This window comes from Hylobates moloch, unplaced genomic scaffold, assembly GCF_009828535.3.
Source record: "Hylobates moloch isolate HMO894 unplaced genomic scaffold, HMol_V3 SCAFFOLD_16, whole genome shotgun sequence".
Lineage (NCBI taxonomy): Eukaryota > Metazoa > Chordata > Mammalia > Primates > Hylobatidae > Hylobates > Hylobates moloch.
In genome coordinates this window covers 28,524,939-28,667,228 of record NW_026652291.1, presented here as the reverse complement: position 1 = coordinate 28,667,228, position 142,290 = coordinate 28,524,939, and the positions used below count along the sequence as shown (strand labels likewise).

Below are 142,290 nucleotides of genomic sequence, written 5' to 3'. Positions count from 1 at the left end.
ACACATCATTTTGGAAATCTATACACTCGTTTTTAAAAATGTTTTATTGATACATAATTTTTATACATTTATGGGGTACATGTGATGTTTAGTTACATGCATAGACTGTGTAATGATCAAGTCAGAGTATCTGAGGTGTCCATCACCTCAAGTATTTATCATTTCTATGTGTTGGAAACATTTCAAGTCTTCTCTTCCAGCTATTTTGAAATATACAATACAGTGTTGTTAACTACAGCCACCCTATTCTGCTATTGAGTATTAGAACTTATTTCTTCTACTTAACTGTGTGTTTGTACCCATTAACCAACTTATCTTTATCTCCCTGCACCACCTCCCATCACATACACCCCTCCTAGAGTCTGGGATCTATCATTTTTCTCTCTACCTCCATGAGATTCTTTTTTTAGTCCCACATGTGAGTGACAACATGCAATATTTGTCTTTCTGTGCCTGGCTTATTTCACTTAATATAATGATCTCCAGCTCCATCCATGTTGCTGCAATGACATGATTTCATTCTTCTTATGGCTAAATAGTATTCCATTGTGTGTGTGTATACACACACACACACAACATTTTCTTTATCCATTTGTCCAGCGACAGACACAAGTTGATTCCATATCTTTGCTATTGTGAACAGTGCTGCAATAAACATGGGAACGTGGGTATCCCTCTGATATACTGATTTCTTTTCCTTTGGATAGATACCCAGTAGTGAGACTGCTGGATTGTGTGGTACTTCTATTTTTAGTTTTTTGAGTCATGTCCATATTCCTTTCCATAGTGGCTGTACTAATTTACATTCCCACCAACAGTGTATGACAGTTCCCTTTTCTCTGCATTCTCATCAGCATGCTATTTTTTGTCTTTTTTATAACTTAAGGCATTCTAACTGGGGTAAAATGATATCTCACTGTGTGCATACCTCACTGATGTGCATTTCTCTGATGGTTGGTGATGTTGAGCATTTTTCTTATACTTGTTGGCCATTTGTGTGTTTTCTTTTGAAAAATGTCTATTTATGCTCTTTGCCCACTTTTTTCAGTAGTGAGATTTTTTTTTTACTGTTGAGTTTTTTGAGTTCTTTGTATATTCTGGATATTATTTCCTTGTTAAATGAATAGTTTCCAAATATTTTCTCCCATTCAGCAGGTTGTCTCTTCACTCTGTTGATTATTTCCTTTGCTGTGCAGAAGATTTTTAGTTTAAAACAGTCCCATTTGTCTGTTTTTTGATTTGTTGTCTGTGCTTTTGAGGCCTTAGCCGTAAAATCTTTGCCTAGACCAATGTCCTGAAGTATTTCCCCTATATTTTCTTTTAGTGGTTTTAGAATTTTGGGTCTACAATTTAAATCTTTACTCTATATTGAGTTAGCTTTTGTATATGGTAATGGTTAGGGATCCAGTTTTATTTTTTTGCATATGAATATCCAATTTTCCCAGGACCATTTATTGAAAAGGGTGTCCTTTACCCAGTGTATGTTCTTGGCACTTTTGCTGAAAATCAGTTGGCTGTAAATATGTGAATTTATTTCTGGGTTCTCTATTCTGTTTCTTCAGTCTATGTGTCTGTTTTTATATCAGTACCATGCTGTTTTGGTTACTATAGACTTGTAATATATTTTCAGGTCAGATAATGTAATACCTTCAGCTTTGTACTTTTTGCTCAGAATCACTTTGGCTATTTTAGCTCTTTTTCAGTTCCATACAAATTTTAGTTGCTTTTTCTATTTCTGTGAACAATAACACTGGTATTTTGATAGGGATTGCTTTGAATCTGTAGATTGCTTTGGGTAGTATAATCATTTTAACAATATTTATTCTTCTGATCCATGAGCGTGGGATGTCTTTCCATTTGTTTGTGTCCTCATCAATTTCTTTCATCAATGTTTTATGGATTTTCTTAGAGAGGTCTTTCCTTTCCTTGGTTAAATTTATTCCTAGGTATTTTACTTTTTTGTAGCATTATAAGTGGTATTGCCTTCTTGATTTCTTTCTCAGCTGGTTCATTATTGGTATATAAGAATGCTACTGATTTTTGTATGTCAATATTGTATCTTGCGACTTCCCTGAAGTTATTTATCAGCTCTAAGAGTTTTTTAGTGGAGTCTTTAGGTTTTTCTAGAATAAGATTATATCTACAAAGAGGGACAATTTAACTTCCTATTTTCCAGTTTGGAAACCTTTTATTTCTTTCTCTTGCCTGATTGATCTGACTAGGACTTCCAGTACTATGTTGAATAAGAGTGGTGAAAATGGGCATCCTTGTCTTGTTCTAGTTCTTAGAGGAAAGGTTTTCAGCTTTTCTAGATTCAGTATGATGTTAGCTATGGGTTTGTCATATATGGCCTTTATTATATTGAGGTATGTTTCTTGTATGCCTAATTTGTTGAGAGTTTTTATCATAAAGGAATACTGAATTTTATCAAATGCTTTTTCTGCATCTATTGAGATGCTTGTGTGGTTTTTGTCCTTCATTTTGTTGATATGATGTATCATGTTTATTGATTTGGGTATGCTGAACCATCCTTGCATCCTTAGGATAAATCCCATTTGGTCATAGTGTATTATCTTTTTGATACACTGTTAGATTCCATTTGCTGGAATTTTGTTGAGTATTTTTACATCTACATTCATTAGGGACATTTGTCTATAGCTTTCTTTTTTTGTTGTGTCTTTATCTGGTATTGGTATCAGTATCAGGTTAACGCTGGCCTCATAGAATGAGTTAAGGAGAATTTCCTGTTCTTCAAATTTTTGGAATATTTGAAGAGAGTTACCATTAGTTCTTCTTTGAAAGTTTGGTGGAATTTGACAGTGAAGCCATCCAGTTCTGGATAGGAGATTTTTATTACTGATTCAACCTCATTACTCATTATTGGTCTGTTCAGGTTTTCTGTATCTTCCTTATTCAATCTTAGTATGTTGTATGTATATAGGAATTTATCCATTTCCTCTAGGTTTTTCAGTTTTTAGTTTACAGTTGTTCATAATAGTCTCTGATAGTTTTTGTGTCCCTGTTGTATCAGTTGTAATGTTTCCTTTTTCATTTCTGACTTTATTTAGCCTTCTCTCTTCTTTTCTTGGTTAGCCTAGCCAGCAGTTTATCAATTTTGTTTGTCGTTTTGAAGAACCAAATTTCATTTCATTGATCTTTTGTATTGTTTTTTGGTCTCTATTTCATTTAGTTCTGCTCTAATCTTCATTATTTATTTTCTTATACTAATTTGGGGTCTGTCTTGTTCTTGATTTTCTAGTTCTTTGAGGTGCATTGTTACATTGCTAATTTTCAATCTCTCTACTTTTTTGATTTAGGCATTCCCTCTTTGCCTGCTTTTACTATATTTCATAGGTTTTTGTGTGTTGTGTTTTGATTTTCATTTGTTTCAACATTTTTAAAAATTTCCTCCTTAATTTCTTCCTTGACTCAGTGGCCATTCAAGAGCATGTTGTTTAATTTCCATGTGCTTGTACAGTTTCCAAAGTTCCTCTTGTTATTGATTTGTAGTTGTATTCCACTGTGGTCGAGAAGATACTTTGTATAACTTTGATTTCTAAAAATTTGTTGAGGCTTGTTTTTTGACCTAACATATGTCTATCCTAGAGAATGTTCCATATGCTGATGAGAAGAACTTATTCTATAGCTGTTGGATGAAACGTTCTGTGTTGGTTAGGCTTATTTGGTCTAAAGTGCAATTTAAATTCGACAATTTCTTTGTTAATTTTCTGTCCTAGATGATCCATCTAATGCTGAGAGTGAGGTATTGAAGTCTCCAACTATCATTGTAGTAGAGTCTATCACTCCATTTAGATTTAGTAATATTTGCTTTATATATCTGGGTGCTCTGGTGTTGGGTGCATCTATCTTAAGAATTGTTATAACCTCTCACTGAATTGATACCTTAATCATCCCACAATGGGCTTGTCTCTTTTTACTGTTTTTCACTTAAATATATTTTATCTCATAGAAGTATAACTATTCCTACTCACTTTTGGTTTCCATTTCCATGGAATATCTTTCTCCATTCCTTTACTTTCAATCTATATGTGTATTTACAGGTGAGATGTGTTTCTTGTAAGCAGCATATAGTTGGGTCTTTTTTTTTTATCCATTTGGCCAGTTTATATCTTTTAAGTAGAAAGTTTGATCCATTTACTTCCAAGATTATTATTGATATGTGAGAGCTCATTCTTGTCACTTATTTTTTTAATTTTTTTTTTTGAGACGGAGTCTCGCTCTGTCACCCAGGCTGGAGTGCAGTGGTGCCATCTTGGCTCACTGCAACCTCTGCCTCCCAGGTTCAAGTGATTCTCCTGCCTCAGCCTCCTAAGTAGCTGGGACTACAGGCATGCACCATCCACCACATCCAACTAATTTTTGTATTTTTAGTAGAGACAGAGTTTCATCATGTTGGTCAGGCTGGTCTTCGTGATCCGCCTGCCTTGGCCTCCCAAAGTGCTAGGATTACAGGCGTGAGCCACCATGCCCAGCCCTTGTCACTTACTAATTGATTTCTGGTAGTGTTGTATATCCTTTGTGCCTTTCTTTCTCTCTCTTTTATTATTGTGGTTTGGTGGTTTTCTGTAGAAGTAATATTTTAGTAATTTTTCTCCTTTATTGGTATGTTTGCTCTACCAGTGGGTTTTATACTTTAATGTGTCTTAATCATGATGATACCTATCATTTCACTTCCAGGTGTAGGACTCCCTCAAGCATTTCATTTCTTGTAGGGTCAATCTAGTGATGATTAATTCCCTCAGCTTTTGCTTGTCTGGGAAAGACTTTATTTCTCCTTGGTTTATGAAGGATAACTTTGCTGGGTATAGTATCATTCATTCGAATTTTTTTTTTCTTTTATGAACTTTGGATGAATTATCCTATTCTCTCTTGGCCTATAAGGTTTCTGCTAAGAAATTTGTTGTTAGTCTGATGAGGGTTCTCTTATAAGTGACTAGAAGCTTTCCTCTTGCTGGTTTTAGAACTCTCTCCTTGTCTTTGAGTTTTGACAGTTTGATTATAATGTGCCACAGAGAAAAACTTGTTGCATTTTATCTCCTTGGGGACCTCTCAGCTTCCTGTATCTGGATATCTAAATCTCTTGCTATACTTGAGAAGTTTTCAGGTATTATTTTGTTAAACAGGTTTTCTATCCCTTTCATTTTCTCTTTACCTTCTGGGACACTGAAAATTTAAATATTTGATCACTTTATGGTGTCTCATATGTCATGCATGCTTTGTTCATTCTTTTTTATTCTTTTTTTTTTATGTTTGTCTGGGTTATTACAAAAGACCTATCTTCAGGTTCTGAAATTCTTTCTTCTGCTTAATCTAATGGATTGTTGAAGGTTTCTAATGTATTTTGTATTTTATTTAATGAATTCCTTAGTTCCAGAATTTGTTTGGTTATTTTTTTGATGTCTCCTTGGTAAATTTCTCATTCATATCCTGAATTGTTTTTCTGATTTCTTTGTATTGTTTTTCAGAATTATCTTGTATTTCACTTGGCCTCTTTAATATCATTAGTTTGAATTCTTTTTCCAGGATTCCACAAGTTTCTTTTTTTTTTCTTCTTTGAGATAGAGGCTTGCTCTATTACCCAGGCTGAAGTGCAGTGGCATGATCTTGGCTAACAGAAACCTCTGCCTCCCAGTCTCAAGCAATACTCCTGTCTCAGCCTTTCAAGTAACTGGAACCACAGGTGAGCACCACCACACCCTGCTAATTTTTTGTAGAGACAAGGCTTCACCATGTTGCCCAGGCTAGTCTCGAACTCTTGAGCTCAAACAATCTGCCTGCCTCAGCCTCCCAAAGTGCTGGAATTTTAGGCATGAGCCATGGCCCCTGGCCTAGGATTTCATAAATTTCTTTTTGATTGGAATTTGTTACTGGAGAACGATCATATTCCTTTAAAGGTGTCATATTTCCTTGCTTTTTTTATGTATCTCAGGTCCTTAAGTTGTTATCTGCCTATCTAGTGTAACAGTCACTTTTTCAAATTTTTTGAATTTGTTTTTGTAGGGAAGGTCTTTTTCCTGAAGATGTATTCCTTGGGTAGGACATTTTGGCTTTGATTCTGGATACATGCAGTAGTATATTCTCCATGATTTATTTTTCTTTTGGCTATTAACAGCATCAGTGGTGTCTATGATTTCCTCAGTCACTTATGGTTCAGTTGTTAGTGGAGGCTATGGTGAAGTTTCCTGGAAGTGGAGTCCCCAGGTGGGCCTCTCCTTGGGCCCCAGGTGGGCCAAGCATGCCTATCCTTAGGTGTATGCTGCCACCACTGTAAATGGGTCCAGGTAGGCCAATTCTTGGGCCTCCAGGTGATTTGCTCAGATGCCAGTAGCAGCAGCAGTGGGCCAGGTGGGTCAGCGGGTTCTTTTACCTGGTCATTGGGCATGATGTGGATGATGGCGGTAGCAGTGACAGGACAAACCTCTGGCCCCCAAGCAGTCTGTGCTGGTGTTGGCAGTGGCTGTGATGGACAGGCCAGTCCTCAGGCCTGCAGCAGTCTACACACTCTTGCGGGGCATCCAGAGGTTGCAGTAAGCCAAGATTGTACCACTGCACTCCAGCCTGGGCAACAAAGCGAGACTCCATCTCAAAAAAAAAAAAAAGAGTTCTCCATCTGAGTTTTACCCAACAGCCACTAGATGGCCTCAAGGAAAAAAAAAAAAAACCACATGATTCAATCAAAACCCATGGACTTGATAGAAAGACTTACTCAATCTATGAAATTCTGTTTTTGTTTTTGCTTTCGTTTTTGTTTTGAGACAGAGTTTCACTCTTGTCGCCCAGGCTGGAGTGCAATGGCACCATCTCAGCTCAGTGCAACCTCTGCCTCCCAGGTTCAAGTGATTCTCCTGCCTCAGCCTCCCAAGTAGCTGGGATTACAAGCATGTGCCACCATACCTGGCTAATTTTTGTATTTTTAGTAGGAGACAGGGTTTCACCACGTTGGCCAGGCTGGTCTCAAACTCCTGACCTCAGGTAATCTGCCTGCCTTGGCCTCCCATAGTGCTGGGATTACAGGCGTGAGCCACCATGCCCAGCCTGAAACTGCCACTTGAAAATTCTCCCACACCTTGACCAGCCCTCAGTGTGGGCTAAGACCCTACTGAGCTTCTCTGCCTCCCTCCTATCTTCACAGGAATCCCCAACTGCAGAACAGATGAAGGTGACACCTGGCTTCTTCCTGGGAATGGTTGCTGGCAATGGGACACTCTCACTTTCAGCTGCCTCTGAGTTTGAATGGTGACTCACACCCCCTGTCTGAGCCCAGCCTCACTTTCACCCTCCTCCACCTGCCAAGCCCTGCCTGTCCCAGACACCACGGGGTTCTCATTTCCTTCCTCTTTCCACCAGTCTGAAGAAGAAAATGGCCAAGAATGAAGTCCTCAGGACATTAAGATGACGTATAAAACACAAAAAGGAGAAAGACTTTGCTGTTATTTACCCCACATCATTCCATTAAAGTTTCTTGGATCTCTTCTTCATCCATTTAGCAATAACCCTAGGGGTGGGAACCAGCAATCCAAGTCCTCCAAATGATTTAGCAGTTCTTCAAGCATTATCTGACTCCATAAGGACAGACATTTATGGTTGTCTTTCTATTGACTAGGCTATTTTATAACCCTATAAAGACAGAAGTTTAGTTATAGAAAAACTGACAATAATACAAATTATTCTTTTTTTTTTTGTTTTTTTGAGACGGAGTCTCGCTCTGTCACCCAGGCTGGAGTGCAGTGGCGCAGTCTCGGCTCACTGCAAGCTCCGCCTCCCGGGTTCACGCCATTCTCCTGCCTCAGCCTCTCCGAGTAGCTGGGACTACAGGCATCCGCCACCACGCCCGGCTAATTTTTTTGTATTTTTAGTAGAGACGGGGTTTCACCGTGGTCTCGATCTCCTGACCTCGTGATCCGCCCACCTCGGCCTCCCAAAGTGCTGGGATTACAAGCGTGAGCCACCGCGCCCGGCCCAATAATACAAATTATTCTTATCCATAGATATACAAATGAATTTTGTCTAGTAGAGAGACATAGAGTTTTAGAAAAGATAACCCCACTCCAATTTACAGCATATGAACCAGTTTTTTGTCCGTTGGCAAATTCAGCATTACCGGTTATATATATTTCTTTAAATTTACTCTTAATTGGATTTAACCATTTTCTGGCTCCCTCATTAATTAAGGAGTTAAATGAATAAAATCTACAACACAAGTTCATTTTATACTTGTATGACAGTCATAATTTTACTTCTTTGAAAATTATACTTTTGCATAGCGATTCTCAGAGTGACGTTCCAGACAGGCCGCAGCATCACCTGGGAGCTTGTTAGAAATGCAAGTTCTCAGCCGGGTGCAGTGGCTCATGCCTGTAATCCCAGCACTTTGGGAGGCTGAGGTGGGCGAATCACGAGGTCAGGAGTTTGAGACCAGCCTGACCAACATGGTGAAACCCCATCTCTACTAAATATACAAAAATTAGCTGGGTGTTGTGGTGCGAGCCTGTAATCCCAGCTACTCAGGAGGCTGAGGCAAGAGAATCACTTGAATCTGGGAGTTGGAAGCTGCAGCGAGCTGAGATTGTGCCACTGTACTCCAGCCTGGGCAACAGAGCAAGACTTCGTCTCAAAAAAAAAAAAAAAAAGGTTGAGACTCACCAAGATGGCCAAATAGGAAAAGCTCCAGTCTACAGCTCTCAGCATGAGTGACACAGAAGACAGATGATTTCTGCATTTCCAACTGAGGTACCAGGTTCATCTCACCGGGGATTGCTGGACAGTGGGTGCAGGACAGTGGGTGCAGTGCACTGAGCGTGAGCCAAAGCAGGGCGAGGCATTGCCTCACCCAGGAAGCACAAGGGGTCAGGGAATTCCCTTTCCTAGCCAAGGAAAGGGGTGACAGACAGCACCTGGAAAATCGGGTCACTCCCACCCTAATACTGCGCTTTTCCGATGGTCTTAGCAAACAGCACACCAGGAGATTATATCCCGTGCCTGGCTCGGAGGGTCCCACGCCCACGGAGCCTCGCTCACTGCTAGCACAGCAGTCGGAGTTCAAACTACAAGGCGGCAGTGAGGCTGGGGGAGGGGCGCCCACCACTGCTGAGGCTTGAGCAGGTAAACAAAGTGGCCGGGAAGCTCGAACTGGGTGGAGCCCACCGTAGCTCAAGGAGGCCTGCCTGCCTCTGTAGACTCCACCTCTGGGGGCAGGGCATAGCCAAACAAAAGGCAGCAAAAACCTCTGCAGATTTAAATGTCCCTGTCTGACAGGTTGGAAGACAGTAGTGGTTCTCCCAGCATGCAGCTTGAGATCTGAGAATGGACAGACTGCCTCCTCAAGTGGGTCCCTGACCCCCGAGTAGCCTAACTGGGAGGCATCCCCCAGTAGGGGCAGACTGACACCTCACACAGCCAGGTACCCCTCTGAGACAAAACTTTCAGAGGAACGATCAGGCAGCAACATTTGCTGTTCACCAGTATTCGCTGTTCTGCAGCCTCCGCTGCTGATACCCAGGCAAACAGGGTCTGGAGTGGACCTCCAGCAAACTCCAACAGACCTGCAGCTGAGGGTCCTGACTGTTAGAAGGAAAACTAACAAACAGAAAGGACATCCAAACCAAAACCCCATCTGTACATCACCATCATCAAAGACCAAAGGTAGATAAAAGCACAAAGATGGGGAAAAAAAACAGAACAGAAAAACTGAAAATTCTAAAAATCAGAATGCCTCTCCTCCTCCAAAGGAATGCAGCTCCTCACCAGCAACAGAACAAAGCTGGATGGAGAATGACTTTGATGAGTTGAGAGAAGAAAGCTTCAGACAATCAAACTTCTCTGAGCTAAAGGAGGAAGTTCGAACCCATGGCAAAGAAGTTAAAAACCTTGAAAAAAGATTAGACAAATGGCTAACCAGAATAACCAATGCAGAGAAGTCCTTAAAGGACCTGATGGAGCTGAAAACCATGGCATGAGAACTATGTGACGAATGCACAAGCTTCAGTAGCCGATTCAATCAACTAGAAGAAAGGATATCAGTGATGGAAGATCAAATGAATGAAATGAAGCGAGAAGTTTAGAGAAAAAAGAATAAAAAGAAACGAACAAAGCCTCCAAGAAATATGGGACTATGTGAAAAGACCAAATCTACGTCTGACTGGTGTACCTGAAAGTGACGGGAAGAATGGAACCAAGTTGGAAAACACTCTGCAGGATATTACCCAGGAGAACTTCCCCAATCTAGCAAGGCAGGCCAACATTCAAATTCAGGAAATACAGAGAACGCCACAAAGATACTCCTCGAGAAGAGCAACTCCAAGACACATAATTGTCAGATTCACCAAAGTTGAAATGAAGGAAAAAATGTTAAGGGCAGACAGAGAGAAAGGCCGGGTTACCCACAAAGGGAAGCCCATCAGACTAACAGCTGATCTCTCGGCAGAAACTCTATGAGCCAGAAGAGATTGGGGGCCAATATTCAACATTCTTAAAGAAAAGAATTTTCAACCCAGAATTTCATATCCAGCCAAACTAAGCTTCATAAGTGAAGGAGAAATAAAATACTTTACAGACAAGCAAATGCTGAGAGATTTTGTCACCACCAGGCCTGCCCTAAAAGAGCTCCTGAAGGAAACACTAAACATGGAAAGGAACAACCGGTACCAGCCACTGCAAAAACATGCCAAATTGTAAAGACTGTCAAGGCTAGGAAGAAACTGCATCAACTAATGAGCAAAATAACTAGCTAACATCATAATGACAGGATCAAATTCACGCATAACAATATTAACGTTAAATGTAAATGGGCTAAATGCTCCAATTAAAAGACACAGACCGGCAAATTGGATAAAGAGTCAAGACCCATCAGTGTGCTGTATTCAGGAAACCCATCTCACGTGCAGAGACACACATAGGCTCAAAATAAAGGGACGGAGGAAGATCTACCAAGCAAGTAGAAAACAAAAAAAGGCAGGGATTGCAATCTTAGTCTCTGATAAAACAGACTTTAAACCAACAAAGATCAAAAGAGACAAAGAAGGCCATTACATAATGGTAAAGGGATCAATTCAACAAGAAGAGCTAACTATCCTACATATATATGCACCCAACACAGGAGCACCCAGATTCATAAAGCAAGTCCTTAGAGACCTACAAAGAGATTTAGACTCCCACACAATAATAATGGGAGATTTTAACACCCCACTGTCAACATTAGACAGATCCACGAGACAGAAAGTTAACAAGGATATCCAGGAATTGAACCCAGCTCTGCACCAAGCAGACCTAATAGACATCTACAGAACTCTCTACCCCAAATCAACAGAACATACATTCTTCTCAGCACCACACCACACCTATTCCAAAATTGACCACATAGTTGGAAGTAAAGCACTCCTCGGCAAATGTAAAAGAACAGAAATTATAACAAACTGTCTCTCAGATCACAGTGCAATCAAACTAGAACTCAGGATTAAGAAACTCACTCAAAACTGCTCAACTACATGGAAACTGAACAACCTGCTACTGAATGACTACTGGATACATAATGAAATGAAGGCAGAAATAAAGCTGTTGTTTGAAACCAATGAGAACAAAGACACAACATACCAGAATCTCTGGGACACATTTAAAGCAGTGTGTAGAGGGAAATTTATAGCACTAAATGCCCACAAGAGAAAGCAGGAAATATCTAAAATTGACACCCTAACATCACAATTAAAAGAATTAGAGAAGCAAGAGCAAACACATTCAAAAGCTAGCAGAAGGCAAGAAATAACTAAGATCAGAGCAGAACTGAAGGAGATAGAGACACAAAAAACCCTTCAAAAAATCAATGAATCCAGGAGCTGGTTTTTTTTAAAAGATCAACAAAATTGATAGACTGCTAGCAAGACTAATAAAGAAGAAAAGAGAGAAGAATCAAATAGATGCAATAAAAAATGATAAAGGGGATATCACCACTGATCCCACAGAAATACACACTACCATCAGAGAATACTATAAACACCTCTATGCAAATAAACTAGAAAATCTAGAAGAAATGGATAAATTCCTCGACACATACACCCTCCCAAGACTAAACCAGGAAAAGTTGAATCTCCGAATAGACCAATAACAGGCTCTGAAATTGAGGCAATAATTAATAGCTTACCAACCAAAAAAAGTCCAGGACCAGATGGATTCACAGCCAAATTCTACCAGAGGTACAAGGAGGAGCTGGTACCATTCCTTCTGAAACTATTCCAATCAATAGAAAAAGAGGGAATCCTCCCTAACTCATTTTATGAGGCCGGCATCATCCTCATAACACAGCCTGGTAGAGACACAACAAAAAAAGAGAATTTTAGCCAATATCCTTGATGAACATTGATGCAAAAATCCTCAATACAATACTGGCAAACCGAATCCAGCAGCACATCAAAAAGCTTATCCACCATGATCAAGTGGGCTTCATCCCTGGGATGCAAGGCTGGTTCAACATATGCAAATCAATAAAAATAATCCAGCATATAAACAGAACCAACGACAAAAACCACATGATTATCTCAATAGATGCAGAAAAGGCCTTTGACAAAATTCAACAACCCTTCATGCTAAAAACTCTCAATAAATTAGGTATTGATGGGACGTATCTCAAAATAATAAGAGCTATTTATGACAAACCCACAGCCAATATCATACTGAATGGGCAAAAGCTGGAAGCATTCCCTTTGAAAACTGGCACAAGACAGGGATGCCCTCTCTCACCACTCCTATTCAACACAGTGTTGGAAGTTCTGGCCAGGGCAATCAGGCAGGAGAAGGAAATAAAGGGTATTCAATTAGGAAAAGAGGAAGTCAAATTGTCCCTGTTCGCAGACGACATGATTGTATATCTAGAAAACCCCATTGTCTCAGCCCAAAATCTCCTTAAGCTGATAAGCAACTTCAGCAAAGTCTCAGGATACAAAATCAATGTGTATCAATCACAAGGATTCTTATACACCAATAACAGACAAACAGAGAGCCAGATCATGAGTGAACTCCCATTCACAATTGCTTCAAAGAGAATAAAATACCTAGGACTCCAACTTACAAGGGATGTGAAGGACCTCTTCAAGGAGAACTACAAACCACTGCTCAATGAAATAAAAGAGGATACAAACAAATGGAAGAACATTCCATGCTCATGGGTAGGAAGAATCAACATTGTGAAAATGGCCATACTGCCCAAGGTAATTTATAGATTCAATGCCATCCCCATCAAGCTACCAATGACTTTCTTCACAGAATTGGAAAAAACTACTTTAAAGTTCATATGGAACCAAAAAAGAGCCTGCATTGCCAAGTCAATCCTAGGCCAAAAGAACAAAGCTGGAGGCATCATGCTACCTGACTTCAAACTATACTACAAAGCCACAGTAATCAAAACAGCATGGTACTGTTACCAAAACAGAGATATAGACCAATGGAACAGAATAGAGCCCTCAGAAATAATGCCACATATCTACAACCATCTGATCTTTGACAAACCTGACAAAAACAAGAAATGGGGAAAGGATTCCCTATTTCATAAATGGTGCTGGGAAAACTGGCTAGCCATATGTAGAAAGCTGAAACTGGATCCCTTCCTTACACCTTATACAAAAATTAATTCAAGATGGATTAAAGACTTAAACGATAGACCTAAAACCATAAAAAGCCTAGAAGAAAACCTAGGCAATACCATTTAGGGCATAGGCATGGGCAAGGACTTCATGTCTAAAACACCAAAAGCAATGGCAACAAAAGCCAAAATTGACAAATGGGATCTAATTAAACTAAAGAGCTTCTGCACAGCAAAAGAAACTACCATCAGAGTGAACAGGCAACCTACAGCATGGGAGAAAATTTTTGCAATCTACTCATCTGACAAAGGGCTAATATCCAGAATCTACAATGAACTGAAACAAATTTACAAGAAAAAAACAACCCCATCAACAAGTGGGCAAAGAATATGAACAGACACTTTCAAAAGAAGACATTTATGCAGCCAAAAGACACATTAAAAAAATGCTCATCATCACTGGCCATCAGAGAAATGCAAATCAAAACCACAATGAGATTCCATCTCATACCAGTTAGAACGGCAATCATTAAAAAGTCAGGAAACAACAGGTGCTGGAGAGGATGTGGAGAAATAGGAGCACTTTTACACTGGTGGGACTGTAATCTAGTTCAACCATTGTGGAAGTCAGTGTGGCAATTCCTCAGGGATCTAGAACTAGAAATACCATTTGACCCAGCCATCCCATTACTGGGTATATACCCAAAGGACTATAAATCATGCTGCTATAAAGACACATGCACACGTATGTTTATTGTGGCACTATTCACAATAGCAAAGACTTGGAACCAGCCCAAATGTCCAACTATGATAGACTAGATTAAGAAAATGTGGCACATATACACCATGGAATACTATGCAGCCATAAAAAATGATGAGTTCATGTCCTTTGTAGGGACATGGATGAAACTGGAAACCATCATTCTCAGCAAACTATCGCAAGGACAAAAAACCAAACACCACATGTTCTCACTCATAGGTGGGAATTGAACAATGAGAACACTTGGACACAGGAAGGGGAACATCACACACCGGGGCCTGTTGTGGGGTAGGGGAAGTGGGGAGGGATGGCATTAGGAGATATACCTAATGTAAATGACAAGTTAATGGGTGCAGCACATCAACATGGTACATGTATACATATGTAACAAACCTGCACGTTGTGCACATGTACCCTAAAACTTAAAGTATAATTTAAAAAAAAAAGAAATGCAAGTTCTCAGACCTCACCCAAATCTGCTGAGTAGGAAACTCTCAAGGCAGGGTCCAGCCATCTGTGCTGTAAGGAGCCCCCAGGTTCTTCTGAGGCACACTCAGGTTTGAGAAGACCTGCTTTATCCAACCCAGCAAACATTAACAAGATGCTACTTTAGTCCCGACTCAAGACAATTTGGAACCTGACCATCTTTGTTGTCCCTAACCCAGCCTGCCTGTGATGGATGTAAACAGGCCACCCTTCTCTCTCATCTCCAGGGACTACCTCAGTGGTCCCGTCACTTGTTCCCTGACTTTCCCCATAGCAATAAGGGAGTGAACGAGAGTGTTCTGTGAGCTGGACAGAAGAGGAATGTCAAGGTTTCCTCCAGGGGGTTCGCCTAGGGCCTGTTTGCACCTTCAGGTTTGACCCTGTGGAGCTAAGCCCCCCACAAGCTTCATAACTAATGTTCCCAAAGCAGGGAGCATCTGGCCATGACCCCAGGGAGAAGGGATGAGGACAGAGGTAAAAACAATCTCAGGACCCAGCCTCGGATGTTGTTGCTTCGCTCCTCCTGCAGTAGTAGAGTGTTATTTCACTCCTGGCAGATGCAGAATCACAAGCTGATTGTGCACTGGGCTGGAGCACATATGCCACCCATTTGTCTTGCAGCTTGGCTGGGCGCTCTGCCCTGTTCATGGGAAGCCTTCCCTCATTGCTGGATGCCAAGCAGGCTGGATAATCACCCCTCAACGGGGAGAGGATCCACCAGAAACACTGTCTTCCCTTTCCCAGCACAACTGATGGGTAGGAAGGGCACTCTCGTCCCCCTTCACCCCACCCCCACCAAGCCAGCTGGAGCTGGCTGCTGCCTATGTTCTCCTGTGAGCATATCACAGGGGTACATAGAGCCCCGTGGGCAGCACGATGGGGAAAGGGCATTCTTGGGAGGCAACAGAGCACAGTAGTGAAGAGAGGAGGCTCAGCAAGGTCTGGGTTCAAGTCCTACCTCCTCCTCTACTTAGCAGGGTTGTGAATTGGGCATGTTTCTTCCCTCTCCTAACCTTCATTTCCTCCAGAATGGGGATGATAAGGACACCTTTCCTCTAGGGGTGCTATGCAAAGCCCTTAACACAGAGTTAACCCCCAAATGCGTGTCTGTAGTTGGTGGCAGCTGTTGATGATAAAATAGATACCCTAAAAAGCCCCCTGGAAGGAGAGTAGATGAAGGACAGAAAATAGGCATTAAACACAGGCTGAACACAAAGGCCACAAAGGAGCTGGGTACTGAGGAAACTTGCAAGGGATGAGAAGCCCCCAGCCTGCATTGCAGCCCACTAGCAACTGTATGTAGCTGTAATTTGCTTTGTAAGTTGATGCACTCAACCACAGGACAAACGTGAAGACCAAACTGGAAAATCTAAGTGGACACCCTTTGTCAAATGGAAAAACACTAGATAAATGAGTGTTTTCTTCCCTTTGTCGTTTGCCAAAATCCTTGTCTACAAAATCTTTATAAGCCTAGGTTGAAGGCTCTTTCTTACCTAAAACCAGTGGTTCCCAAGTGGGAGTGAGTGTCACAATGGGAAAGGTTGCCACTGGCATCTAGTGGGTACAGGGCCTGGATGCCACTAGCCGTCCTACAATGCACAGGACAGGCCCCACAACAAAGAAGTGTGCAGCTTTAAATATCAACAGTGCTTAAAGCCAAACACAGTTGCCTAGATTAGAACAAATCACTCACTTTGTGCTCCTCAAACACCTTGTCGAAGCCTGGTTTGGAGCATTGGCCTGAGTCTGCCAGGTCTTATGGTTAGCTGGTGGCCTCCTGGTATCGCAGAAAGGGCACAGCTTCTGAACCACTCACTGGCCATGACACAGGAACAGTTGTTTAGCTTCTCTCAGGCCATTTCCTCATCTAGAAAATAGAAAATAGAATCCCCATTTGCAGGATTATGGTAAGGATTACATAAATGTAGAGCCCTGGCACATGGTAAGGGTTCAAAAAGTTATTGGGATGTGTCATCTTCGATGCAACCTCAGGGGGCCATAGCAATGTCTTACATATCTGCATCTCCTGCAGCAACTTAGGCTACACCATGCATATAGTGTTTCTGACAACTCAGAAACTGTTGTCGAATTAAAGTGAAGTCTCCCTTGAGAACCAAGCCTCAAGAAATAAACCCAGCCCACCTCATGGACCTATAGACTTGCCTCTTGTACATGGTTTTGATCTAGTCTTCAGGATGTACCAGCATCTCAGAACTCCCTCTGTTTCTCCCTGTCTCCAAGTCTGGGTCCTATCCATTGAACAGGGAGGATGAGATCAGACTTTGATTCTTTCGGGGACACCCAGAGCCTTGACCACAGTTTGAGAGCAACTACCACAGCCTGGCCATTCCTGCCTGACTCAATCGCCGATCGCTCCCCCACTATCCAAACACCTGCTGCAGTGCATGGAGAAAAACACTGGGGGAAATACCATGTTTTCCAACAATGGGAGGGATAGAAGTCTGGATGAGTGTGATTTGCCTGGAAAAGAGAGTGGCCATCACCCAGTCCTTCAGGTTGAAAAGAGGTTTTCTAAATACACACCCCATCCACAGCCACCCACTGGCACACACAGCTTGGCCACACCCTGAAACAAACTTAATGTGGAAGACCTTCTCTCTCCCTTAATGTGGAAGACCTTCTCTCTCCCTTTTGCCACTGCATTGCTTTCAAGGGCTCACCCACTACCAGCTTCTTCCCTGCCAGTGGACACATCAGGGAAGGCAGACTGGGCCAGGAATGAGGAGAGCCCTGAGTTCAAGTGTAATCCCACCACCAGCTGGCTGTGTAATCCTAAATCCTGTCACTTCTCTGAGCCTCAGTATTTTATCTGTGAAATGAGAGTTAGACAAGAAAATCTTGAAGGGTCTTTCGAGCTGTGCTACTCTGTACTCTTTTTTTTTTTTTTTTTTTGAGACAGAGTCTCACTCGGTCGCCCAGGCTGGAGTGCAGTGGCGCAATCTCGGCTCACTGCAAGCTCTGCCTCCTGGGTTCACCCATTCTCCTGCCTCAGCCTCCCAAGTAGCTGGGACTACAGGAGCCCGCCACCATGCCCAGCTAATTTTTTGTATTTTTAGTAGAGACAGGGTTTCACTGTGTTAGCTAGGATGGTCTCGATCTCCTGACCTCGTGATCCGCCCGCCTTGGCCTCCCAAAGTGCTGGGATTACAGGCGTGAGCCACTGCGCCCAGCCTACTCTGCACTCTTTCTACCAGCAGTCGTGGCTTTGCTCCCACATGGACCTGCTGAATGAGACACAGACAAGCCCTGATCCATTCTAAGACCAGCCCTCACTGCTTGTCAAGGCCTGGATCTCCTACTACTGTATAAGGTGGCCCCCAGAGAATGGCAGGGGTGAGATCTCTCTGTTAGAGTTCTTTGGAATGGACACAGTGAGTCCCGGCCCTTCCGAGACCCTGGAGGCCAGGCCAGGCTGCCCAGGAAGTATCAGGCAGAGATCAGATTGCAAAGATACATGGCAACACAGCCACTCTGCCAGCCCACGGGAATCCAGGCCAAGAATAGATAATGCTTATACCAAGCATGCATCATCATCGCTAGGTGTCTTAGAACTAACTGCTTCGGGCGCCACATTGCTCTTAGCTGCTTCTTCCAAATCCCTCAGTAAAAGGAATCGAGGCATAACCATCAACAAAAAGAACTCAACTCCAAATCTGCTCATCTTTCTTATCCCCAAGTCCCGCTTTCCTCCAGGCCCCTAATACTGTCACTGAGCTCAGGTAACAATTGTCCGGATCATATCTGGAGCTTCACCAGCACGAAGCTTTCTTTCCTATGTGAAGCCAGAGCAGAATGCTGCCATCTGCCAGCTGCCCCACGCTCTCGGCTGTGGCGTAGTTGCAGAGTGGTGTGGGGGAAAGAACATGAACTCTGAAGTTATAATCTCAGCTGTGCCACCGTGAACAAATTACAATCCTTAATGGCTTTGAATCTCAGTTTGCCCACTTGTAAACTGATGTCAGCAATACCTACCCTGCAAGATTGACCTGGGAATTAAATGAAACTCTGCAGGTAAAGCACCTGACCTGCACTCGGGGCTTAGTGAAGAGGAGCTATTTTTATAGACGTTCACTCACTTGGCTGAATAACTCAGTTCCAGAAACAAAATGGACAGTTTGAGAAAGAAGTGATTTAAAATGAATCCCAAGCCAGAGGTCCTTTTGGCACTTTATCTGAAGTGAATTGGATTCTGTTTGGATTAAGGAAAAACAGACGTGTTCTCTAAGAATTTAGCAGTCAGCCGGGCACGGTGGCTCATGCTTGTAATCCCAGCACTTTGGGAGGCCGAGGCGGGCGGATCACGAGGTCAGGAGATCGAGACCACGGTGAAACCCCGTCTCTACTAAAAAAATACAAAAAATCAGCCGGGCGTGGTGGCGGGCGCCTGTGGTCCCAGCTACTCAGAAAGGCTGAGGCAGGAGAATGGCGTGAATCCAGGAGGCAGAGCTTGCAGTAAGCCGAGATTGCGCCACTGCACTCCAGCCTGCCTGGGCGACAGAGCAAGACTCCGTCTCAAAAAAAAAAAAAAAAAAAGAATTTAGCAGTCAATTCAGACAGATGCCAAATCCATGAAGAACTCTCTGATTTTGTCATGCGAACCCCAGAGCAGAAGTCAGACCCATGCAGATTCAGGTTTTCAGGTGACCTGAAGCAAATTGTTTCACTGGCCAGACTAGATTTCAGTGGTTCCAAGCCCAGCTATCATTCGCATTACCTGGAGAGCTTTTCTAAACTATGGGTACCAAGCCCCACTCCAAACCAGTTTCATCAGGATTTCTGCAGGGTGCAGACTGAGTATCAAGAATTTTAAGAGCCCCTGGAGTGATCCTAATGTAAGGTCCACTGGACCAGAAGTGCTCCAAGATCCCTCCCAGGTATCCCTGGTGCCTACAACCATGTATGATTCAGAGTTGACACTTAATATATGTTTATTGAGTAAATGAATGAAGATTCTCACTCAACTTTTTGCTGTTTTCATGTTCATAATTTATGAGGTAAAAGAAGAAAAGAAAAGGAGTTTAATCCCGAGAAAGAATCACAGAGCAGAACGGTCCAATAGAAATTTCTGCAATGGACCAGGCGCAGTGGCTCACGCCTGTAATCCCAGCACTTTGAGAGGCTGAGGCGGGTGAATCACGAGGTCAGGAGTTCAAGACCAGCCTGGCCAATATGGTAAAATCCTGTCTGTACTAAAAACTACAAAAAATTAGCTGGGCGCAGTGGCAAGCGCCTGTAATCCCAGCTACTGGGGAGGATGAGGCAGGAGAATTGCTTGAACTCAAGCGGCAGGGGTTGCAGTGAGCCGAGATTGCACCACTGCACTCCAGCCTAGGTGACAGAGTGAGACTCCATCTCAAAAAAAAAAAAAAAGAAAAGAAATTTCTGCAATGATGGACATGTTCTATAATCTGTACTATTCATTACAGTATCTATGAGCCATAATGGCTACTGAGTACTTGAAATACGGCTAGAGTGATTAGAGGAACTGAACTTTTAATTCTATTTAATGTTAATTAAATTCAAATTTAAATAGACACATATGACTTCTGGCTACCATACTGAACTTCTGGCTACCATTGCAGAAATTTCTTTTCTTTCTTTTTTTTTTTTTTTTGAGATGGAGTCTCAGCCTGTCACCTAGGCTGGAGTGCAGTGGTGCAATCTCGGCTCACTGCAACCCCTGCCGCTTAAGTTCAAGCAATTCTCCCACCTCAGCCTCCCCAGTAGCTGGGATTACAGGCGCTTGCCACTGTGCCCAGCTAATTTTTTGTAGTTTTTAGTACAGACAGGATTTTACCATATTGGCCAGGCTGGTCTTGAACTCCTGACCTCGTGATTCACCCACCTCAGCCTCCCAAAGTGCTGGGATTACAGGCGTGAGCCATTGCGCCTGGCCCATTGCAGAAATTTCTTTTGGACCGTTCTGCTCTGTGATTCTTTCTTGGGATTAAACTCCTTTTCTTATTTTACCTCATAAATTATGAACATGAAAACAGCAAAAAGTTGAGTCAGAACATCTACCTTTTATAAACACATCTATACCTGTGTGCCTCATGCCCCTCTTTTACTAACAGCACCCCATTTATCTTTAGAGCAGTCCTTCTCCCCCAGCCACCTGTAGTCTTGGCTAATGAAATTGCTCCATCCTCCTCTAGCCAAGGAGTAGGCCAAGGATCCAAGCTAAGTCAACAGACTCTTCTCTCTGGAAATTTCACTCTAGCTTCTGTATCACAAGAATAGAAAATGTGTCAGAGCAGATTAATATGAGTGTTGATGCCCTAAGACAACATGCGTTCGTTTGCAGACCATTAGTCCAGAGTGTGACAGTAACAAAAGTGACACATGATGTGAGTTAGGCATCATTATCATCATCCTTGTCATCATCAAAGTGACTTGTACCCAGCAGCTCGGATGTGCCTGCTCTTGTACTAGGTATGTAATTTGCCTAGCCTCTCTTATGCATCCTTTCTTCATCTGTAAAATGGAAATCATACTCATCCTAACTCTTCCACGGTTTTTGTGAAGGCAGCAAAAGGAATAATTGTCATGAGGGCCGGGCACAGTGGCTCACGCCTGTAAGCCCAGCAATTTGGGAGGCCGAGACAGGTGGATCACTTGAGGTCAGGAGTTGGAGACCAGCCTGGCCAACATGGTGAAACCCCATCTCTACTAAAAATACAAAAATAAGACAGGCATGGTGGCGGGCACCTGTAATTCCAGCTACTCAGGAGACTGAGACAGAGAATCACTTGAACCTGGGAGGCAGAGGCTGCAGTGAGCAGAGATCGAGCCACTGCACTCCAGCCTGGGTGACAGAGGGAGACTGTCTCAGGAAAAAAAAAAAGAAAAAGAAAAAGAAAAAGAAATAATGGTCATGAAAGCTTTGAGCCAAATAAGGAGTTACCCAAGTGTCTGTTGGAGGAGTTGTCCCCAAGGCATAGGTGTGGGGAGTCATGGGAGGGTTTGATGAAGGACCCAGGATCTGAGACCAATTCACAAGCTGTGCCACACCAGGTAAGTCACTTGTTCTCTCTGGGTTTTTGGCTTAGATAAGACTGGGTTATACACATCTCTTTCCAGTTTCACCATTTTCTAATCTATTTGCAAGCCCCCTTGCCTGACGCATATCCTCTTCCACTTCTATGCGTACATGCCAGAAAATTCTCTAGCCTAGTCCATGCTGACCTTGTACCCAACTCATTTCTTCTTTTCCCAGCTCCCCACCTGACTGGGAAGTTGCTCTGGGTATGCACTCCCACAGGTTCCTGAATAACCTTCTGGCAGAGCACCTTATGGAAATCATGCTTAACTATCTCCTCCACTAGTAGACCATTAAGTCCAACTAGGGCAAAGGCCACGTTCCTCTTGTTCACTACTGCTTCCCCAGTGCCCAGTACAGAGCCATACACATAGAAGATGTCCTATGAGTACTTACTCTTTGAATGAATACCCTACGTCTATTTTACTTGTCATTTCAGAAAACACATGGTATTATCTAATGCTGTGTAACAAGTTAGTCCAAAACTTAGCAGCTTAAAACAGGAATAGTCACTTATCCTCTCTCAATTTCTGTGGGACAGAAAGTCAGACAGGGCACAGCAGGGCTGGTTGTTCTCTGCTCCATGTCTGGGACCTCAACTCTAAGACTCAAAGGCCGAGGGCTGGCAAGATCTGAAGTCTCGGTTCGCCATGATCTGGTGATTGACTCTGGCTGTTGGCTGAGAGCCCAGCAGCAGTTGTCAGCCAGAACACCCTCATGTGGTCTCACCATGTGGCTTGGACTTCTTCACAACATGGTGGCTGGTGTCTTCTGAGGAGCCAAGAAGAAGCTGTCTCCTTTTTATGACCTGGTCTTAAGAGTCATACAGCTTCACTTCCATCACATTCTATTCATTAGAAACCAGTCACCAAGTACATCCCACATTCAGGGGGAAAGGAATTAGATCCTATCTTTTAAAAAGAATGGTCAAGAGCTTGCAAGCCAATTTTAAAACCAGCACCACTTGGCTAACACCAAAGCAATGTATAGAGTGAAAAACAAGTGTCTGAAGTAAGACTTCTGTTCACATTCTAGCTCTGCCACTTACTAGCTGTGTGAGTTTGGGGAAATTACCCTCTGAGACTTGGTTTATACGATACAGGGTGACAGTTGTTGATCCCTAGTGACTTTTCTATGCTTGGAGTCTTCTTGCCTTAGTGAGTTTAAGAAGATCCAGGCTGAACTAACTTTCTTGGAGTCTTGTGATCCTTTCCATCACAGATAACCCTTGGCTTCTGACCCTAAGAGGTTGCTACGGGAGCACAGGGTACCCAGAAAATTCAGATACCAGGGACAGCTTTAGCGAACAGATGTGAAACCACTGAGGCCCTGGGGACTCTCTAAGGCCTTTAACCCAGCCCTTGTGTAGTAACCTCAGCTTGTCAAGAAATGCAACGACCCCACAACTAAGGAATCTGAATCTGCCGGCTAAGGCCAAGGAATCTGCATTCTCCCACAAGACTGTGATTGATGCTAACTACAGGTAGAGGAGAGGGGAAGCGTCTTAAAGCACACACTCGGCTGTCTCTTCCTAAAGTTCTTGGCTTCAGCCTAGAGACAGTGCCTTTCCCACCATTTACAACTGTATGGCATGAGGGAGGCGGAGGGTGCGTTCAGTGCCCAACGCTCAGGGGCCACGCACCACCGTCGGTTGTACTTTCACCTTCCTCTAGGCCAGCCGACCCTCCCCAAGCATTGCCTCCCACGCCCACGTCGCGGTCCCACCCTGGTCCGCGGGGTCCGGAGCGTCCAAAGCCCGGTCTAGGCAGATGGTCTAGGGGTGAGCTCTGCGCACCCCATTCCCACCAGTGCAGGCAATCGAATAAAACAGGGTGACTTTTACCCTTTTCGTTTCCAGAGGTAGTGATCCCCCATCTCAATCTCTAGATGTCCTCCTGTAAGAACTGTAAGCGCTGGGAGGGACTCTCTGCCCTCACTCACTGTGACCACCTCGGCTGAGATATGGCGAAACTGAGGCCTACAGAGGGAAGGGAACTGCTGAATGTCCCAAAGCAACACAGGCACTGAATCCGGTCTAGAATCTCAGTGTTCCAGGCCAGTGCTCTCGGTCCTACCGGCTGAGGGAATCTGCGAGGAATCCTTTTCAAGAAATTCCCGACCGCAGGAATTCCTTCTGCGCTAGGAATCTCCATGGAGTTTGCGCTCCCTTTGGCACGTTGAAAACGTCCTCCACAGATTCGCACCGGCTCCGCGGTGCCCTGACAGCTAGGTGAGGAGGGAGCGAATGCCCACCGGCGTCCTCGGGGTACCTTGGGGCAGAGGGACCGCCGCGGGGGGCGGAGGACTGGGCGCGAAGGCGCTGGCCCTTTAAGGGGGGGACGGAGCGCATGCGCGGCGCGGGCCGGAGTCGAGCCCGGTGGGCGGCTGGCGGGCAGGGGACGCGGTCGGCGGCAGCGGGGCCCAGGGGCGGCGGGGCTGCAGCAGCGGCGGCCCCAGCTTCGCCGAGCCGCGATCGGCTGGTGGGCTCCTCGTTGGCGGGCTCCGCGTTGGCTGGCTGCTCCCCAGGCACCAGCGCAGCCCGCGCTTGCCCGGCTTCATCACTCGCCTCCAGCTACATCCGCCGGCCGAGGCTGCGCGAGCCTCCAGGCTTGCGGTCCCCGCCCCGCGGTCCTTCCTCCACCCTCAGCCAGGGCAGCGGCAGCCCGAGCGAACAGCCACGGAGCATCCTCCGCCCGCCCCGGCCGCGCCACCGCCCATGCTGCAGCCAGTCCCAGGCAGCGACCCCGCGGCCGGAGCCCGCCGCTCGGTGACCTCAGCCTGGCCCCTGCGCGCCGCCCGAGCCGGTCCCGCTGAGCCGCGGGCCCCGTGCCCTGCGATGGCTCGGCTGGTGCAGCGCGGCGCCAGGTGCCAGCCGTCCTCCCGCTGAGACGCGCCCGGCTGGGGACCGGCTGGGCCTCGGCGCTCGCAGCCTTCGCCTCCCCGCCGCGCCCGCTCCCTTTCTGGGGACTCCGCTGCTGTTTCTGGGGACGAGGGAACAGGGGGCCCAGACAAAGCCCACTTTGTGCGGGGAGTTGGCCGCGGGCGTGGAATGTGCGCGTCGGCGCGCGCCCCCTCCCCGCGCCCCGCCAGCTGCGAGTCTTGGCTCCCGGACTTGTCTCGTCGCGTCGGAGAAATCGCCCCCCCCCCCCAGCGCCGCTCTCCCGCCCGGGGGTCCTGGTTCGGAGCTCGCGCGGCCGGGAGTCGCCTCGGTCTTCCCTGGGGCGTGCGCAGATGTGAGCGTGCGAGAGTTGTGTAGGGGATTTTGTTCCCTCCGAAACTGAGACCGAGGGCGCCCAGTGGGCACCCGTGCCTTGACTCTGTCCTTTCTGCAGCCGCTGGTCCGAGCTGTCTGGCCTCAGTTTCCCTCCGACTTTTGTCCGCTCTGCCAGCCCTCACTGCTGCCAGTCATTGTTCTCGCAGTTAGATGGGGGTGCTTTGTGACGGCTGCCTAGTTGGGGTGTGTTCTCTTTATTCCGTTTTTCAAACAGAGCAAGGCCTCCAAGGCTGACTCCAGACAACCCACCCCCTCGAACCCCACTTCACCTTATTGCACTGATTTTTTTATCAAGTAGTATTTTATTGTACGGGAGCCACGCCCTGATTTCTTAAAGGCGCCTTGCACTCTGGCCATGTGTTATCTCTGCAGCTGGTGTGTGGGAGGCCTCTTGTGAGCCACTTGTTTTCCCGCCTCCACCACCCCCCTCAAGGATTTAGGGATGCCAGGGGGGAAGAAGGTGGTTGGGGGTGGCAGCAGCGGTGCCGCTCCAACGTCCGCTGCAGCCACCGCCCCCTCTGGAGTCAGGCGTTTGGAGACCAGCGAAGGAGCCTCAGCCCAGAGAGATGAGGAGCCAGAAGAGGAAGGGGAAGAGGACCTGCGAGATGGAGGGGTCCCCTTCTTTGTCAACCGGGGTGGGCTACCTGTGGATGAGGCCACCTGGGAAAGGATGTGGAAACACGTGGCCAAGATCCACCCCGATGGAGAGAAGGTGGCGCAACGGATCCGTGGGGCCACAGACTTGCCCAAGGTGAGACACACGGGTCGGGGGTGATAGCATAGTCCGGGTTTTAGTGACCTTGGGGCTAAGAGTAAAGCCACACTCTCCTCCCACGGGGCAGAGGACCACTGGCTCGGTAAGATCTTTAAAATGCAGAGATACCATACCTGTCCAGGAGAACTTTCTGTCACTGCCATTCTAGGAGGGAGGTTCACATACCTTGTCTCCAGGAGGCCATGCCCGCTGTCTTTTAAAATGCCCACGTTTTACAGGAGGGGACAGCAGCAGATGGAACTAACAAACACACTAGGATGGCTTGACGTCTCATTTGCTTGATGACACTTGCCAAGCCAGAGAACTGTGAGCAGACAAATGTAATGAATGACTAAGGAGATGCAGGGCTTCATATGTTGAGAAAATATTTTCGTGCATTATGTCATTGAATTCTCCCAACAGCCTTGTGACGTAAGTACAGTTTGGGTTCCCATTTTACAGATGAGAAAGCTGAAAACTCAAGTAGGAACTCAAGATCCCACAGCCAGTAAGTGGCAGAACTGAGATTCAATTTCAGGTCTTCAGGAGAAGGGGTGGGGGGTGTGGTGGAGGGAAGTGTCCAGGTCCTCTTCTCTGTTGGGCACTAGATTCAAGGACATTAGAAGAGGTCTTATGGAGAAGCATAAAATGAAATAATTTTTCCGTGTTGGCTGTAACTCCTCCTCCATGACAGCTATCCTTCAGTTGTGTCACCAATGAAAGCAGAGGCTGTATCTCATTCATCTTTGTCTTCCCAAGGCCTCCTGTGTGCCTGGCACAGAACAAGCACTTGTGTGTGTGTTTGCTGAATGAAAGGGTATTTGAGAGTTTCTGTGCTGTACGCTGCTATATGGAAATACATGCCTGATATTTAAAGAAAAAACAAAAAAACATGATCAAGACTAGGAGGCGGCACTTTGCCAAATGCAGAGGCCTGAAATCTCCAAAAAAGAGCCCTTTGGACTGAATTCAGAGCCCAGTGCTTAGCCCTGCCTGCCCAGGTCAGAAGGAAGGGGGCTAGGAAGAATGGAAGTTACTATGAATTAGACATGAGGACAAGTGGCCCGTTTTGTTTTTACCAAGTTATTGGTACAGCTATCAGGAAGTGTCTTCTGGGAAAAAGAGAATCAAAGGTTGAAGGTTAAAATACTGCCTAATGTTTCCAGAGGAAACAAAATGTAGATTGATTTGGAATGGCCGCATAAATGTGCTCTGCACTGACTTACTATTTATTTAGCTAATCCCCTAGAGTTGGATGTTGTTTCCAGTTTTATTCCTAAAATGAATACTATGGTGAACATTCTAAAATGTAAATTTGGGGGTTCATCTCTGATTATTTCCTTGGGAAAAATTCTGAAAGCAAAAGTATTGCATCAAAGGATATTGACATTGGTAGGAGTCACCTGCTTATCTATATGGCCTCTTCCACCTATTCGAGATGTAGTTTTCTTATCAATAAAATGAGGTTGATTGTGGGGAAGAAATGAGAGACTGTGTGTTAAAGTATTTGACAAACTGTAAAGCCCCAAAGCAGTACCTGGTTATTGGATATCAGTTACCTTTTTTTTTTTTTTTTTTTTCTTTCTTTTTTTGAGACGGAGTCTCACTCTTTCCACCAGGCTGGAGTGCAGTGGCATGATCTTGGCTCACTGCAACCTCCACCTCCCTGGTTCTAGTGATTCTCCTGCCTCAGCCTCCTGAGTATCTGGGATTACAGGCACCTGCCACCACACCTGGCTAATTTTTGTATTTTTGGTAGAGATGGGGTTTCAACATTTTGGCCAGGCTGGTCTCAAACTCCAGACCTCAGGTAATCCACCCACCTCAGCCTCCCAAAGTGCTGGGATTACAGGCGTGAGCCACCACTCCTGGCCAGACATCCATCACCTTTACTCGTGTGCTTTATCAAGCGGCAAGACTAGGTTTTGCTCAGATCATTTGTCCCGATGAGGCCAGAGTCACACCCTGCTCCCACATGAACAAGTTGGGCAGCTCTCCAGCCATCTTGCTTATGTCTAAATCAGGCCATGAAAGAGTGTGAATGGTTCCCTGCAGAACTGTCACCACTCCTGGGAACTAAAAAAAAATAGTGAGCTCACTAGTAACTGGTCTGTAATGTCATTTTGTCATCTTCAGTCCTCATGTACAGGAAAGACATGGATGAAGGAAGTCTAGGGGTGGGGACTGTGTTGTGACGGACCCCTAGACTTCCACCGCTAGGATAGAAGGAATTTTGTGAGCGATTTGGAAAAATTTGAACTTCCCCCTCTTCCAACCACAGATCTCAGATAAATCGCATGAGTCTGCATGAGATCCCTCCTCTTCCTGGGCCCTGAGTAGAAAGGTACCCTTAGAGTCTGAGAGTGCAGTGGAGTCCAGGAGGCCTTGGAGAGAAGCAGCGTGGGTTGGGTGCCTGGGTGCCAGGGTGCCAGTGGCAGAGAGGGCTGACCCCGCCCTTACCATCTCTAGGGGCCATGCCACTGGAGCTGGCACAGGGGCATTCCCTACAGCGGCCACACCGTGTGGGGCTCAAGAAGTGTTTTGTTGGGACTGTACAATGCTTTAAAAGGCCACTTGAGCCAAAATTTAAAATTGGGAGATTTCTCACCTAAAGATCCAGATTTTTGGCATCTTTTCAGAAAATAAGAAGACTTGGAAACACATGGGAATCTGCGGTCCCACGTGGCAGCTGTCAGCTGGGGCTGGGAAGTGAGTCCTACTCCCCCATCTTGCCACTGTCTCCACCATTCACCTACCAGGCCTGCCTGCCCCGTGTATGTTACTTGCCCGGCCCCTGCATGTGGTTGAGTCTGGGACCCCTGCAGGCTGGTGTCATAAAAGGAGAGCACTCTGGAGTCAAAGCTACCATGTTCAAATCCTTAATCTCCCATAACTACTTATATGAGGAAGACAGGCAACCTTCTTATGCCTCAGTTTCCTCAGCTGTGAAATGGAGCTAATAGCAATGCCCATCAAGAGGATATTAGAGGAATTAATGATGCAAAGCATGTGATGCTTCATCAAGTGCCGCTAATAGATACCCAGTAATGAAGCGGGGAGTGAGTGTTCATCGACACCCCACTAGCGCTTTGGAGAAGCAGCCTTTACAGGGATGATGCCAGTATGTTATAGGGCAACAATTTCTAGAAAGATCCCAAATCCAGCAACAGCTTAGGCTCCTTGATAAGAGTCTGTCCTTGATGTTTCAGGCTTCACCCCCTCTAAAAGCTTAGTGGCCACTGACCCCAGACCCAGTTGCTGAAGGTCTTTTATGGTCTTTTATGGCTCAGCCCACAGAGCTCCTGCAGAATGGGAATTTGGACATCTCCTCTAGTTACTTATTATGACTCCAGAGTGCTTTCCTTTGATTTATTTATGAGGCAGAGTCTCGCTTGGTCACCTAGGATGGAATGCAGTGGCACAGTCATGGCTCACAGCAGCCTCTACCTTCTGGACTCAAGTGATCCTCCCACCTCAGCCTCCAGAGTAGCTGGGGCTACCGGTGTGCCCTACCATGCCTGGCTAATTTTTTTATTTTTTGGTTGAGATGGGGTCTCTCTATATTGCCCAGGCTGGTCTCAGACTCCTGGGCTCAAGCCATCCTCCCACCTCAGCCTCCCAAAGTGCTGGGATTACAGGCAGGAGCTACTACACCCGGCCTGGACATCTCCTCTAAAAGGGTAACGTTGCCGGGATCAGTATGCGTGGGGCACACTGATAATGATGACAGTGAACACGAATGAAGTCTGTGCTGTGTGCCAGACCCTGCTCTAAGGTCTCGACCTACAGCATCTCATTCCCGCTATAAGGCTGATTTTGTGTTGGTGCCCGCTTTACAAATGAAGTGTCTGAGGCACAGGGGAGGTCAGGAGCTTCACTCAAGTCACGACTAGGCCGGGTGCGGTGTAATCCCAGCACTTTGGGGGGTCGAGGCAGGTGGATCACTTGAGGTCAGGAGTTCGAGACCAGTCTGGCCAACGTGGTGAAACCCCATCTCTACTAAAAATACAAAAATTAGCTGGATGTGGTGGTACATGCCTGTGATCCTAACTACTCTGGAGGCTGAGGCAGGAGAATCACTTGAACCCGGGAGATGAGGGTTTCAGTGAGCCGAAGTTGTGCCACTGCACTCCAGCCTGGACAACAGGGTGAAACACTGTCTCAATAAGTAAATAAAGTCACGACTGTAAATGGCAGAGCTCAATATCCATAGTGATGATCTAGTTGGAGACTCAGCCCTATTGCCCTCTAGGCCACACTTTTTGGGCACACACATCCAGCCGCAAGCTCTCCCCACCTCCCCCAGGCCTCATTGTGCTAGGCTGAAATAGACCCCTCCAGTGAGAATGTCTCAGTAGAACTCAGGCCTAGGAGTTCCTGGAGCCGGGGGAATCCTTGGCCTTGGCTGTGGAGGAGGAGTGCTCCCTGGGGAGATCTGGTGGCTATACCACTCCCCCTTACCGTGCCCCACTGAAACCCACCGCTCAACAGTGAGGAAGTATTTTCCGACTCCTGTTTCCGAGGTGGGGGTGAGGGGCAAGACCTAAAATGGGCCTGGTCATTTGCATGTACAGAACCTTTCTTATTTGTGTTTGAGCGTACGAGTCTATGTGGGTCATGAACATTCAGACAAAAAGGTGTAGGTGCTGCGTGCAGTGGGGTGACGTGAGTCAAGGAGCTAGCCTCGCTGATGGTGGCTTTAAGGTCCTGCCTCTGAATCCCCATGTATTTTCTTGACTCTTCCTTCTCCCAGAGCAGCCAGCTCTTGGGTCCTTTGTCTGAACAGCAGGTGCCAGTGCTTTCGTGGGTACTGCCTGGCCCCGGCCCAGGCCTGGCTCTGGGTGAATGATCCAGTCCTGGGACTGTAGCTCCCTGTTTGCAGCTTCCTGTGGGAGGGTGTACTACAATCTTTATCCCAAGCTCCTCAAGGTCACTGGATCCCCACTTGTGCGTGGGGATGATCTGCCTGCTTCCCTGCCTGGCAGGGGCTGCCACCTGCAGAGATCAGGTGACTGGGTGGATGTGCCATGCTATTTAGAGTAAATTGCTAAGTAATTCCTCTAATTCCTCTTCCACCTCCCCACCCCTGTATCCTTGACATGGGGAGGCCAGGCCAGGCCCTGGGGCCCATTTGGCACAGAGTGGCCAGACAGGAAGAAGGGGGAGCCCCCCACCCCGGTTTTATCTTGCTGTTGACTGTAAATGGTGGTGGCAATTTGGGGAGGGGGAGCAATGTGAAAGGGAAATGGCTCCCTCCAGACAGAGGTGTCAGCAGCTCAGGAGCCAGGGCAGCCAGTGCGGTTGCTAGGGACTCCCCAGACAGGAAGAAGACTGACGGGAGGGAGAGCAAGGAAGTGCAGGCGACGCTGTGGCCCTGGACCAGGGCCCCTTCCCTCCTGCGTCTCCACCCCTTAGAGTGAGGAGGTGTCTGTCAGACACTGTCCCGTGTGCCTGTGCCATCAGCAACACCCCGGACATGAGTGTGCAGTGATAACTGGAGTGTCACTTCCCTCCTTGTCGGAGCCCCAGCCCCTGCGGTCACATTATTTAAAAAGCTGGGCTGGCATCTCCACCGCTCAAGAGCCTCCCAAGGAAAGGAGGAAAAGAGCTTCGTCCTTCCCTCCTTACCCAGCCCTACCCCCTTCCCTTCACACGTGCCCCTGAGCACAGACTGTGACTCTCTGCAGCCCCGTTGGGTGGGTGGGCTCAGTGTGGCCTTGGAGGGCCAGGTGGAGTCTTGAGGGCAGGGGATGGGACCTCTCTATGTGGGGAGCCTTACAGCTACTGTGCTGGTGGCCAAGGGGGAGCCCTGAGGGGTGGGCCTTGTCCCTGGAAGTCTGGTTCTTCTACCCAAGGAAGTCTGTTGTGAAACCTCGGAAGACCCTAGCTGATGTATCTCTTGGCCTCCTCTGCCTCACTGACTTGTTGCAGCCAAACTGCCGGATCCAGGCTCCCCTGGCTGGAGAGGGGCCCATACTGGCATAATGGTCTCTTTTCTGGAGACTGGAGGCTGAGAGAAGCCTGGGGGTCAGCTGTTCCTGACCTTACCCCCAGCAGCCTCCAGGCTCCCAGGCATCGGGAAGCACTGCCTATTCTCTCCTCCGCCATTTCTGGGCTGGGTGCCGGAAAGTGCGTTCTGGGTAGGAAGACTGTCTGGGTACCTGGAAACCTGTACTGATTAGGTGTGGAGCTGGCAGGAAAGAGAAGACTTGGAGGAGGACCTGGGCCCTCTGTGCATGCCCCAGCCACAGAGCTACAACAGCAAGACCTGTTCCAAAATATGTCTTTCTGGCCTGCTACCGCTGACCGACTCCTTGACAGTTCAAGTTGGCGCTCTGGAAGGCATGGCAAATATGCCCATGATACTGGCTGGGTCCCCTACCAAGGATGCTCACCCCCCTCGGGACCACTCCCAAAGCCTAGGGCACCACCTGAGAAGACAGGACCCCGGATATACCAGCTTTGATCCGGCACTTGAACCAGGGCAAACTTCAAACCTAAAATAACCCCAATGGTATATTCTTAAGTCTTGAAACTAATGAATATTTAAAATTTAAAACAGTCAGTGAATTAACCCATGTTTTTCTGAAGTTATTAAAGAAGCATCAAATTGGAACATCAACATACACTCTGAATGAGGAATGCTGTTAAGTCCCAGGAGGGAAGGAGTGGCTGGGCTGGGGCCCTGGCAAGAGTCTTCGAATGAGGGGGTGCCAAGAAAGGAAGCTCAAGTGGGAGGGAGGGGAGGCTGTGCCTCCCCAGGGTGGGGCGCCTCTGGGGCCAGTCCTAGGTGTTTGGTGGACTGGAAGCTCCAGGGTGAGCCTCTTCTCGTGACCGGAGCTCTTTCTCTGTCCCCAGATCCCCATACCGAGTGTGCCTACGTTCCAGCCGTCTACACCTGTCCCTGAGCGCTTGGAAGCTGTGCAGCGCTACATCAGGGAGCTGCAGTATCCTCTCTGGTCAAGGGTCACGGCCACCTTCTGGCCGGTGTGGTGGGCCTTGTTTCCGGGCAGAGCTGGAGAGGTATCAGCAGAGCCGCCTCATTCCACAACACCAGGGCAGCCATTCACGTGACATCTCTGTGCTCCCTGGTGCTGTGGGACGCGGCGCGTATCCCTCCTGGGTGTCAGAGGAATTTTGTCTGATGAGTGCAGGGCCCACTCCGCACTCTGTGCCAGCCCCCTCCCACTCCTGCCATGTGATGGAGTAAAGAGAGGAAAATGGGTCCTGAGTGACTTGCTGGTGGGGTGGCCAAGTCTAGATAGATCTCCTGCTCTGTTGTCCTCCCAGCCCTAGCAGAGGGGGAGGGAGGGAGCCGCCTTGGTGCTTTTAAAAGTCTGGTTTTGAATAAAGGGAAAAATGGCAGAGAAAAAGGATTTTCTGCTCCAGAAGGTAACTTCGGGATGCTAGAATTTTCTCCTGGTTCTTCTCCTTTTTCTTCCCTAGCAGTAGGATGGTTGGCCAGCAGGGGAAGAGCTGGGCTCCCTGGGTCCAGATTCCTCTGTGTCCCTGCTCTGGGCCCTCTAGCCCCTGCACTCTGCCCCAGAGCTGTGTGTCCTGGGTCCTCTCTCCCAGGCTTGTGGCTGCAGAGGTCAGAGATGGGAGAGCTAGGCATGGGTCCTGGGTCGGGGGAAGCCAGGCTGATGACTGCAAATCTGGTCCAGCTCCTCACTCTGCCAGTGGGGGAACCGGTCCAGTGAGGCAGGTGGCTGGCTCAGGAGCAAAAGGCTGGTTGGACCCCCTACCCTAGCCTCCTCTCAGTTCCTGTGGCTTCTCAGCTGGTTGGAAGATGAAGTGCTGTAGGGAGCTGTTCCCAGCCACAGCCTCTTTCTGGCCCTCGCCGAACTGGCCGCCTGCTCCATGTCTCTTGTCCTAAGAAGAGAAGCCAGGGGAGAACAAGGGAGAAAGCCAAGGAGGGTGAGGGAGAGGGAAAGAGAAGGGGGTGTGAGGCGGGGAGAAGCATTCATGCTGTGCCCCCATCTCCCCTCCAAGAGACTTGGCTCTTGAGCTTCAGGATAGGCAGGGAGAGAGAGTCAACCTCCTTCAGGCCAAGCTAGGAAGCCCTTAACCTGTGCCCACAGGTACAATCACACAGGGACACAGTTCTTTGAAATTAAGAAGAGCAGACCTCTGACAGGGTAAGTATGGGAGGGCCAGTCCTCTGCCCCAGGGCTGGCTTGGAGCCTCTTGAAAGCCCTGTAGTGCACCTTGGAGTGGAAGTTTATGGGGCAGTCAGGGACTCTTCCGAAGGAAGTCAGCCTTTGGGGACAGGTGCCACCCTGGGGCCTTACAGATGTCATAAAGAGGAAAATCCGGCTGAGATGAACAGCCAGGGCTGCCTTGATGGAAAGGAAATCCCGGGTCCATGCTGAGCTAGAGGGTGGGAGAGCCGCCCCCAGCTCTTGCCTTGGCCAGGAGAGGGGGTGGTCCTAGGTGGATCGCAGGTGAGCCTCAGATCTTTTGTTTTTTGGTGAGAGGTGGACCTTGCAGGAGAGAGCCCTCCCCCTTCTCTGTTCTGTGGCTGCTGCACTCCCCATTGCTGGTACCCATTGCTGGTCCCCATTGCAGGGTACTTGCATGGTCACCCCATTTGTCTTACTCCATGGACTCTTTTCTGGGCATTGAGTAGAAGGCCCAGGGTCTGAGAACAGGGAGCTCTCTGGAGAGAATGTTGCATCTCTCACTTCCCATCCTGCCACCCCGTGTGTAGCCCCCTGCCTGGATTCACTTCCCCTGGAAAGTTTTTGCCCATGAAGCCCCGAGGGCAGAGGAGAGTGAAGAGTGAATGCCACAGCTGGGTCTAGGGGCTCAGCCCAAAGATGCCCACAGGCTTAAGACCCCCGGGCTTTAAAAATTCATGTGAATTGGCCAGGCACAGTGGCTCACACCTGTAATCCCAGCACTTTGGGAGGCCGAGGCGGGTGGATCATGAGGTCAGGAGTTTGAGACCAGCCTGGCCAACCTGGTGAAACCCCGTCTCTACTAAAAATACAAAAATTAGCTGGGCGTGGTGGTGGGTGCCTGTAATCCCAGCTACTTGGGAGGCTGAGGCAGGAGAATCGTTTGAACCTGAGAGGTGGAGGTTACAGTGAGCCGAGATCACGCCACTGCAGTCCAGCCTGGGTGACAGGGCGAGACTCTGTCTCAAAAAAAAAAAAAAAAAAAAAATTTAATATGAATTTTACATCTTGCCCCACACATAATCTATGTTTGCTTCTTTGTGAAAATGCATTTAAATGGCTTATTAGCAAAATTACTTAATTACACCCTCTCCAAGGCCCTGGGTGGAGTCCACCCTCCCTATCCCCAAAGCTTTGCTCTTGTTGGCCTGTGGCTGCTGTGTGCTGGGGAACCACTCCAGCCTTACTTGGCACAGAGGAGTCTGGGTGCCCTCCTGGGCAAAGCCAGTGACCAGGCTGAATCCCCAGGCTGGGGACACAGGGAGGAACCAGGCCTCAGGGAAAGGCTGTCTTAAAATGGCCTGAATTCCAAGTTCAGGAGCAGATCTGTAGTCAACAGGCAACTATCTGCCTAAGATCCCACATCCAGGCTCAGGCGGCTGCAGGGAGGCAGTTGCAGTCAATTAACAAGCTCCTGGGGGAAGCCATGGTTGGGTCAGGGGTGTCCACCGTGCTTCAGAAGGGAAGAGATCGATGCTGACGTCCCTCCTCCCCCCACTGCCTCGCAGAAGGCCCCAGCCTGGTGGCTGGAGAGAAGTTGCCCCCAGCTTCTGCTGCCCTCCCCCAGAGCTCTTTGGAGCAAGAGCCAGGCGTGGGAGGTGGAAGTGAAAGGAGGGAAGAGCAGGGAAAGTGGGCCTTCTTCCTATCAGCAGTGGCCACCTCTTTCCCACCCCCTCAGGCTCCAGACGTCCGTCGGGAGTGTGGAGGGAGGTGCTGGGCCTGAGCTGAGAGCAGCTTAGGGGGCAGCCTCTGTCCTTCTAGCATTTCTAGTCCACCCTGCCCCCTCCTTCTCACATTCCCCTGGAAGGGGCTGGAGGCGCTGTCCTTACTGACCTGCCTCCCTTTCCCACAGGCTGATGGACCTGGCCAAGGAAATGACCAAAGAGGCCCTGCCAATCAAATGCCTGGAAGCCGTGATCCTGGGAATGTATCCTTCCTCGCCTGGAGGGGAGGGGTCCGGGCTTCTCTGGGCCTCAGCTTCCTGCTCTGAAAGTGAGGGTGGGGGAGGCTGAATGGGCTCCAGGGCTCTCCCATATGTAGTCATCTGCTTGTCCCCAAGATGGAGAAGCACCTCACTAAAGTGGAAGAGCCCCCCCTAAAGTGGAAGAGCCCCCCCAAAATGGAGGAACCCCAAGGTCCCAGTACCCTACCCCTCAGTTGCTACCTTCCCAGGCTTACTGGGAAGCTCTTTTTTGAGTCACGTGGACACAGGGACCCTGTTTTCTGAACCCCAAATCGGCACAGTGTCTCACAAAGGCAGTTGTACCATTTCCAAGAACTAGACAGTCTGGGAGGCACAGTTGGAATGCCCAGATGTTGGCATTTCTAGAACATGTTGATTTCTGGACGAGATATTAAAGCAAAACTGCCTTAAAAAAAAACCACAAACAAGGTTTTCCAGTCACACCCCCGCCTCCAACCCAAAGGGCAGAAGTGGGGCCTGTAGCTGAGTCACGAGGGTAGCCCTGGAGACAGACCAGCCACCAGGAGAGGCTGTCCTCCCCAGCCCCACAGTCAACAGCAGGAGAGGAGGAAGTGTTTATGGCTGGTTCTCCAACCTAACTGGTCAGTGCCTGAGCCCTGCCTTTTCTTCTCAGTCATTTTATTATTAAAAATGTCATAAATACACGTGAAACCTAGAACAACATCATGAACTCCCATGCACCCATTACTCAGCTTCACCAACTCAAAGCCAATTCTGTTTCATCTCTTCCACCCTGCCCATATTCTTTACCAGCTTTTAAACATTTTGCCTGCGCCCCTGGGGTAGGCAGCCCACTGGGCTCAGTGCTGCAGAGGAGCACAGATTAGGTGGGAGCCAAGAGGGTGACACGGAGGGGGTCTGATGGAACAGGAGTCCCATCTGAGGGCAGGTCCTAGGAGGACTGTGATCCAGGAGTCCATCCCCACCCCCCACACAGACATGCCTGCCTGAAGTTCACACAAAGAGGCTGCGGGTGCCCTTCTCTTCCCGCAGAGATCTCGGAGGGAACTCCACTATGGCAGCCATTTGCTAACAGGGCAGGCCCATTTCTGGAGCCTGACATCCCTGCCCTGTTTATAGGGTTCTTTGCTAGGATAAGCCTGAGGCCACCCAAGAAATTCAGGCTGCAGGCAGTGCCTCCTTCATGTCTCCATGTTCACTTCTCCCTCAGGGGCCACACACCAAAGTGGAGGCTCCCACCCTCATAGGAGAGAGACGGGTCCCCTTCCCCAGGAGGACACAGAAGTCACTCCAGGCAGGGTCCTATGGTCTCGAAGCTTTTCAGGGGTCACCTGGTGGCTTGTGGGCAGGAAGAAAATGGGAACAGCCCCCATCTGGGTGAGGGGCTCCTTCTCAGTGTCCCCACAGCTCCCTCAGGCACAGCACGCGCCGTGGTTCTCACGTCTTGTCCTCGCCGCACTCTGAACCTCTGCAGGGCCAGGCTGTGCATTTCTCATCGCTGTATCCTTGGTCACTTACAAGGAGTCAGGCTCAGTAAGCATTGGTGGAATGAGGGTAGCGCTGGAGGGACCGTGGCATAATGTCTCAACACAGACTTTGGGGTCAGGTTGACCTGGACTTGAATTGTGGCTGGGCTGCTGACTCACTGTGTGACCCCCAAGCAAGTTCCTTAACACCTCTGAGCCTGGGAGTCCTCCTCTGCAAAGGGGGATAGTGGCAGTGTGTAGAGTTGTTAGGGCAATGGGCCGAGCCGGTGCCGTGAGACACAGCACAGTGCTGGACATGGTGTCTGCTGCACGCTTGTGTCCATTCATCTCCTTCTACCCATTTGTTCAAGAACTTTCACTGAGTAACTGTTGTGTGCCCGGCTTGATGCTGGGCCCTGAAGAACACGACAGACAAGGGCCCTGTGCTTGGGAGGTTTGCATTCTAGTGGAGGAGACAAAATAAGCAAGTAAGGAAAAAGAAGCAGTAAACACTGGTCATGGTGAGAGTGCCGTGGAGGAGGTGGATGGTGGCACAGGCTCAGCTTCAGTCCTGAGCAGGAGCCAGCTTTGGCAGGCAGGGGAAAGGCCAGTGTGAGAAACTCAGGTGGGAGGCTCCAGGGGCTGGAGAGGTGAGCAGGTGGGGCAGAGGTGTAGGAAGCGGGAGTGGGCCTGGGGCTGGCTGGGGGCACCTCCCAGGCCTCAGGAGTGCACGTGATTGTATTTGAAGGGCCACAGGCAGGGGTGTATGTGGATATGGGGAGAGGACAGGATGAGGGTAAGAGAAGAGTGAACAGAACTGCCTGCATCTGTGAGGAAATCCATGTGTGAAGGAGAAACAAAACCCAGAAGCCGTGTCTGCGGCCTGCCTGTGTGTGCCAAGGTGTGGGATGGAGGATAAGGGAGTGAGGCAGGGGAGGCAAGGCCTCTCTTCCATCCTTGGGCCACTGGGCTCTGGAAAGCCCTGCAGTGTGGCACCAGCCCTGCTTGACTTTCGAGCGGTGGCCACAAATCCCTGGAAGCCCCGTGCCTATTCGAGGTTCCCTTTATTGAGCTCCTGCTGGATACCAGGCTCAATGCTAGATGGCAGGAATACCAGGAGGAGACGCCAGGCGTATGGAGATGAGCAGGAGTGGTGTCTGCACCCCGAGGCTGGCGGTGCGTGGACCCCGTGGCTCCCGGTCCCAGTCCCTCCCGGTGTGCTGGCCCCGTGCTTCTCCCGGTTCTTTCCTTAGCGGGGCACTGGCCAGTTACCTCACCAACAGCATGCCCACCCTGGAGCGCTTCCCCATCAGCTTCAAGACCTACTTCTCAGGGAACTACTTCCGCCACATCGTGCTGGGGGTGAACTTCGCGGGCCGCTACGGTGCGCTGGGCATGAGCCGGCGCGAGGACCTGATGTACAAGCCACCCGCCTTCCGCACGCTCAGCGAGCTTGTGCTGGACTTCGAGGCCGCCTACGGCCGCTGCTGGCACGTGCTCAAGAAGGTGAAGCTGGGCCAGAGCGTGTCACACGACCCGCACAGCGTGGAGCAGATCGAGTGGAAACACTCGGTGCTGGACGTGGAGCGCCTGGGCCGCGATGACTTCCGCAAGGAGCTGGAGCGCCACGCCCGTGACATGCGGCTCAAGGTCTGCCCGCCTTGCACACCCTCGCCCCCTCCCCCGCCCCAGCAGAGGCGATGTGAGGATTGAGAGGACTGGGGTGCTGGGGCCTTGCTTAGTGGTCGTTACCGTTCAGGTGGTCCCCTGGGGTGGGCAGACCAGGACGGCTGCGGAGGGAGGAGGTGGGTGGGCTGGGTTTGGATGGTGGTAGGTGTTGGACACGCGGAGACGGGGGCTTTGCTGTCAAGGTCATGGTGGGGAATCACGGCCTGTCTGGAGGGTGTGGTCGGGTGCTGTGATGGGCAGCCTCCCTACTCCTCCTGTAACGCATGCTGACTCTGCCCCTCAACCCTAGCAACCATTAAAGGACTAGGGGGTGGTCAGAAGAAAGGGAAGTCAGACCATGTGGAAGACAATGAGGGCAGTGTTCCTTCTTCCTCTTCCCACCCACACTTGAGCAGGAGGTGATAGGGAGTTGGGCTGGGGGCTGTTGTACCCAAAACAGCTGGGCTGAGCTGTTGAGCCCTAGAGCCTTTCAGCGGGCAGAATTCTGACCTCTGCCTGGGTTCTCCTGGGGCTGCCAGGGCCCCCTGCTGGGTATCCCCATAGCTCAGTCACTGCTGCACTGTGACTGCCCCTCCAGGCAGCCTGGAGCCTCCGCCTCAACCACCGATCTCTGCACTCCCAAGTGCACTGCTTCTCTTGACAGCCCTGGGAGGCCAGCAGGTGGTAGGTGGTAGCTCCATTTTCAGGGTTGGAAGCCCAGAGTCTTGCTCGCAGGCAGTGAGAGGCAGATCGGACTGGAGCTCAGCCTCCTGATGGGGTGATGGGGAACCCAGGTGTGTTGCAGGTGCCTGCAGGTGTCCTGGCAGGGGTTTGTAAGAGCTACGGCTGCCCTAGCCATTGCCAGCCCTAGGCCAAGATCTCCTGGGGTGACAGTGCCTTCCCCTAGGGCAGAGGCAGGCTGCAGCCAACCCTGCGTTAGACAGGGGCTGCTCTCTTCTGCCCCTGAGCTGCCGCTCCCCACCTAGCTCTGGGTCCCCCAGCACCCTGGCTCTTGCTGCTCAGTTTGCTATTGTGTCTTTAAGGCATCAGATTGGATCTAGGCTGAGAGCCAATAGTTACCTAGTGTTTAGAGCTGCAATGGATTCCCAGCCTATTCAGTGCTAAACACTCCCCTGTGTTACTTGCCCCTCTCCAGCACTCCCATGTTTTGAAAACTCAAGTCAAGCTGACGGTGCCATATAAACGATGACTCTTTTGTTTTTCTCATTTTTTTCTTAAGCAGAGCTAAAGCTACCAGACTGACTTCTCAATGGCTGGAGATAACCAGCATCACCCTTGGGGTGAGTGGGATCTCAGCCCCAAGTTCAGCATGGGCTGCTCCCACAACTGGCACGTTTACCTGGCCTTTGTTGGGGACTTTCTGCAATATTATGGTATCTCAGTGATTTCCCCCACTTCCACTCTGCCTTCAAGAGCCCGCAGGGATTGGACAGCCCCATGGAGGAACTCCTGCCCTGGCAGCTTTAGTGCCTGGGAAATAGGTTGGGAAAGATCCAGACAGGGAAGAGTCATGCTTGAGGTTCCCCGGGTCTTCCCCAGGGCAGCCTCCAGGGACCTGTGGCTCCTGGAAGGGGAGGTTGGGCTCCAGGGCAGCCCTGGAGTGATGCTGTTGCTTCCTCCTCTGCACCTAGATTGGCAAAGGGACGGGCCCTCCCTCTCCCACCAAGGACCGGAAGAAGGATGTTTCTTCCCCGCAGCGGGCCCAGTCCAGCCCCCACCGCAGGAACAGCCGCAGTGAAAGACGGTGAGAGAGGGATCATGCCTGGATGGGTCCAAAGAGGGTTTTTTTCCTTTCCTCTCACCGTGTGGGTCCCTCTTTTTTTGTATCTCTCTCCCACCCTTCTTTTTCACTCCCACCCAAGGGAGGTGACTTGGGATGGTGGGTTTAGAGGTTTGTGTATTGACATTTCCCACAGCAAGGCAGTTCTACTTCCCCAGAGAAACCAAACTCTGCTAGCCCACTAGTCTGAGTGTGGGTTATGTGAGAGAAAAGGTGGAAAGGATGGGGTCCCTGCAAGGCAGTGAGCCTCCCAGGAATGTCATGGGGGAGGGCCTGAATATTAGATGGCTTTGAACATAACTTTGCCCCCCACCCAAGAGTCTGGTTTTTGTCTGTATCTAGGTAGCAAGAACAAGCCATTGAAATACCAGCTATCCTCCTCTGATTTCAGCTCCTACACATCACTCTGACTCTTGCTTTAAATATAATTGTCATTCAGGAGCCACCTCTCTGGTATGAATTCAGGGGTGGGGTACTAAGCAGGCCTCTGGCACCAAAATATCCATCATCTGTGACTTTTATCTAAGAGGCTTTTGTAGATGACAGATTACCCTCAGAGAGATTCATACTTTAAGCTGTGTACCTACCAACTGCAGCCAGATTAGCCAGCCTCCAGCAGAGAGAAAGCCGGTGAGAGCGAGCCAGGGCTACATTCAGACAGCACAGGCGGGCCAGGTGTACAAAAACACACTTCCATACGCACTGTGCTGTGCGTTGGAGGGCCACTTGGAGAATGTGGTGGGGAAGCCACCAGGCAGCCGCTGCTGGCTCCCCAACTCCATCTCCCTAACAGACCACTCACTGTCCTCCCGCTCTGCTCTCTTCCTCCCACAGGCCCTCGGGTGACAAGAAGCCTTCCGAGCCCAAAGCCATGCCAGACCTCAACGGGTACCAGATCCGGGTCTGAGGCGGATGCCAGCACCCCAGGCCCCACCCACTCCTGAGGGCCAGGATCCACCTGCTGGAACCAGCCTCATGCATGGGGAAGGTGGGGCTGGTGACAAGGCAGGGCAAGAGGCTGCAGGAAGAGTGTGTTCCAGCTCAGCCCCCCAAGCTGTTCTCGCTCCCACTGAGCCAAGCCCCCTAACTTTGGGCCTATAGGCCATTAGTATTTTATTTGGAGTTTTTAACTCTACAACTGAAGTTTAAGGTATTTGGGGAAAACTTAGTCCAAATGGATCTGCTGATGGTGGGAAGGCCAGTGCTTAACAGATCCATGTGCCATGGGGCCAGGTGAGGGAAATTGCTGGTTCTGCTGGTGCCTCTGCCCCTGGCTTCTCTCTGGGAGTTGGGTGCATCCTATCAGTGGGAAATTTCCCTGCCTTACCAGGCCTGTGGTGGGGGGTGGGGGTGGGGTGGAGATGTTTCTCCAGTTCTGCCTGCCCTGGCAGAATCTTGACCCAGGGAAAGGGAAGCAGGGTAGGAGTCCTTCTGAGAAAGGTCTGTGTAGCCCATTAACCAGGAGCTTGGCACAGGCCACATCTGCCCCAAGAGCATGAGCTTGTGGCCCAGGAGAGCCTTCAGGTTCTTGAGGCCCCCGTGGGCAGTGCTGTGTGGGCAGAGGAGGGGTGATTGATAGGAGAGCCCAGGGAAGGACCTCTGGGCAAAAAGTTCCCAGGCCCTAACTGCGTCTACTTGCTCAGTCCCAGCTCTGCCTGTTGCTCTAGCCCACAGGCTCCCTGCGGAGGGTCTGGGCTTGGTGGAGGACCCAGAATGGCACTGAGGCCAGCATGGCTGTGGGAGTTGAGCAAACCCTGGGTGCCAGTCCAGGAGCTGTGGCTGGACATGGGGTGATGGGGCGGGATGCTTGGGCCTGGGTCTCTCCCCTGGCAGTGCCAGGAGCCCTTGCTGGAGAAATCAAGACCAGACTAGGATGCTTGTGCCCCAGGCCTGCCTTCCATCCTTTAACAGCCCATCTTGGCTTGGGGTTGCAATGACGGCTGGGCCAGTCACTTGTGGCAGGGCATCAGGGCCCTGGCAGGGAAGAACCTAGGCACCTGGGGTTGTCCCCAGCCTGCCTGTCAGCATGAGATACCCGGTGGGAAAGTGAGAGGATGCGGAGAGGTTGGCAGAGCCGGGGGTAGGTTCTGGAGGCTCAAGCAACAAGGAGGTGCAGGCAAAGGGTGCAGTGCAGCCACTGAGGAGGGACAGCTGGGAACTGGGGGATGCAAGTGAGAAAGGGATGTGGGGGAGCGTTTAGGATCAGGCTGCTTGAGGAGTAATGGCTTGCCTACAGCAAAGATTAGATGGCTGTTTGTCAGGAGGCGGTAGAAAGGATTCGGATTATGGAAGGGTAAATGGATGAGATGACCATCAAGGTTTTGTTTTACTGAGAGGCTGTAAGTCCGCCAGGGGCAGCTGTCAGTAAGGCTGCAGAAGGGCTGGGGGGCTACGTAAAGAAGATCAGAACTAGGGTTGTAAACTCAAATGACGAGCAAACAGTGAGAAGGAGGGCTGAAGGGCTGTGTGGGGACTGTGGTTACCTGAAGAGGGCACACCCTGTTAAAGGGGCCGCAGCTGCTCAGCTGTTCTTAATAGTGCCGGCCCTGTGTTACCAGATTGTCTGCTTTGTCAGAGGCCAGAATTCTGACTTTTTATGTGAAATAGGATTTCTAAATGCTGGTGATCACTTCAAAAAAACTTAAAAACCCAATACTGGCAAAAGAGGATGCCAGTTTGCAATCCCTGAAGTAGAGAGAGCTCGTGCTGGGGAGAAGTCCACCAAGATGCTTTGAGGTGGGCTGTAGGAAAGTCCTGTTTCTCAGAGCTGGGCTGGGCTAGGGTAGGATCCTTGCAGCTGAGGAGGAGGAAAAGCCACTGAGTCCCCTCCCAGAGCGGGACAAACCAGAGGCCCTTTGCAGTTGCTGGGTCACCAGCGGGGGTGGCATGGAGTACAGACAGTGTAGCTCTTGGCCTGCCAGGGAGACGGATGGTGCCTTCGAAGCAAAGAAAAGAGGAAGGGAAGGCAGAGCCAGGGATGCCTTTGCTGATGAGAGTGCCTGTCAGGGAAGGCGCCATAGGCTGGCAGCTCTTCAAACCAGCAGTGCTTGACCGAGAGCCAGATCCAGCATGGCCTGGCCAGAGGCACCCTGGGAGGCCAGCTGGTCAGTCCCTTGCCTCCCCAAGTTCCTCCTGGGGTCAATGAGCCCTGGGAGGATGCCTAACCTAACTCCAGCCGGACTAATAGGGTCATGGTGACCCCTGACTCACCATCCCGTCCCAGCTTTCAAGGAGTGGGGGTAGTGTGGTCTCCATGGTCCTACTATGCCTAAGAAGAGATGGCTCGCCTTGGGAGGTGCCAGGCTGAAACTAGGTCCTTTCTGGGTCTGGATGCTGCCGCTCATGAGCAGGGGCGTGGCCTCAGCCGCCTCTGGGAGCTTCCCGGGAATGACAGGGTTTGAGGGGAGTAGATATGAGAGGGAGCCGCTCCTGGTTCTGGAGTCTTAGGAGGTTCTAACTTGCAGGATCCTTTCCCAGAGCCCTCCGTGGAGAAAACAGCAAAATGAAGCCCTTACCTGCTTGCTGTCTGCAAGGGAGGGAGCCGAGCCCCAGCTGATAATCCCCCAGCACTCACCCTTCCTGAGCTGACTTCAGGGCTGTGGAGACCAGCACAGGACATAGTGGTGCTTTTTAAATTTATTTTTAACTGTTTCTCATATGTAGCAATCCCTCCTCCCCTCTGGGCGTGTTTACACAGGCTCTGCTCTGGGGGCTGGCCTGGCTGTGAGGTTTCTGGGGAGGCAGAGAGGCAGGGACTTTGGGGCCTTAGTCACACCATCCATGGTATCACCTCATCTCACTTCCTGTGAGGGACAGGGCCTGGCTGGTGTGACCCCAGCTCCCCCCAGTTCAGGACTGTCTTCCAGCTCCTTTGCCCCTGGAGGTGGGGACTGCTGGCTGAGGAGGGGTCAAGGTGAGTTCCAAGAAAGCTACCTGTGGAAAATGGACCAGGGTTGGGGGGTGATTGCAAAGTCTCCCCAAAGCCTGGCTCCTCATGCTCAGTGCCAGGGGCAGAACACTGGGGAGCCAGGTGTAGAGAGCCTTCCTGTCATAACTGCCAGTCCTCCTCCTCCAAGGCCTCTGCACATTCTCATGTTCCCCTCACCCATCATGCCAGCCACCCCTATCCCTCTTCTGGCAGGGCCAAGTTGGGGACAGCAGCAGCCCTCTGGCCTTGGGATGCGAAGATAAAGCAAGCCTAGGGCCAGGGTTTGGGGAGCAGAGAGAGCCAAGAAGTTGACCACGTGTGATTTCCAGCCCTTCCCACTGGGACTTGACTTCCTGGGTCAAGGAGTCAGTCTCATTCCAGCTGGTGGAGTGCCCAGAGGCCTGTGAATGTGTGCACCTGCTTTTCCTGCCTGGAATGTTTTCTGGCTCAGCTGCAGCAACATCTGCAGGCCCAGTGTCTGCCCTGTGTCCCTGGGCTCGCTCCAAGTGCAGGGACATACATGCAGGGCCCAACATGATGATGGTGTGAAGGGCAGGAAACAGTCCTCTGAAGGAGTGGGAGGTGGGCAGTCTGCCCCTGCCAGGTACCATCGCCTCCTGCCAGCTTCCCTAGACCAGGCAGGGCTGCCATGGTGCTAGCTGCAAGTCCATCAGTATTGACCGTCTCGCTCCATCTTGGTCCTCCGGAGTCCCAAGTTTCCCTTTTTCATCAAATCTGATGAGAGAAGAAATATGGGTGTGTTTGGCCCACAGGGCCTGGTGGTGATGGACCTCCCCGCTCCCTCAAGCTCTGGATAGCTGCAGTGTTGTACTAGACTTTGTTCAGGCTGTTCTCATCTCAGTATTGCCCCTTCCTTTCACTTTCACACTTCATCTCATTCCTGTTGTCACTTTCCCCTGAAATGAATAAAGTCTCCCCAGCTCCTGCTGTGTGGGCTGGACAGAAACCACAACACGTAAGCCTTGTCTCCTTTCCTTTGGGGCTGGGGCCCGAGCCCTCCCCCAGCCCAGCGGCATTATCCCATTGGCTCTGGGAAGAGCCTGACCTGAGGTGAGCCTGAAGCCAGGGAACAGGAAACCTCCCAGCCCCTGCAGTCATGATGAAACTTCTGGGGTCCCAGACTTTCTCAGCCTGCTGAAGCCACTCAGGCCTTGTTAACCCTGATCTGTAAGCAGCGCTTTCCCCTTCTCTTCACACAGTGGGCCTGGCCTCCAGAGGCTCGAGTTAGCTCCCAGGATGTATTCCAGGACCCTGCTCTTCCGGTCTCAGTCCACAGCAGTCCATCAGGAGCAAAGGAGAAATGGGGCATGTTCTCCTGGGAGATGAGTGTAGCTCAGGAAACCATAGCAACCTTCTCATCACTATTGACATCCAGAACCCATGGTGTGGAAAACACTTCCGGGTCCCATCCATCACCCCCCATTCTTCCTCTCTCTTGTCCCTCCAGCTCTGGACCTCTTCACACACTTTCAGACAAGCCCAAACAGTTGAAACCAGACTTGCACAGAAAATAATCTTTTAGATTTCACAGCATATTTCACCCATAACCTTTCCTGCCCTTGTCTCTGCTCTCCTTTCATTCAGTTTAAGGGTAAAACCCAGACCTGTGAGAGAGGAAACAGTGTATTTCTTACTTTTCATCCCAGCCAGTCCCCACAAAATCATGGCTAGAAGTGTAGCTTCGCACTGCGAAGACCCCCTCATTTTCAGTGGTGTGGTAGTGACCAGGGGGAGGAGGAGGCATGGCAGCGGGAAAAGGTGACCTGCAGGAATCCATAGACATCTGGGACTGTACACCAGTAAATAAAGGCAGTTTTGTTACAGGCTCCCTTAAATCCAGCTAAAGCATTACCCAAAAAAAGCACTTCAAAGTAACCAGAATTTGTGAATACCTTGCACTGCACACCCTTTCATAGATGCAGTGTTGTAATTTTCATTTAAGTCCAGCTAATACGATACCAAGTAAAGGGCCTCAGGCTTCAACACGACAGGTTCATACACAGTGGGGCCCCCTGGCCTGCTCTTGTACAAATGAGGGGCTGGGTAAGTAAGTGCTGGGGTGAGAATCTACATAATGAGTCACGTACGCTCTTTGTGGACACTGGCCATTTTCTTAGAAAGCAGAAGGAAATGTCATTGCAGACTCCTGGAGGATCAGAACCCAACCGGCTTGGGGGTGGAAGGGGTTACCTCATTTCCTGCTGTCCCATTCCTCAGGCTCACAGCATGCACCTGCCTAATTTAGGCACGTGACTAACTGGGTTAGACCTTTGGGTCCAGGTGGCCCTTCTCAGAGGCCTGACGATGAAGGGGTTGAAGCTCTGCTGCCCCATTTACCAGGAGCTGGCATTTGGACCACTACCGTGGAGGTAGTGACAGGAAGCAGTCATACCAAGAATCAAGCAGAATGGCCCAGAAGCAGGCTGCCTGTAACCCTTAGTGTCTACCAGCAGGGTGAGGGGACCAGCTGTTGAGGCCTGGCAGAAGATGAAGAGAGGCCACATCAGGTCAGCTGGCAGGTCACCTCTCTGAGCCCAGTCCAAATGACAATGTGCACACAGATATACAAACTTTTTCCAACCCTGAGCCTGAAAGGACTTGGTTGTTGAAAGCACAAAACCTCCAAGAATTTTAAGTGTCGGCTCTGCTCTCCTCTCCACAGCGAGCTGAGGCTTCAGGCCTTAGGGTCATAGGAACTGACTGGGGATAGGACAGAAGTGCAGAGTTCCCTCCACAACCCATGAAGTCCACATTCTCTTGCTTCCAGCAGATCTGCACCCTCACCACCATGCTGCCATCTGGCTGGCCCATACCTGGAACAGTCTTGTCTAGCACATTTGCTCAGGAGTTAGAGGGGATGGACCAGAGTCATGGGAGCCCAGGGCTGCAGGGCAGCTCCCCCTGGTGGAACCTAGAGGTGGCCCCTCCCACTCCTGGGAGAAGAGAAGCCACACTGTGCATTACGCAGACAGTCAAAACACAACTCTCCAATAGAGGGCGGAATGGGGTTACCAGAGGCTGGGAAAGGCAGGGGAGGAGAATGAAGAGCAGGTGGGTGGTACAAAAATACGGTGAGGACTAAGTTCTAGTATTTGATAGTACAGTAGGGAGACTATAGTTAACAATTTATTGTATATTTCAAAATAGCTAGAAGAATTGGAATGCTCCCAGCACAAGGAAAAGATAAATGCTTGAGGTGATAAATGTCCTTAAATATCCTGACTGGTCATTACACTTTGTATGCATGTATCAAAATATCACGTGCAGCCCCAAAATATGTACAACTATCACATGTCAATTTTAAAAAGGAAAAACAAAACAACCAGAACATTCCTCTAGTTAGTAGCTACAGCAGGGCAGGAACTGGAGAGAAAAACAAAACAAAAAAAGCAGCAGCCTCCTCACTGGCCATTTCCCTTCTTGGTCTCCAGCTAAAAGGTGCCTCTGAGCTCCCCCAGCCCCAGGCCCCCACCACCAGCCTCTGCCTTCCAAGATAACCTGTCTTGCCTGATCCTGGAAAGGCTTGTGAGAAACTTGGGGTGGTAAGAAATAAACCAAAGGAGATTCTCAAATTCTATCTCGGGGATTTCTGTTTCCTCAGATGTAAAGGTAGAATCTGAACACCACCTAAACTGCCACCACACAGTGCTACTGTCTTTGCTAGCTGACATGGAAGTACTGTGTAAACTTAACAGAAGTGCGATGCTAACTGACTGTGGCAACTAGGAGGAACCCTCCCTGCCAGGAAGAGGTTCTTAGGGATATACCTCAAAGCTTAGGGCTTTCAAATACTTCCCAGCCAATGGGCCCAACTGTCCAGCCTGGCTGGGGTAACTATCTACTCCCAACTCCTACCAATAATTCTCTGGAATTCTTAGCACCCTTTTCTTGCCAAAGCCCAAACAAAGCAATTTCAGATCTGAAAATTCTTCACAAGTAGAAGTGATTATTAACTTTAATTTCTATTTCACCAAGGAATGTGAACTGAAATACAGAGAGGTTAAGTAACTTACCTACAGTCACCAATCGAACAGGCCAAGAGGACAAATGATGTTTCTAATTCCTAGCTGAGTTTTTTTTTCTTTTTTCTTTCTTTTTTTTTTTGAGATGGAGTTTCGCTCTTGTTGTCCAGGCTGGAGTGCAATGGCACAATCTCGGCTCACCACAACCTCTGCTTCCCAGGTTCAAGCGATTCTCCTGCCTCAGCCTCCAAGTAGCTGGGATTACAGGCATGCGCCATCACGCCCGGCTAATTTTGTATTTTTAGTAGAGACGGGATTTCTTCATGTTGGTCAGGCTGGTCTGGAACTCCCAACCTCAGGTGATCCACCCGTCTCAGCCTCCCAAAGTGCTGGGATTACAGGCGTGAGCCACCGCACCCGGCTGCTAAGTTTTCTTTTTACTAAATCAAGTGAGTGGATCGCAACCCAGGTAGTGCAATGGAAGCAACCAAGTGGCTTTAAATCAATCAGATTCTCAGAGACTGACTCAGAAGCCTGGTGTGGGTTCTGGGAACCTGTTCAGGTAAGACAGAAAACCAGTGGTTTCAGGGCTCCCAGTGGGCATGTGGGCTTGGTTGGTCTTACTGCATAGGGAGGCTGGAGGACAAAAGCACCAGCAGAGTTAGGCCTAGGAAGGAAGAGACATTTTTCCAGCGACAGATGGCACACTGCTCAGCCCTGTCTCCAGAATGCAAAAGAGATCAGAAATAGATGCTCAGCAAGAGGCATGTGCCACCCACATCATGTCTCATGCAGCTGCCATAGCTTTAACCAGGAAAACACACATCTTATCCCACTTTGCACAGACCCTCCTGAAGTGCAGAAGATACTAGGAGGAGGCATGGGGGGAGCAGATGGAGGAAGAATGAAAAGCAGTCCAAAGAATCATTCTCTCACTTGGGAAGGACAGAAGAAAGCTGTACCCCAGCAGTGTCAAGGCAGGAGGCTTCACACAAGCCCTGTTCCTCCCAGGCCTCACAGCAGTGGGAATTTACCTCAGCTAATAGAGGGAGATCCTACAACACATTTCTCAATCTAGATTCATGTCTTGAGACCCCACCCCAAGATCAAAAGCTCCCTAGTCTCTTCCTCTGCACACCTCATTCTTCAGGCCCTCTCTCAAGGACCTAATCCCTTCAGGATTCTAATAAAATGACCAACATTGGGGGAAAAAAAGGTAAACCTTTATTTGGAAAAAGAGTTTAAATAAGAATTTAAAACCCCATTTCATTTTCAAAAGAGAAACAAGAAAGCAAGGAAAAGATAATCTATCAAGCACCTGCCCTCTGCTGTCGTTAGCCATTTTAAAGCTACATTTCCCAGCAGAAGAGAACAGTGATGGGCCCTAGTCCTAGGAACCCACAGGGCACTGTCTTGAGACCCTTTTAGGCAGTGTCCAGGGGATGGACAGACAGAATGAATGGTGGGGTGTAGACAGACCTGGGGCTCAGACAGGCACATGCCCAGTACCCAGGAAACAAAGTTTAAAAATATATACACATAGGAAAATAAATTCCCTAGAACCTAGGCATGGAAAGATTCTAACCATGAATGCAGTAGCACAATTCAAACTGGGTCTTTGGCTTTCAAAAAAAGGAAAGAACCTTAACCCCTGGCTCACTGTCCTGAACTCAAGTCTCTTGACCACTGTCTTCAGTCCCACTTTGGAGGTCGACTGAGGCAAGAGCAAGTCAAATCTACCAGGGCCAGCAGCCACTCTAACTTAGGGAGATGTGTGGAGGGGCTGGCCTAGGATCTCCCAAGACCACACCCCAGCAATGAAAGATTAAGGCATGCAGGTGACACAGTGCGGACTAAGGAGTCCCCTGAATAAGCCAGCGTACCCTTCTGTTAGGGGAGGGAAAGCAGAGGCAACAAGCAGCTGAGGCCTTACTGGACAGAGCCAATCCGCAAGCACTGCCACTTCAAATTCTTGGACCAGTTTCGTCCAAGGCCACCTTTCTGCTGAGGCAGTTTGGCCTGAGCTAAATACCAGGGTTTTCTAGAAAGGAAATGGAAGGGAAGCGGGAGACAGGAGATAGCAGAAAGTAAAAAGTGGTGGAAGGAGAGGAACAGAAAATTGCTTTTTAGGAGTGGAGAGGAAAGAGAATCAGCTTAGGTCTTCAGTCCCAGCTGAGGCAGCTGCAGAGTCTACCTGCTCCTTCCCCTACTGGAACTCCTACCCTTGCCCCAGTTCTGCAGGCTGCAGAGTCCAGTGAAACAAGAGTTTCCTGAAGACTCTTTCTCGTCCTAATCCTTAAATAGTTTCAAACCTCATACCACTACCCTAGCCCAATGAACCCAATATAAGGGTTCAAACTTCTGCCTCCCTCAGGGAAGCCTGGGGAAAGGGATGGCCCTTGAGAAATTACACCAGGTCTGTGGGGAGCTCTGGGTTGGAGGCACAGGGCCCGCTGGGACAGGTAGTGCATCCCCCAAAATTTACCACTCCAGGATGTGGGCCCCATTTGTTCCCAGAGCCCAGATGCCGGGCCTGCTCTGGTTGGCAGGATGAATGCCTAATGAAACACAGAGGCTAAAAGGAGAGATGGGGCCATGCCCTGCTGCCGCCTGCTCATACACAGGTACTTGGGTAGACTCTGAACCTGCCCCTAGGCCTACAGCCCCAACGTGAAAAGTGGACTGGTCAGAGGCAGGCATGGCTGTGCAAAAAGTCTCACCCCAAGAGGACACATACATGATATGCATATCTCAACATGTGCATGCCCGGCAAGAGGGCTGGGCCCAGAGGTCCTGAAGGCAGGGAAAAGGTCAGGTCAGAAGGTACACCAAGAAACGGCCTGAAAGCAAATAACCAATGAAATCAAGAACTCCCACAACCCTGGTAATTAAAAATCAAGGGGGAGCGCTGGATACATGGAAGGAAGGGGGAGCCCCCCTTCTGCCTCTCCCAGGGCCACTGAGTGTGTGGCACAGGATTAGGAAGAGGTTGGGGTGGGGCAACGACCACAGGCAGAGAATGCGGCCAGGCCTGGAGAAAATCTAACCATGGGAAAAAGGGAACAAGGAGGGGGAAGGGAGGGGATGTAAGTTTCTTGGATCTAAGTTTCTAGAAGCATGGGATTTTTCCACAGTCTCTGATCCAGTGAGCTCTTCTGGAAGAGAAGCTCTCTTCCCCTGGGAGCCCTGTCATGGGGCGGTGACTTCCATCCCGAAGCTGGCCAGCAGGCAGAGGTGGTCTGAAGAGCAGAAGGGGTTGGGTAAGCCATTGGCAGCCCAGAGAATCTCTTCAGAGAGAAGGGAGAGACGACCCAGGAGCTTGAGAGTTCCATCTCGATACAGCCTGTGATCTAGGGCACAAAGCAGAAGCCAATGGGTAAAAGCAGCCACAGCCACACTGCATGGGCAGGCAGTGGCAGAGCCCTTTGGGAACGCCTTCTGCAGGCTGCATCCCCTTGGCTGCCCACTGCCCCTCACCTCCTCTTGCAGCATCTGGCTGAGGAGGCCTCATTTTCTCAGAGATACTCCATAATATCATCAACGAATAAAGACAGGTGAGTTCCGGGGGACTGAGGCAAGCTGGAGAGCCCATCATTACAAGATCTTTTGATTTTCCAAGAGAAGCTAGAGATCCAACTTTTCTATATAAAATCTGATTTTTTTTTTTTTTTTTTTTTTTTAGATGGAGTCTTACTCCGTTGCCCAGGCTGGAGTGCAGTGGCGCAATCTCAGCTCACTGCAACCTCCGACCCCCAGGTTCAAGCGATTCTCCTGCCTCAGCCTCCTGAGTAGCTGGGATTATAGGTACCCACCACCATGCCTGGCTAATTTTTTTTTTTTTTTTTGACGGAGTTTTACACTTGTTGCCCAGGCTGGAGTGCAGTGGCACGATCTTAGCTCACTGTAACCTCTGCCTCCCGAGTTCAAACGATTCTCCTGCCTCAGCGTCCCAAGTAGCTGGGATTACAGGCACCGTTACCACACCCAGCTAATTTTTTGTATTTTTAGTAGAGACGGGGTTTCATCATGTGACCAGGCTGGTCTCACTCCTGACCTCAAGTGATCCACCCACCTCGGCCTCCCAGAGTGCTGGGATTACCGGTGTGAAGCAGTAATACACGTGCCTGGCCATAACAGTAATACACATGCCTGGCCAAAAAGAAACATTCTTTACACAATACAGGCATGGGGCTGGGAGACTGCTATACTGTGCCCATTGGTATGGGGAGAGGAGAGAAAATAAGGTCTCTAACCTAACCAAGTCCCCCATTCAGTGGCTGTCATTAAACAAACTCAACCACTTCCTAGATCTCTATTTTTACCTCTAAAATGGGGATTGGGAGTGACTGTCCTACCCTCCTCTCTTTAATGCTGCAAGGGTAAAAAGAGACAAGGCAGGCAAGTGGCCTATGGGGAGAATGATAAGGATGACCAGTGCATGGGAGGTATGAAATCTGCTCCTTTGCTGGTTAAATCCCAGCAGCCCAAGACATGCTACCAAATGCCTGACCTACCATTAGCTGTTCCCAGGGACCTGGGGGTGGAGGAACCCAGGATCCATCAGGCTTACCAGTTCTGTTCCCATTCTCACAGGACTCAGCTGAGAAGAAGATGTAATCTACTGTCATTCCAAGACCCAATGGCATTGTAGTGACCTCTGGGCGGCCACGCTGGGGCAGGAAGTGGGTATATACTGACGTCAGGTGGAGGCAGTGCTGGATGGTACCTACAGTCCTACAGGGATGAAGGGGGAAATATTAGTCAACAAAAATTACTAAATTTTCCCTAGATCACTTTTTCTGTGGGTTTTATGAAGATTTTTTAAAAGGATGATCTCAAATGACTCAATCTCAGCCAATTCCTTCTCATGCTAAGAAGGGGCTGGCAGTCTTAGCTAAAATTAGCCTAGAAACACACATTTGTATTAAGACTCTCTGACACTCCTTATCCCCCACTTTCTGCTTGTTACCTGGTAAAGTATCCCCAGTGTACCCCTGTCTGGGGCCCAGGCCTCTTCTGTGAGGCTTTACCCTCTGAGGAAAGAGTACATAGCCTTTTCACCTGCAGGAACATGGGTGGGTCACCTCTGGCTTCTGCATACCTACATAACCCTCTATAAGCTTAGCAGATATTAGGGGAAAAAGAGCTTATCAAAAAGTGCTCCCCCAAGTCAACCTCAGGACAACCAATGGGAATCTCTTACACCTAGGCAAGGGCTGGATTGAAAACAGAAGAGAACTGGAGAAGGTTACCTGGAGAAGGCAGGCTCAAGCTCTGATGTGTCTTTCTCAAGGACAGACTCAGCCCAACCCGCAGGTCGCTCTGCAGAGGACCAGAGAGAAAAACGTTTTCTCATCCATAGACAGTGAAGCAGGGTCAGAACCTTTCACCCTAAAATCCCTCTCAGATCCTTGACTGGATTGCTTCAGAAGGATCCAGAAGGAGAAAGAGAGAAACAGTGAGGAGGAGAAGATGACTATAAACCAAAGTCAAGAACCTCAGAAAGCAGATGTAGGGCATCTAACACAGACATTGTCTTCTGTGGCTCCTCACCTTTGTTTTTCTTTAATTTGATTTAAAAAAATAATAAATCATATAGTCACATGGTACAAAATCAAAATGTAGCAAAAAATATCAGTGAAGTTTCCCTCTCACTTGCCCTCCTCTGACACTCAATTCCCCTCTCCAGAAGCCACCAATGTTACCAAATTCCTGGTATATTCCTTCAAAGACTTTCTATTACATACCATCCATTGTGTGTGTCTATGTATGTATGCATACATGTATATATACATACATATTACATATATGTATACATCTATAAGCACACACACACATACATATCATACACATGAATGTTAAAAAAGGAAGATACAAATTACCAATATCAGGAAAGAAAGAAGGGACATTAGTACAGATCCTACTAACATTAACAGGATAATAAGGATCAGAAACAACACTGACAAGCCCTTAGCTAGACCAAGAAAACAGAATACTCAAATTACTAAAATCAGAAATGAAAGAGGGGCCATCACCACCAACCATTTAGAAATAAAAAATAACTATACGTGAATGCTATAAATAACTGTATACCAACAAATTGGATAACTTATATAAAATTGAAAAATTCCTAGAAAGACACAAACTATGCAAAATAACTCAAGAAAAAACTGAAAATCTGAATAGGCCTATAATAAATAAAGAGATTGAGTGTGTAATTTTAAAACATCCCACAAAGAAAACACCAGGCTCAATGGCTTCACTGGTGAATTCCAGCAAACATTTCAAGAGGAATTCATACAAATCCTTCACAAACACCTCCAAAAAAAAGAGGAGACACTTCTCAACTCATTCTATGAGGCATTACTCTGACATCAAAACTGGATAAAATGTCACAACAAAAACTATAGACCCCTTATGAATACAGATGCAAAATTCCTCAATAAAATATCAGCAAACCAAATCCAGCAAAATATAAAATGATTATACACTATGACCAAATAAGATTTATCCTAGGAATGTAAGCATGGTTTAACATCTGAAAATCACATAATGTGATATGTCACAATAGAATACTTAAGTTTAAAAAAAAGCCACATGATTATCTAAACAGACAGAGGAAAAACATTTGACAAACTCCAACACCCTTTCATGAATTAAAAACACTCAAAAAGCTAGGAATAGAAGAAAACTTTCTCAATCTGATAAAGAGAATCTATGAAAAACTCACAGCTAACATCATACTTAATGGTGAAAGACTGAAAGCTTTACCCCTAAGATCAGGAACAAGGAAAGGGTGTCTGTTCTCACTACTTCTATTTGACATTGTACCAAAAGTTTTAGTCAGAGAAATTATGAAAGAAAAAGAAATAAAAGGTATCCAGATTGGAGTAGAAGGAATACTATTTCTATTTGCAAGATGACATGATCTTACATAGAGAAAATCCTAAGAAAACCACTAAGAAACTATTAGAACTAATAAATGAGTTCAGCAAGATTGCAGGTACACGATCAATACACAAAAATACTCCTATACACTAGCAATGAACAATCCAAATATGAAATAAAGAAAATTCCATCTACAATAGCATTAAAAATGAAATAATTAGGAAAAATTTAATAAAAATAGTGTAGGCACACTAAAAATTACAAAACTTGGAAAGAAATTAAAGATCTAAATAAGGAAAACCAGCCCATGTTCATTGGCCATAAGACAATATTGTTAAAATGGCAGTACTTCCCTAGGCAACAGACTGACTCCCTGTCACAGAAAGGAAAGAAGGAAAGGAAAGGGGAGACAGGAAAGAGGAGAGGGGAAAGAGGAGAGGGGAGAGGAGGGGAGAAGGGAGAGAAAGGCAGAGGAGGGGAGGGGAGGGGAAGGAAGAAGAGGGAGGAAAGGGGAGAGGAGGAGAAAAAGGAGGAGAAAAAAGGAAAGGAAAGGAAAGATTTGCAGATGCCTATCAAAATCCCAACTGGTTGATTTTTTGGGTTTTTTTTTTTTTTTTTTTGCAGACATGGATATGATGATCCTAAATTTCATATGGGAATGCAAGAGACCCAGAAGAGACAAAAATCATCTTAAAAACAACAAAGAGGACTTACTCGTCCTTATTTCAAAAGTACAGTAATCTATCTTATCTATGGGGGATACATACCGAGACCCCCAGTGGATGCCTGAAACAATGGATACTACCAAACCCTAAATATACTGTTTTTTCCTAAACATACCTATGATAGAGCTGACCTTATAAACTATGTACAGTAAAAGATTAACAATAATAATAAAATGAAACAATTATAACAATATACTGTAATAAAGTATGTGAATGTGGTCTCTCTCTCCCTCAAAGTATCTTAATGTTTTTGAACCTCAGTTGACCAGGGGTTAACTGAAACCAAGGAAGGCAAAATCACTGAGAGGGCGGACTACTATATACAAAACTATAGTAACCAAGACAGTGTGGCTCTGGCATAAGGACAGATACAGACAGGAAGGCAACAGAACTGAGAGTCCAGAAATCCATACATCTATGGTCAATTGATTTTTGACAAGGGGAGAAGTAAATGGAAAGTGACTCGTGGGTGTAAGGTTTCTTTTGTGGGTGATGAAAATGTTCTAAAATTAGATCATGGTGATGGTCACACAACCCTGAATATACTAAAAGCCAATTAATTACACACTTAAAATGGGTGGATTTTATGACATGTGAATTTCATCTCAATAAAGCTGTTCAAAAAAAGGATATGGGAATGTTACGAACAACTTCACGCCAATATATCTGATAATTTAGATGAAATGAAATACCCCTTTAGGCCAGGCGCAGTGGCTCATGCCTGTAATCCCAGCACTTTGGGAGGCTGGGGCGGGCGCATCACAAGGTCAGGAGATCGAGACCATCCTGGCTAATATGGTGAAACCCCGTCTCTACTAAAAATACAAAAAATCAGCCAGGCGTGGTGGTGGGTGCCTGTAATCCCAGCTACTTGGGAGGCTGAGGCAGGAGAATCGCTTGAACATGGGAGGCAGAGGTTGCAGTGAGCCGAGATCGTGCCACTGCACTCCAGCGTGGGCAACAGAGCGAGACTCCATCTCAAAAAAAAAAAAAAGAAATGCCCTTTTATTTGCCTTATATTCTTCCTGTTAGATTTATTTCTATATTTTTTCTTTTTGCTGCTCTTACACAGTGTATTTTTTTCATTATATCTTTTAATAAACATGTATTTTTATACAGGAACACTACTGAGTTCTGCACGTTAATTTTGTACCTATCTCCCTTCCAGAATTATCTTAATGCTTAATGCTGCTTATTCTCTTGGATTACCAGTTATAAAACAATATCATCAGCAAGTAATAATTTACTCCCTCCTTTCCATTTTTATACTTCTATTTTGCTATATTTCTATTTTCTACTTCTAATTCTGTTGGCTGGTATCTCCAAACACAGTTAAATTATGATAGTCTTGTCCTTGTCTTGTTCCTAACTTTAACAGGAATGCTATTAGAGTTTTTTTCTTTAATCAAGATGCTGTTTGGAGTTGAAATAAATATATTTCAATGGTGTACGAAATTATCCATTTTTTTCTTAATTTAAGAGGGTTCGTTTTAAAAGAATCTAGAATAGATGTTGAATGTTAACAGATGTCTCTTCAACATCTATGCAGAGGATGGCACAGGTTTCATATATTTTAGATTTCACATATATATAAAATTATATTAATAGATATCTCAATATTGAACTATCCCTATATTTCTAATACACTTCAGTTGGTCTATAGTATATTACCCTTTCAATGTGCTGCTAGATTTTGTTTCCTGATCTTCTATTTAAAATTTTTTGCATCAATATTCACAGGTGGAGAACATTAGAGTCTGTAGTTTTCTCTTTCTGTGTATTTATTGTCAGGTGTCAGTGTCAATATTATACTTGTTTCATAAAAATAACCTGGCCACTTCCTCTCTCTGTGCTTTGTAACAATTTAAATAATAATGGAAATATATGTTTTTTAAAGGTTTGAGGACATTCCCTATCAATCTGAGCCTGGTGTTTCTGAGGGACTGTATCTCTGAGAACTTTTCCTATTATTTGTCACCCCATGGTCATCAGTCTATTTAGACAATCTCCATGGGAATCAGTTTTAGTAAATTACATTAATATGCCATCCAAATTTTCCATTTCTTTTGCACTTAGTTGAGCAAAAACAACAACAAAAAAACCCTTGTGATTCTTGATTCCGCTGCATCTGGATGCTTGCTCCTGCTCCTCTTTTCCCACTTACATAGGTTAGCTAATGAGCTTCTTTAATCAACAGCTATTTCTCATCCAAGCAACCAACTCTTAAGAGTTTGAGTTCTTCCATTTTTCTGTTTTTAAAATTATTTCCATTTGAATCTTCTTTCCTTTTGCTTTCTTTCAGTTTCTTTCTTTTTTCTAATTTCTTGAATTGGGTGCTTAACTCACTTTCATCCCTTCATATCTATTAATATAATTCTATGATTCTAAATATTCTATGTAATTCTATGAATTTTTCCTTGAATACCATTTTAGCTATAACCAACAAATATAATATTTTCATTATTGTTATTTTCTAGGTATTCTGCAATTTCAGTTTAAATTTTCCTCTTTGATCAAAAAGTTTTTTAAATGTCCAGTTCATAGTATTTTTTTTTCTTCTTTTTTTTTTTAGCTTGTTTTTTCTTTTTGAGATAGGGTCTCACTCTGTCACTCAGGCAGGGGTGTGATCACAGCTCACTGTATCCTTGACCTTCCGGGCTCAAGCCATCCTTTCACCTTAGCCTCTTGGTAGCTGGGAGTATAGGCATATGCCACTACGCCAGGCTAATTTTTCTATTTTTCCATTTTGTGTAGAGACAGGGTTTTGCCACATTGCACAGGCTTATTTTGAACTCCAGGACTCAGAGAATCACTTGCCTCAGTCTCCCAAAGTTCTGGATTACAGGCATGAGCCACTGTGCCCAACTTTTCACTTTTAACTTATATGTTTATTGCATGGGCTTTATGATCTAACATATGATCAATTCCTAAGAATTTCCTATGAATACTTAAAATGTCCTCTCTGCTGTCAATGTTCGGTGTTTGATATATATGAATCAGATTTATCATCTGACATGTTACTTAGTTATTCTATATTCTTAGTCATCTTTTATCTACTTGATCTGTTGCAGACTCAGAAAGATCAATTAAGGCCTTCTACCTTTAGTTATTGTCTATTACTCCATGTTACAGCCTACGCTTTCACTTTGTGATTGTTGATGCAATGTTATTTGGAGCATAAACATTTTTAACACTAGCATCTTTGAGTTACATCTTTTATCATTACAATATGCCACACACACACACACAAAATCACAGTGACCTGCAGGATCTTAAACATGATTTCCCTAGACACCATTCTTACCATGCAGCACTGTGAACAAACAGCACTGCTCTGGCAGTTATACAGGACTCAAGGCTTCCACCTACTCTGCTCCAGGTCACATGAGCTGCTCCCTCTACATGAGCTACAGCCTCTTCCTGGGCCCATTCAGCAATAGTAGCAGCCACACATGCAAGTTCCCCTGCAAGTACTTGGGAAGAGGATCCTCAGTTGTATCACACAACAGCCAGTAGAGAAGCTGGATTTAGGACTTTCCTGCTCTTTGATGATGTTAGCTGTAGGCTTGTTAAAAAACAAACAAGCTAAAAAGAACTTTTCTGCTTAGAAAACTGACCAGATAGGCCAGACACAGTGGCTCACACCTGTAATCCTAGCACTTTGGGAGGCCGAAGCCGGGGGATCACTTGAGGCCAGGATTCAAGACCAGCCTGGCCAACATGGTGAAACCCTATCTCTACTAAGACTACAAAAAATTAGCTGGGTGTGGTGGCACACACCTGTAATCCCAGCTACTCAGGAGGCTGAGGCAGGAGAATCACTTGAACCCAGGAGACAGAGATTGCAGTGAGCTGAGATCGCGCCAATACACTCCAGCCTGGGTGACAGAGTGAGACTCCATCTCGAAAAAAAAAGAAAACTGACCAGATAGCCTTAGCCTTTGCTGTGTGACTGTGTGACCTTCCGGTCAGTTTGTTAACTAGGAGCTTACAAAAATCGCCCATTAGCAATTGCCTTTTCTGTAATGTGCTAAATTGTGCACATGGTTTGCTCTTACTTGTTAAAAGACTTAAAGCTCCAAGATTCAGTGTAATGTGCCAGTGTCTATGAGAAAGAAAACACAGTAATTCCTCTTAATGTCTGCTATGGTCTAAATGTTTGTGTCCCCACAACCAAATTCATATGTTGAAATCCTAACCCCCACGGTGATGAGGTGGCACCTTGGGGGGTGGTTAGGTCATGAGTGTGGAGTCCTCATAGATAGGATTAGTGCCCTTATAAAAGATGCCCCAAAGAGACCCCTTTCGTCTTCCTCTTCTACCACTGAGAAGATGATGCTCATGAACCAGCAAGCAGGCCCTCACCGGACACTAAATTTGCCCGTGCCTTTTTTTTTTTTTTTTTTTTAAAGACAGGGTCTCTGCTGCCCAGGCAGGGAGTGCAGTAGGACAATCATAGCTCACTGTAACTTCAAACTTCTGGGCTCAAGTGATCCTCCCACCTCAGCCTCCTGAGTAGCTAAGGCTACAGTCGCATGCCACCATGCCCAGCTAATCTTTTTGAATTTTCTGTAGAGATGGGGTTTTGCTACGTTGCTCAGGCTGGTCTCAAACTCCTGGCCTCAAGTAATCCTTTCACCTCAGCCTTCCAAAGTGCTGGGATTACAGGTATGAACCACTGTACCCAGCCTCTGCCACTGCCTTGATCTTCAACTTCCTGGCCTCCAGAACCATGAGAAATAAATGTCTATTGTTTAAAAGCTATCCAGTTTACGGTATCTTGTTACAGCAGCCCAAATGGACTAAGACAATATCTTTAAGAACCATACTGGAAAAAAGAAATCATTCATAATAGAAATGTTGACAATAAGGGAGACTTAAAAATTAAATACCCTTTTTACAAATTATTCCATTACAAAGGGGGTTAGGGGCCGGGCCTGGTGGTTCACACCTGTAATCCCAGCACTTTGGGAGGCCGAGGTAGGCGGAATATTTGAGGCCAGGAGTTCAAGACCAGCCTGGCCAACATGGTGAAACCCCATTTCTACTAAAAATACAAAAACTAGCTGGGCGTGGTGTCACATGCCTGTAATCCCAGCTACTCGGGAGGCTGAGGCATGAGAATTGCCTGAACCCGGGGCAAAAGGTTGCAGTGAGCCAAGACTGTGTCAAAGACCTAAACCTGGCGAGAAAAAGAGAGCCACACTCCAAAAAAAAAAAAAAAAAAACCAAAACAAACAAAAAAAATAAAGGGAGTTGGAAATAGTAAGAATCACAATGTATTTTATTATACACATTAGATGGCACAGAATGCTCTAGTACAATGCAATGTCAGCTTATGGGAAAATCAAACCATCACTACCTAGCACTTAATCTTCCTTTGTACTCAGAGGCTCCCCATTCAAGCTAGTGTCACAGTTAAGTTGTCATGTTTTGAAATGCACAGTTGGGTTGGATGATTCTGGTACTGAACTGGAAATATTGTTAGCATATGTAAACAGAGCCTCTAGAAAAATAAACTCACACACTAAGATCTCCTTGTACTCCATTCATAACCTTTTTTTTTTTTTTTTTTGAGACACAGTCTTGCTCTGTCACCCAGACTGGAGTACAGTGGTGCAATCTTGCAATCTCGGCTCACTACAAGCTCTGCCTCCCTGGTTCATGCCATTCTCCTGCCTCAGCCTCCCGAGTAGCTGGGACTACAGGCGCCCGCCACCACACCTGGCTAATCTTTCCTATTTTTAGTAGAGACAGGGTTTCACCGTGTTAGCCAAGATGGTCTCTATCTCCTGACCTCATGATCCGCCCGCCTCAGCCTCCCAAAGTGCTGGGATTACAGGCGTGAGCCACCGCGCCTGGCCCATTCATGGCCCTTTTAAAATAAAGATAGTTGGCTGGGCATGGTGGCTCACTCCTGTAATCCTAGCACTTTGAGAGGTCGAGCCCAGAGGATGGCTTGAGCTCAAGAGTTCGGGACCAGCCTGGGCAAGATTGTGAAACCCAGTCTCTACAAAATACAAAAATTAGCTGGGCATGGTATCATGTGCCTATAGTCCCAGCTACTCGGAAGGTTGAGGTGGGAGGATTACTCGAGCCTAGGAGATCAAGGCTACACAGTGAGCCGTGACTGTACCACTGCACTCCAGCCTGGGTGAAACAGTGAGACTCTGTCATGAAAAACAAACAAAAAAAAATTTAGATTTGAGATTCATCAAGAGCCCGTTCAGCCCTGGGTAGGAGCATTGAACAAATAGAAGGGTACATTCAAAGTATGTGGAGAATAAGTACGTTTACCCAAATCTAACCTCAATTTTGAAAACACTTATTTTGCACCACTGGTGAACTGGCTATTTTGCCCCTATAGAATGAGTCTTTTCTACCTACAAAGTGATTGTCAGTATATATTTTAAAGGTTCTTGGTTTAATTTTGTTACTATTTATTTTATGTTTCATTCAAGTACATCACTGATTTAAATAACCTATTCTTACTATGAAATTATCTAAGTGAGATCCTGTTACTGTTTTTATAATCCTAAATCACTGAGCTACGGCTCCCCTGGCTGAACCTGACTGACACAGAATTTACTTATCCCAGTTCCTGCTACCTGCTGGTTCACTCAATACAGGGTGGCCATCATTGTTATCACTATTGCTATTGCCATAGCTATAATAATACTTTCACTTTGCAATTAAAATAAACCGGGCCACTGACACGTTTGTTGCTCTGTGCAAAATGCCAATTCAAGTTAAATTCTTACAAGAAGAAAATAAATTCAGTGTTCATCAGCAGTCCTTTTACTATAGTTTTCCCAGCCATTGCTTGGTTGCCTTCAGTTACTCCTCTAGTAGTTCCTTGAAGAAAGGTTGTTAGTTGAGTATAATATTCTTGAACTATATCTCCTTTCCTAGAAACCTTAATCCACTGTTGTCTAGAGTTAGATGTCAATATTAAGAAGTCTGAAGTCTTCTGGATGCACTGGCTCACACCTGTAATCCCAGCACTTTGGGAGGATGAGGTGGGCAGATCTTCTGAGGTCAGGAGTTTGAGACCAGCCCAGCCAACATGGTGAAACCCCCCATGTCTACTAAAAATAAAAAAAAATTAGCTGTGCATGGTGGCGCATGCCCAGAGCCCCAGCTATTGGGGAGGCTGAGGTAGGAGAATTACTCGAACCCAGGAGGCAGACGTTGCAGTGAGGCACGATCACACCACTGCACTCCAGTCTGGATGACAAAGCAAGACTCTGTCTCAAAACAAACAAAAAAAGTCTGAGGTCAACCTCATTACCGTCAGGCTTCAAAGTACCTCAATCTTTTAACTGCCCAAAAGATTCTTTCATCTTTGACTTCTAGGAACCTCACTAGAATGTCTTAGTATTAATTTTCCTACATCTTTTTTTTTTTTTTTTGAGACACAGTCTCACTCTGTCACCCAAGCTGGAGTGCAGTGGTACGAACATGGCTCACTGCAGCCTTGACCTTCTGGGCTCAAGCAATCCTCTTGCCTCAGCCTCCTGTGTAGCTAGGACCACAGGCATGCATCACCATACCTGGCTAATTTTTTATTTTTTTGTAGAGACAGTGTCTCACTTTGTTGTCCAGGCTGGTCTCAAACTCCTGGGCTCAAGCAATCCTTCTGCCTTGGTCTCCCAAAATGCTGGGGCTATAGGTGTGAGCCAGGGTGCTTGGCTCCTGTATCATTTTTTACTGAGACACGTCTTCTCGATCTGAAAATTCACATCTTTTCATTTTGGGAAAATCTTTCTTGTCTGCTGTGTTATTATATTATAGGCTTTCTTCTTTGGGAACTCCAATTATGTATATGTTAAATCTCCTTTATCTTTCACTACTGTCATTTTCTCTCTAATCCTTTCTAACCTTTAACTTCTCATTTTTTTTTTATTTGTTTTGTTTGGATTTCCTGGCCTGTCTCTTGTTTTCGACAGTTATCTATTCCTACTTGTGCTGCATACAGTTTTGTCTTTATTTTTTGTAATGTTTTTATTTTTTATTCCACTTCTTTTCTGAGCTCTGCAGCTTACATTTCATCTTCTGATGTCTTGCCACATGCCTGAACTTATTTTATAAAGGCAGCTATTTTATTTTTGTGCTCTTTGTTTCATAAAGACAATTTCTTGGCCCAGCGCGGTGGCTCATGCCTGTAATCCTAGCACTTTGGGAGGCCAAGGCAGGCAGACTGCCTGAGGTCAGGAGTTCGAGACCAGCCTAGGCAACATAGTGAAACCCCTGTCTCTACTAAAATACAAAAAAAGAAAAAAAAAATTAGCCAGGTGTGGCGGCATGTGCCTGCAGTCCCAGCTACTCGGGAGGCTGAGGCAAGAGAATTGCTTGAACCCAGGAGGCAGAGGTTGTAGTGAGCCGAGATGGTGCCACTGCACTCCAGCCTGGTGACAGAGTGAGACTCTGTCTCAAAAAAATAAAAATAAAAATAAAAAATAAAGACAATTTCTTTATTCATGAGAAAGTAATCGTAATTTCTATGAGCTCCATGGCAATTATTTTTATCTTTGAAGTTAAACATTCTTTATCTGTCTTTTATGTTTCTGTTCCTTTTTTCTTGCAGTATTTTAGTACAGATTCCATGCTTTTCCTTTTTTGACAACCAGCTTTGAATTAGTTGAGGTTTTTCTGCACCAGCTATTTGTACAAAGTTTATATAAGGGAAGGACTGGGTATTTCAAGTGACGGGAATTTTCTTTTTGACACAGGGTTATGTAGGCATCCTTTTAAATCTTTCTCTCTCCCAAGCCAAAAGAGATAGGCAGCTCTACAAGTATCTCATCTACCCTCTCTACCACTTGAACAGATTGCTTAATGGAAATATGGCTTGATCCTTGATCAGTCCCTTCTGCACCACCTCTTAGGATCAAAACGGGTCCAGAGACTCTCCTCTCATGACCTGTGCTTTCTATTCTTGTTGGAAAAAAAAAAGGAATTTGGGTTTTATGCTCCACGTGGAAAAAAGTACTCAGCTAGTTCTTTCTGAGATCCACATATCCCCACAGATAAGTCTCTCTATACTTCCTCTAGCACCCCTGCCCCATCTCCAGTGCTTCTTGCAGGTATTCCTTCTGTGTTGTGGTTCTTGGTGTCAGATATCTTCAAATCTCCCAGTTTTGTCTACAATGGAGTTTACATTTCTTTTTTCCATTCTCCTTGTTGCTTTGAAGTGGTTTCAGAGACAAGAAGGGGAGAATGTCAAGTATACTCTGCTACATTCAATCTGAAATTTCTCAGTAGGAACAACTTTTATTAAAACCAGAACCACTGTCATCTTATGATTTTCAAAGCCCCATCATATGTAACTTCTCCCCTATATATGCTGTACACATGCTAGTCATTAGCAACTTAAGCCTAAAAAGGTTAAATGGCTTACCCAAGCTCTCAAAGCTAGTTACAACCCAGGTGTCTTGATTCCTGTTCCGGTGCTCTTATCACACTGCACATCCATGCAATGGCCACTGAACTCAACTGACCTTCCTTCTAAATATACATATTACCAGAAGCTAATCTCTAAGAATTATACTTACAAAAGAGCAGGAAACCCCATAACTGACAAACATCAGGAATGAGGAAGAAAGAAGACCAAGAAACTGGGATTAGTTCCCGTTACCTGGCTTAGTATCTGTCACTCCTTCCATGAGGACCAGTCCTACTGGTCGCTGACAAGCGATGCTGCAGAAGCGGAAATGTAGCAGGAAGTCTCGGCCATATTTGCGTCTCTCTGTAAACCAGGAAAAGACATATAGTGAAAGAAAGACGATGAAGCCACATGCTGAGACCTCCTTAGTACCAAGCAACTTCCAGCATAGGTACACAGAGGAAGGATTCAGAAGACAAGGAGATTTTCCAATGGCTATGATTTAAAGTTGTCCATTTTATTGGACAGCCATTGGGAGGATAGTGAGAAAACAGGAATCTGCTAAGAGAAATGAGGGATTACACTTTTTCTTGTCATTGAGACACCAGCTTTCTCCCAAAATGGGCATGAAGACACAGCCAACCAAGAATGTGACATGTGCTCACCTGATCTCTTGGGGTGACAGGAGGTGACATACTGACAGCAATCAGTGATGCCCAGGGAGCTGGGCCACAGCGGGGCCTGCAGCTTCCTCTGGTAAAGCTGATGAGAGAAGTCTTCCTGTCCAGATACCTGGGAGGAAAAAGAAGGGTGGGAATAAGGAAACCAAGATAGAAAAAGGAAGTAACAGCCCATGTTTTGGGACATGTGGACAAATACAAACACATACAATCACACACTACGTACATGGTATAAGCAAGCATATAAGTCTCAGGGGCAGGTTAAAAATAAGGACCAAATTAAAATCATTACTTTTTCACTGGCAACACTGAAATGTCCATGAAACAGGAGGAGGGGTAAGAGACTGAATCAAGGGGAATCAAATAGTATGAACATGTGGTTCCCTAAATTTTACCTCCGAAAAATCAATACAATTCTCCTCCACAGGGAATATCAACTCTCAGGGGCTTTAAGTTGCAATGGTTAAAGGTTTATCCTCATCTTTGGATCTTCTGGATCAAGGTCTAATATCCTGAACCTATTACTGGGTAACCACAGGGTCAAACCAAATGGGAAAGCACCAAAGCACTTTACCGTATCTACGTCACCATCCTCGGTCAAAGCCAATGAGCAGCCTGGGAACGGACAAAACGTAGTAGGGGAAACATTCGGCAACATCAGTCATCTGCACATCTCCAACGTGTGTAGCAAAAGTCCCTTTATGCCATTTAACAACAACAAGTACTTGAAAGCCAAAAGACACTAGCTAGGTGCTGGGGATAGAGCAGCGATAGACAGAATCCCCTTGCCCTATAAGGGCATAAGTTTTCAATATGTCATCAGAAGTAAAACAGATCTGCAATTCAATGGCCACTTAATAGCTGTGTGACTTACGGCAAGTTAGTTAACTCTCTTGGGTTCAGTATCTCCTACTATAAAATGGGATAGGCCAGGCGCAGTGGCTCACACCTGTAATCCTAGCACTTTGGGAGGCTGAGGTAGGTGGATCACCTGAGTTCAGGAGTTCGAGACCAGCCTGGCCAACGTGGCGAAACCCCATCTCTACTAAAAATACAAAAATTAGCCGAGCATGGTGGCACACACCCGCAATCCCAGCTACTTGGGAGGCTGAGGCAGGAGAATCACATGAACCCAGGAGGCAGAGGTTGCAGTGAGCCGAGATCGTGCCATTGCACTCCAGCCTGGGCAACACAGCAAGACTCTGTCTCAAAAAATAAATAAATAAATAAATAAAATGGGATAATAATACCATGTACAATTAAGAATCTTAATAATCACTACCAGTTACTGACTTTGAGCCAGATACTGGAAAACACTTTACACGCATTATTTTATTCAATCCACCCAAAAAAACACCTCTGAGGCAGGTCCCATTATATCCCTCATCGTATAGATGAGGCAAATGGGGTTCAAGAAAGTTAAGTAATTTGCTCAAGGTGGCAGAGCATGGATCTGAACTCAGGACTGTCTGGCTTCAAAGCAAGTGCTCTCATTCACTATGCCTAACAGTGCCTGTCATGTGGCAGGCAGTCAGTAAATTCTTTTCCTCGTTCCCTGAGTTCCTTGATTACAGCTCCTTTAGGGCAAGATCATGGCTTTCTCTGCACACATCTGGCTCATTTACATAAAATCCCATGTGCGCAACAGTAATTCAATCGTTTTGTGTCCTTCCACCATTGTGCCTTGCCAAAAGTTAGTCAATAAATTGAAACAGTAGGGGCAAAATAGAGGAACAAGGAGATTAAGTGACATAAAAAAATCAGCACAAGCTGATAAAATTATGAGGTGTTTGTCATCAACACTCAACAGTTAGAAGGAATGAGATCCATATGCAAATTGCTGAGTGAAAAAAAACAAGCTGAAAATGAAACATACAATAGTGTATCATGTTTATAAAACACACATGGTAGATTACGTATGGGCTGTTATAAGCAATGACAGCACAGTATTTGAGAGTAAGAGCTCTGCAGCCAGACCACCTGGTTACAAATCCTGGCTTCACCACTAACTACTAGCATAACCTAGGGCAAATTACTTCACTTTTCTGAGCTTTAGTTTCCTTATTTATAAAATGGAAGCCATGATGGAAATTGTGAAAACTAATTAGCTAATGAGTATAAAGTGCTTAAAATAGCACATGGCACACAGTTAAGTGCTTAACAAATGTAAACACTGATTACAATATCATAGGAACATAGATATCACTGTAAATGCAAAGAAAACAAGCTAAAAGCCTACCACCAAACTTAGAACAGTCATTATGTGACTCTAAGAGAACAGAATAGGCAATGTGGGTAATAAAACAGGCCTGTGCCTTACTGCATAATGTTTAAGTTCCTCCAAGTATGTACTTATGTATTACTTGTGAATTAAAAATATTAATGATAAAAACTGAAAAAAATTCCAATATGCCAAAGTACTCAAGAATTCTTAACTTCCAGGCTTGGGTACAAGCTATTCAACATAACAAGAAAAAGGAGGAGCAGGCCAGAGCAGGTGTACTGAGGTCCCTGCCACAGAAGAAGCACTGATGCTAACACCTGAATCTCTCTTAGACCATGTTCCCACCCACACCCTGGCCTCTCCCATTTCACCTTCCAGGCTGGCATCCCATGGTACTGGAGCTCTCCATCCCTGATGAAGTTGTAGAGAGGTGAATCAGGGACAGAATTTAGGTCCCCGCACAAGATGATGGGGCAGTGGCTGCCATCTGACAGTCTGGCCACCTTGTCCACTTCCGCCAGGAGAATGGCCATCTGGGCCAGCTTGACATCACCCCGGCGTGGGTTGTAAAGGATATGGGTATTTGCCACACACAGCGGGGCCACCGAGACTTGCCCCAGGCCTTCTGGGACGAGTGGTTGCAGTAGCAACACTAAGCCCACATTATCCCGATTAAGTAGCTCCAAGCCAGGCCGGAAGTACTCCACAGGGCTGGCACAGAGCAGGCGGAATCTGGTAGGCTTGTAGCAGACAGCACAGCCATCGGTTTTACACCCAGTCCTCCTCTTGTAGAAACAGGTAAAGCCTGCAAGGAAAATCCCACCAAAGAGATGGGTCAGAGTCCTTAAAGCCTGAATCCCTTCCAACCAGCACCAACAGTCCCAGTGTATGTCCCTGAGGCATTGTTCCTGCTGCTCAATAAAAGCCTTTGCCACTTCCTTGGTTCAGCAGGTTCCCCCTTACATTGTAACCAGGTGACTGACGGGCTGGAAAGGCAAGGAGGGAAGGGTATGAAGCAATGTAACATGATAGAAAAGAGCACAGAATCTAGTCAGATAAGCTGGATTCCTAGCTCCACATCTACTAGCTTTGTAGCTTTGTGATTCTGAGGAAATCACACGAATTTTCAGAACTTCAGTTTCCTCATCTGTAAAATGGGAATAATAACAGTCTCACCACATTGGTTACTTCAAGGATCAAATAGCAATGTATGTCACAATTGCTTTAAAACTGCAGAATTCTACCTTCTCAGGCACACATGGAAGGAGCTAGCTCACAGGTGAAACTGAAGGTTTACTAAGACAAAAGGAAAGGATGGGGTCTTCAGGAGAGAGTAGACAAGGCTGTAGAAAGAAAAGCTGGCAAGCATCCCAGGGAGCTGCATTACCCATCATTCGCAGAGAGGGTTCCAGCTGCTCCCAGTAATGATCTTCCTGGACTTCCTGGAGACACAGGATCTGGGAAATTGACAAGAAACCCAATCACTCCAGACTGCTGGAATGTGACCCCCACCCTCTAGGAGCAGGTCCTGAGGCCAGGTAGGAAGCTGCTGGGTCACACTGAAACTTCCCAGAGTCACCAGCAGCAAGAACAGGCCCAGACTTAAGCTGAAGAGGTTAGACATGTGCACTGGATTTTCCTGCTCCTTGAATCCCTCAAGCCTCCCTTCCTGCATGAAGGTGCTGGAAAGTGCACACCTAGGGAGATTCTTCTCAGCATCTGCCAACAACTCACTGACACTAGGCAGGCAAGCTCCAGCCCTAGATAGGACTCCAATCATTTGAACAACTATGGGTTGAACTCATCTTCTAAGAGCACTGGGAAACAGCCCAAGTCCAGCAATAATGCAAGATGGCAATTCCCCCTCTTCACTCACATCGGGGTCCCAGTGCTGGAATTCCTGCATGAGGTTCACGAAGCGATAGTTCCATTTGAGGATGTCCGGATGGCAATGTAGATAGAGCTCTGAGCTCTGCTGCATCAGGTCCTGAGCCAGGATGTTATAAGACATCAAAGTGAACTGGAACTGAGGGCCATCTCCTGCCTTCAGGCCCTGAGCATCTGGCTGGGTGGAGAAATCCTCCCATTCTCGCCACAAAATTTCTGCAAAGGGATTGAGAGCATTCCATAGTAAGTACGAGTAATGCAGAGGTGCCGCCATCTCCACTCCTGACTCAGTAATATTATGCCTGAAGTTCCTTTTTCCATCTTCCCTGTCACCCATCCCTCTCTGTGGGGAATTGAGCAGCATTCTATGGACATTCTTCAGATGACATGGTTAGCTCCACAAGGCCAGAGACAATCTTGGCCTGCTCACCACTACATCCCCAGTACCTAGCATCTAATAGATGCTCCATATATGCAAGCTGACACTCTCTCATTTTTGATAAATCCATGAATCTCCGGAGAATCACTCAGATGAGTGTGCTTAACAGTCACCTGAGGTTAAAGACATTTCTAGAGTAACTGCAGCCCTGGGTGTTTTCTGACCCCTAAACCTGGAAGAAGCTGTGGGACTAGAAACTATGGTGTTTCCCCATCTCCCCTATGGCATGTGGCAGCATAGTGGATTTCAAATCTATTGACACCAGTCTTCAAATTTTAATGGACTCTCAATATACCACACAAATAAAACTGAGGTGATTGTGACTGAGACAGAGAGTAGAGGCCCTGAGACCTCTCCATCCCTACCCTCAGAAAGCCCTAGGGTTACCACCAGAGAAATGACATTGTGGAGAATCAGAACTAGAGTATGCTTTCAGTTCTTCCCCTACCTGGCTTTATGACTTTAGTCATGTTCTGCTACCTCTCTGCTCTGTGATTATTTCACCTTTAAAACCATAGGGCTGGATGAGATGATCTGTAAGGACCCTCTAGATCTGACACGCCAAGATTCTTAGAAAAATAGAATGCAGTGGCAGAGCTCCCTACCATAGAATCTTCTCTTTAGCAATGGCTCTGCCCACACCTGAGACACCGTGCTCCCTTGGCTCACTCAACCAGTTGTCAGACTCACCATGATATGGTATTTCCATTGGGGGAGGCTGCAACTGCCCCAGGCCCTCAAAGGGCCAGATGGGAGCCTCTTCCTGAGGCAAAGGCTCAGGTGCTATGCTCCAGGCCAACACCGCCGGGTCCTCTTCCCACTGCCCTGTGGCCAGGGCACCCACTGGGAGGACAGCACAGTCTGCATACTGGGGGTCCGACTGCATGGGGATAGCTGCCCACACGGGGCCCTCCACCTCCGGCAGTGGCTCCTCTCCTAGCATCTCAGGGAAAGGCTCATCCAGGTTCTCTGCTGCCCGAAGGTCACTCAGCTGCCTGCTGGACCACTTGTCCTCTGAAGCAGCATTCTCTTCTCCAGGATTATCCATCAGAAGTGCCAGGCTGCTCTGGGCTAGTCCTTTATCTATAAGGGGCCCCTCACTTGCAGTTGAGAGCACCTGGCTCGACCCTTCTTCTCGCCACTGCTGCAGCAGGCCCTCACATTCCTCCTGGCCAGGGCCCCGAGGGGCCATGGCAAAGTTGCCCTCTACCTGGGGAGATGAGCTCTTCGCCAGAAGGACATTTTTTCGACATGTGAAGAAAGCATCTAGGAGGAAAGCCAATATACCAGGTTATAAGACTGTCGTCCAACCCACACTCTTCTCCCAGCTAAGACATAAGCCCAATAAAAGCAAGACCCATATCCACCTTGCTCATCATTATACCATCACTGAGCCTGCCCACCTTAATGCCTGAACATCATCATCACCATCAGGGCAAAGTATTCACTATGTGCCAGGCACTGTTCTTTACAAGTGTTGACTAATTCATATGGCAGGGATCTGATAAATATTCAGTGCATGAAAGAACAGCTGTCTCACATAATCTAGAACACAGATGGGCACATATAACCACACTCCTTTTACATGACTTAGTTAAGACTACTATTAACAAACTCTTTGGTTCTAAGAATCACATTACATTGGAATCAGCAACTGACTGTTAATCAGAACTGTGGGTTATGATCTAGCACCAAAATTAATAAAACTGACCTTGAACAATGCCCCTAGTCAGATGGAGTTACTCTTGACTGTAAAATGGGGACAAGAGGCCAGGCGTGGCGGCTCCCAGCACTTTGGGAGGCAGAGGCAGAGGCAGCAGGATCGCTTGAGGCCTGGAGTTAGAGACTAGCCTAGGCAACATAACGAAACTTCATCTCTACAAAAAATTAAAAATTAGCCAAGTACGGTGCCATATGCCCATGGTCCTAGCTAATGGGGAGGCTGAAATGAGAGGATTGCTTGAGCCCAGGTCGAGGCTGCAGTGAGCTATGACTGCCCTTCTGCACTCCAGCCTGGGAGACAAAGTGAGACCTCACCTCAAAAAAAAAAAAAAAAAAAATGAAAAAAAATTGAAAAAAAATTTTTAATTTAAAAAAATAGACAAGAGAAGTTTGAACTAGATAATCTCTAAGAGCTTTTCTAGCTGTATAAATTCCCTAATCTATGAATGTATTCCAAAAGAAAAAGTCCTAAAGTAGACAGTCTCAAAAATCTATACAATTTACATCTTAGCAAGGGCCCTTAAGCCTCTTCTCAAAGCTACTTATTGTAATAAAATCTTCACAAACTTCATTATCTGCTTTCCCATTCCACAACACATCAGAGGCTATAAATTACAAGGTGCCAACAATTGACAGTAAGAGATAGCTGACATCTCTCTGATACTGCAGCCACAAATGACAGCCAACAGGCAAGAAAGAACGTGAGAAAAACTCTAAAATTAGAGCCCCCAAACTCTGAGCACAGTATTTTGGTGAGAGCAAACAGCTCCCACACTCACACACTCAACCATTTATTCACAGCACAGGACGAGTGACATGCACGATGCTGGCCCTCAATCACTAGACTCATTGGCAATTTTTTTTTAAAGGGAAGAAAACTTAAAAGTGGCTCAAATATTGAAAGACGGTTCAAATATCTTGTTTGGGGTCTATGTATATTTATGTCCTTCTAAACAATGGTTTTTAGCCACGGTGATTTTGCCCGTGGTTGTCACAACTGTAGCAGTGCTACTGGCATCTAGTGGTTAGAGGACAGAGACGCTGCTGAACTTCCAACAATTCACAGGACAGACCCACAACAAATGATCCGGCCCAAAACGTCAACAGAGCTGAGACTGAGAAACCCTGCTCTAAACCTATGGGCTGGGTCGTTGAGCTTTAGTCTCAAGGACTTGCTAATTATCTGCCCCTTGAAACATCCTCTGTATATACCAGATGGCAGAGGTTCTTTGGTTCATATGCACGAAGTTACTGGCTTTCAATTTTGGTAGATGTCTTTTGGTGGTGGTGGTGGTGGATTTTCAGCAGCAGAATGCTTTTGTTTTTTAAAAATCTTATCTGGAAACCAAATAGGCCAAGTAAATATAAGCGGGACTACTGTAATGTGTAGGTGGGGAGGGGCCCTCCTCTGAGATCCCTAGAACTCTACCGGTCTGGAAACCTCTGGACTAGTATATCACTAAGGCATTAGAAGAGCTCCAGGAATAACAGCAACATAGTTAAAAGAATATGTTTAGTTCTCTGAAAACAATTACTTCTGTGGAGTTTCCCATTCCTCAGAAATATGGACACACAAGACATTCCTGAATTCACTGAGTGCCTACTATATACCAAGCAATGTGTTAACACCAGAGATACAGTGAACAAAATGGACGTGGCCCTGCCCTCCTGAAGTTTGCATTCTAATGGCAGATACACAGTAAAATTTAAAATATTTCTATATGAAATATACATTATCAATGACACACACATTGCGTATCAATTGTGTAAAGTTCCACAAAGGAAAACCACAGAATATACAATTGGAGCCCTCATTCCTAAGTACTTCTTGGTCCTGTCCCATAAATTAAAGGCAAAAAGTCTGCCAGTTCCATGGGATCTCAGAAACTGATGGTCGCATAAAACCCTCTGTAATTTCAAAGCCCAGGAACAGACAATGCAGACAGATTATGAAAAAGTAACGAAATAACCACCCCCTCTTTGAGGTATCGACTGGGCCTTGCCCCCACCCCATCACATCTCCCTCTAAACCGCCGGGGTGGGGGCAAGAATGCTCAAAAGCTGAGATCTAAATGTGTCTCTGATTGAATGTCCGTTTTTCAACCAAAGACACCGGTGAGAGAAGAGCGAGAGCTGCCAGGTGGCAGTGAAAGGCGAGTGTGAAGTTAAACCTGGGGAAGATCGGTGCGTCCAGTGCTTCGGCCATAAACCTCCCAGAGCCGACCCGCCTCGCCCGCCGAGAATTTGGGCACTCGCCTAGGTCCGAGCTGCTACCCCTTCCCGAACCCCGGGGTGCTGACTTGGCCGACCCCACAATCTCTCTGCACCCCCAGGGCCAGGAAAGGGCCCTGCCCATCCACAGCTCCTCTCCACCTTAACCGCGACCGGACGCCATCTGACAACAGGCGGGAGGAGGGGCCGCCCACGAGGGAGGTCCGCCAGGTCTAGGCCTCGTGGGGTCAGGAGGGGCCCGCGGGGCAGGGGCTCGGGACCGCCTCTCTACACCTCGGCACTGCCCGGGGCACGGTAGTCGTGAGGCCCGGCCAACCGCACGCCGCCCCAGGCCCGCGGAGCCCCGCAGAGGCGGGCCCCGGCCGGGCTCCTGTCTGTCGGTGCGCCTGGCCCGTACCTGAGAGGGCGCGGAAGAGGCGCGTGGCCGGCAGCAGCAGGTAACACAAGCACGACGCGATCATGGCCGGCCGCCCGCGCCCGCCTCCGCTCCTCACTGCCGCCAGCAGCGCCTCCCTCAGCTCGGCCCCGCCCCCGGCCCGGTCCAGCCCACGTGGTGCAGCCGCCGCTACCGCCGCCGCTACCGCCGCCGCGCTTCAACAACAACTTTATTGGGAGCGCAGGTCTACGGGTGCGCACGCCGGAAGTGGGAGGAGCCGGTTCCCATGGTAACTAGCCTCGCCTAGCTCCCGGCTGCCACCCTGGCGTCCCAGATTAAAATTGAGCGCCTCACTGGAGGCTCCATAGTGTTATTCAAAGGCCACAGTTTATTCCCACTTTTGCAGCTGACTAGGTGTCCACCTTGTGACCACACTATAGCCTCTCCGCCCCTCAGTTTCCTCACCTGTAAAATGAAGAGCTGGACTTTCTCTAAGGCACCACTTAACCTTGACTTCTAGACCTTCTCAACCCAAAAAGGAAGTGAGTTATTCCCCCATTTTCCCGTTTTCCTGCCTCTACTTCCCGTCTCAGATTCTAGGTCACAAATTGACTCCCACTTTGCTTCAGAAAGTAAGATTTTGTCTCCTTCCCTACTTTCTAAATGGGCCTTCTTTTCCCTAATCTAGAAAAACAGGGTTTCCCATTGGTAAGGGAGTCAAGAAAGAAAGAGAGGACAAAGAGAGGAGAGAGAGAAGGGAGAGAGGAGAGAGAGAGAAGAGAGAAACTTCCACAAGGCCAGGGACCAGTTCTGGCTGGTTGTTTGCTCACCTTGAGGTATCTCTAATACAATCCAAGCACCTACTGTAACCAAGTACCCAGCTTGAAAGTTATATTCTTGTTATATTCTTTTATTTCTTTGTTTATTTTTGTTCAGTTAACCACTAGGCACCCCCCGACACCCCAGCCCCCCCCACACACACTGTTAGCATATCTAATTGTATGTTTGCTTAAAAGTTCCAGAGACTAAATCTTGAAACAATATAGGCATCTGTGGAAATCTCCACCAGGAGATTGCTTCAAGGCTACAGTTAATTTATAACTCAGCCCAGCCCGAGATGATGCCAGCCCATTCACCAGATGGGCAGTAACTCAAGACAAGTCATCAGAACTCGTCATGAAGACCTGCACTGCCTCACCCCTTGCATACCCTCCATGCCAAAACTTCTTAAAGCCTCGCATTTCGCTTGGAAATGTGAAGCAGTTCCATTAAAGCAAAAGCCTGGATGGTTTTTCCCCACTGCTAGCTTTGGTTTATAATAAAGTCAGTCTCCTTCTACCGTACCACGACCTTGCTCATTGGTTTTGCAAGCGGCCGAATCTGCATTCGCTAGCACTACTAGCCACCACATAAGCCTTTGTTGACTGGTTGAACAAAACATATGTCACTAAATGAAGGCCAGTTCTGCCATCACTTCTGTGCCACCCAGTGACCTCTTTGAGTCTCTCTTCCCCAGTCCCCCTCCCCCAATCTTCTAACCCAAACAGGCTCTGAAGGAGGGACTGGACAATGCACCCAGTTTCAGTACCCAGTGTCTGAGTTGCGCGATTTCCAATTTGTGGCTGGAGCCTTGGTTGTTCAGGGAAGCCTTCTGGGGAGTCACCAGATCCTGGACCAGCTGGGTACATCATAACACTGAAAGGCTAAAAGGAGGAAGAAGGAGAGAGTTAGTATTGTGGCCTTCCCACTACTTACCCTTAGTTCTAGAGGTGGCAATGTCTGCCTGCCTTCAGGCAACAGCACTCATCGCTTTGTTTGAGATGAAACAGAGGCCCAGCAGTCTGAAGGTTGGGAAGCTGCTTAGAAATTAGTGCACAAATGGTGGATCTACCAAAGGCGCTCCCGAGGTCAGGCCCCCTCCTTTGATGTGGCTTAAGTAAAACCCTCCTTGTACCCTCCTTCCATTTTGTACCATGAGTTATCCAGAAGTCCAACTTCCAAATCAGATCCTAATCAAGGGTAATGGTTCCCTTATCTCCACTGGGAAAATGCTTTCAAAATACAAATTTCTAAGCCCTACTCCCAGAGTTCTGATTTAGCAGCCCTGGAATGAGGCCCTTAAACACTTACTTATTCCAGTGCACGGTTTGGGAACATCTGCTAAAGGATCCAGTCTCAACTGGGCTGTTCAATGCACATGTGTGGGCACAGTGTGTCAGCCCAACTGATCCATGTTCTTTCAGAGGCTTTTTCTGCGGCCAGTTAAGTGAGGCTTCCATCTTTTTGTTTCCTGGTCCATAATCAGCTGTGTTGGAAGGTGTAGGGTGATATGAGGATCACAAGCTTTGGAGTTAAACCACCTCAGTTGAGATCCTGGCTCTGCCACTTTTTACCCATGGAACCTCTCAGGTTGCCTAAGCTCTTGGGGCCTCAGTTTCCTCACTGTGCCTGACCCAGCGTAAACTCTCAATGTTTACTATTACATTTTTGGATTTGGGCAAAAAAACAACTCCGGACGCTGCCAACGTAGGATCTTCTTTCACAATTTCTGGCTAAAATAGGGCTCCTGCCCTCCTAATTGTAATGGGTATTACTAAGCAAGCCAATAACTACAGGTTCCAAGAAGACTTGGCCTGAAGGAGTGGAGCCTTAGGCTTCCCCAGTCAGAGGAAAATTACAAGTGCAATCTGCACAGTCTCCAGCCTCATTGTTTCAGAAATATCCCAAAAAGAGAGACGATTCCCTCAATTCATTCCAGCTGTGCTAACAATGAAGACAAGTATGAGCACCTGCATCCATCACTACCATGGTTTCCAGGGTGCAGAACCTATCTAATGGAGCAAGTGGGAGGTTTTGCAATACTTTCAGAGACTTAAGATGCTCTCTTAAAGGGACATTTCCAGTGTATAAGAAATTTAAGCCCTTGAGGGCTCAAATTTTACTTATGACAACAAGTATATGTGGAATTCCAACAGAGTGGCTGCATTTATTAGCTTATTGGTTGAACATGTGCAAATATTGTGGCAGCATAGTGCTTTCTTCAGGATTACAGAGGCTACTGACCAATGCCTGGAACAGTGCTGCTCAAAATAAATATATTGTGAACCACATATGTAATTTAAAATTTTCTAGTAGCCTCATGTAAAAAGTAAAAATAAATCAATTTATAAAGCAAGTGAAATTAATATTTTATTTTACCACATAGATCCAACAATTTTGTATTTTAACTTGTAATCAGTAATTCTAGATGAGATATTTTATGTTCTTTTTTTGTACTAAGTCTTCAAAATCCAGTGTGTGTTTTACTTGGACATCACATCTGAATTTGGACTAGCCTTATTTCAGGTTCTGAATACTGCAAGGAGCTAATGGCTACTGTATTGAACATGGGCTGGTCTAGAGAGCACAAACAGCTTCTCAGATAGGATAGGCTGAAAAGATTTGCTCATCTTCAACTCTTATGATAACCTGAGGCCTCTACACTCCTAGTAATCTGCCTTCTCTGAGCCTAGTGTTTTCTTTGGGAATCTCAAGATTTATGGCTAGGTATTCCCAGAATGTGCCAGATTAGTCTGAATTAATGCATTCATTTGCTCACTTATTCACTGATTCATGCATCCATGTGTTCATTAGAGATTTATCAGGCACTCATCAATGTTTATCCCAACCTCACCCTTGACTTTCCTTGACCTCCTGCCCACTCCCTGATTCCTTGAAACTTCAGCCCTGGACTCACAGTCTTCTTCCCTACCTCTAGTCCTCCTGTCAGCAGTGTGGATGAGCCATCCTAACCCCTGGAAGCTCATTGCCATGACCTCCTCAATGACCTTCATTTCTATGTACTTCAGACACTCCCTTCCCTGGCTTCACCTTGGATATGTCATTACTGGGCACTGTTTCCCCTCTGAAATCATAAATTCACACACCCATTCTGATGGCATGGCTTTCTCATGGCTTTTGACTCTCCCACTTCTACTTCATCTTTTCTTTTAACTCCATCAAAGCTTGTCCTTCTCAAGCTTTCCCTCAGTAATCATTTCTTTCTCTATCCAACATGGAATTCCCATGAACCCTCTTTTAAATCACTCTTCCCAATATCATCAACTCTCCTGCCCACTGTTCTTGGATTATATCTGCGTAGGTCAGTAAAACTATTCTTCTTGGCTCCTACATCTGGGCTGCTGAGCAACAATGAATAAAATTACCAACTCCAAAGACTGAGGCCATTAGTGTGCTAGTCTCCAACCTCTCTTCTGCTTGCAACCCTCCCCAGCAATTCTATGCTCTTTAATTAGCTTTCTCTCCCATTCTCAAAATGATCATTCTTCTCAAACTTTCTGCCATATTGCCTCCCTTCTTGCTCTCAGGGGATTATCTCCCCATCAACTTTAGAGAAAAAAATAGAGCCACCAAGTGTAAATTCTCTACTCCCTGTTGCCACAACAATGCATTGACCAGCATCTCTAACCACCTTTTCCTCTTCTCCCAACACACCAGTTGGCACTTCCACCGTGCTCTGGACCCCCTCCCGCCTGCCTCATCTGAGATGATGCTCCTTCTACTACCCCTTTCCTTTCCTTCACTGACCCCTTCTCATCAACATTTAAGCATGCTCAAATCACTCCTGTCAAGAAGCCCTCCTGCAGTGCCAGGTCCCCTCCAGCTAGCCCCTGCGTTCCCACCTCTCACAACCAATCTTCTTGCAAGAATTGTCTGCAGCTGCCGTCTACAATTCCTCACTCTTATTCATGCTCATTCCACTGAGATATAGCTTCCACCACCATTACACCACCAAAACTCCCTCCTTACTGTTCCTGATGCTTTCTTTGTTGAGGATAGTAGGGTCCTGCAGAAAGAACACGCCCTAGGCATTATTATTTCTTGAATATTCTGTAATTTTGCATAACTTCCCCCTTCTTGTAAGATTATCTTCCCTTGGTTTCTGTGACATTCTTGTTTTCTGCTTGTCTTGGTGGATGTCCTATCCTTGTGTCCTTCACTTCTGTTCCTCTCACCACCATCCTTTTCCTGATGATGTTCCTAGGATTTCTCCTTTGGCCTCTCCACTCCTCTTACTCCACTGTCCCTTCTTGAGAAAGTCTCACCACTCCAGTGGCTTCAAATACTGTCCATATGCTGACAACTCACACATGTACATTTTTAACCCAAATCCTTTTCCTGGGCCACAGACCCATAAATCTTTTTGCCTGTGGACCTCTCCCAATGGGCACCCCAGCGGCAACTCAAAGACTCAACCCAGCCAAAGCTGTACTCATCACCTCCCCACCACCATCCTCCAAAAGACCCCTGCCCCAGCTCCTTTGTTCTCTCCTTTAGGAGTGGCACAACCATTTACTGAGCTATCCTGGCCCCTGCTTTTTTCTTCTCTGCTTTCTCTTATATATCTTATTGATTCCCAAATCCATGTGGTTTGGCCTTCTTTGTATTTATTCAATGGATCCACTTCCTCCAGCCACTCCTAACTAGCGTTGATTCTCCCCTACCTCGATCCATTTTCCACACTGCAACCAAAGCAATCTTTCCACTGTGTGAATCGTATCAGGTCACTGCTGCCTAAGACCTTTTACTGCAAACTCCCACTGTCCTCAAAATGTAAGCCAAGCTCCTTGGATTAACTGTACAGTCAATGCACCTCCCACCCCTAACTGCTTTCAGACCCACCTCTCAGTACCATGATGGCTTACCTCACAAACCAGTAGTTCAAAAGCACAACAGTTTAATCAGAGGGTACAGCACATGCTGGTTATGTGTTTTCTGAAATACTAGCCCCACAACAAAATTGAAAAGATACAAATTCAGCTGATTTTCAACAATGGTCAAAAGACAATTAAATGGCAAAAGAATAGTCTTTTCAATAAATGGCGATGGGACAATTGAATGTCCACATGTGAAACAAATGAATCTCAACTTATAACTTCACACCTTATACAAAAACTAGCTCCAAATGGGTCACAGGAAAAGTTCTGGTAATAGGTGGTGGTGATGGTTGCACAACATTGTGCATATACTTAAACTCACTGAATTGTACACTTTAAAATGTTAAATTTAATGGTTAAAATGACAAATTTTATCATACATATTTCACCACAATAAAAAAATTAAATTGATCATAAACCTAAATGCAAAAGCCAAAACTATAAAACTTCTAGAACAAAGCAGGAGAAAATCCGCATGACCTTGGGGTAGGCAAATAATTTTTAGATGTGACACCAAAAATGTGATCCATAATAGGAAAAAAAAGATAGTATTTGTATAATTTTGACAAAATTTGGCTTTATTAAAATTAAAACTTTTACTCTGTGGAAGACATTGTTAAGCAAATGAGAAGACAAGCCACAGACTGAGAGAAAATATTTGCAAATCACATTTCTGACAAAAGTCTTATTTCCAGAATATATCAAGAATTTGCCAAACTCAGCAATAAAAAAATAAACAACTCAACTTAAAATGGGCAAAAGGGCCAGGCGCGGTGGCTCACACCTGTAATCCCAGCGCTTTAGGAGGCTGAGGCGGGCAGATCACCTGAGGTCGGGAGTTTGAGACCAGCCTGACCAACATGGAGAAACCCCATCTCTACTGAAAATACAAAATTAGCCAGGCGTGGTGGTGCATGCCTGTAATCCGAGCTGCTCGGGAGGCTGAGGCAGGAGAATCGCTTGAACCCAGGAGGTGGAGGTTGTGGTGAGCCAAGATCGCACATTGCACTCTAGCCTGGGCAACAAGAGTGAAATTCTGTCTCAAAAAAAATAGTAAATAAAATGAAATGAGCAAAAGATCTGAACAAAGAACAAAGGGAATATATAAATGGCAAATAAGCATACGAAAGGATGCTCAACATCATTAGTCATTGGGGAAATGCAAATTAAAACCACCATGAAATACCACTACACACTTACTGGAATGGAAGAACAAAACCAAAAACTGGAAATGGTAAATATTGGCAAGGATGTGGAGCAACTGATGCTGTCATACATTTCTGGTGGGAATTCAAAATGGGCATACACGTTTGGGCGTGGTGGTTCACTCCTGTAATCCCAGCACTTGGGGAGGCTGAGGTGGGCGGATCACCTGAGGTCAGGAGTTCAAGGCCAGCCTGGCCAACATGGTGAAACCCTGTCTCTACTAAAAATACAAAAATTAGCCAGGCGTCATGGCACACGCCTGTAATCCCAGCTATTCAGCAGGAGAATCGCCTGAATCCAGGAGGTGGAGGTTGCAGTGAACCAAGATTGCACTACTGCACTCTAGCCTAGGTGACAGAGCAAGACTCTGTCTCAAAAAAAAAAAAAAAAAAGAAAGAAAGAAAAAGAAATGAGCCCACAGCAACCCCACTCCTAAGTATTTACTCAAGAGAGAAGAAAGCTCATGTTCACACAAAAACCTGCACATGAATGTTAATAGCATTTTATTCATAATCACCAAAAAAGAGGAAAATGTGAAGATGTCTTTCAGCAGGTGAATGCATAAGCAAAGTGTGATACATCTCTGTAACAGACTATTAATCTGCCATAAAAAGGAATTCTGCAGCAACATGGATGACTCTTAAATGCATTTTGTTAAATGAAAGAAGCTAGTTCAAAAAACTACACATTGTATGGCCTCATTAATATAATTTAGAAAAGGCAAAACTATTAGGATAGAAAAGAGAAGACTGGTTTCCAGGAGACATGGAGGGATGAGGGGTAAAGGAGGAAGCATGAGGGGCTGTTGAGGGTGATGGAACTCTTTTGAATGGGACTGTGGTGGTGGATATATGACTTCATGGATTTGTCAAAACATATAGAACTGTACACCACAAAGAAGGAATTCTGCCATATATCAGCCACAATAAAATCAACCAGGATATGTGGGGAACGATGAAATGCAGACTCTGACAAATTAATCTAACTGTATTACAAGTGAATTAAATAACCCACTGAAGGGGGTGAGAAGAAAGAGTTGACCTAAATAACTGGGGAAAAAAGTATTTTGACTGGATACCATAAGGATAAACAACCACAACCTTATATACTAACAGACACCATGTTTTAGTTAGTAAATTTGTTTCTAGGACTATGGCTTAGCAATTCTGAAACGAATTATGTATATATATTAGAGACGAACAAATAAGCAGATATATGATAGAAAACAAGAGCCAGGTTTCTGGCCAGGAGAAAGAAATGACAAATATGAAAAAGGAGAAGGCATGAATGAGTCATGTAGTGCTACGCTGGGGATCAGGGCATCAGTATAGATGGTTTTTGTTCAATGTACTTATATAGATAGACTGGTATGGAAATAAATATGTATGTGTGTTATGGGTGGGTTAGTTTACATGCACACACACACATTTCCTAGCTCTGTTCACCAAAAAGTCTAGAAGTAGTGATACCCACATGGTAATGAATGCACAAGCTCCCAGATCTAGGTTTCCAAATATAATTCTCCTTGGAAAAATAACTTCTTTTTTTTTTTTTTTTTTGAGACGAAGTCTCACTCTCGCCCAGGCTGGAGTGCAGTGGAGAGATCTCTGCTCATCGCAACCTCCTTCTCCCGGGTTCAAGTGATTCTTATGCTTCAGCCTCTTGAGTAGCTGGGACTATAGGCACGTGCCACCACACCTAGCTAAGATAGGGTTTTGCCATGTTGGCCAGGCTGGTCTCAAACTCCTGACCTCAGGTGATCCTCCCACCTCAGCCCCCCAAAGTGCTGGGATTACAGGCATGCGCCACCGCGCCCGCCCACAAAAGTAATCTCCGTGACTCCAGAGAGTGAGGAAGGGCTCAAAACAAGGGGGAGGAGGATGTCAAAAGGGCACAGGAGCCCACCTGAAGGAACTCTCAATGGCCAAAGTTGGAACTTGAACAGTAAAATAAATGATAGTATTGTATTGTAACCCAAGGAATAAAATAAACCTGAGTCCCTATAGATACAAACAACTGAATAAACAAGGGGCAGAGAGGGGCAACTCCTATAGAAAAATTCCAGTTGATAAATGCAAAAGGATTGCAAATACAGAAAATAACCATGAGAACACCATAGTAACTGTTGAGGCACAATCCATTAATAGATGCTAACATTAGTGGGCAAAAATTTAAGCAGAAAGAGGATATTTGCAGAGTCTTAAAGTATCCAAGTCTGTATTCTGTAAAAAAGGAAAAATAGCAACTTTACTGTAGCAAAAGCTGGCAGATACCACCTTGACCAAGTGATCAATATAATACATCTTGACATCATGTACCGCTGACACACACCAAGAAGGGTACATCAACTATGTGGCACCGTTCCCAATAATCATGACAAAAACATCAGCCAAACCAAAATTGGGGACATTCTAAATATCTGACCAGTACTCTTTGAAAGTGTAAGGTCATGAAAGACAAAAGAAAGACTAAGGGGCCGGACGCGGTGGCTCACGCCTGTAATCTCAGCACTTTGGGAGGCTGAGGCGGGAGGATCACGAGGTCAGGAGATCAAGACCATCCTGGCTAACACGGTGAAACCCCGTCTCTACCAAAAATACAAAAAATTAGCCAGCGTGGTGGCGGGCGCCTGTAGTCCCAGCTACTCAGGAGGCTGAGGCAGGAGAATGGCGTGAACCCTGAAGGAGGAGCTTGCAGTGAGCCGAGATCGCGCCACTGTACTCCAGCCTGGGCAACAGAGTGAGACTCCGTCTCAAAAAAAAAAAAAAAAAAAGAAAGACAAAGGAAATGTCACAGGTTGGAGGAGATCAACAGAGCCACAATAACGAATGTAATATGGCATCCTGGCACCAAAAAAGGACATTAATGGGAAAACTAGTAAAATACAAATATAGTCTGTAGTTTAGTTAATAGCATCGTACTGATACTTAGTTTTGATCATTTTTCCACGGTTATAGACGTTAACATAAGGTGAAGCTGAGTGAAGAGTAAATGGGAACTCTGTTATATTTGTAATTCTGTTATCTAAAATTATTTCAAAATAAAAAGATTAATTTTAAAAAATGTGGCTGTGGTCGGGCATGGTGGCTCACACCTGTAACCCCAGCACTTTGGGAGGCCGAGGCAGGCATATCACCTGAGGTTGGGAGTTTGAGACCAGCCTGACCAACATGGAGAAACCCCATCTCTACTAAAAATACAAAATTAGCCAGATGTGGTGGTGCATGCCGGTAATCCCAGCTACGCAGGAGGCTGAGGCAGGAGAATCGCTTGAACCCGGGAGGCAGAGGTTGCGGTGAGCCAAGATCATGCCATTGCACTCCAGCATGGGCAATAAAACGAAAGTCTGTCTCAAAAAAAATAAAAAGTGGCTGGGCACGGTGGCTCACGCCTGAAATCCTAGCACTTTGGAAGGTTGAGGCTGGCAGATCACTTGAGGTCAAGAGTTCGAGACCAGCCTGGCCAATATGGTGAAACCCTGTCTCTACTAAAAATATGAAAAATTAGCCAGGCGTGGTGGTGCACGCCTGTAATCCCAGCTACTTGGGAGGCTGAGGCAGGACAATTGCTTGAACTCAGGAGGCGGAGGTTGCAGTGAGCCAAGATCATGCCATTGCGCTCCAGCCTGGGCAATAGACAGAGCAAGACTCCATCTCAAAAAAAAAAAAAAAAAAAGGATACCCTTTAATAATACAGAAATTTTCAAAAATAACAACTTATAAAAAGAGGTTACAGGTATCACATTTCAGGGTTTTTAAAAAATACACATTTTTGGCCGGGCGTGGTGGCTCACGCCTGTAATCCCAGCACTTTGGGAGGCCGAGGCAGGCGGATTACAAGGTCCAGAGATCGACACTATCCTGGCTAACACAGTGAAACTCCGTCTCTACTAAAAACACAAAAAATTAGCTGGGCGTGGTAGCGCATGCCTGTAGTCCCAGCTACATAGGAGGCTGAGGCAGGATAATGGCGTGAACCTGGGAGGCAGAGCTTGCAATGAGCCGAGATCACGCCACTGCACTCCAGCCTGGGCGACAGAGCAAGACTCCGTCTCAAAAAAAAAAAAAAAAAAAATTAAAAAATTATGGTCCTTAAACATTTTTATTTTTTCCAGAATTGACTATTATGCAAAACACATTGCTGTCCACCATTCTAAAGAAAATATCTGATGACGTCACTCTCCTGTTCAAAAATCTTCATTGTCTCCCATTGCCTTTTAATTGCATTTGGATCCCTCCCTGAAGCTGCCCTGGCCCTGGTGGCCTCCCCTTCAACTATTCGTCTTCACAGCCTGCACAACTACGTGGGGATCTGCTGCCTTCCTTCATCCTGACCTCCTGGAAATGCCTTTTCCCCAGACTCTACTTGTCCAGAGCCCACGCACGTTCCCCAATGTGAAGAAACCTCACCCTCCCCTGAACTCCCAGTGCATTTCCCCAAAGACCCTTCTCAGTTTCCCTGCTGCTGTTGGACCCAGGCTGGTGGTGCCTCTATCCAGTGGCTTAGTTGGAGCACCTACCTCTATATTTTCTCACTCACACTTCAGTACCTGAGATCAGATGGTGCCATCCGAGTAGAGCACCGAGAGCCCTAGACCAGGACACGCATGCTCTCTGATCCCTCTTTCTCCCCCTTAATGCTTCCTTATCCTCTGCAATAGTGTGGGCCAGCCAGATGCCCTGAGGATCACCAGGACTCATGTCTACCTGATCATTCTAGGAGCTTATCACTCTCCCTGGCCTGTTTGGTATTTCTTTAGAAGGACCACATGAGATTGGGCCACCAGAATGGTGCTGCCATGCCGATTTAGGGTGACTCAAATTGTTTATATGAGCAAGAACTCTGCCAAAAATATTTGCCCAGGACCCTCACCCTAGGGTGGCCTTGTCAATTTCTATCATGCATTGCACACGCCTTAAAAGGGTCCTGTCTTAATCATGTCTGCATCCCTTCCCCACAGTGGTGCCTATTTTAGTGCCCGTACGGAATAGAGACTCAATAAGTATTTCTCAGCATGAATGCTTGAAGGAATAAGTAACATCTCAGGCATACATATTTCTTTTGATCCACGTTCTAATCACGTTTTCCTTGCACACATTTCTAGATCTTCCTCATTCTGAGTGGCAAAAAAAAAAAAAAAAAAAAAGGAATTTTCACAGCCTCAAACCCTCCAGTCACTGACCTGACCGTTGATGTCCTGAAAACTTACCAAGAAAGAACAAATTCTCCCGAAACCGAACTGCAACTGGACTTCAACTCCAACACATGTGAGAATGGCCGAGTGTGGGAATGCTAGTTGAACGGTCTCAAGGTAGGCAGCCCCGTAGTTTGGATTGAACAATGCTTTGGCTGCAACAAACTGTAGTAATAGGACATATGTTCATTGCACTTTGCTTTTGATCTTCAGCTCCAAGGTTAAGATGCTCTCCCACGGGGAAAAGAAAAAAGGAAGAAGAGCTGAGCAGAAGAAAACTGACTTCACCCATCACTGATATACTTCATACCTGAAGCACAGCTCTCTTGCGAGAAGAACATGATGGCAGCTCTTCACAGTCACCTAATTAAGGGGCTGGGGTTGGGTCCTGACTCAGAGGGAAATACAACACCACTGAGAGGCCCCCCCCCCCCACAGCACCTGAGCACTCACAGCCAAGCCCGGGCTTGGCCCCAGTAGACATATGAGAACCGGTGCCTGCCAGAACCACCCAGAAGGCAGGAAGCCTGCTGTTGCCAGGTCCACCATGTGAATCACAATGACTGCATGAGGTCATGGAATGTTGAAGATGAAATGAAAGTGGCTCCTGAGTCACAAAGTCACAGGGGATCCTTTCAACAGGGTTCCCAGTAACAGAGCAGTCCCACTCTCCCGGATGAGCTGGAGAAGTAGCTACCTCTCGCAGACAGAGTTGGGGTCAAATTCATGCACATCCAATTCCCATCAAATCCCACTCTTCCCAGGGCTTGCTGGGAGGGAAGGATAACTGCAGGCTCCCCTGGGATGCCCCCAAGTGAGGGAAGTTCACAGAGTTTGAGACAGAGGTGAATGGACAGGTGTGCTTCTTAGGGAAGCAGTCGAGAGGTGGCAAGAAGTTGGCAGCTGCCCTCAAGAGGGTCCTGGCACCATGGACAATGATAAGCCTCTTCAGCCTGAGACAGAAGGTGAAAGGGCATCCCATCTCTCACCACTCAGGCCCATCCCCGCTGCCTCAGTACAACACCTGGTGATCACAGGACCCTGAAGCCCACTTCTTTCCTCACCTGGGACCCTCTAGAAGTGGGATGATGTGTTATACTGACGGGTTCAGGGCTTGGCAAACAGGAAGAGTTGGCTGCAGTGCTATCCCACAACTACCTCATACTGGCTCTAGCCAGCTTTAATTTTTATTGTGTGGGCTGATAGATACCATATTTATAGTTTGAAATCAGCCACATTGGGAATATTTACACCATATGAATTGGCTAACACTATAAATCAGGATGTTTTTGGTGTTGTTTGTTTGTTTTTTTCCTGGAGAATCAATTGTTAAATATTTACCAGCATTCTACTGGTTGAATGGAATTCCAAATTTGTTTGACAAGGAAATTAAGACTCAGAAATTCATCACTTTTCTAAGGGCACTCAGCAGTCTGGCAGCCAAGCTGCTGTCTGTCTTCTAACTACCAGGCCACTGCTACCTGCACTGTGTATCCCAGACAAAGTTTCTGATCTTCTAAATGTTGGAAACTGGGTCTATGGACGAGGATTAAGAAAGACCTGCATGGACTCATTAGGAACCCCACCATCCTAGAATCTCAGTGGTCAAAACTTGGGACCCCTGCCACAAATGCTCAGCCCACTCAATGAGTAGTTTGGCTAAATTCTGACAGGTCATTCAGAGGCATGGCATGGCTTCTTGAAACTACTGAGTCCTGCTGATGGGCCGAGGATTGAGCTCTGGATTTTATGTGTGGCTTCCAGAAGCCCATGGCTTTCAGGAGCCTATGGCTGATCCCAGGTCAATGGCCCAGAGGTGGTAAAACCACATCTAGCAAGCGCAGAGGACTGGCGTTAGGGAAGCTCTGTTCCCAGCAATGAATATGATTAATTCATTCCTGAGAATTAATCATAGTAATTCATTCCGACCCAAGGGAGATTTTCAAGCCCCCCCTTCTTCCTGATCACAAATCAATGTTAGATTGGAAGGAAGAGAAGTTAAGTCAAATTCTTAGGAATCGAGTTCTCTCTCTTGCTCTCTGGAACTGCTCCTGGTCCATTTTATTTTCTATTTGACCTAAGTTGCCACCTGCCCTGCCCTACCCTGCCCTGCCCCTTATACTCCCTGGCACCATTTGTGCCTGACAGTAAGGAAGCCTGTGTATCGGGACCCACCCTTTCACCTGAAAGAGTAACAGCACACCCCAAAACCCACCCAAACACATAAGAAGGGGAAAGTGTGAGCAAGGAGCCGATCTCCAAGGCAGGCCTCAGGCAGGGAAGGGGGCAGGAGCAGCTGGTCTCCAGGGAGCAGAAGGGAGTTGGTTTCACAAGCTCCCGTGGACCCTGCAGCCGGAGGCAGCACTATCGGGGAAGGGAGGTTTGTAGAGCGGACTCGCCCTGGCAGGGCTTGGCACCTTGAGGACCTGGGACTCAGAGGAAGGGAGCAGAGATGGAGGGGTGGCAGCGGCAGGCTTTATTGGAGAGGCCAGCAGGTTTTATTCCTGGCATCAAGGAGATGAGTTTTTTTCTTCCAGATGAGACTGAAACTGAGCCAGTACCACAGAGCAGTGATAAAATGCTCTACTGTGAGGCCGAACCCCCGCCAACTGTCGAAAAAGTGAAACCAGCCCGGGAGAATTCGGAAACAGACCTGGAGATTGAAGGTGAGCATGGGCATTTAGGGGCAGTCAGGGCAGCTTCTCCTCAGAAGCTGGAGAAACCTGGTTTCCAGGAGCTGTCCTCTCACTCCTTTCCAGAGTCTGCCCTGCAGATGGCCTGTGGAGGAAATGTGGCAGAAAGGCCTGCTCGGTTTTGCCTGGAGTCCTCCTCCAGGCTGGCAGGGGAGAGCAGCTGCAGCTTCCCACGCTTGTCACCTGCCTCAGGAGCAGTGCCCTCACGTCGGCTTGTTAAAAGCGGAATCAATACACAAACAGGGTTTTCTGATCTTCTAAATGTTTCCACATGGGGCATCCTATGCAATCTTTGCAATAGTCCTAGGAGGTAGGCATCATTGCCCGTTTTCAACAGAAGAGGAACTGGGCCTTAAAGAGATTATAGGCATTGGCCAGGGACAGCGGGAGTTTGCCCAGCACATTGGCTGATCCCGTGTTTGACTCACTCTGATGGTCCTGCCTTCTGTATTCCACATTCCAGGCCCCTGGACTGTTTCTGTGGCCTATCTTGCATCCCAGTGACTTTCCACACTCACCTTAGAGCTCTGGTTTCCCCTACTATTCTTGATAAATCTAAGCATGCCTGGGTATCCGGACTGGCTGAGCTGAAACAAAGACTCTGTTAATGCAAACAACATCTCCACTCTCTCTCTCCTCCCAGTTTCCCCAAGAAGGGAAGCATCAAAAGAGAACACTTGTGAAGCAAGGGGAGAATGACACTGGTTCCATCTGACTGGGCCAGCCTCAAACTTCCCAGGCCAAGGCTGGCCCAGTTGCCCTTCCTCCCCTGTGGCCTTGCAGCTGGCTGGTGGGCCGTGATTCACAGGCACAGAGATGGAGGAAGGCCAGTTCTGCCAAATTAAACTGTGAAGTTCATCTGCATAGGGTCAGTTTATAAACCTCCCCACCATGGTCAACATACAACATACATCTTCACCCTTCTACACAGATCTCCTCCCCACTGTCCGCCAGGCAGTTTGTTGCTCTTTTTCTGACTTCTTGTCTACTTCAAGTCTGTTGCTAACGTTGCTTCCAACACCCGACTTCATTCACCCGGTTGGAGAAGGTAGCAAAGGACAACAGTGGATGTTTGGCCAAAGGGTCCTGCTTCTATCTCATTCCCCCTACCTCTTCCCCTGACCACAGCAAGTGCTAACATTGTCACAGGCTGCCCATAAAATATAACAATAGGAAACACAGCTAGAAAGGGTCAGCATCAAACCCAGCAGAATTAGTCCCAAGGACAAAACTGGGGGTTACCTTCCCTGCTTTGGTCAACAGGAACCTCTAATGGCTGAATCTGGCACCAAAAACTCTGTCCTGAACGGAAACTTGGGGCTCAGCAGCCCTGGCTCCTGGTTTCCCTGCTGTGGGTGCTGAGACACTGGGAATGGGCAGGGAGGGCATGGGAAATAGGCCAGCTGGGAGCAGTGCCGGCTGTGAGTCTAGAGAAGAGGGGGAGACGAGCCTGGTTTGCTCACTTGCCATGAGCTGTTTTTCTCCACAACAGTGGTTCTCACCTGGAAGCAATTTTGCAACAAGGGGACATTGGGTAAACTAGGGGTGGGGGTTGCTACTGGCATCTTGTGGGTCCATGCCAGGGATCCTACTAAACACCCTACTATGTACAGGACAGCCCTCAGAACAGAATTATCCAGCCCAAAATACCTGCAGTGCGGAGGCTGAGAAGCGCTGCTGTACAAGCGTCCCAGATAGAAGTCTAATTTATAGTTGTGCTTGCAAAATCAGCTTCCCTGTAAAGCACTTGTCCTTTCACCAACAAAGCTCCCATTGTCAGCCTTAGATTGTTTGGAGGGGGAGGGCGTTGGCCAAAGGCCCTGGGATCTGAAGGAAAAACAGATGCAGACATAGACGCCAGCTGGCCTCAGGAAGCCCTGCCATAGGCTGGACTTGCCTAATGAGGACACAGCTGTGGGGCACCCAGAATCCAGGGAGGCCCGATGCCCAGTGACCATGGGCCAGGCTGGCCTAAAGCCTAAGGAATAAAGGTCCCCAGGGGTTAGAATGGAAAGGTGCAGTCCCTACTTCTGTTAGCTGGTTTTAGCACTGACCAACTGTGTGTTATTTGAGGCTAGGTTTATTGTCGATAAAGCAAGGATGACAGTCCTTTTTATAAGGAAAATGACATGCAAGCTTTTGAAAGAAAAAAGACCATTCACATGCAAGCATGCTTGTTTCTCGCTGATGTGGAGGTCTTTCCATATTCACTGGTTTGCCATTTTGAGAAGTCCACTCTGTCCTAGTTGCGCTTTTTAAATGTTGGTGCCTCTCTAAGTCTTTGGTGAAGCTTTTTTCATGACTCACAACCTTGTGATAGTGGCGGTGAAACTAAAAGTGAAATGGAGACTCCATCAGCCATCAAAAGTCATCTGTGTTTGGCCTTTCAGAATTGTCCAAAGGTGGGCAAGAGGGCTTGGGCCTTCTATGTCCTTGATGACCAGTCACTGGATGTGGCCAACGTGGGCAGGTGGGGTGAAGCACACTGCTCACTTCTAGGAAAGCTTCTGGCCTGAAACCATGGGCCTCATCTCCTACCCAAAGGGAAACATTCATCTGCGACTTTCTGGAGTTAGAGTCTCCCTCTCCCACCATGGACTGACTTCCCAGACAGGAGCAGGCTTCTTAGCACATACCCACAGGGAGAGATCCTCTGGCAGAGGACAGTCTAGACATGAGTGAATGTCACTCGGGCTAGAGGGGAGAGAAGGCAAAGGTGGAAGAGAAATCCTACTTCAGCCCATCTTTCTCTGCAGATGATGAGAAATCTTTCACCACTGGACAAAAGGAGCTGTACCTGGAGGCCTGCAAGCTGGTGGGTGTAGTGCCTGTCTCCTACTTCATTCGGAACATGGAGGAGTCCTACGTGAACCTCAACCACCACGGCCTGGGCCCCAGGGGTACCAAGGCTATTGCTATAGCCCTGGTGGTGAGCATGCTAGCGGGGGCTCATGAAACCTGGTGGAGGTGGAGGGTTGGCAGAGTGGTAGGCCCAAGATTCAGAGGGCCCCCCCTATGGAGCCTAAATAGTGACCTTTATGCCCACACTGCCCTGGGCTCTGCTTGGCTGCCAGATGATTTATTTAGCTCCTGGTAGGACGCTGCTAGCAACCTGGGCCTTAGAAGTCTATGCTCCTTGCAGAGACTTTGGGGAGAAAAAAATAGAAGTCTATATACCCTTTACTGTTCAGGAAGCAAAGGCACCAGCCTCTGGGCCCAGGAAAAGTGACCAGGCCCAATTATCAATGCAAGAGCACCAACAAAATGCCAGCCTGGGTCTCCATTCCAAAGCTCACCTTTGCCATAAACGGGTTTATTACTGACCCATTCCATTCAATGTCTGCCTTGTGCAACATTATAATTCATAAACACCATGGTGTAGAGTAGATCAAGTTTTCCGACAAAAGTAGTGTCATCTCTCAGCTTGGTATGACCAAACAAGGACTTGACCTTGAGTTCATCATGACTTTATATAATTATAACTGATTTACACACAAAACTGACTCCCATCACAGAAAAACAGAAAACCTAACAACTGCCTGTCAGCACAACACTGTTTGTCCACTTAGAAAAGTAAACAGAAAATTCCATTATAAAAAAGCTCAGTAAGGTAGAGAGGTAGATGTGTCTTTAGAGGTGACATTTAAAATTGGTAATAGTTAAATTATCCATGGAAAGAATGAACAGAGAAAAATAAAGAGGATTTACAGGACCACCAGGTTCATATGCTCACTGTGCGGTAAGGACCAATACACTGAAACAGAGTTTGCGGCAAAGGAAGAGTTTAATGATCACAGGGTGGCCAAACAAGGAAATGAAAGGAACCCTTCCATCCATTTCCCTAAGGAGTTCTAGTCTAGAGTTGTTTGTTTGAAACAGGTTTTCTCTGTTGTCCAGTCTGGAATGCAGTAGCATGATCATGGCTCACTGCAGCTTTGACCTCCTGAGCTTAAGTGATCCTTCTGCCTCAGCCTCTTGATTATTTAGGACCACAGGTGTTCACTACTGCACCCAGCTAATTTTTGCATTTTTAGTAGAGAAGGAGTCTTGCTATGTTGCCCAGGCTGGTCTCAAACTCCTGGGCTCAGGTGATCCACCCACCTCAGCATCCTAAACTGCTGGGATTGCAGGCTTGAGCCACTGGACCTGGCCTGGCCAACAGTTTTTGAGGGGATCTTGGAGGACAAGGGGCTGAAAATTAGGGTGGTTGATTGGTCGGGACAAGGGGGATGAAATCATCAGGAGGTAGCAGCTGCATGCTTTGGTGAGTCAGCTCCTCTTGGGGTCCTTCAGACCAGCTGATGTCAGTGGTAGTTTCACCAGCATCTCAGATGGAAAACTTAACATTTCACAATGCTTGCACTGTTATCTGCAGAGCAGTGAAAAGGAACTATGATTCTGTGACAGAGTCTACGTGATTCTGGGGCAACAGGCAGCAAACAGCTCTGAGGAAGGGGTCAGAGAGCAGCTGACCTCATGACCAATGCTGTGTGTGCTGCAAGCTGGGCTGATTCCCATTTCTCCCCTCCCTTCTTCCCTGATCAATTTTATAAAGTTGATAGGGACAGTTTCAGGACTGAGAAAGAATTCTTTAAAAATATTATTTATAAAGGATCTGAAAGAAGAAAAGGAGTCAGTGAATTCAATAGGGAATGAGTGACTGAAAGACAGGAGAAGCTACGGAATGGTAGAGACAGCCAAAGACAAGCTGCAGGAAGACTGAGTTGGCCAAGTTCAATGATGCAGACATCTGAGAGACTGATGAATGAGGAAGGCAATTCTGTGCGTCCATATCTATTCAGTTATGAAATACATGGCAAGCTCCAAAAAGTCTTGAAATACACAGTCATTGTTTGTTGCTAGAAGGTATAGTAGTCCACCCTTACCCAGAGTTTCACTGTCTACTGTTTCAGTTGTTCTTACAGTTCAATAAGGTATTCTGAGAGCGAACGAGAGAGATGCCACATTCACATCACTTTTTTTTTTTTTTTTTTTTTTGAGACAGAGTCTCACTCTGTCTCCCAGGCTGGAGTGCAGGGTCATGATCCGAGCTCACTGCAACTTCTACCTCCCAGGTTCAGGTGATTCTCCTGCCTCAGCCTCCCGAGTAGCTGGGATTACAGGTGCGCGCCACCACGCCCTGCTAATTTTTCGTATTTTTAGTAGAGACAGGGTTTCACTATGTTGGCCAGGCTGGTCTTGAACTTCTGGCCTCAAGTGATCCTCCCGCCTTGGCCTCTCAAAGTGCTGGGATTACAGGCATGAGCCACCGTGCCCTGGCAACATATATTATAATAATTGTTCTATTTTATTATTATTGTTAACCTCTTATTGTGCTTAATTTGTGAATTAAACTTTATCATGTGTAAGTATGTATAGGAAAAAAACATAGTATATTTAGGGTTTGGTACTATCTTTGGTATCAGGCATTTACCAGCCATCTTGATATTTTCCCCCAAGGATAGGGGTGAACTACTGTAATCACTGTTAGAATGTAAGTTCCTTATATGATAAGAGGGATAGGCTTGTGTGCTATTCATTTTAAGTGCCTAGCCCCCAGTTGGCATTGAACAGTGTATTCATAGAATACGTGGTCTCATTTTTCCTCACTTTCCCCAACACACTCATTCTTTCTTAAAAATATAACAGCATTTGCGTTTAGCATATGCCCTTTAAGAAGTGACACAAAATGTGAGATTGCACTGTTTTCCGGGGATGGGAAGAAAGGAGCCGAGAAAGAACAGAGCCGTCTTGAGATTTATCGAGGGTGGAAAGGCTGATTAATGAAGTGTTAGGAACGCACCATTACCTCATGAGCTTTGTGGGAAAAACATGGATGATAATGAAATCCTCTCAGGACTTGGACCACTTGTTTCTTAGTAACAGCAGTTTCTGTTTAGGGGGAATTTCTTCTTCCCCCATTCTCTGTATCATTCATTTGACAATTAATCATCGTGACATTCTGGTAGACTGAACTTCTATTTGCTCTTTGTACTGATTAACTTTTCACATATTTGTGTTTCCCCGACCTAGATTAGGAGCACCCTAATAGCAGGCATCGTATTTCATCCTTGCGTGTATCCCTCGACGGCCTAGCACTGTGCCCTTGCATGTGGGGGCAGCAGGTGGGGTGAGAATGGGAATGTTCTCTGTTAATCCTTGTTTCCCCAGCGGTGAACACAGATAGTGACAAATAGACACTGGCCTGTGTGGAATAAATGTGGATGGATTTGGGGACTGGGCCTCCTGCTTCCCCCTAGAATGTGCTTGTCCCCAGTATGAATCTGGCAGTGGTGATTCAACTGATGTTTCTAGACACTGCTAAATAGCACCTAGACTGGGAGGCCCCCTGAGCCATCTCCCTCACCTTTGAGCACAACTCAAGGCAATTGAATTTTGCCCAGCCCAGAGAGCTGAGACCAGAAGACAATTCAGGAAGCCCTAGAGTGAACCATCCTGCAATGCAATAGTTTGGACTATCACATTTTCTTTTTTCAGGGGAGAGGGTGGGGGAAGACCAGCATTAACACTCCTTCCACCTGCTACTTCTCTTGCTCCTTCGTGGGCCTTGAAAATGCTCAAATCCAAACCTGTGTCTGTTCTCTGTACCTGTGTGTACTGGGAACAAGGTGGGGAAGGGAAGATCAAAGTTCTGATTAGAGCTAACCCAAGTCCTTCATGCTGCAGTGCGAATCCTTTCCTCTCTCTCCTCTTGCCCCTCATAGAAATGCAGACTAGTGGCTCATGCCTGTAATCCCAGCACTTTGGGAGGCCAAGGCGGGTGGATCACCTGAGGTCAGGAGTTCAAGATGAGCCTGGTGAACATGATGAAACCTCATCTCTACTCAAAAAAATACAAAAATTAGCCAGGTGTGGTGGTGGGCACCTGTAATCCCAGCTACTCAGGAGGCTGAGGCAGGGAGGATTGCTTGAATCCAGGAAGCAGAGGTTGCAGTGAGCCAAGATCACGCCACTGCACTCCATCCTGGGTGACAGAGCAAGACTCCATCTCAAAAAAAAAAAAGAAATGCAGACTATCTTGGATCTAGATATTCACCAAAGATTTATATGTCCAATTCCTTCCACACAGACTTGAGGTCACCTCCTAGTAAAGAGAGTACCAGAGCAAGGTGTGGTGGCTCACGCCTATAATTCCAGCTACTTGGGAGGCTAAGGCAGGAGGATCACTTGAGCCCAGGAGTTTGAGATCAGCCTGGGCAACATAGAGCCCGTCTCAAAAAATAATAATTAATAAATAAATACAAATTAAAAGGAGTGTCCCAGATAAGACTTAAGTGTAAATTAGAAGAAAGGCCTCTGAAGAAAGCAAAATCAATGCTTTAAAGGACCTCCTTGCAAGAATCTTTATGTTTAAATATCCTTATTCAATATATCAAGTTTTCCTTAATCTTGGAGTAGGTCACAGTTCTCTCTCCTTAGGGCTAAATAGTTAAAATCTGTTTAGCTCATCCTCGTGCCTCCGACTTGTCAGGGTTTTAATTGCTTTCAGGATCCTTTTCTAAATTCTCCCAGAATCAGCGTATTGTCCTAGCAAAACTCCACGGGTTGGTTTGGCCCCTGTTCTGGTCTCCTCGCCCTTGCCAGGCCTTCAGAATTCCTAGCCTGCATCTCCACGCCCACTCACATGGCTGGCCCAGGGCGAGCAGGGAACTGACTGGGTCATCAACCACTTCTGTGTCTCTCTCCCTCCCCTTGTCCTGGCTGAAGTCCAACACGGCTGTTACCAAACTGGAGCTGGAAGACAATTGCATCACGGAGGAGGGTGTCTTGAGCCTGGTGGAGATGCTACAAGAGAACTACTACCTCCAGGAGATGGTACTGTGCCCCCCTGTGCTGGCTCTTACCATCATCCCTGGGGATTCACAACCCATTGGAGACAAGCCAGAGGCCCTGCCACGACCCAGCCTGCCTCCAGGCCCCTGCTGGCCCCTGCCCTTCTCACGTGACTTCTTGGAGGAGGGCCACATGTGAGAGGCTGTGTTTCCTATGGCTGTAGGAAATCCTAAGAAACAATTTATGGCCGGGCGCGGTGGCTCACACCTGCAATCCCAGCACTTTGGGAGGCTGAGGCGGGTGGATCGCCTGAGGTCAGGAGTTCGAACCCAGCCTGGCCAACATGGTGAAACCCCGTCTCTACTAAAAGTACAAAAATTAGCCGGGCATGGTGAGTGTAATCCCAGCTACTTAGGAGGCTGAGGCAGGAGAATGGCTTGAACCCAGCAGGTGGAGATTGCAGTGAGCTGAGATCGCACCCCTGCGCTCCAGCCTGGGTGACAAGAATGAGACTCCATCTCAAAAAAAAAAAACAACCATTTCTGTCTGGACCTTAGAAGCCCTTAAAAATGATAAATGTGGCCAGGCATCATGGCTCATGCCTGTAATCCTGACAATTTGGGAAGGCAAAGTGGGCAGATCACCTGAGGTCAGAAGTTCGAGACCAGCCTGGCCAACATGGTGGAACCCTGCCTCTACTAAAAATATAAAAACTTAGCTGTGTGTGGTGGTGTGGGCCTGTAATCCCAGCTACTCGGGAGGCTGAGGCAGGAGAATCACTTGAATCCTGGAGGCAGAGGTTGCGGTTAGCCGAGATGACGCCACTGCACTCCAGCCTGGGTGACAGAGTGAGACTCTGTTTCAAAAAATATTGATAAATGTAGCTCTGCAGAGTTGCCTTAAAGTGAACTTTCTTAAAGAAAGTAAAGACATGAAATAATGTCATAAAAGACAATGTGCCTAGAGATGGCTGGCAGTGATGGTTACACAATGTGAATAGGCTTAATACCACGCCACTGGGCACTGAAAAACAGCAAAGATGGTAAATCATATGTTATGCTTATTTTACCATCATAAAAAGAAATTCAAAGAAAAGGGGGAAACAACCAATTAAGACAATAATGGCCACTTTATATAAAGTCTCTCCCACTAGCTTAAAAGGACAATTCATACTTCCCGAATCAATGAGTGGAATTTACAATGATTATGCACTCTAAACTCATTTTTCACTGTTTCACTGCCAAGCTCTCCAAATGAAGCTGTTTTGGGTTTTAATACAAAGAAACAAAATAGTGTGCTTATCTGAAGCACCAAGGCTAAATTGGGAAAATAGGGAGTCCTTGAAGCCAACTTCAAAAAACTGAGACCAGCCAGCCCACGGGTCCCACCGGGAGGCCCTGGAAAAGCCGGCTCTAGAGGGCTAGAAGGGCTCTATTGCCCTTCTCTTCGTCCTTGGCACCTCCCTAATCCTCCTAATCCTTTCCCACCCCAACCCTACTCCCTCAGCACAGGACTCAAGTAAACCACAAAAGACATCATTTGTTCATGAGGGCCCTTTGGTGAGCTTTTTTACATACTGAAGTGTTTTCTTGCCTTTTAGAATATTTCCAACAATCACCTTGGTTTGGAGGGGGCCAGAATCATCTCAGATTTCTTCGAGAGAAATAGTTCTTCTATCTGGAGCCTTGAGCTTTCAGGTGAGCACATGGAAAGGGAGGGAGAAGACACTGGGAATGCAGAGGGAGGGAAGAGGGGAAAAACAGAGAATTCAACGTCTCGTTGAACCAGACCATGTCCTTCTAGTCTTGGAGACCAGAATACTGCATCTATGCCTGCTAAACCCTCCCAGTCACACTCCCCTAGCCCCCGCCATTTATCATCCATATCTGACATTATAGATGATATATAAACAATAATTTATCATATACTTTACCACCCAAACTGAATAGGGCACTATTAATTAACTGGAACCACAAGCAAACTGAGATATCTTGCACCCAGTCATAAACTATGTTTAATATGATTAAGAACATAAAATAAAATCATAAAAGAACAAATCACTTAAAAAAAAGACATCTCCTCCTCTCCACACCAAGAGTTTCTTACAGTGAAAAATTTATAGTCACTGATATTAAAGGCTCAACAAATAAATTCAATGGCACATTAGTTATAGGTGAATAGAATTAGTGGAAAACATTTTATCTATCTATGCAGCATAGAAAGATAAGACATAGAGAATATAAAAGATAAAAGAATTAAAAGAATGAGTAGTTTCCAGAAGGAGAAGAAATGAATGAGCAGCAATATTTGAATAACAGCTAAAATGTTCCCTGAATTGATAAATTTTCAGATACAGGAATCCCAGTAACTCCTAAGAAAGGTGTATAAAAAGGAATCTACACTTGAGTATATCTCTGAAAAACCCTTAACATACAGAGAAGGTCTGAAGAGTGTCTAGGAAAAAATACGGAAATAAAGTTTGTGTATTTTTCTTTATAAAGATGAGGTCTTGCTATGTTGTCCAGGCTGGTCTCGAACTCCTGACCTCAAATGATCCACCTGCCTCAGCCTCCCAAAGTGCTGGGATTACAGGCATGAGCCACTGTGCCCAGCCAATAAATATATTTTGTATGTGAGTGGGCAAAAACTACCCCTTTTTTTCAAAGTAATCTTGGATCTTTTTTTCAAAGTAATCTTGGATCTTTTTTTCAAAGTAATCTTGAATCTTTTTTTCAAAATAATTCTGCAATCTTGGTTATTAGTATTGTAAGTAATAGTAATCTTGGCTATTCTTGTACAGTTTCTCCTCCAGGTGAATTTTAGAATCATTTTGTCAAGTTCTATTTAAGAAAAAAAGAAAAAAAGAAAAAAAACACCTGTTGGGGTTTTGGTTGGGGTTCCATTTAATATTCTAGATTAATTTATGAAAGAACTGACATATTCGCAATATTGAGTCTCCTCATTTATGAACATGGTTTATCTCTACTCCTTCAGGTCTTTTATATTCTTTTTCTTTTTTTCTTTTTTTTTTTTGAGGAGGAATTTCACTCTTGTTTCCCAGGCTGGAGTGCAATGGCGCAATCTTGGCTCACCACAATCTCTGCTTCCTGGGTTCAAGCGATTCTCCTCCTCAGCCTCCCAAGTAGCTGGGATTACAGGTGTGAGCCACCGTGCCCAGCCCCAGGTCTTTTTATATTATTGAGTAAAGTTTTAGTTTCTTCTATTATAAGCCCTGCATTATTTATATTAGGTTTATTTCTAGGTCTTATTTTATTTTATTTTATTTTTTGAGATGGAGTTTCTCTCTTGTCGCCCAGGCTGGAGTGTGATGGCACGATCTCAGCTCACTGCAATATCTGCCTCCCAGGTTCAAGCAATTCTCCTGCCTCAGCCTCCCAAGTAGCTGAGATTACAGGCATGTGCCACCACGCCCAGCTAATTTTTTCTATTTTTAGTAGAGACAGGGTTTCTCCATGTTGGTCAGGCTGGTCTCAAACTCCCAACCTCAGGTGATCCACCAGCCTCAGCCTCCCAAAGTGCTGGGATTACAGGCGTGAGCTACCGTGCCCGGCTATGTCTTCTATTATTTTATCTTATGTGAACAGAATGTTTTTTTCTATCACATTTTCTTTTTTTTTTTTTTGAGATGGAGTCTCGCTCTGTCGCCCAGGCTGGAGTGCAGTGGCGCGATCTCGGCTCACTGCAAGCTCCGCCTCCCGGGTTCACGCCGTTCTCCTGCCTCAGCCTATCCAAGTAGCTGGGACTACAGGCGCCCACCACCACGCCCGGCTAATTTTTTTGTATTTTTAGTAGAGACGGGGTTTCACCGTGGTCTCGATCTCCTGACCTCGTGATCCGCCCGCCTCGGCCTCCCAAAGTGCTGGGATTACAGGCGTGAGCCACCGCGCCCGGCTTCTATCACATTTTCTGATTGGTCATTACTGGTGTGTCTGAAAGCTATTAATTTTTGTACATTGATTCTATATCTAGTCACTTTATTAAATTATCTTATGAGTTCTAACATTTTGTTAGTTAATTTTATAGAATTATTTAGAGAGGTGATTATATCTGCAAATAATGAAAGTTTTTTCTTTTCCAATATTTATGTCTCCTAATTTTTTTTCTGGTTGCACTGGCTAAGACCCCTAACATAATGTGTTAACATAGTACAGAAAGCTCTTTGTAAAAATACAAATCACCCAGTCCTATCCCAGACTGGTGAAATCAGAATCTTTAGCAGGAGAAATCTTGGAATCTGTGTTTTATCAAATTTCACAAATAATTCTCTTACAACCAGTTCTGTACTATCTGTAACCATTGATTTAAACACGAGAATTTGAATAACTAATCACCTAGTTTTATGCGTTGACTAGCTTATTATCTCACTTTATTGCACTAACAGACACAGCCAAACAAGTATTTGTGTTCCTGTGAATGCATTCATTCATTCATTCATTCACTCACTCATTTTATTAAGGACCTGTTATGTGCCAAGCACTATTTAGGTGGTAGAGATACAAAGCTTATTGAGGGTTCAAAGGAGGAAATTTGGGAATAAGGCTCCATGTCATGTACTTCCCAGAAATCACCAGTGTCTTACATTGCTTAGCAGGGCCACAACTCAGGTAAGGTGAGTGAGCCACTTGCGCTGGTCACAAAATGTAAGGAGTGCCAAAATATCATGACGAGCAAAATATCAAGACATTAAATAAAAACAGCATCCAACAGGGATTGAATGGACTGAGGTGAATAAGTTCTAGTCATGTGAGTGCAGGGTCAGATCCTGTCTTTATTTAAAATTATAAAGACACCAGGCGCGAATCCCAGCACTTTAGGAGGCTGAGGTGGGCAGATCACGAGGTCAGGAGTTTGAGACCAGTGTGGCCAACATGATGAAACTGTGTCTGTACTAAAAATACAAAAATTAGCTGGGTGTGGTGGTGCACACCTGTAATCCCAGTTACTCAGGAGGCTGAGGCAGGAGAGTTGCTTGAACCCAGGAGATGGAGGTTGCAGTAAGCCGAGATCACACCACTGCACTGCACTCTAGTCTGGGTGACAGAGCGACACTCCATCAAAAAAAAAAAACTTTTCAATATAGATGATTTTGCACTAATTTTGATTTTTTAAAATGTTGTATTAGGATATTCTTCTTCTTGATTACTGAATTTTCAGGCATCTCTTAAATTTTGCACGCATGGCAAGTGTCTCACTCACAAGTGTCCCAGTCCTGCTGCTTGAACTTGGATGAGCATTTTTAGGATGTTATAGACTCTAGGCACTAGGCTGGGAGTTGATGCTGCTAATGAATGCACAGGGTATGCTACCAACTCCTGGAATTTCATGGCAGAGAGAAAAGGCAATGTTAAAAGAGAGGGTAAACAGTTGCCTTGTTCTCTTTTGTCCGCGTAATACTTGCTTTAAGTCCCTTCCTGTCCTGCCCTTTTCTTTCCTTTTTTATTTGATTTTATTATTTTATTTTATTTTTGAGGTGAAGTCTTTCTGTCACCCAGGCTGGAGTGCAGTGGCATCGTGATCTCAGCTCACTGCAATCTCCATCTCCCAGGTTCAAGCATTTCTCGTGCCTCAGCCTCCTGAGTAGCTGGGACAACAGGTGTGCACCATCATGCCTAACTTTTGTATTCTTAGTAGAGACAGGATTTTGCCATGTTGGCCAGACTGGTCTCGAACTCCTGACCTCAGGTGATCCACTTGCCTTGGCCTGTAAAAGTTCTGGGATTATAGGCATGAGCCACAGTGCCCAGGCTCCTTTTCTTTTTTTTAAAACAGGATCTTGGTCTGTCACCCAGGCTGGAGTGCAGTGGCACCAACATGGCACACTGCAGCCTTGACCTCCTGAGTTCAAGTGATCCTCCCACCTCAGCCTCCAAAGTAGCTGGAACCACAGGTTCATGCCACCATGCCTGGCTAATTTTTTAAAAAATTCTTTGTAGAGACAAGGGCTCACTATGTTGCCCAGGCTGGTCTCAAACTCCTGGGCTCAAGTGATCCTCCCACCTCCGCCTCCCAAAGTGCTGGGATTACAGGCGTAAGCCAATGCGTCTGGCACCTGCCACCTTTTTTCTGTTTGATTGTTCTAAAGAGAAGTGGACTGGGAGGGGCAGGGGGTGGGAGAGGAAGGGAGCCATGGTTAGCAGTGCATCGCTGACACACCACCCTCACTGCAGGAAATGACTTCAAGGAAGAATCTGCAGCACTGCTCTGCCAAGCCCTGTCGGTAAGAGGCAGGGAGTGCAGCCACACCAGCGGGCGATGTCCCTGGGAGATCTGGGCAACCTGGGGCTGCTATGGGCACAGTAACGTGAGGCTACTTTCACATGTTAGGGACTGGGGAGTGTTTAGACCCTGCCAACCCCAACAAAAGCCACAGCAAATGGTAGAGCTGTTTATATGGCACTAAGTTCTCCCAGCAGCCATCCACAGTCCAACAAAAAATGCCTAAGACATTGTCTTCACCTAATTTTTGGTACATCAGAGCCCCACCATCATACTGCCCTGAGATAAGTAAGATATTTGCAATCAGAAGACAAAAAATCCTTCTCTTTCCCGTTTGTTTCTGTAGACCAATTACCGAATTAAGAAGCTGGATCTCAGTCACAACCAATTCTCTGATGTAGCGGGGGAGCACCTGGGCCAGATGCTGGGTGAGTCTCCCTGGAGGAAGGGACAGCAAAGGGTAGGGATAGGGGAGGATCGCTTGACAGAGCTGAATCTCCCTTTTTAACATGATTTTTAAATGTTGTGATTATAAAAGTGATGTAAACCATGCCCAAAATACATTCAGAATTTGGGTGCAGTGGCTTATCCCTGTAATCCCAGAACTTTAGGAGCCTGAGGCAGAAGGATTGCTTGAGCCCAGGAGTTCAAGACCAGCCTGGGCAACATAGGGAGACCCTGTCTCTATAAAATGTCAAAAAATTAGCCAGGTGCGGTGGTGCACACCTGTAGTCCCAGCTACTCGGGAGGCTGAGGTGGGAGGATCCCTTGAGCCCAGGAAGTCGAGGCTGCAGTGAGCCATGATCGTGCCACTCCACTGCAGCCTGGGCAACAGAGAGAGACCCTGTCTCAAAAGAAGAAGAAGAAGAAGGAAAAGAAGAAGGGGAAGGGAAGGGGAAGGGGGAGGGGGAGGGGCAGCAGCAAACACCTGGACATGGGAAGTAAAACTTTACGATGATTAGAAGAACGTAGAGAGAAACAACTAACAACTCAGTAAGGCTAAGGACTGTTAAGTATGGTCCAGTAAGCATAAATGGCTCAAAAGCAATTGAAAAAGTACCTTTTGGGTACTATGCTTATTACCTGGGTGATGAAATAATCAGTACACCAAACCCCTGAGACATGCAGTTTACCTATATAACAAACCAGCACATGTAGGCCTGAACCTAAAAGTTTTAAAAATTCCCGTATTTGACAACAATACATTTGAAACATGCATATGATAAAAAGACACATGACCATGAACAACCTTAAAAGACAAGCAACAGGCTGGGCGTGGTGGCTCACGCCTGTAGTCCCAGCACTTTGGGAGGCCGAGGTGGGCAGATCATGAGGTCAAGAGATCAAGACCATCCTGGCCAACATGGTGAAACCCCATCTCTACTAAAAATACAAAATTAGCTGGATGTGGTGGTGCGTGCCTGTAATCCTAGCTACTTGGGAGGCTGAGGCAGGAGAATCACCTGAACCCACAAGGCGGAGGTTGCAGTGAGCCGAGATGGTGCCACTTCACTCCAGCCTGGGCAACAGAAGGAGACTCCGTCTCAAAAACAAAAGACAAGCAACAGACAGGGAGTAGATATTTGCAGCATTTGTAGAGTACAAAAATTAGTATTCAGAATGTTGATAAAAGATCCTTAGCTCAATTAGACAATGATAAATAGCCTCAATAGAGCAATGGTCAAGGCATTGCTCTATTGAGGCATAGCAAAAGAAGAAAGTCGAGTGCTCACATCTCTTTACTAGTTAGAAAATGAAAGGTTCTCCTTGTCATCTATTAAAGCTGTGAAAGTTTAAAGCCAGTGAATGTCAAAGTCTGCAGACAACTGAGCGAAATAAGAATACTTCAAGCTGCCGGGCACTTTTGAGAACAACTTGACAGTCCTTGGTAAACTTGAAAATGTGTCTATTCTATGATGCAGAAATTCCCTCCCATCAAAGGGGAATTGTCTCAGAGAAGCTCTCACACATACACAGAGAAATACGTGAGGAGGTTATTACAGCATCGTCATAAAAGAGAAAAAAAATAGTAACAACCTAAATAGTCATCCCCAGGCAAATGAGTACAAAACAGGAAGTTGTCACAGGAATCTAGGCAAGACAGGAAAATAGCTTGAGCTCAGGGAGGAGGTGGGGATAGAGAAGAGTGAATGAATTCAGGATATACTTTGGGGGTAAAGCCAAAAGGACTTGCTGATATGAAGAATGGGGGAAAGAGAGAGAGAGATAGACTCATGGTCATTTTGCTTCAGCTATTGGGTTGGATGACGGTGTTGTTTACGTGGATGCAGACAACTCAGGGAGCAACAGGGACAGGAGGGACAGGAGATAGGAGCCCCGTTTTCCATTTTGGCCACGTGATGTTTGCAATGGCCATTTGACACCTACATAGAGAAGTCAGGTAGATGGTTTGCTGTATGAGTTTAGGGCTTGGTGAAGAGATCAGGGCTGAAGATACACATTTGGGGTCATAGGTATATAGATGTATTTAAAACCATGAGGCAAGCTGAGGTCATCTAGGCAGGGAGTGTAGACAGAGTTGAGTAGGTGGCCGTCGAACTGACCTTTGGGTCACTCCAACATTTTTAGGTTTCACAGAGGAAGAAGAGGAGTCTGAGGAGCGGTCAGTCAAATAGGAGGGAAACCAGAAAAGCGAGCTGGCAGGAGCCGAGGAAGGGAGCAGTTCAGGAAGAAGATCGACAGTTGCATCAAACGCTGTTGAGAGATCAAATAAGACGAGGATAAAATAGTAACCATGGCACTTGGCAGCATGGAGAGTTAGTGGCTTTGAAAGTGCTATTTTAACTATTCACAGTAACAAAGACATGGAATCAACCTAAATGCCCATCAGTGGTAGACTGGATTAAAAAAATGTGGTGCATATACACCACCGAATACTATGCAGTCATTAAAAAAACAGTGAAATCATGTTCTTTGCAGGAACAGGGATGGAGCTGGAGGCCATTATCCTTAGCAAACTAATGTAGGAAGAGAAAACCAAATACCACCTGTTCTTATAAGTGGGAGCTAAATTATGAGAATACATGAACACAGAGAGGGGAACAGACACTGGGGACTAACTGAGGGTGGAGGGAAGGAGGAGGGAGAGGAACGGGAAAAATAACTGAGTACTAGGCTTAATACTTGGGTGATGAAATAATCTGTACAACAAACCCTGTGACACAAGTTTACCTATATAACAAACCTGCACATGTACCCCTGAACTTAAAATTAAAAAAAAAAAAAAAGAAAGTGCTGTTTTAGTGGAGTGGGTGAGTATGGAAACCCAACTGGAGGAGGTTGAGTTGAAAATGGAGGCCTGGCACAGTGGCTCATGCCTGTAATCCCAGTGCTTTGGGAGGCCAAGATGGGAAGCCAGGAGCTCAAGACCAGCTTGGGCAACATAGTGAGACCCACTCTCTACAAAAAATTCAAAAATTGGGCTGGGTACAGTGTCTCACACCTGTAATCCCAGCACTTTGGGAGGCTGAGGTGGGTGGATCACCTGAGGTCAGGAGTTCAAGACCAGCCTGGCCAACATGGTGAATCCCTTCCTCTACTAAAAATACAAACATTAGCCGGTGTAGTGGTGTGTGCCTGTAATCCCAGCTACTAGAGAGACTGAGGCACAAGAACCGCTTGAACCTAGGAGGCAGAGGTTGCAGTAAGATGAGATCCTGGGGTGGGGGGAGAGGGGAGGGATAGCATTAGGAGATATACCTAATGTTAAATGACGAGTTAATGGGTGCAGCACACCAACATGGCACATGTATACATATGTAACAAACCTGCACGTTGTGCACATGTACCCTAAAACTTAAAGTATAATAAAAAATAAATAAAATAAAATAAAATATTACTTTCAATAAATAAATAAATAAAGTCGAGATCCTGCTATTGCACTCCAGCCTGGGTGACAGAGTGAGACTCCATCTCAAAAAAATAAAAAATAAAAAATTAGCTGGGCATGGTGGCACATGCTTATAGTCCCAGCTACTTGGGAGGCTGAGGCGGGAGAACTGCTTGAGCCCAGGAGTTAGAGGTTATAGTAAGCTGTGATCATGCCACTGCACTCCAGCCTGAGATACAAAGTGAGACCCTGTCCTCCAAAAATAAAAAGAAAATAGGATGCAAAGCAAAAAGAACACTATACGCAACCACAGAAGTTCTGCTGGGAAGGTTGGAACAGAAAGAGGGGGCAGGAGCCAAGGGAGACAGAGTCCAAGGAGAGTTCTTAAGGATGGAAAATGCTGAGAGGAAGAAAGAAGAATAAACTGATGCTACAGAAGAAGGAGGAGGTAATTACAGGAGCAAAGTCCATGAGAAGGCTGCAGGCAATAGAGTCCAGAACAAAAGTGCGTAGCTCACTGGCCTGAGAGAGCAGGAGGGACAGTTCATTCATTGAAAAACGGATGAGGAAAGGGTGGGTGCAGGTGCAGGTAAGTGGGTAGATTTCATGGTGGCATTTGAAGCCTGTCATTGCTGCTATTTTCTCAGTGAAGTAGGAGGCAAGATCTTCAGCTGAAAGTTCAGTTCAGACCACTAGGGTTGATGGGAGGGCAGAAGGTATAAAATACCATGTAGGAGGGAGGAGCAACATGTAATGGAAGCACCTTTCCATGTGGGGCAGTTTGAGTCTGTCTGAAAACTGAGGTTATAAATTTAACATGAGACAGACTGTGCTCTCTCTTTTGTTTTGTTTTGGAGGCGGAGTCTCGCTCTGTTGCCCAGGCTAGGTGGAGTGCAGTGGCACAATCTTGGCTCACTGCAGCCTCTGCCTCCCGGGTTCAAGCAATTCTCGTGCCTCAACCTCCTGAGTAGCTGGGATTATACGCCCAAGCCATCACACCCAGCTAATTTTTTGTATTTTTGGTAGAGATGGGTTTTCACCATGTTGGCCAGGCTGGTCTCCAACACCTGACCTCAAGTGATCCACCCTCCTCGGCCTCCCAAAGAGCCGGGATTACAGATGTGAGCCACGCGCCGGGCCTGTGCTCTCTTTTAAAACTGTTATAATCGTACTGCAAATGCAGCTTTTAAAAACACTGTTGCTGGGCGGGGTAGCTCATGCCTGTAATCCCAACAATTTCGGAGGCCAGGGCGGGTGGATCACCTGAGGTCAGGAGTTCAAGACCAGCCTGGCCAATATGGTGAAACCCTGTCTCTACTAAAAATACAAAAAATTAGCTGGACGTGGTGACTTGGGTGTATAATCCCAGCTACTCGGGAGGGTGAGGCAGAAGAATCACTTGAACCTGGGAGGCGGAGGTTGCAGTGAGCAGAGATTGTGCCACTGCACTCCAGCCTGGGCAACAAGAGCGAAATTCTGCCTCAAAAAGAAAAAACCCCAAAAAACAAACAAAAAAAACACATTATTTGAAGTGATTGCTATGTGACAGGCATCATATTGGGCATTTTACATCAATCCTCATTAAAAAAAACTCTATATAGGGCCAGGCACGGTGGCTCATGCCTGTAATCCCAGCACTTTGGGAGGCCGAGGCGGGTGGATCACGAGGTCAGGAGATCGAGACCATCCTGGCTAACATGGTGAAACCCCATCTCTACTAAGAATACATAAAATTAGCCAGGCATGGTGGCGGGTGCCTGTAGTCCCAGCTACTCAGGAGGCTGAGGCAGGAGAATGGCGTGAACCCAGAAGGTAGAGCTTGCAGTGAGTGGAGATTGCACCACTGCACTCCAGCCTGGGCGACAGACAGAGACTCCGTCTCAAAAAACAAACAAACAAACAAAACCAAAAAACTCTATCCAGGTTGATATCTCCATCGTACAGATAAGAAAACAGATGTAAAGGAAGGATAAGTAACCTGCCTGGGATCACATGGGTAGTAAGTGGTGAGATCAGAATTATAATCTAACTTGTGTGGCCATTTGAGTGATGCAGGTGTGCAAGGTGTAGCTTAAATGAGGGAACTGGCAGAGAAGAGGAAATAAGGGTAAGAAGAGAGTGAGGGAGACAGGGGAGGGGGTAATGAAGGCAGGAGAAAGTTTGTTCCCAAAATTATATAAGGTGTTGTGCACTTTACTAAAAACTCACACCCAGGGTTGACACAAAGAGAAGCATGATCAGAACATAGTGCACTGTCCATAAAAAATAAGAAATAGGCCCATGTGGTGACTCATGCCTATAATCCCAGCACTTTGGGAGGCCGAGGTGGTGGATCACCTGAGGTCAGGAGTTCGAGACCAGCCTGACCAACATGAGGAAACCCCATCTCTACTAAAAATACAAAAAATTAGCTGGGCATGGTGGCAGGCACCTATAATCCCAGCTACCTGGGAAGCTGAAGCAGGAGAATCGCTTGAACCCAGGAGACGGAGGTTGCAGTGAGCCGAGATTGTCAAGAGCAAAACTCCGTCTCAAAAAAAAAAAAAGAAAGAAAAGAAATAAGACATTATTCTTGGGCCAGATGCCTAAAGGCAATTCCTCCCATTCAGTAATGGTTCAAGAGGACTTTAGCCTTTCCATCAATGGCCTCCTTGGCATAACTGCCCTCCCCAAATAAAAACAACAATAATAATGTGTTTAGATAGGATGTTCCAACCCTGTGGAACATGTAAGCAAAATCATCTTCAGGTCAAAACAAAAGTATGATTTCTGTGCAAACCCAGCTTCTCACCAAGCCTGGTGCCTCCCCACTTCCAACTGATTGTGCCCTTGAGCCTCTCCTGGAGAGAAATTCTGGAGTCACCACTGCAGCCGTGGCCTGCCATGATAAAGACATCGTGTGACGTAACATGCCAGGTCCATCACAGCCTTCCTGTGTAAATACAGCCCCTGAAGATGTTTTCCAGCTACTTCTATTTTAATTCATAATATTCCACCAGATAAATAATTCTTGCTTTTATTTATTTATTTATTTTTGAGATGCAGTCTTGCTCTGTCACCCAGGCTGGAGTGCAATGGTGCCATCTTGGCTCATTGCAACCTCCACCTCCCAGGTTCAATCAGTTCTCCTGCCTCAGCTTCCTGAGTAGCTGGGACTACAGGTGTGTGCCACCATGCCCAGTGAATTTTTGTATTTTTAGTAGAGACACGGTTTCATCATGTTGGCCAGGCTGGTCTCAAACTCCTGACCTCTGGTGATCCACCTGCCTCGGCCTCCCAAAGTGCTGGGATTATAGGTGTGAGCCACCGTGCCCGGCTAATTCTTACTTTTATAAATGATGCCATGGTAAACATCTACAAGCACCTTGCTCTTCCCATATTCTGTGCTGTCATCTTAGGTAGAGTCTCAGAGGTGAGTGACAGGGTATGCACATTTTAATGGGAAAATATCTGTGATCGGATAATACCTGCCAAATAGACTATACCAATTTCCTTCCCACCTAAACTATGTAAGGAGGATTATTTCACCGCATCTTTGCCAGCTTTGGGGATCATCTTACAATTTTGTGTTTAAATGAATAACTAAAAAAATTATTATCTGAGAATTTTACTTTGCATGACCACTGAGTGGTCTTTATCCCCAGTGTCATGGACATCTGTTAACTCTGAGAATGGGTTTTCTGGGCTGTGGGAGATGCTAAGCCGATTCCCTCCCTGTTTCAGCCATCAACGTGGGGCTCACGTCACTGGATCTGAGCTGGAATAACTTCCACACAAGGGGAGCTGTGGCCTTGTGCAACGGTCTCCGGGTAAGGCACTCTCCAGGAGTGGTGTGTGGAGCCCAGTTGAGGGCAGCCAGGGCCTCCCATCCTGCCATCCTAAGCCTCTTCCTCATGGTCACCATCAATGAGGACATACTGAGCTCTCATCAAATACTTTTCAAGTTATTGTTCTCCCTCCCACAATTCCTGGATGCACGTTATTATTATTATTATTTTTTGAGATGGAGTCTTGCTCTGTGGCCCAGGCTAGAGTGCAGTGGCGTAATCTCGGCTCACTGCAACCACCACCTCCCTGGTTCAAGCGATTCTCCTGCCTCAGCCTCCTGAGTAGCTGAGACTACAGGTGCCCGCCACCATGCCCGGCTAATTTTTGTATTTTTAGTAGAAACGGGGTTTTACCATGTTGGCCAGGCTGGTCTCAAACTCCTGACCTTGTGATCCACCCACCTCAGCCTCCTAAAGTGCTGGGATTACAGGCGTGAGCCACTGCGCTTGGCCTGCACATTATTCTTTAGTATAAATCGTAGCTGCTGAGGCCAGGGTGGCATCTTTGGATACACTTCAAGAGGACAGTTTAATTAGTGGGTAGGGAATGACCAGAAGCCAAAGGGAGGGAGTCTCATGAGTACTTGAGACTGAGCCCACCTGGGAGCTCTGAATGATCTGGCAGACCCATCGGTCCTGGGGACCACTGAGTACCCAGTCTGGATGCCAACAGGGGGTAGAAATCAGGGCCCTTTTGGTTGGATGGGTCACGCGTAACCTTGATGCTGGTGCTGTTCTCCCCTCTTCCTGGAGGGTAATGTGACCCTGACAAAGCTGGATCTCTCCATGAATGGCCTTGGGAATGAGGTGGCTCTGGCCCTAGGGGAGGTCCTCCGACTCAACAGCTGCCTAGTCTACCTGGATATCGGCGGCAATGACATCGGCAATGAAGGGGCCTCCAAAATCAGCAAAGGACTGGAATCCAATGAAAGCCTCAGAGTTCTGAAGGTAGTCTTTAGCTAGAAAGGGGCTATTTTGTGTGTGTGTGTGTGTGTGTGTGTCTCCGTGTGTGTCCGTGTGTGTGTGTGTGTGTTTGTGTATGTGTTGGGGTGAGTTGGGGGCTGCATAGTACTGGAGAGAATAATTGGGAATATCTGTACTTCATATATGTATGTATTTTCTACCATCGCTTGGCTGTAAATGCAGTGACCATTCTCTACTATAAAGCCAGTGTCACCCTCAGTGCTCCCTGGTGCACTGCAAATCTTCCTAACAGGTCTTCCTTCCTCCCATCTGGGTCTCCTTCAGGATCTTCTCCACATTGCCACCAGAGTGTGCTTTTTCTTTTTTGTTTTGTTTTGTTTTGTTTTGTTTTGAGACAGGGTCTGGCTCTGTCCCCCAGGTTGGAGTGCAGTGGTGCAATCGGCTCACTGCAACCTCCCCCTCCCAGGTTCAAACCATCCTCCCACCTCAACCTCCTAAAGTGCTGGGATTACAGGCATGAGCCACTGTGTCTAGCCCTCAGAATGTGCTTTTTGAACACAAATCTGACATCCATTCCCCTTCCCCCAGCCCCTCAGTCTCCTGTCTTCCGGCTTAGACCCCTGCATGGCTTCCTGTTGCTCAGATCCCGTTCGCTGAGCCTCAAGTGCCCCTCCAGCCTCAGTCCACCCCGTGCTCTCCCTTGCTCTGCACCCAAGACCCCCTGGTCTTCTCTCCACTCCTTTCCTCCTACCACAGAGGCTTGGCCACTCCGCCTCCACTTGCTTGCTGCTGGGATCCTCCGTCTAGGGGACCTGCTGCCAGAGCCCTGCTCCCTACTTCCCATGGAACTTGCTGCCCTTTCTAATTCCATGTATGTGAGGGCTCTTTGCTCGCCTGTCATTCCCTCAAATGTGAAAGCTTCATCAGAATGAAGACTGTGTTTGGGCCAGGTGTGGTGGCTTATGCCTGTAATCCCAGCCCTTTGGGAGGCCAAGGTGGGTGGATTGCTTGAGGTCACCAGTTTAAGACCAGCCTGGCCAAGATGGTGAAACCTTGTCTCTACTAAAAATACAAAATTAGCCAGGCATGGTTGTGCATGCCTGTAATCCCAGCTACTTGGGAGGCTGAGGCAGAAGAATCACTGAACCCAGGAGGTGGAGGTTGCAGTGAGCCGAAACCATGCCACTGCACTCCAGCTGGGTGACAGAGCAAGACTCCATCTCAAAAAAAAAGAATGAAGACTGTTTGGTTTTGCCCATCATTAAACTCCTCATACCTAGTCCCTCATACCTAGCATAGTGTTGGGCACACAATAGAAGCCCAGTGAATATTCATTAAATGAATGAATTAATGAATACATATTTCATTTTAAATTAATTTACTTGTAGATGCGAATTTATAATATAGATGCTATTGAGCAGTTGGAAAATAAATGAAAGGTGAGGACTTCTATTAATCATCCCCTTTCTGGGGCTCCTGCCAAAAGCCAGCTCTCATTATTCATAGCCTCACCTGGTAATGTGGGCTCTGTTAGCCCCACTTGTCAGATGAGAAAACTGAGGCTGTGTGACTTGCTTATGCCACACAAGTAGCAGGAGGCAGAGGGAAGCCTGCTCTACGTGGTTTTCCATGGCAACTGCAACTCCCTCAAGATGTGAGGGTGGTTGGAGAGACCACAGATGTGAGGGTCCTGAAGAAGAAAAGCAGTGAGGAGACAGTGAGGAAGGGGCTGCCATCTGAGAGGACAACCATGAGGAGCTGCTAAGAGGACAGGAGGAAGCCAGATTCTGAGAGGCAGAAGGAGCACAGTGACTACAGACCAAACAGACTGGCCATCTAGTGACCAGGAAATCTGGGAGTCCCAGCTGGGGTGGAGCGAGGCCAGGCACAACTGAGACAGAGACTGACCCAGCCTGTGGGTGGCTCAGCCCCAGTGGCTGAGGAAGCCAGCGACAGTCTGAGAAACTGAATTTTAAAAGATTAAGCAGTTGCCTCAGCAAAATGGCAATAGGGGTCTTTGCTATTTTGTGGGTATACATGGTTTAAACCATTTTTTACTGATTTTCTCATTTTTCCACAATGACCATATGTAATGAATATATTTCAATTTTCTAAAATGTTTTAGAAGTAAAAGAGAAAAGTTTAAGCCAAACCCTTAGTTTGGCCACCATGGAGACCACATCAACTTTGCCACAGGAATTATCTATGCGTCTCCACATCCAGCCCTGGTGCCGCTTGCCCTAAGCTTGGAAAAATAAGGAATTCCCATTAGGAAGTGAGTCCAGCAAAGGATTCAAAATGCTGAGCTCCATGAGGTCCAGGCCCTAGTGTGCATTTTCTCACTGGAGTACATCAGAGCCTGGGACACAGCTGACACATACTAGGGGCTCAGTAAGAGTTTTGGCTGCCTCATCATGAAGCCACTTAGCTGAAAGCCTTCAATAATAAGAACTATTATTCATTGACAGCATACGGCATACCAGGCACTCGTTTTAATGCTTTGCCTGAATTGATATGGTAAGTTCTCAGAGCAGCCATAGGCGATAAGTACAAAGTGATCAGGGAATTAATGCAAGGCCAGGCAGCTGGTAAGCAGAGCCACCGGGCTCCACAGTCCCTTCCATTAACTTCCATCCATGCTTCAGCAGCTCCTAGCACCACTGGGATAATGTCCTTGTTCCTTCTCCAAGCCTATAAGGTTCTCCATGATGTGGCCCATCCCAGCTCTGTGGCCTCATTCTCTCTGCTTCTGCTCACAAACATCTCTTGCTGTTTCACATCCCTATGCCTTTGCACTTGCCTACTCTTTTCTTCTTTGGTGAATCTTGTTTCCTCCTCTGGTTTTGTCCCCCTTCCTCAGACCTCACTAATCCTCATTAGTCCTGCAAGGCTTAGCTCCATGGTCCCCTCCCCTATGCTGCATGCTCCCTTCCTTGCTCCTGCAGTACCCAGGTGTACCTCTGTCACTGCTGTCATAACACTTCTGATGCTATTGGCTTGTTTGCCTGTCTCCCCCAATTACAGTGTTAAGCTACCCAAGGGCAGAAACCTTGCCATGTCTGCCTGTGTGTCCCTCAGTGCTTAGTCCAGTAGCTGGCATATGGCAAGCCTCTAATTAATATGTGCTGGGTGGGTGGATGGATGGATGGATGGATGGATGGATGGATGGATGAGCAGTGAGATGAACAGATTGCTGGCTGGCTGGCTGGACGGATGGATGACAGGTGGATGGATGAGTAGATGCACAGGTAGATGAATGGATGGATGGATAGATAGCTGGTTGGATAAATGAGCAGTTGGATGGACAGATGCATGGGTGGATGGATGGATGAGCAGTGAGATGGATAAGTGAGTGGATGGATGGATGGATGGATGGATGAGAGATGGATGGATGAGGAGATGGACAGGTGGATGAATAGATAGATAGATGGTTGGGTGGATGAGCAGTGAGATGGATAGGTGGGTGGGTGGGTGGATGGATGCATGGAGGGGAGAGCAGTGAGATGGATAAGTTGGTGGTTGGATGGATGGATGGATGGATGGATGGATGGATGGATGGATGGATAGGCGGATGGATGAGCAGTGAGATGGATGAGTATATAGGTGGATGAATGGATGGATAGATGGTTGGATGGATGAGCAGTGAGATGAACAGATGGTGGGTGGGTAGATAGATGGATGGATGAGAGAGCAATGAGATGGATAAATGGGTGAGTAGGTGGATGGATGAATGGATGGATGGATGGATGAGCAGTGAGATAGGCAGACAGATGGATAAACAAACAGATGGACAAGGAGATAATTACTTATAGAGAAGTCTGCGTGTGAGACAGAGGTTGTGATTTGATGAGATGTAGAAACTGTGCTCTGGGCCAGCCTCTCCTCCCATCTCAGCCTCCTCTTGTCTTGATTCTCCCTCTATAGCTTTTCCTGAATCCCATAAATATGGATGGGGCTATTTTACTTATCCTGGCTATCAAGAGGAACCCCAAATCCAGGATGGAAGAGCTTGATATTTCCGTAAGTGATCAAATGGTAGTTTCTTGCGTCTGGGCGCAAGCCAGTGACCCTATCCACTCTATACTCTGTGTTGGCCAGAGCCCTAGAAACTTAGGGCTATGAAAACCTGAGAGTAGAGACAAGAAAATGCTAAAAAGAAAGGCAGGAGGACTCCAAAACAGAATTCTTTAACATCAGCTTTGCTGATGAGTGGCCCTGGGTCCCAGAATGGTTCCAGAATCACAAAATTTGTAGAATCTGGGTATTAAAACACATACTTTATTTTCATTTCATGAGTTGGCCTGTTAGACTCAGAGCAGTATTTCTGTGTGAAAATCTCTTCATAAAGGAGGAAAGCCCCAGGAGGTGACTTCAAATCCTGCTGGGAACTCTTGCCTGAATTAGCACACAGGTGGCATCTGATGATAGCCTATACTTGTCTACCATTTTATACTCTTTTTTTCCCAAAGTGATTTTTTATATGCCAGCTCATTTTTATCCTACTCTAGAAGGTAGGTAGAATACTGTATTAATTTCCTAAGGCTGCTGTGGGGTACCACACACTGGGTGGCCTAAACAACAGACATGTATTGTCTCACAGTTCTGGAGGCTGGAAGTCCAAGAGTAAGGTGTCAGCAGGCCTGATTCCTTCTTACGGCTGTGAGAGAGAATTTGTTCCTGACCCCTCTCCCGGCTTCTGATGGTTCCTGTCATGCTTTGGTTTTCCTTAGCTTGTAGAAGCATCACTCCCATCTCTACCTTCTGCTTCACATGGCATTCTCCCTGTCTCTGTATCCAAATGTCCCCTTTATATAAGGACACAGTCTTATTAGATTAGTACCCACCCTAATTACCTTATTTTAACTTGACCATCTGCAAAGACCCTGTTTCCAAACAAATTCACATTCATGGGTCCTAGGGGTTAGAACTCCAACATCTTTTTTTGGGAGGGGGCAAAATTCAACCCATAACAAGTACTTTTCCTCATTTTCCCATTTTACATATAAGGAAACTGAAACAGGGAGTCTCACTCTGTTGCCCAGGCTGGAGTGCAGTGATGCGATCTCAGCTCACCTCCACTCCTGGGTTCAAGCAGTTCTGTGCCTCAGCTTCCAGAGTATCTGGGACTACAGGTGTGTGCCAACATGCCAGGCTAATTTTTTGTATTTTTAGTAGAGATGGCGTTTCACCATTTTGGTCAGGCTGGTCTCAAACTCCGGACCTCACGTGATCCACCCACTTCAGCCTCCCAAAGTGCTGGGATTAGAGGTGTGAGCCACTGCACTCGGCCTCCAGTGATGGCATTTTGAATATTTAAACCCAAGCTCCTTAGAACTGAATAGTTAATAATGTGGGTTTTTACTTGCCACAGATTTTGAGACATCAAACATAACTGCTTTTCTTTCCCTTTGTTCTCTCACCTGTCCTCCCTGCCCCAGGGCCTTCTTGTGCTTCCTGGGTCTTCCTCCCTTTCCCCATCCTCATGCTCCGGTTTTGAATCTGCAGGCCAGGATGCTGCCTTCACCCCTGAGTCTCCACTACAGATTCAGATTTTGTTGGCATCTGTATTTTCCTCTCCCAGGCAGTACAGGTTGGAAGGCATGGACCCAGGCACTGCCTTGGTGTGTTTGAGAGAACATGAGAAATGTTCTCTCAGGCACAGTGGCTCATGCCTGTAATCCCAGCACTTTGGGAGGCCAAGGTGGGAGGATCACCTGAGGTCAAGAGTTTGAGACCAGCCTGACCAACATGGAGAAACCCTGTCTCTACTAAAAATACAAAATTAGCTGGCCATGGTGGCACATGCCTGTAATCATAGCTACTTGGGAGGCTGAAGCAGGAGAATCACTTGAACCCGGGAGGCGGATGTTGTGATAAGCCAAGATTGCGCCATTGCACTCCAGCCTGGGCAACAAGAATGAAACTCTGTCTCAAAAAAAAAAAGAAACGTAAAAGAAATGGTGCTGTTTAGGCCCTAGATGGCCCATAAACCCGTAAGCTGTGACCACATTGGCACTTAACAAGCCTACCAGAACAAATAGGTCTGAATTGGCCTTCTTTTTTTTTTTGGCGGGGGAAGGGGGGGATGGAGTCTCACTCTGTCACCCAGGCTGGAGTGCAGTGGCACAATCTCGGCTCACTGCAACCTCTACCTCCCAAGTTCAAGCGATTCTCCTACGTCAGCTTCCTGAGTAGTTGGGATTACAGGCACCCACCACCACACCTGGCTAATTTTTTTGTATTTTTAGTAGAGACAAGAGTTTCACCATGTTGGCCAGGCTGGTCTTGAATTCCTGACCTCAAGTGATACACCCACCTCGGCCTCCCAAAGTGCTGGGATTACAGGCTTGAGACATCACGCCCGGCCTGAATTAGCCTTCTCCTTCCCTTTTGTCAACAATGCTGCCATAACTCTAAACGGTATAGAAGTTCCTCTTCAGTAGATGCTCCTAGAACTTTCTCTAGAATCTCTACAAAGCCTTCTGCCCTTAAACAGGGGTTTAATTCTTTGAAAGGGCAAAATGTACTCTGAGCCGCATCTGAGGAATGAAGCAGGCTAACCAAATTGGTGGAGCCCAGGTTTGATCAAACACTATTTCACAGGACACATTTTCTCCCATGTCCTACAAACCAGCTCTGAGGGCACTTCCAGAAGGGGAAGTTTCCAGTTCGTCCCTGGTCACTTATTGGAATCAGGGATCCTCTTCCAGGGCACTTTCTCTGACGAACAACACTCAGGTAGACATGGACATTTCAGGGCTTTGTTTAAGGACCGTCTTGCCACTCCAAAGCTGCATCTCATCTGTCAGATGCAGATGCTATCTGAGAACAGAGCTGAGCTGGCAGCAGATGACAAGCCACCAGCACTCAACAGAAACATCCCATCAAAATTACACAGGAAACTTACAAGACAATTTACAAGCTCTAAAATACCCGAACTATCCCAGTCCAGGAGCAGTACTGAGAGCAAACTGGAAGAGACAAAACTTCCTGACTTTGGCTTGGGTGGAAAGGGTAGGGTGCACTGGTTGGGCAGGCACGATGGCAGTGCCCTCGTCATCATGGGTCCCCTCTCTCCCTGCCACAGAACGTGCTGGTGTCCGAGCAGTTCATGAAAACGTTAGACGGAGTGTATGCCGTTCACCCGCAGCTAGACGTGGTATTCAAGGCAGTACAAGGCCTCTCTGCCAAGAAAACCATCTTCTTGTTGACAAACCCCATGAAACTGATCCAGGTGAGCTCCTGCCTTCCTCTCGGGGCCTCCAGGGAGCCCTGGGGAAAGCTGGCTAATGGCTCCAAATCAGTTTCCAGACTTTTCCGTCCCCACAGTGTCTGTACAGCCCTCTCTGATAAGGAATGTCTCTGTCCCTTGGACTGCAGACATGGAATGAATATTCTCTGTGGCTACTTGATCCCTCAGCAGTGCTTCCTGATCCCCAGAGAAAGCTGGGATCTAGCTGAAGGGGGCGGGTGAACAGAATGGATTCTTCCACCCGGGCTCCTCCACCTGCTAGCGTATGACCAAGGGCAAGTTACTAAAGCTCTCTGGGTCACAGTCTCTTCACCTGCAGAATGGACACAACAGTAGTCACCCAGTAGGATTGCTTGGAAAATCAAATTAGGTAAAATGCACGAAGTGCTTAGAAGGATGCCTGGTATAGAACGAGCACCTGCTTATTATAGTTTCTTTCCAACTGCTGGTAAGGATGTCAAGACATCCCTGTGGTCAGGATGGCTATTTGGCAGCATCAGCCAAAGAGAGACACTTCAGTCCTTTGTTTCTAATGGTAACTTGCCCCCGACTCATCTTTTCTTAGGTTATCTCTGGCAACCACAGGAGGCAGAGGTAAAGCTGTTCTTTCCAACAGCTGGTAAGGATGTCAAGACATCCCTGTGGTCAGACAGCTATTTGGCGGCTTCAGCCAAAGAGAGACACTTGAGTCCTTTGTTTCTAATGATAACTTGCCCCCAACTCGTCTTTTCTTAGATTAGCTCTGCCAATCACAGGAGGCAGATGTAATAGTGGAAATACAAAATCAGAGAATATTAGCACCGAAAGGGATGTTATTGCTCCTCTAGTCCCATTGTCTTGCAGAACAGTGCTCAGACCCTGCTTCGGTGTTTCCACGCGGGCCTCTCACCCTGCAGTGGGGGCGAGGAGCCTGCTGCTTGCCGCAGAGCGGTTACTATCTGGGGAGCAGGCGTGGGGATGCTGCTGTGCCAATGCACGTGCTGCAGGGTGTGTCCCTGGGCTGCTTCCTGCCCCCAATGGGTCTGCTCTGTGCCTCGGTTTCCAGAACTAAATAAAAGAGCTCCCACATGAAAATTGTTATGTGAAAAATTCTAGAAGGCAAAGCGGTGTCAAGTATTTGTACAAGTAAGGTGACTTCAGATGGAACCAAGGCAAACCTGTTTTGCAAGGGGAGCAGGGTGCTCCAGTGAACAGGAATGGAGCTGTCTGATGCAAAGTGGGGACACCACCTCCTGTTTTAAAGATGCACAGAAAAAGAATCTTGGAGACCAAACAAGACATGCAGAGTCAAACACAGCCCTTCCCCTCAGGGGACCAACAATCTCGTTGGAAAGATGGGATGGCTACAGTGATGACCCACAGACCATAGAAAGTTTCATATGGTCAGGCGCGGTGGCTCATGCCTGTAATCCCAGCGCTTTGGGAGGCCAAAGCAGGCAGATTACTTGAGGTCAGGAGTTTGAGACCAGCCTGGCCAACATGGCGAAACTCCATCTCTACTAAAAATACAAAAATTAGCCGGGCGTGGAGGCAGGTGCCTATAATCCCAGCTACTTGGGGAGCTGAGGCACAAGAATCGCTTGAACCCAGGAGGCGGAGGCTGCAGTGAGCTGAGATTATGCCACTGCACTCCAGCCTGGGCAACAGAGCGAGACTCTGTCTCAAAAAAAAAAAAAGTGTCATGTGATAAATAATAAATAAGTGACAGAGACAGAAAATGTAGTCGGAATCCAAATAAGAGATCAATGTAGGATCCGGCAACCAGAAAAGGATGACTTCTTGGAAGAGATAGGAGTGGGTAAGGGCCTTGAAGAATGTCAAAGATTGAGGTGAGCCACAGAGAGTGGGAGGGTGTTCCAGCGAGAGGCTCCCGCCAGCAAAGGTGCCGAGGTAGAACCACACGCAGCATGTTCAGGGGACACTAACACATCACTCCAGGTTCATAGAGGAGCCCAAGAGGCAAAGCTGGCAAGGGAGGCTGGGCTGCAAGTGGCAGCCCTCAGATTTTAGGCTCTGAGTTCGAGTTTGATTCCATCGGGAACAGGGGGCCGGTGAGAGCTGATGGGCAGTGGATGTGATGCGAATCCATCAGGATTGAGGGGGTTCTGGCAATGGGGAGTGAATTGAAGAGGGTATGAAAGAAGAGTGGGAAACCAAACAAGCACACTATTGTAGCACTCTAGATGTGGAATGATGGCTTGGCTGAGAATAACAATGGAATCGAAGGGCAGATGTAAAAGCTATCATTATGGAAACATCTCCAGGACTTGGCAAATGGTTGGGTATGTGGGGGTGTGTATGGCTTGCATGTGAGTCTGTGTGTGTGTGTGTGCTGGGATAGGAAGGCCTGTGATGATAAGAGAAACCCAAAGATAACCCAAGATTTCAAGGCCAAGGGACTGAAGGAAAGATTGCCAGAGGCAAAGAAGTGCAGATGGGGAAAGTGCCTGCCACCTGGCCCTTCCTGTCTCTCCACGTTCCAGCCCCACTGGATTGCTCCCAGATCCTCTTTGCATCAGCTCTCCCTTCACGGCAGGCCTGTGTACGGTCAGGGCAGGTCCTTCCACCTGGAACACTTTTCTTCTTGCCCTCTGTGTCTCGCTCATTCCTACCCGTTCTCAGGTCTCTACACAATGTCACTTCCTGGGGAAATCCTTCTTGGATTCCCTGGTCAAGAGCGAACACCCTTCGTGTTCCCAAAGCCCTCGGCTTCACCCTTGCATTGCAACCCTACGAACTCCTCCAGGGCAGGGCTGTGTGGGGTCTTAGCAGGAGCACCTATCAAAGTAGCTGGGCAAGGTTCTTAGTTGCTGGCCACAGAATTTACTCCAACCAGGTTAAGCACACGGGGGTTTATTACAGGACAGAGATCAAAGAAATGTCAGGAGGGCTGAACAAACAGACTCCTGTTAGATTCCAGAAATGGCTCTCAGAGCACCCCAACTGAGTTGCCAAAAGGGTTGCTGCTTCTGCTATAATCAAGAAGCTGCATGATTGCGGAATGCCTCGCTCAGTCAGGAAGCAACCACAGCCGCTGCCCACCACCTGCCTCTCTCAAATCAGACACAAGCCTCACACTTACATCTCAGGCAGGTGCTTGGCAAAGGCCATCCATTCTGACCCCCAGCTGCAAGGGAACTTGGGGAATGTCGCTTTCAGCTTTCCAGCCTCTGCATGGATGAGAAGCCTGCTGTGAAGAAACAGCAGTGGGTGCCGAGGGCTCACCCATGTCATCTGCCATAGCGCTCAGCAGCAGTGTGCTGCTTCAGGGCACAAGGTGCACTTTGGATGTGTTGATTGAAGTGCCGGTGGGGTGTCCAGCAGCTGTGGAGGATGGAGAACTGGAAATGTAGCTCTAGGAGGCACTCCGGAAGGGTGGGAGGCCGTGCACTCCAGAAGGGGAAGTGTGGGGAACAAAGAGCAAGGGCCCCAGGGCTGAGCCCTGAGGAAATGCTTCGGGAGCAGGACGTTGCCAGAAATAGCTATCGATACAGCAGGACGCTGTCTGGGAGTTTCTGAGAGTGAGAGGAAGTGGGGGTGGTGGGGGGAAGGGGGGTGGCGGTGTGGAAGAGAAAAAAAAATACTTAAAAAGGACCCAAAAGAATATTGTAATATCGTAAGGCCGGATGCAGTAGCTCATGCCTGTAATCTGAGCACTTTGGGAGGCCGGGGTGGGAGGATCACTTGAGGTCAGAAGTTCAAGACCAGCCTGATCAACATGGTGAAACCCTGTCTCTACTAAAAATACAAAAATAGGCTGTGCATGGTGGCACATGCCTGTAATCCCAGTTACCTGGGAGGCTGAGGCAGAAGAATTGCTTGAACCTGGGAGGCGGAGGTTGCAGTGAGCCGAGATTGTGCCACTGCACTTCAGCCTGGGTGACAGAGCGACACTCTGTTTCAAAAAAAAAGAAAGGAAAAGAATATTATAATGACATTGAAAAGGTGTTCACATGTGAACAGTGGGTTCTGTAAAACAGTAGGTTTAGTAGAAAGATAAGAGATTAGATAGATAGATAATGTTATACAGATAGATAGAAGTTAGACAGACTGATGTCAGATAGATAGTTAAAAAGATAAAAGGGTCCACACCAAGATGTTACCTCTGTGTGGTGGTATTGGATTTATGGGTGATTTTTAAAATTTTCTTCTGCTAATCTAAAATTGCCTTGCAACGTGAGTAATAATACACTTGATCCTTGAACGACATGGGTTTGAACTGTGCCATTTCATCCACTTTTATGTATTTGGATTTTTTTCAATAAATACAGTCAGCCCTTCGTACCTGTGGGTTCTGCATATGCAAATGTGGATCCAAAACACAGTATTTGAGGAATGAGAAACCCACAGACATGGAGGGCCTGCCTTTTCATATTGGTGGATTTTGGTATCTGAGGGGGTCCTGGAACCAGTCCCTTGCAGATATCAAGGGGTGACTATATTTTTTAAATGAAAAGAATGAAATATCCTTTTAAAAATATTCTAAGAAAGTATATTTCCATATAAGCATTGACATGAAACTGTGAGAATCCCAGGAATTCACAGAGCCAAACCATCACATTATACAGCTGTGATTCAACCTTTTGATCTCTGAACATCCGCCCGCCATCCACAGCACACCGTCTATACCAGTGTTAACAGATCGCGTATGTAGATAATGACCACTGTCCCATCCCCTTGGCACTGCGGCGCCTGAACAGCCTTGACTTCAGTCTTTCCACCTTTGGAATGGAGGGAGCGTCTGTGCGGAGCCAAGGGGCTCCTAGAAGCATGGCGAGCACACAGGAACCATCCCGGCATGCATCTTTGCCAGGCCTGGTGGGTCTGCACTCGGCTCTTGGTCTTAGGGGACGCCCAACACCCAGGAGACGCAGGCTCCTCACCTTGGCCTTCTGCCCTTCTCAGCCTTGCTAGGCCTGGAAGCGTGGGCCACCCTTTTGTGGGAGGGAAGGGGGACCTGCGATCATTGTTAGAAGACCAAGTGTTTGCTCCTGGTCTCTCCTGCTTCTCTCAGAGCTATGCAGACCAGCACAAAATCACGGTCGTGGACTTCTTCAAGAGCTTGAACCCTACTGGGACAATGAAGATGTCTGTGGACAAGTTCCAGAAAGTGATGATAGAGGTGTGCTGGGTCCTAGTGGCAACAGGCTGTGTGTGAGTGTGAGTGTGAGTTTGTGTGTCAGAGAGAGGGGAAAGGAGGAGAAGGAGCAAAAGAGCTTGTGAGCACTTCCTAGAGCTTCCTGGGACAGGTTATGGGACACTCCCCTCATTTATCTAGACCCAGAGGGGAACCTAAGACCTCCCTCAACCCCTGCTGAAGTCATTCCTGTGTTGCGGCTTGATGCCACCGGTGACCCAAGATGCCACCCAGAGACACATGTTCTATCTTGAGGTTTTTCTCCCCATTGCATTTTACTACTGGGCAGATAACAAAGGGAGTGAGAGAGGAGACCACATCCCAAAGTCCCAACATTTCCACCTTGGGCCATATCATTTTCCTGAAATCTCACATTCCTCTCACTCCCCATGTAATAAAGGTACTGAAAGCCCCGTGTAATGCATACTTGAAGGGGTCTACCATCGGAGCATCCCAGGAGAGACCTGGGCCCTGCAGGAATAGGACTCCAGAGGAGAAGTTCCTGGGGCCCAGGCAGGGACGGATAAGGCAGTTGGTGCCCGGTGCCCGGTGCCCAGGCCAGGGGTGAAGAGGCTGGCCAGGACTCAGCAGCAGGAAGTGAGAATGAACTTCACAGGATGCAAAGGAGAGTCTTGTTCCCTCCCCCGGCCACTCGCTCCACCTGACTCTGATCTCCTCCTCCCTTATTGCCCCCAGAAAGGGGAGGCCCTTTGGAGTCTGGACAATGACCCATGGGCAGGGAGCTTTTTCCAACCCCTCCGTGCTGTGGAATCAGTTTCCCCTGGGCTCTCAATCAGTTGCCCTCCACGATCCCAGGAGGAGTGAGGCATTGTGTGGGGTGTGTGTGTTGTGGGGGAGTGGTAGTGTGTGTGGGGTGTGTGTGTGTGTGTGTGTGTGTGCGGGCGTGGGGTGTGTGTGTGTGTGTGTGTTGGGGGGTGGGGTGTGTGTGTGTATGGTAGTGTGTGGGGGGGTGCCTAGGGAGGGGTGAACAGAGTTCTATTAACTGCACATGTTCCATCCACCTCCTCAGCAAAACAAGGTCCCTCTGAACCAGTACCAGGTCAGGGAGGTGATAAAGAAGCTCGATGAGAAGACCGGCATGGTGAACTTCAGGTTAGCCCAGGCCCCGCGACGCTCCCCGTTCTCCGCAAGGGGCCCTGGCTGGGCTGATGTGAACTCCTCCGGCTTCCCTGTCTACACTTTATTACTTGGGGCTTCACCCACCCGCCTGTTCCCTGCATGCCAAGGCTGGGCCCCACTGTCTACCCTCCTTCTCATCCCCAATTCACTTGTTTAGCGAAACTTGAGCCCAGTCAGGCACTGCTGGCTGCTGGGCCAGATGCTGGGGACGCCAGCAGGAGGAGCCAGAGCCCACACTCACAGCCCAGGAGGAGGGCAGGCAAGGGAGCAGATCTTTAAGCCCTGGTGAGGTGAGAGGAGCCATAGGGGTGTGTAACTGGCGCCCCTGCAGCCCAAAGAGGAAGTGTCACCCAGGCGGGAGGCGGCAATGTTTCAGCCAAGTCTGGCAAGACAGAGACCTAGACAGAGGGCGGAGGCACACAAGCACCAAATGCTAACGGTGTGTTAGGGACTACAGGTCCCGCCACTCTGCCATGGCTTGGTGAGTGAGGGATGCTGTATCTTAGACTGAACTCCTTGAAGAGAGAGGACCGGTCCATGATGATGGTGTTGCCAGTAAGCAGCCCATAATGAGTCCCCGCCACATGCCTGTCCTCTCCACTTGCCCAGTGAGCATGCTCTGCAGCCTCACGGTGCCCCATGGCAATGTTGCCATCACCCCACTTAGCAAGTGATGAAACAGAGCTCTAGAGAAGTGCAGCAAAGAAGCCAAGTTCACCGGGCGCAGTAGCCCATGCCTATAATCCCAGCACTTTGGGAGGCTGAAACAGGAGGATCACTTGAGCCCAGGAGGTCGAGACAAGCCTGGGCAAGATAGCAAGACCCCCCCGTCTCTACTAAAAACCAAAAAACACATTAGCTGAACGTGGCAGTGCATGCCTGAAGTCCCAGCTACTCGGGAGGCTGAAGTGAGGGGATTACTTGAGCTCAGGAGGTAGAGGCTACAGCCAGCCAAGATTGCATCACTGCACTCCAGCCTGGATGACAAAGTGAGACCCTGTCTCAAAAAAAAAAAAAAGAAAGAAAAAGAAAAGAAAAGCAGCCAAGTTCTCGCAGCTGGGAAGGGCAACTCTGGCTGAGACTCCAGGCCTGAGGGGTCCACACCTGTTCTGTCTCTCACTGCGCTAGACCTCCCAGCCCAGGCGCAGGACACAGTTGCCCCTGCCAAGCCTGGGTCTGCAGCTGGGCTCCCATCTGTCTCGGTGGCCCTGTGGCTGGCCTGTGTTCTTAAGAGCTTCTGTGGAACAAGTCCTCCCATCCGGCCCTGCCCCACGAGCCTTCTCCCAGTACCTCTTTCCTTTGCTCCACTCAGCGTCGTCCATGTGGAGAAACCGCGATGCAGACAAGAAGGCAGCCAGACCCAGCTGCAAGTCCTGCTCTGCGGAACAAGGCTGCAGCTGTGCGTGGATCGCCTCTCCCTTTAAAATGGGGAGATAACCATGGCACCTGGGAGGGGGCTGTAAGGAGTGAGTGGGGGAAATGCACACAGCAGCTGGCACAGGGGGCGTCACTCAGTAGTGACACTGGCATCCAGCAAGAGAGCCCCAAAGATGGCTCAGGCCTGCCCTGCTACCACCAGGCCTCCCACTCCTGTGCTGCTCAGCGGCCTGTCCCATGCCTCCTCGCCTGCCCCCTACCTAAAGTGGCACCTCTTGTTCCTGGGGAAGCTGATGGCAAGTGCCCATCTCAGAGGCTCCAGACCAGGTTCCATGTCCAGCAAAGTCCCCAGGTTTGCAGGCAAGGTCACATGGCTATCGAGAGACAGAACTGGGGTCTGGGTCCCTGAGTCTCAGCACCTGAGCAGGGAGCTCTAGGGGCCACTTCAAATTGCCCTTCACATCACACACTGCCACTTTATCAGCTGTGATTGAAGAGCAGAGGTTTAATTTTTATTGTTGCATGATCCTTTTCATTTTTGTTTTATGTTACAAATAATATCTCATTGTAAAAATTCTAAACCCGGCTGGGCACGGTGGCTTATGCCTGTAATCCCAGCACTTTGGGAGGCCGAGGCTGGTGGAGCACAAGTCAGGAGTTCAAGACCAGCCTGGCCAAGATGGTGAAACCCCACCTCTACTAAAAATACAAAAATTAGCCGGGTGTGGTGGCAGGTGCCTGTAATCCCAGCTACTTGGGAGGCTGAAGCAGGAAAATTGCTTGAACCTGGAAGGCGGAGGTTGCAGTGAGCTGAGATCACGTGACAGAGTGAGACTCCATCTCAAAAAAAAAAAAAAAAAAATCTAAACCCACAGAAGTATAGCAAGGAAAAAAAATGAAGGTCCATTTTTATCTCCCTCCATAGTTCACTCTGCCTCCCCAAAGGGCTCTTGCAAATGATCTTAGGTGCACATTTGCATGCCTTTCCCACATACTTATCGTAAGTGTGTGTGTGTGCGCACACACTGCACATATGTGTAGTAGGGGAGATACAATGGTTAACAGCATGACCTCTAAGGCCAGAGATGGGTTTACAAATGGTCTCCTTTGGATTTGAGCCTGTCTTAACATTGTCACCCATCAGCCGTGAGGCTGTACGGGTGCTCAGCATCTTTTCCTTACCTTTTGTACCAGTTTCTTGAACACAATGAAGCCATAGCAATAAGTCTGGTCTAGAAAGAAGTCTCGGCGAGAGGAGTCCTGGCAAGTCGGATGGTGGCAGGGAGGAAGCAAGAGGTGGCTGAAATCTTGATGGACAGATGCCATGGCAGGGGCTGGGCACAAGCAAATAAAGTCTGGCTTGGTTCTGGGTGTCTTGGGCTGCTGGTGGTGTGCCCGTCACCAGGGGGGGCCACCTTCTGCTTTTAGTGACCACCAGGGGACATGTCAATGCAGCCTCATTAAGAGCTGCACAGACAAATTGGGAACGTGATGGGGTTGCTAGGCAGCAGGGAAAGAGCCTCAGAGAGCAGGTCAGAGCAGGAGGGCAGTCCTCATAGTGATTAGAACCTGACTCCAGGGGAGACTTCCTTGGTGGGGGGCAGTGGCAGGGGGACAGATGCTGAGGGAATGAGAGCAGGGGCCTTTAAGAAGCAAACAAATGCTGTGGTGTCACAAGGAGGGAGTCAGGACAGGAGACCAAGAGAGCGGGCATCTCATCCTGGCCACATGACCTTGGAGCCCCAGTGGCTCCCCTTGAAAATGGAGCAGCTGAAATAAAGCCTTCCCAGTCCGTTCTAGGAGTCTATCATTCTGCATTTCACCTTTAAATTCCTTGAGAAACTGGGGAGACAGGAAGAGCTTAGCGAAGGAAGAAAAGGAATAGCCAAGAACAGCATTCACTGATTAAGTGGGTGGAACAGGCACCTTTGGGAGTTTTGATTGATCTTACCAGACACCATTGTAGATTAGCAAGGCAGGAACTTTCTTGTGCCCCTCTGCAGTCCCATGTAGTGTTTGGCACATAGTAGATGCTTAATAAACACCTGTGAAATGAATGAGCACATTCACCTGGTGATTGTTTGGGGTAAGTGGTGGAAAGTTGGGAAAGTTTAGGGGGCGAGGGAAGGCTGATATTCGGTAACCCACGCTTTGGAGCACCAGCGAAGGGTCTGGGAACCAAGTCACTATCCCTTGTGTTTCACTTGGCTTCACCAAGGGTAGAGGTGAACACCAAGACCCCTCTGCACATGCAGCGGAATCATTATTGGAAATAATTTATGTCCCCACTCATGTGCCATATTCCCCCCCTTTCTCTTCCTTATTAAAATCTTAACCTTTGTGAGGTTTAGGGCCAGGATAGAAGTTTCTAGCAAGACTCATCCCTCCCTAGTGCACATTTCCCCCCGCCTAAGCTCACTGGGGAAAACAGAACTGAGAAGAGTGAAAAGGGTGGGTCACAGCAGCCCTCAGAGGAGCTTCCCCAGCACTGCCGGGAGGAGAGGGAGGCCTTCAAGTCCGGCAGGACCTCAGAACAAGTAGCTGAGCTGTGCCCTGGAGGCTGACTCTTGGTCTGGGCTCCCAGCCTGGCAGAGCTCCCCTGCCCCAAACATAGCATGAGGGCATCAGAGCAGCAGCTCTGCAGGGACCCCCTGGGCTGGGACCAAAGACCCCCAGCAATAATCAGTGTGGACTGGTGACCAATAAGTAGAGGGCCTCTCTGGACAAGTGGGCACCACAGAGGCTCAGTGGCACCACCCTGAGCATGTTCCTGAAATGGAATTTCCATCAACTGGGTGGATTAGGGGCTCAGAGTCAAAATGACAATGATAAAAGGAATATAAACAAACGCAAAGGCCAGGCGCAGTGGCTCATGCCTGTAATCCAGCACTTTGGGAGGCCGAGGCAGGCTGATCACCTGAGGTCAGGAGTTCGAGACCAGCCTGGCCAACATGGTGAAACCCCGTCTCTACTAAAAATACAAAAATTAGCCGGGCATGGTGGCGGGTGCCTATAATCTCATCTACTCAAGAGGCTGAGGCAGGAGAATTGCTTGAAGCTGGGAGGCAGAGGTTGCAGTGAGCTGAGATCACGCCATTGCACTCCAGCCTGGGTGACAAGAGCAAAACTCCATCTCAAAAAAAATAAATAAATAAAAGAAAACGAAATGCAATAAGGAGTCTATGGGCTGAAACATATACCACAACATCGGGTGCTCTGTAGATGTCTGCTCTATTTCCCCAAATAAAGTGAAGTCCCTGGATCGGGGCATGAAACACTAACACAATTGCCTCCAGATTCAATAATCTCATCCTCATCCTCCGATACTGGGATTACAGGCTTGTTTTTGTATTTTTAGTGGAGACAGCGTTTCCCCATGTTGGTCAGGTTGGTCTTGAACTCCTGGCCTCAAGTGATCTGTCTGCCTCGGCCTCCCAAAGTGCTGGGATTACAGGTGTGAGCCACCGTACCCGGATGGGATCATGTCTTTTAAATCTGTTATAATCCATAAAATTCTCCAAGTTCCCTGCCTGTAACTGAGTGCACAGGTGGAACCCTGAGGGTTATGTGTGGGCAAGAAGGAGAGGCTATGAAGTAGCAAAATGTGTGATGGACAAGTTATAAATTTGTAATGCTTATGGATCAATAAAAACACATTTTTTCAAGATAATTTTGTTCTCATCTTTTGCATAAAATGGAAAAGGCAGCAGTTGTTCTTATCAAATCTTATTTTTGTTTGGGTGGCTTTGGAGAAATGATGGAGATTACAGGGAAGTTAAAATCTCCCCCACCCAAGACCCCAACGCTCCAGGCCACCCCTTGACACTCAAGTAAGAGATGGGTGGCCAAGCCCAGCTGCCTCAGCGGCCCTGGGAGCCTCCAAAGGTGGAGTAATTCCCACTTGTGGCCGCTAGGTGTCAGGTCAGCGCCAAAAGTCGTCGGGAGAATTGTGCTTTGCCTTCTCCTAAACTTGGGGTCTTAGCAAGTTTCTCTGATCTCTCAAACTTCTGCGCCTGAGGATCGCCGACTTGAAATCTGAGCCTCGAAAGGCCCAGCAACCCAACCCCTGGGCAGACCTCTCCAAGGCTCCGTGTCCTCATTGTGACCACCTTGCACCCTTGTTGTGAGGAAGAAAATCAGGCACCCAGAAAGAGCTCCATGAATATTTATTCCTCTTCTCCAGTGAGCCCGCCCTGGAGCTGGGCAGACCGCAGTGAGGAGTCCTGCTCCATGAGGGCAGGACTGCACAAGAGCTTCGTCAGTTTGGCAGGTCAGGAGGCTGGCAGGTAGGAGGACCCCAGCAGCAGCTGCAGCGTTCCCATGGAGGACGAGGCAGAGGTAGAGGGGACTTGCAGGATTAGGAGGGGCATCAAGGTCAAAGATGGCTCAGAGGCGCTGGCCCAGCCTCCGAAGGCAGTCAGGCTGCAACCCAGGGAGACGGCACCCTGTGCTTGCTGTCCTTCCTTACCCAACTCAATGCGGCTTCATGCACTCACTCCTAGCATCCTCACAGTGATTCTGCATAGTGAGTACTGTAGAATCCCCATTTTGCAGCCAGGGAAATGGGGGGGCGTGGAGAAGTTAAGCATCTTGCCCAAGGTCCCCCAGCCAGTAAGTAGCAATGCCAAGATCCAGGCCCTGGCAATACAGCTGTGGCTCCCTGAGGGCTTAGCCACGATGCCTCCCCGCCCCTCTGCCAGGCTGGACTGGCTAATGGGAGGGGGCAAAGGCTGAGATGATGCTCTGTGTGGCCAAATTCTCAAGGGCAAGTTGAGGCACTCTCCCCACCAGCTGCATGGCTCAAAAATTGTGCTGGGAGCAGGTGGGAGGAGTGTGGATATCTGTGTACTAGAACTATGAAGGGATTAAGCCTGTGAATTCTGGCATTTGACACTCTTGGGGTTGAATTCTGTTTGGCTTCACCAATTACCATCTCTGACTCTGAGCAATTCATTTATCCTCTCGGAATCTCAGTTTGCTCATCTGTAAACAGGACTGTTAGTGGTACCACCTCCTCTATAGGGTGTGTCCTCTGTGGCTGGAGCAGATGGAAAGAAGGACAGCATGGTGGGAGTGAGTTCAGAGGGAACGTGGCCAGGTCAGGTGGGGCCTTGAAGGCCATCGGAGAACATGGCTGTGAAGATTTAATGAAATCACACACATGAATCACCAAGCCCAAGGCCTGGCATAGAGTAAGTGCCTAATATAAACATGCCCTCCTTACAGTGGTGTTCCACTCCTAAGAGGGAGAGGTATGGGGAGCTGGAGGACCAGCAGAGCACAGGAGGGACCAAACTGAACAGAGCTATCTTTGAAACACCCAACTAATAGGTGTTGGAAATACCATGGGGGGGTGTTCCAATCTCAGGCCATAGCTTCAGGCTGGCATGAAAACAGAAGAATCTGTCCATGGTCTTGGAGGGTGGGGTGGGAAGACCAGGGGCCAGCAGCACCGGGGGGTGTGGTGTGGGCAGCGCAGGATCATAGGCCTGAAAGAACAGGAGACACAGAGACATCCGGCATTTTTTTTTTTTTTTTGGCTGCCCGCCTGGGCTGAAAAATGCCCCACCTTACAAGTCTTGGGGAAGGCAGCTGGGACATAGGATCATGCCTACCCAGATGGCCACTCCAGATACAGGAGCTGGCACCAAAGAACCAAGGGCCACAGAGAATTCCCTGTGGTAGCTGCAGCGTTGAAGCTCAGTGGAGTTCCTGGGGCAGCAGTGGTAACGGTGCAGGGTGTCATTCATGGTCCCGGGCCTGCAGGTTCACAATACAAACTGCAGCCTCTGTGTCTGACTATGGTGGCAGCTGTGGTGTCCTCAGGGGACCAGGCCTGCCTTGCCAAGTGGCGACTTGGGATTTGTTTTGTTTTGTTTTGTTTTAAACAACAGAACACAATGACTGGCAGGGCCAGCCTGTGCCCTAAACACGAGCTCCTGCCCAGTGGCCTTGAACCGTTCTTCAGGAAGCAGGTGTCCTGGAGGGGAGGGAACCCAAGGGCAGCTGGGGTGAGGCTGCCCCAGGCCTGGGAGCTCCTTTTATGGAAGGTCATCCAGGGAACCCTCAGAGGGCTTTGGCTTGTTTTGCCACCACCCTAGGCAGTCTGTGGATGAAACAGAGGGACTGACTCAAGCCTGTGACAGGCTACCTGAGACATGACTTTTGTGCTTGTGTGGATGTGTTATTTGATGATAAAGAATATAATTGGTCTTCTTCCCGGTTCTTGGCACAGAGCTTCAAAAACCCTTGGAATTTCCTGAGAGACGAAAATCTTTGTTATGCTAAAGAGGTGGCTCAGGGTGGACCCCTAGATCACTTTAGGCCAGGGGCTGGTTACCAGAAAGACCACCCACAGGATTAGAGGTTGGTACTTTTGGCCAACAGACTTCCAGGAAGGAGAGAGGGGACTGGAGATTGAGTTTAGTCGTGTGGCCAGTGTTCACTCCATCAAGCCTAGGCAATGAAACCCCAATAAACACTCTGCACACTGAGGTTCTGCAGAACTCCCTGGTTGGTGAACACATTGAGATGCCAGAGGCTGGCAATCCCTGATTCCATGGGAAGAAAACATGGAAGCTCTCTGCTCCCTCCCAGACCTTGCCCTCTGTCACTCTTCGTGTGTCTGTTCCCGAGCTGTATCTTTATAATAAAGCTGTGATTTTGTAAGCACAGTATCGTGCTTTCAGTGAGCTTTGAGTCATTCCAGCAAATTATCAAAACTGGGGAAGCAGTGGGGATGCTCAGATTTGTAGCTGGCTGGTCGGAAGTGCAGGTGGTCTAGGTACCCAACTTGCAGCTGGTACTGAAACAGAGGCAGTTTTGTGGAGGACTGAGTTCGAAAACAAATCTGCTGCCACCTCTAGGGTGATTAGCGTCAGAACTGAATTGCAGTTACTCCTGTTGGTGTTCCTCCAGGTGGGATGGAAATGGAGCACATGTACACAGCAGCATACTCGCATTTGAATTTCAGAGATGGGGTGTGTGTGCTCCAACGTGCCCATGCCCCAAAAGAGGGGCTTGTCTGTGAGCTAAGTCCAAGCCTCTCCTGCTTCCTGACCTGAGTCTAACAACCCTGGTTCAATGCAGCCACTCCCGGCTGTACCTCCCCTTTCCCAGCAGAGGGTGCTCCAACCTCACAAGTACCCCATCTCTGTAGCCTTTCCCAGCTCCCTAAGGCTCAGTGTGAGATGCACAGAAGAAAATAGGACCCCACACTGGCTCAGGGAAATCAAATTCTCATTAGGTGCCTTCAGAAAAGCAGCAATGCAGCCGCTTCAGTGACACAGATTGCACCGGGGGAGCCTGGGCCATAGCCTTCAACCTTCCTGCAACATCCAGGTTCTGTGGAAGCTGAGCTTATACAACTTAGGGGCCCTCTTTAAAAAAAAAAATACAGCCAGGTGCAGTGGCTCATGCCTGTAATCCCAGCACTTTGGGAGGCAGAGGCGGGTGGATCACCTGAGGTCAGGAGTTCTAGACCAGCCTGACCAACATGGTGAAACCCTGTCTCTACTAAAAAATACAAAACCTAGCCGGGCGTGGTGGCAGGCACCTGTAGTCCCAACTACTCGGAGAGGCTGAGTCAGGAGAATGGCGTGAACCCGGAAGGCGGAGCTTGCAGCGAGCCGAGATCACGCCATTGCACTCCAGCCTGGGGGACAAGAGTGAGACTTCTTCTCAAATATCTCCAAGCCTCTCTCTTCTTCCTGTCCTTGGAGCAGCCAGCTGTGGTCACATAATAAACACGGGTGAGATGCTATCCCTTCTTCCCTCTCTGTCAAACCCAGGAGGCTGCCACCCACCCCCTCTGATTTTGAGGAGCATGAGGCAGTTCTCTGGGCTTTTCTCTCCTTGAGTCCTTGCCCTGCAGTGGGTCTTCAGTCTACTAAGTCTTATTTCAAGACTGTAGTCCGGGCGCGGTGGCTCACGCTTAGTAATCCCAGCACTTTGGGAGGCCGACGTGGGCGGATCACGTCAGGAGATCGAGACCACAGTGAAATCTCGTCTCTACTAAAAATACAAAAAATTAGCCAAGCATAGTGGCAGGTGCCTGTAGTCCCAACTACTCGGAGAGGCTGAGTCAGGAGAATGGCGTGAACCCGGGAGGCGGAGCTTGCAGCGAGCCGAGATCGCGCCACTGCACTCCAGCCTGGGCGACAGAGCGAGACTCCGTCTCAAAAAAAAAAAAAAAGACTGTAAAACCCACAGCCCCAAAATGCCTTTCCCAAGTGCACTGTGATGCAAGAAATAACCCCTTCTGGAAATTAGTAGGGAAAAAACAGAAGGCAAATTATCTGGGGTAAAGGGGGGAGAATGCGCATTTATTTATACTAAAGTGTAAATGACTTCACTGACACTCAGTAAATACTTATTAAGGGCTCGCTATGTGTCCTGTGCTGTATGGGTGTTTGGGATACATCAGTGAATAAAAAAAGACAAAACCTGTCTCTCATGTGAAGTTTGCATTCTAGCAAGAGAAGACTGACAAATAATGTAAGAAATAAGTGAATCATACAGTATATTAGAAGTGCTATGGGGAAAAATAGAGCCAGGAGGCTGGCAGGCTTGCAGGCCATGTGGGAAACCACGTGGCATCTGGGGGAAGCGCTTTCCAGGCAGAGGGCACAGCTGAAGCAAAGGCCCCATGCAGGAGCCCTCTGGTGTGTCCCTTGTGGCCGGAGCAGATGGAGGGAAGGAGAGCAAGCGTGGTACAAGCAAGTTCAGAGGGAACATAGCCAGGTCAGGTGGGGCCTTGAGGGTTATCAGGGAACGTGGGTGTCTAAAGGAGACGGCTCTGCAGGGTGAGGGCAGAGTCATAGCATACTCCAAGACCTTTTTAAAATTATAGTGTGGGTCAGGCACAGTGGCTCACACCTGTAATCCCAGCACTTTGGGAGGCCAAGGCAGGTGGGTCACTTGAGGTCAGGAGTTCGAGGCCAGCCTGGCCAACATGGCGAAACCCCATCTCTACAAAAACTACAAAAATTAGCTAGGTGTGTGGTGGCGGGCACCTGTAATCCCAGCTGCTCGGGAGGCTGAAGCAGGAGAATTGCTTGAACCAGGAGGTGGGGGTTGCAGTGAGCTGAGATCAAACCACTGCACTCCAGCCTGGGTGACAGAGCAAAACTCAGTCTTTAAAAAAAAAAGGGCCGGGCGCGGTGGCTCACGCTTGTAATCCCAGCACTTTGGGAGGCCGAGGCGGGCAGATCACGAGATCAGGAGATCAAGACCACGGTGAAACCCCGTCTCTACTAAAAAAATACAAAAAATTAGCCGGGCGTGGTGGCGGGCGCCTGTAGTCCCAGCTACTCAGAGAGGCTGAGGCAGGAGAATGGCGTGAACCCGGGAGGCGGAGCTTGCAGTGAGCCGAGGTCACGCCACTGCACTCTAGCCTGGGTGACAGAGCGAGACTCCATCTCAAAAAAAAAAAAAAAAAAAAGTTACTGTGGGTCAGACACAGTGGTTCATACCTGTAATCCTAGCACTTTGGGAAGCCACGGTGAGAAGACTGCTTGGGCCAAGACCAACCTGGCCAACATAGCAAGACCCACCATCTCTATTATTTTTTTAAGAGAATACTGTGGCTGGTGTGTTGACAACCAACTTTAGGGATCCCAGGGAGAATCAGGAAAGTCAACTGAGAGGCCATTGCAATAATGCAGGCAAGAGAAGAAGGTGGAGGCAGTGGAGGTGATGAAATGTGGGCAGAGCCTGGATATATCTTAAAGGTGAAAACAAGATTCCCTCACACACGGGATAGGGACTATTGGAGAAAGATGAGTCAAGAATGCCCCCGAGGTGCCTGAGCAATGGGAAGGATGAAGTCTTCATCACCTGAGATGGAGAAGACACTGGTGGAATAGATTTGGGTGTTGGGAGGTGGAGAGAAAGGAAATCAGGAATTACTTTGGGGAAGTCTACTAGGTATTATGGAGAGGAGTCAAGTGGGCATTAGAAATACAAAAATGGGCCAGGTATGGTGGCCTGTAATCCCAGCATTTTGGGAGACTGAGGCAGGATGATGGCTTGAGCCCAGGAGTTCAAGACCAGTCTGGGCAACAAAATAAGATCCCGTATCTACAAAAAAATTAAAAAATTAGCTGGGCATGGTAGTGTGTTCCCGTGTTCCCAGCTACTCAGGAGGCTGAGGTGGGAGGATCCCTTAAGCCAGGAGATCAAGGCTGCAGTAAGCTGAGATCACGCCACTGCACACTAGCCTGGGTGACAGAACAAGACCCTGTCTCAAAAATTAAAAAAAAAAAAAAAATCCAAAAGTGGGCTTTGGCTGGGGGGGTGAACTAGGGTGTGTATTTGGGAGTGCTGTGTGTGTAGATGGTATTTAATGCCATGAGGCCAAATGAGGTCCCGAAGGGTCTGAGTACGGACAGAGAAGAAAAGGGACCAAGGCCCGAGGAACACCAGCATGACGAAGACTGCAGGGAGGGAAAGACCCAGCAAAGGGGACTGAGAGGAGCCCAGTGAGTGCACGGCCCAGAGTGTGGGGTTCTGGAAAGTGACCAAGCAAAAAGGTGGCCCCGCAAAGTCTTTCCCAAAAACAGTGGGGGTGGGTGGGCAGCGCGAGGACAGCACAGGTGGGCCCCAAGTGTCTGACTGACAACAAAGGAGGGGGGCAGGCACTAAACTCCGACTCTCCCAACAGGACCCCACTCTAGTCTTTGGTTGTCACCGTCACACCAGAACTCAAGGACTCTCTCTCTAGCTGGGAGGAAATCAGAGGTAGGAGACACTGGGCAGAAGTCATAAATCTCATGGTCTCCAAGACTAGGGCAGTTTCTCCTACAACCCCTCCTGCCCACTGGTGTGCCCGTGTCACCAGGAAAATGGCTCCAGCCATAGCAGTGGTCATCGGTCATGTAGCAATTCCCTTATCAGTGCTGCCTCATGAGCATCAGGTATAGTGGATGAAACACTGGGCTTAAAGACCTGGTTCCAGCCCATGTTCCACCTTCCCCAGCTCTACAACTCCACATCCTTTAAATCTGAGCTCAGTCATTACCTCTTCCAGGGAAACCTTCCCTAACTTCTCAGTATGGCTTAGGGAAGACTCTTAGATCAGTGCTTCTCAGTGGAGGGTGGGCTGGGCACCTTGACTCACACCTGTGATCCTAGCACTTTGGGAGGCCAATGTAGGAGGATTGCTTGAGGCCGGGAGTTCAAGACCAACCTGACGAGGGTGATTTCACTTCCCTCCCTAGCAGGACATTTGACAATGCCTGCAAGTGTTTTGGGCTGTCATAGCTTGGAGGAGAGGTGCAGGGGTGTATCCAGGGGCTAGAGGCCAAGGAGGCTGCAAAACTTCCTGCCCTCACAGTAATTTTTTAGGCCAGAATGTTGATCGTTCCGTGGTTGAGAGCACCTGTTCTAGATAAAGCAGGGGCAGATAACCTCTTTCCAGCTCCATGCCATTTCCCCTGTCCTGTTTTCAACTGAGACAGAACTGAGAATGCAGGCTATTCCATTTCCCAGCCTCCCTTGCAGCTAGCCGTGCCCATGTGACCTAGCTGAGCCAATTAGATGTAACAGGATGTCTAATGGGGGCTTCTGGGAAAGATTTTCCTTCTTCATAAAAGGAACAGGTACAGGAGAGCCTGCCCTTCCACTCTGATTTTCAATAAGAGGATATAATGCTTGGTATTGTGGTATCACCAAAAGCATTGAGGATGACTGAGCAGAAAGATGGGATGAGGCAGTCTCGCTAGACAACACTGCCCCAAGCCCCTCCCTGTCAAGTGAACCAATAAGCATCCTATGTCACCAAGCAAGGTGGCTCATGCCTGTAATCCCAGCATTTTGGAAGGCTGAAGCAGGAAGATTGCTTGAGCCCAGGAGTTTGAGACCAGCCTGGGCAACATGACAAAACTCCATCTCTACACGAAGTACGAAAATTGGCTGGGCATGGTGGTGAGCACCTGTAGTCCCAGCTACTCAGGAGGCTGAAGTGGGAGGATTGCTTGATCCCAGGAGATCAAGGCTGCAATGAGTCGAGATCACACCACTGCACTCCAGCCTGGGCCACAGAGTGAAACCCTGTCTCAAAAAAACAAAGAAACAAACCCACAATCACATCCTATGTCTAGGATGAGTTGATTTCTCTGTTACTTGTAGCCAAAAGCCGCCTAGGACATTCGGGCCCCTCCATGTGTCCCTGTACACTAGCATTCCTCTATGACTGTTGTCTGGTGGCATGTTTTCCTCCCCTACTGGCCTGGCAGCGCCTTGAGTCCAGGGCTGTGCTTCCCCTGGTGCATCTGCCTACTTAGCCTGGGACAGAGGAGAAGCTCAGAGAGGATTCTAATGAATACATTTAAGGGACAGTGAGTCCGCTCTCAGCAGCCCAGCTGTGGGGTTTCCTGAACGCCTCTCTGGCAGACACACCGCCCCAGTAGGCTGGCAGTGCCTGGTGTAAATATGTCTGGGGTGAACGCCCTCAGATGCTTGAGACAACAGAAGTGTTGGCCTGGAGGCTGAGGTTCCAGCAAAACTGTGAAAGCAGACAATCCAACTGCACCGTGAAAGCCAAGGACTGAATTGTTCCATGGAACAAGATTGGAAGCACGCTACAAATGTAGATATTTCTTCCAGGAAAGGCCTCCATATTGAAGCCCTCCCTGCTACCCAGCCCATGCAGAGCCAGACTCCTCCAGATGCCCATGACCCCTGACTTACGGGGCAGGAGAAGTAAGAAGCCACCCAGGAACCAGCTGGCCCAGTGAGGTCTCCCATGGAGGAGGGACCTTCCCAAAGCCTCAGGAGTGGGGACTCTTGATAGGGGGATGGAGCGGGGGAGACAGGGCCTCCTTCCCCCTTTCCCTAAGCTCCTTCCATGAAGTCAAGGCCAGTGCTGTCTGCTTTCAAGCCTAGACTGGGTGCAGGGCTCCATCTGGGTCTGTTCCCTGGACCTTTACCAGCCTCCCAGAAGTTTGTCAAGAGAGACCTCGGGTGACAGTGAGGTAGTGTGCGCAGTGGTTAAGCGCACAGGCTCAGGATCGAGCTGACCTATGTTGGGATCTTGAACCAATGGTCTCCTTTCTTCCCGTATTACCTATGGAGGTCCTATTATGTGCCAGGCACTGTGTGTGGCACCAGGGTCACAACATTGAACATCGCATTGGCCAGACGTGAATGCACATGGCAGCTCTGCTCAGTGACACAGAGCTTAGAGCCTTAATCAGGGAGGTGCACGTTACACAAGTAGCCCCCAAACATTCCCACTGTGACGACCCCCACATGTGGGCCGACATAGTGGCTCGGTGGGCTGGAAGCAGTGGCTCGATTATCTGAATCTCGTTATTGTAATAAGAGGACCCACCTCCTTGGGTTTTGTGAGGATAGGTGCAGGAGGTGCCCCAAGACCACTTCGCCCCTCACCAGGCCCTGACTAAGTGCTCCCTGGTGGGAGGAGTGGTGGGTCTTATGGTCCCTGAAGCTGGTGGCAGGCCTGGAAGCCTGGACCGTTGGCTGCATCCTGCGGGGCCTGCCAGGGCAGAGTGGTCATTCCACCTTCCCCAGGGCCTGGCCTTTCTCTGCTATTGGAGAGATCATTTCCAGATCCCGTGGACAGCCTGCCTGCTTCTGCTTCCCCTGATTTCAGCCCAGCTGGGGCTGCCAGAGTCAAGCAAATCCTGGATCCCGATCCAAAGCCCTGGCCTCTCCCTTGTTCAGGGAACTGAACAGCCCAAGGGTGGCCATCCCGCCTGGTTGCCGGCGGAGCCAGCTGCTATGCACCGGCTGCAAAGAACAAAGTGCCCCAGCTGTGGCTGCAGGGAGGCCTGGCCTGGAACTGGCAAAGTGCCCCAAAAATCCGCTGGCTCCCTCCCCTCAGGAACGCTGGCGCTAATGGGTAACAGAAGGCCAAGGCAGGGACTTCTCCCCGGCCCCCCACCAGGAACACTGAGACTGACAGATCATGGGCAACGCAGGGGAACCCCTGGACTCAGCCACCACCACCAGCCCTCCCTTGGCCAACTGGGATAGGTGGGACTGCATGGGATCGGGAGGCCCCAGTCCTCCCCGTTGCCTCAGTTTCCCTGGGAAGAAGGTCAAGGTGGAGCATTAGACACTTCCACTGAGGACACTGTGAGAAGCGAAGGAGGGGGTAGGGTGGAGGGCCGCTCAGACTTGCCTTCCAGCCAAGGTCTCCGCTGCATCTCTGGTCCAGGAGAGAGATGGCGAGGCTGAGGAGGGCCTAGGGCTTTCCGGGGGCAGGGCCAGTTTTGTGGGTGTTCAACCTGTGTGGTCACACGAGGCTCTGCACACGGAAGGATTGGCCACTTGGCTTCATGCTCTGTTGTCTCCGTCTTGAAATTCTTAACAATTTTTTAACAAATGGCCCATACATTATCTAGCAGACCCCATCTAGGCTGAGGACATTTATAAACAAAAGGCCTTGCTGTCTGGGAAACAGAATCGGAGGGTGTTGGAACAGACAACCCATCCTTCTGCCCCACCCCAACCCCCACCTCTCCAC

The 142,290-nt window shown here is 47.5% G+C and overlaps 3 protein-coding genes and 1 pseudogene across 16 annotated transcripts; 2 read left to right on the top strand and 2 right to left on the bottom strand.

Moving 5' to 3' along the window:
• The first annotated feature begins 24,251 nt into the window (after positions 1-24,251).
• VASH1 (vasohibin 1) lies at positions 24,252-44,614 on the top strand. The gene is made up of 7 exons (XM_032134980.2): positions 24,252-25,919; positions 32,781-32,869; positions 34,004-34,060; positions 35,955-36,029; positions 38,782-39,163; positions 40,834-40,946; positions 41,817-44,614. Exons 1-7 carry the CDS (start codon positions 25,611-25,613, stop codon positions 41,887-41,889), a joined length of 1,098 nt encoding a protein of 365 aa, XP_031990871.1. The 5' UTR covers positions 24,252-25,610; the 3' UTR covers positions 41,890-44,614.
• A 4,330-nt stretch (positions 44,615-48,944) lies between these two features.
• On the bottom strand, positions 48,945-88,012 carry ANGEL1 (angel homolog 1). Of its 10 annotated transcripts, XM_058429498.1 has the most exons (13): positions 87,879-88,012; positions 87,584-87,831; positions 77,582-77,756; positions 77,040-77,154; positions 71,812-72,387; positions 70,672-70,898; positions 70,183-70,252; positions 69,167-69,600; positions 66,557-66,683; positions 66,144-66,254; positions 54,146-54,215; positions 53,464-53,627; positions 50,095-52,243 (listed from the first exon to the last, which is right to left on the bottom strand). In XM_058429498.1, the coding sequence occupies exons 4-13, from the start codon at positions 77,140-77,142 to the stop codon at positions 52,083-52,085; spliced, it is 2,043 nt and encodes a 680-aa protein (XP_058285481.1). In that variant the 5' UTR covers positions 77,143-77,154; positions 77,582-77,756; positions 87,584-87,831; positions 87,879-88,012; the 3' UTR covers positions 50,095-52,082. The 10 variants fall into 10 exon arrangements, with proteins under 10 accessions (XP_058285485.1, XP_058285481.1, XP_058285478.1 ...); XM_058429495.1 differs by lacking the exon at positions 77,582-77,756; XM_058429497.1 differs by lacking the exon at positions 77,582-77,756 and having other exon boundaries at positions 87,584-87,733; positions 87,879-87,996.
• Positions 50,095-51,199, bottom strand: LOC131381486 (uncharacterized; annotated as a pseudogene).
• Positions 88,013-88,206: 194 nt separating the features above from the next.
• Positions 88,207-129,170, top strand: LRRC74A (leucine rich repeat containing 74A). Of its 5 annotated transcripts, none has more exons than XM_058429661.1 (14): positions 88,207-88,533; positions 90,106-90,234; positions 93,018-93,190; positions 97,990-98,097; positions 99,656-99,752; positions 104,244-104,293; positions 104,639-104,720; positions 111,866-111,951; positions 112,744-112,917; positions 116,818-116,913; positions 119,981-120,127; positions 125,160-125,267; positions 126,313-126,395; positions 128,994-129,170. In XM_058429661.1, exons 1-14 carry the CDS (start codon positions 88,497-88,499, stop codon positions 129,016-129,018), a joined length of 1,395 nt encoding a protein of 464 aa, XP_058285644.1. In that variant the 5' UTR covers positions 88,207-88,496; the 3' UTR covers positions 129,019-129,170. The 5 variants fall into 5 exon arrangements, with proteins under 5 accessions (XP_058285644.1, XP_032036118.1, XP_032036117.1 ...); XM_032180227.3 differs by having other exon boundaries at positions 112,723-112,917; XM_032180226.2 differs by having other exon boundaries at positions 88,208-88,382; positions 112,723-112,917.
• The last annotated feature ends 13,120 nt before the right edge of the window (positions 129,171-142,290 follow it).

Excerpts from the sequence above, each read along its gene's own strand:
- ANGEL1 (XM_032134978.2), bottom strand. The coding sequence starts at position 75,536 with ATGATCGCGTCGTGCTTGTGTTACCTGCTGCTGCCGGCCACGCGCCTC. Across the intron at positions 72,388-75,472 it reads CCTCTTCCGCGCCCTCTCAG|ATGCTTTCTTCACATGTCGA; the intron begins GTACGGGCCAGG and ends CTTTCCTCCTAG. Across the intron at positions 66,255-66,556 it reads CTGTCACCCCAAGAGATCAG|AGAGACGCAAATATGGCCGA; the intron begins GTGAGCACATGT and ends CCTGGTTTACAG.
- VASH1 (XM_032134980.2), top strand. The coding sequence starts at position 25,611 with ATGCCAGGGGGGAAGAAGGTGGTTGGGGGTGGCAGCAGCGGTGCCGCT. Across the intron at positions 36,030-38,781 it reads GAAGCCGTGATCCTGGGAAT|TTACCTCACCAACAGCATGC; the intron begins GTATCCTTCCTC and ends GGCACTGGCCAG. Across the intron at positions 40,947-41,816 it reads AACAGCCGCAGTGAAAGACG|GCCCTCGGGTGACAAGAAGC; the intron begins GTGAGAGAGGGA and ends TTCCTCCCACAG.
- LRRC74A (XM_032180226.2), top strand. The coding sequence starts at position 88,295 with ATGCACATCCAATTCCCATCAAATCCCACTCTTCCCAGGGCTTGCTGG. Across the intron at positions 104,294-104,638 it reads TGCTCTGCCAAGCCCTGTCG|ACCAATTACCGAATTAAGAA; the intron begins GTAAGAGGCAGG and ends TTGTTTCTGTAG. Across the intron at positions 112,918-116,817 it reads AAAGCCTCAGAGTTCTGAAG|CTTTTCCTGAATCCCATAAA; the intron begins GTAGTCTTTAGC and ends CTCCCTCTATAG.